A 144,179-nucleotide genomic window follows, 5' to 3' on the forward strand; every position below is an offset into this window, starting at 1 on the left:
AGAATTGTAGTAGTTGAATTGTATATTAGCTACTAAGTATGAACTTAACGGGTAGGTACTACCCGAATTTAAACTTATAAAACGCTAATATGAAGAAAAAGCTTTTATAAATGAGTTCATATTATGCTACGAAATACTATTAACTACTCTTAATATTCTGTATGATTAACTTGTTCCATTTGACTATTTTGAAGGAAATGGCACCGACTACTCGACACACCGTGAATATGAATGAAGAGGAATTCCGTACTTTTCTAGCTTCAAACATAGCCGCAGTACAGGCTGCGCTATATACCAACAATAACCTTGGATCTGGCAGTACAGGAAATCGTGTAGGATGCACCTACAAAGAATTCACTGCCTGCAAACCTTTGGAATTTGATGGAACCGAAGGACCGATCGGATTGAAACGGTGGACCGAGAAGGTTGAATCGGTGTTTGCCATAAGTAAGTGTACTGAAGAGGACAAAGTGAAGTACGCTACGCATACCTTCACAGGTTCTGCGTTAACATGGTGGAATACCTATCTAGAGCAAGTGGGACAAGATGATGCGTACGCACTACCGTAGTCAGCATTCAAGCACTTGATGAACGAGAAGTACCGTCCCAGAACCGAGGTCAATAAGCTCAAGACAGAACTTAGAGGGTTACGAACCCAAGGATTTGATATTACCACGTACGAAAGACGATTCACAGAATTGTGCCTATTGTGTCCGGGAGCGTTCGAAGATGAGGAAGAGAAGATCGACGCGTTTGTGAAAGGATTACCGGAAAGAATCCAAGAAGATATAAGTTCACACGAGCCCGCCTCCATACAACAGGCATGTAGAATGGCTCACAAACTAGTGAACCAGATTGAAGAAAGAATTAAAGAACAGACTGCTGAAGAGGCCAATGTGAAGCAAGTCAAAAGAAAGTGGGAGGAAAACGGTGATAAGAATCGCCAATACAGCAACAACAGCAATTACAACAATAATCGCAACAATTATCCCAACAATCGCAACTACAACAAACGGCCCAACAACAACAACAACAACAACAACAGCAACTACAACAATCATCCTAACAACAATAATAACCGCAACAACAACAACAATCAGAAGCAGCTATGCCAAAGGTGTGAAAAGAATCACTCGGGGTTCTGCACCAAATTTTGCAACAAGTGTAAAAGAAATGGTCATAGCGCGGCGAAGTGTGAGGTCTACGGACCAGGGGTTAATAGAACGAAAGGAACAAATGGTGTCGGAACGAGTAATGGCGGAGCAAGTAGTGTCGGAGCAAGTTATGCCAATATAGTTTGTTATAAATGTGGAAAACCGGGCCACATTATTAGAAATTGCCCGAACCAGGAGAACACGAATGGACAAGGTCGTGGAAGAGTTTTCAATATTAATGCGGCAGAGGCACAGGAAGACCCGGAGCTTGTTACGGGTACGTTTCTTATTGACAATAAATCTGCTTACGTTTTATTTGATTCGGGTGCGGATAGAAGCTATATGAGTAGAGATTTTTGTGCTAAATTAAGTTGTCCATTGACGCCTTTGGATAGTAAATTTTTACTCGAATTAGCAAATGGTAAATTAATTTCAGCAGATAATATATGTCGGAATCGAGAAATTAAACTGGTTAGCGAAACATTTAAGATTGATTTGATACCAGTAGAGTTAGGGAGTTTTGATGTGATAATCGGTATGGACTGGTTGAAAGAAGTGAAAGCAGAGATCGTCTGTTACAAAAATGCAATTCGCATTATACGAGAAAAAGGAAAACCCTTAATGGTGTACGGAGAAAAGGGCAACACGAAGCTACATCTTATTAGTAATTTGAAGGCACAAAAACTAATAAGAAAAGGTTGCTATGCTGTTCTAGCACACGTCGAGAAAGTACAAACTGAAGAAAAGAGCATCAATGATGTTCCCATTGCAAAAGAATTTCCCGATGTATTTCCGAAAGAATTACCGGGATTACCCCCACATCGATCCGTTGAATTTCAAATAGATCTTGTACCAGGAGCTGCACCAATAGCTCGTGCTCCTTACAGACTTGCACCCAGCGAGATGAAAGAACTGCAAAGCCAATTACAAGAACTTTTAGAGCGTGGTTTCATTCGACCAAGCACATCACCGTGGGGAGCTCCTGTTTTGTTTGTCAAGAAGAAAGATGGTACATTCAGGTTGTGTATCGACTACCGAGAGTTGAACAAACTTACCATCAAGAACCGCTACCCACTACCGAGAATCGACGACTTATTTGATCAACTACAAGGCTCGTCTGTTTATTCAAAGATTGACTTACGTTCCGGGTATCATCAAATGCGGGTGAAAGAAGATGATATTCCAAAGACTGCTTTCAGAACACGTTACGGTCATTACGAGTTTATGGTCATGCCGTTTGGTTTAACTAATGCACCAGCTGTGTTCATGGACCTTATGAACCGAGTGTGTGGACCATACCTTGACAAGTTTGTCATCGTTTTCATTGATGACATACTCATTTACTCAAAGAATGACCAAGAACACAGTGAACATTTGAGAAAGGTGTTAGAAGTATTGAGGAAGGAAGAATTGTACGCTAAGTTTTCAAAGTGTGCATTTTGGTTGGAAGAAGTTCAATTCCTCGGTCACATAGTGAACAAAGAAGGTATTAAGGTGGATCCAGCAAAGATAGAAACTGTTGAAAAGTGGGAAACACCGAAAACTCCGAAACACGTACGCCAGTTTTTAGGACTAGCTGGTTACTACAGAAGGTTCATCCAAGACTTTTCCAGAATAGCAAAACCCTTGACTGCATTAACGCATAAAGGGAAGAAATTTGAATGGAATGATGAACAAGAGAAAGCGTTTCAGTTATTGAAGAAAAAGCTAACTACGGCACCTATATTGTCATTGCCTGAAGGGAATGATGATTTTGTGATTTATTGTGACGCATCAAAGCAAGGTCTCGGTTGTGTATTAATGCAACGAACGAAGGTGATTGCTTATGCGTCTAGACAATTGAAGATTCACGAACAAAATTATACGACGCATGATTTGGAATTAGGTGCGGTTGTTTTTGCATTAAAGACTTGGAGGCACTACTTATATGGGGTCAAAAGTATTATATATACCGACCACAAAAGTCTTCAACACATATTTAATCAGAAACAACTGAATATGAGGCAGCGTAGGTGGATTGAATTATTGAATGATTACGACTTTGAGATTCGTTACCACCCGGGAAAGGCAAATGTGGTAGCCGATGCCTTGAGCAGGAAGGACAGAGAACCCATTCGAGTAAAATCTATGAATATAATGATTCATAATAACCTTACTACTCAAATAAAGGAGGCGCAACAAGGAGTTTTAAAAGAAGGAAATTTAAAGGATGAAATACCCAAAGGATCGGAGAAGCATCTTAATATTCGGGAAGACGGAACCCGGTATAGGGCTGAAAGGATTTGGGTACCAAAATTTGGAGATATGAGAGAAATGGTACTTAGAGAAGCTCATAAAACCAGATACTCAATACATCCTGGAACGGGGAAGATGTACAAGGATCTCAAGAAACATTTTTGGTGGCCGGGTATGAAAGCCGATGTTGCTAAATATGTAGGAGAATGTTTGACGTGTTCTAAGGTCAAAGCTGAGCATCAGAAACCATCAGGTCTACTTCAACAACCCGAAATCCCGGAATGGAAATGGGAAAACATTACCATGGATTTCATCACTAAATTGCCAAGGACTGCAAGTGGTTTTGATACTATTTGGGTAATAGTTGATCGTCTCACCAAATCAGCACACTTCCTGCCAATAAGAGAAGTTGACAAGATGGAGAAGTTAGCACGACTGTATTTGAAGGAAGTCGTCTCCAGACATGGAATACCAATCTCTATTATCTCTGATAGGGATGGCAGATTTATTTCAAGATTCTGGCAGACATTACAGCAAGCATTAGGAACTCGTCTAGACATGAGTACTGCCTATCATCCACAAACCGATGGGCAGAGCGAAAGGACGATACAAACGCTTGAAGACATGCTACGAGCATGTGTTATTGATTTCGGAAACAGTTGGGATCGACATCTACCGTTAGCAGAATTTTCCTACAACAACAGCTACCATTCAAGCATTGAGATGGCGCCGTTTGAAGCACTTTATGGTAGAAAGTGCAGGTCTCCGATTTGTTGGAGTGAAGTGGGGGATAGACAGATTACGGGTCCGGAGATTATACAAGAAACTACCGAGAAGATCATCCAAATTCAACAACGGTTGAAAACTGCCCAAAGTCGACAAAAGAGCTACGCTGACATTAAAAGAAAAGATATAGAATTTGAAATTGGAGAGATGGTCATGCTTAAAGTTGCACCTTGGAAAGGCGTTGTTCGATTTGGTAAACGAGGGAAATTAAATCCAAGGTATATTGGACCATTCAAGATTATTGATCGTGTCGGACCAGTAGCTTACCGACTAGAGTTACCTCAACAACTCGCGGCTGTACATAACACTTTCCACGTCTCGAATTTGAAGAAATGTTTTGCTAAAGAAGATCTCACTATTCCGTTAGATGAAATCCAAATCAACGAAAAACTTCAATTCATCGAAGAACCCGTCGAAATAATGGATCGTGAGGTTAAAAGACTTAAGCAAAACAAGATACCAATTGTTAAGGTTCGATGGAATGCTCGTAGAGGACCCGAGTTCACCTGGGAGCGTGAAGATCAGATGAAGAAGAAATACCCGCATCTATTTCCAGAAGATTCGTCAACACCTTCAACAGCTTAAAATTTCGGGACGAAATTTATTTAACGGGTAGGTACTGTAGTGACCCGAACTTTTCCATGTTTATATATATTAATTGAGATTGATATTTACATGATTAAACGTTTCCAACATGTTAAGCAATCAAACTTGTTAAGACTTGATTAATTGAAATAGGTTTCATATAGACAATTGACTACCCAAGTTGACCGGTGATTCACGAACGTTAAAACTTGTAAAAACTATATGATGACATATATATGGTTATATATATAGTTAACATGATATTATGATAAGTAAACATATCATTAAGTATATTAACAATGAACTACATATGTAAAAACAAGACTACTAACTTAATGATTTTTAAACGAGACATATATGTAACGATTATCGTTGTAACGACATTTAAATGTATATGTATCATATTAAGATATATTAATATATCATAATATCATGATAATATAATAATTTAACATCTCATTAGATATAATAAACAATGGGTTAACAACATTAATTGAGATCGTTAACTTAAAGGTTTCAAAACAACACTTACATGTAACGACTAACGATGACTTAACGACTCCGTTAAAATGTATATACATGTAGTGTATTTAGATGTATTAAAATACTTTTGGAAGACTTCAAGACATATATCGAAACACTCATACTTAACGAAAATGGTTACAGTTACTTTCCCATTCTTTTCTTTCATCAAGAATTCTAGTCGTATTCTTACCCGTATTATACACAGCTTCAAAACGTACTTACTATGGGTATATACCAATAGGAACTAGCATGGGATTCCACTCTTGATTATGTCATGTATGACTAATCAATTTTAACTTCTACCATGAGCTAGTCAACTAACTAGAACTCCTTTTAACCCCACTCACCACTCACCAATTAACACTCATCATTCACTCCATTTCACTTCCAAATCTCTTTCTAATTCTCTCTCAACACACCCACACTATTATGAACGTATTTTTCCAGTAGTTAATCATCATCTTCATCAAAAATCACTTCAAGAATCAAGCTATAATCATCATAGGAAGAACACTTCAAGAATACTTCAAAAATCCCTTCAAGTTTACTAATTTACTTCCAAGCTTTCTAATCCATTCCAAGTAATCATCTAAGATCAAGAAACCTTTGTTATATACAGTAGGTTATCTTTCTTATTCAAGGTAATATTCATATTCAAACTTTGATTCAATTTCTATAACTATAAACTATCTTAATTCGAGCAAAAATCTTACTTGAACTTGTTTTTGTGTCATGATCCTACTTCAAGAACTTTCAAGCCATCCAAGATCCTTTGAAGCTAGATCATTTCTTGTCACTTCCAGTAGGTTTACCTACTAAACTTGAGGTAGTAATGATGTTCATAACATCATTCGATTCATATATATAAAACTATCTTATTCGAAGGTTTAAACTCGTAATCACTAGAACATAGTTTAGTTAATTCTAAACTTGTTCGCAAACAAAAGTTAATCCTTCTAACTTGACTTTTAAAATTAACTAAACACATGTTCTATATCTATATGATATGCTAACTTAATGATTTAAAACCTGGAAACACGAAAAACACCGTAAAACCGGATTTACGCCGTCGTAGTAACACCGCGGGCTGTTTTGGGTTAGTTAATTAAAAACTATGATAAACTTTGATTTAAAACTTGTTATTCTGAGAAAATGATTTTTATTATGAACATGAAACTATATCCAAAAATTATGGTTAAACTCAAAGTGGAAGTATGTTTTCTAAAATGGTCATCTAGACGTCGTTCTTTCGACTGAAATGACTACCTTTACAAAAACGACTTGTAACTTATTTTTCCGACTATAAACCTATACTTTTTCTGTGTAGATTCATAAAATACAGTTCAATATGAAACCATAGCAATTTGATTCATTCAAAACGGATTTAAAATGAAGAAGTTATGGGTAAAACAAGATTGGATAATTTTTATCATTTTAGCTATGTGAAAATTGGTAACAAATCTATTCCAACCATAACTTAATCAACTTGTATTGTATATTATGTAATCTTGAGATACCATAGACACGTATACAATGTTTCGACCTATCATGTCGACACATCTATATATATTTCGGAACAACCATAGACACTCTATATGTGAATGTTGGAGTTAGCTATACAGGGTTGAGGTTGATTCCAAAATATATATAGTTTGAGTTGTGATCAATACTGAGATACGTATACACTGGGTCGTGGATTGATTCAAGATAATATTTATTGATTTATTTCTGTACATCTAACTGTGGACAACTAGTTGTAGGTTACTAACGAGGACAGCTGACTTAATAAACTTAAAACATCAAAATATATTAAAAGTGTTGTAAATATATTTTGAACATACTTTAATATATATGTATATATTGTTATAGGTTCGTGAATCAACAGTGGCCAAGTCTTACTTCTCGACGAAGTAAAAATCTGTGAAAGTGAGTTATAGTCCCATTTTTAAAATCTAATATTTTTGGGATGAGAATACATGCAGGTTTTATAAATGATTTACAAAATAGACACAAGTACGTGAAACTACATTCTATGGTTGAATTATCGAAATCGAATATGCCCCTTTTTATTAAGTCTGGTAATCTAAGAATTAGGGAACAGACACCCTAATTGACGTGAATCCTAAAGATAGATCTATTGGGCCTAACAAACCCCATCCAAAGTACCGGATGCTTTAGTACTTCGAAATTATATCATATCCGAAGGGTGTCCCGGAATGATGGGGATATTCTTATATATGCATCTTGTTATTGTCGGTTACCAGGTGTTCACCATATGAATGATTTTTATCTCTATGTATGGGATGTGTATTGAAATATGAAATCTTGTGGTCTATTATTATGATTTGATATATATAGGTTAAACCTATAACTCACCAACATTTTTGTTGACGTTTTAAGCATGTTTATTCTCAGGTGATTATTAAGAGCTTCCGCTGTCGCATACTTAAATAAGGACGAGATTTGGAGTCCATGCTTGTATGATATTGTGTAAAAACTGCATTCAAGAAACTTATTTTGTTGTAACATATTTGTATTGTAAACCATTATGTAATGGTCGTGTGTAAACAGGATATTTTAGATTATCATTATTTGATAATCTACGTAAAGCTTTTTAAACCTTTATTGATGAAATAAAGGTTATGGTTTGTTTTAAAATGAATGCAGTCTTTGAAAAACGTCTCATATAGAGGTCAAAACCTCGCAACGAAATCAATTAATATGGAACGTTTTTAATCAATAAGAACGGGACATTTCATTTATCAGTTATCTGATATCTTTCGTACATCATTTGGCAACCCAAACAAAGTCCAAATTAAATAAACAAACCTGTTCTGTGACCCTTATCACAAACTGGTCCTAACCTCATCATTAAATAATACCAAACATTAAATAAAAATAAAAGCATATAATAACACTACACTAACTTAAGGGCATTCTAGTAATCTTACATCTAGGCCTACTTGAGGATGTTACAAATCTTCCCCCCTTAAGAAGATTCCGTCCTCGGAATTTGGTCAAGGTCAAACAAATGGGGATAGCGCGTTCTCATTAACTCCTCGGTTTCCCACGTCAGGTTGGAACCTAAACTATGTCGCCACTCTACTAACACCATTGGAATCAGCTTCCTTCTTAACTTGGTGACTTTCTTATCTACTATCTTAATCGGCTCTTCCACTAATTTCTTAGTCAAATCAACTTTCAAGTCTTTCAATGGAAGAATCTGACTTTCATCGTCTACTTTGCACTTTCTCAGATAGCACACATTGAATGTGTTGTGAATTCCTGCTAACTCTGATGGAAGATCTAAAACAACAGTCTGATCATTCAAAATTTCTTTGATTGGAAATGGCCCAATAAACCTCGGAGCTAGTTTACCACGTTTACCAAATCTGATCACTCCCTTCCACGGTGAAACTTTCAGATAAACACGATCACCTACATTAAATGTCACCGGACGTCTGCGCAGATCAGCATATACCTTTTGTCGATCTCTAGCTGCCTTTAATTTCTCACGTGCAATTTCAACTTTTTCTGCAGTTATCTGAACAATCTCGGGACCTGCAAATTGTTTCTCGCCTGCTTCTAACCAACACGTAGGAGTTCTGCATTTTCGACCATATAATATTTCATACGGTGGCATTCCGATACTCGAATGATATGAATTGTTGTAAGCAAACTCTATCAATGGAAGATGTGAATCCCAAGAACCACCATATTCTAAGACACATGCTCTTAACATATCTTCTAATGTCTGAATTGTTCGTTCACTCTGACCGTCTGTCTGTGGATGATATGTTGTACTCAGATTTACACGTGTACCCAAATTTTGTTGTAAACTGTTCCAGAAGTTCGATACAAACCTAGTATCTCTGTCGGAAACTATATACAACGGTACACCATGTCGACTAACGATCTCTTTCAAGTACAATTCTGCCAAATCACTCAACGAGGCTGTTTCACGAGTAGCTAAAAAGTGAGCACTCTTTGTTAAACGATCCACAATCACCCAGATCATGTCGTGTCCTTTCTGGGTTCGGGGTAACTTGGTTACAAAATCCATCGTTATATGATCCCACTTCCACTGAGGAATTTCTAACTGTCTTAGAGATCCATACGGTTTCTGATGTTCTGCCTTAACTTGCGCACAAATATGACATTTTTCGACAAAATTTGCAACATTTGTCTTCATTGTCGGCCACCAATACAATGTTTTCAAGTCTCTATACATCTTTGTACTACCTGGATGCACTGATAATCTCGATTTATGCGCTTCAGTAAGGATTAAATCTCTCAAATCTCCAAGCATAGGCACCCAAATTCGGTCTTTATAGGTCTTTAATCCTCTAGAGTCATTGCATAGGTCAAATTTTCTTTTAGTCACTTGTTCAGTCTTTAGATTTTCGTCATTCAAAGCTACTAACTGTACAGTTTTCAATCGATCAATCAAGTCTGAAACTATCTCAATTCTCATAAATCTAACATTTTCGACTGTTTTCTTGCGACTCAGAGCATCTGCGACCACATTTGCTTTACCCGGATGGTACATAATCTCACAATCATAGTCTTTAATCAATTCTAAACATCGACGTTGACGCATATTTAATTCTTTCTGCGAAAAGATATATTGAAGACTCTTATGATCTGTATAGATTTCACAATGTGTACCATACAAATAATGTCTCCAAAGCTTCAAAGCAAACACAACTGCAGTTAACTCTAAATCGTGAGTAGGGTAGTTTCGTTCATGATTCTTCAACTGTCGTGAAGCATACGCTATAACTTTATTTCTCTGCATCAAAACACAACCCAGACCTACACATGAAGCATCGCAGTAGACCACAAAATCTTCTGTTCCCTCTGGTAAAGCTAAAACCGGCGCTTGACATAACAACTGTTTGAGAGTCTGAAAAGCCTTTTCTTGTTCATCAGTCCATCGAAAGGCTACATCTTTTCTGGTTAACTTATTTAATGGACCTGCTATTTTAGAAAAGTCTTTGATAAACCGGCGGTAATAACCTGCTAAACCCAGAAAACTTTTAATTTCTGTTGGCGTTTTCGGCGAGTTCCAGTTCATTACAGCTTCTATCTTAGACTGATCTACTTTAATACCCTGTTCACAAATCACATGACCCAAAAATTGTACTTCCCGCAACCAAAATTCACATTTGGAGAACTTAGCGTACAATTGTTCCTGTTTCAAAAGTTCTAACATCAACCTCAGATGCGTAGCATGATCTTTCTCGGTTTTCGAATATATCAAGATATCATCTATGAAGACAATCACAAACTTGTCAAGATACTGATGACACACCCTGTTCATTAAATCCATAAACACTGCTGGCGCGTTTGTTAACCCGAATGGCATAACTAAAAATTCATAATGACCATATCTAGTTCTAAACGCTGTTTTCGGTATATCACTCTCTGCAACACGTACCTGGTGATACCCTGAACGTAAATCAATCTTTGAAAAGTAGGAAGCACCCTGTAACTGATCGAATAAATCATCTATTCTTGGTAGCGGATACTTATTCTTTATTGTTCTCTTGTTCAAATCGCGGTAATCTATACACATTCGAAGCGACCCATCTTTCTTTTTCACAAACAAAACAGGAGCACCCCACGGTGAAGAACTTGGTCGGATAAACCCCTTATCTAACAGTTCCTGAATCTGAGACATCATTTCTCGGATTTCTGACGGAGCTAATCTGTAAGGAGCTTTTGCCACTGGCGTAGCACCTGGAACCAAATCAATTTTATACTCTACTTCACGTACTGGAGGTAATCCTGGTAAATCATCTGGAAATACTTCTGGAAATTCTGACACAACGGGAATATCGGTCACCTGCTTCTTCTCTTTCTTAACATCAATCACGTAGGCTAAGAATGAATCACACCCTTTCGTTATTGCCTTCTGAGCTTTCATTAGGGAAACCATAGGGAAGTTAAATCCACTGCGCTCTCCCCTAGCTATCACTCGAGATCCGTCGGCCAAACGGAAAGAAATCATCTTCTTATAACACTTAATATTAGCCCTATTAGCTCTTAACCAATTCATACCTATGACTACATCAAAGCTAGGTATAGGCATCAACAAACAGGTTAAAGGAAAGGAATGGCCGTCAATTTCGATGGTAATTCCAGACACAGATGATGTGCATGGAACCTTTTTACCATCAGCTACTTCTATTCCCAAAGGCGCATCTAACATTCTAACAGGCAACTTCAACTTATCACAGAAGCCTAAGGACATAAAAGATCGATTCGCTCCTGAATCAAATAACACACGAGCTGGCAAGGAATTAACCAAGAACATACCGGTAATGACGTCATCGGTAGTGGTTGCAGTGTCTACCGTCATCTGAAACGCCCTTGCCTCTGCTGTTGAAGGATTCTTTCTCTTCTGCCCGGCGGTAGAAGCAGAAGATCCCCCAGAAGTTGCTGACCTCGCCCCTGACCCTGCCCCAGAACCGGCTCTCGACGCGAATGGACAATTCGCTGATCTATGACCTACCTGATGACAAGTCCAACACACATCGGACTTAAAGGAACAAGTTGTTGTTTCGTGACCTAGTACTCCACATCTCAAGCATCTTCGGGTCATTGGAGAACATGGACCGGCATGAGTCGACTTACAAACATTACACCAACCAGACTGACTAGAACCCGATCCACTCATACCAGACTTACTTCTCTGTTTAATCCCACCTGACTTCTTACCACGAAAGCCAGATTGCTTACTCGACTGCTGAGTCGACTGTCCACCTGATTGACCTTCTGATTTACCCCCAAAAGGTCCACCTTTTGAACTTTCTCTTTTCGCTGCCATTATATCACCTTCTGTAACTTTAGCCATCTCATGAGCCTGTGCCAATGAGGTTGCAAATCTTGCAACTGTCCTATATTCTGGCCTAATCACCCGCATAAAATGCTGAATCTTATCTTTCTCAGTTGGTACCCACTGTTGAACAAACCTTAACTTCGATGTAAAATCTCTGAAAACTTCATCAATCGTCATACTTTCTGTCATCTTCATACTCAGAAACTCAGTTTTCAATCTTTCCATCTCATACTCAGAACAATACTGCTCCCGAACCTTAGCAGCGAACTGTTCCCAAGTTATCTGACTGATCTGTTCTTTGGGTAAATATACAGTAATAGAATCCCACCACTCCATTGCTTCACCTTTGAGAAGCCTACTAGCAAACAGTACCATAGATTCAGGCTCACAAAAACATGCTTCTAATGCTCGTTCTACTTCTCTTAACCAATTGAGCGTCGCTGTAGGGTTTGTGTGACCACTGTACTCAGGAGGTTTGCAGTCCATAAACTGTTTATAGGTACACTTCCTTCTTGTCTCAGGGACTTGAAATGGGTACATCATTTGATTAGGAAAAGTCTGGTTAAACGGAAATGGCATTTGATAGTTTTGATAGGTATTTTGTGGAAATTGTGACTGAGAACTGCCACCGGCTTGATTATAAAAATTAGGAGGAAAGGTTGTGTTCAACGCAGTGGTATTTGGGTTCCATTGCGCCCGTTCTTGTTCTAATTCCTTAATTTTCTTCTGAGCTTCTAGTAACCGACTTTGAAGTTCTATTACTTCTTGAGAAGTTTCTTCTTCTGAAGACACATGTCCATCTTCGTCAGGGGCTCTAAAAGTACCAGTTCCAGGGACAGTGGGGCCAGTAGCGTTAGCTTCGTTATCTGCCATTACTGCACTACCACAACACTCACATCAAAACTTAGTATAAACTCTGTTAGTACTAACAACTAACACATAACCTGTCCTAATACTCACTTAACCCATCCCCAGCATGTTATGTTTGACATGACTCTTCTAAGTTTGGGAACATGACATGTAGATCACAATGCACATGCTGCCAAACTCAGCTCTGATACCAACTTGTGACACCGCTATTTTTTTTTTAAAATACGTGGCGGAAGCATAATATTAATTAATTACGATATCAACATTTGTACAAACCGATGTCACGTGTCATTAAAACAATTTACATATTAATAGGAAGAGACGTAAATACATTCTGTTTTCAAAGGTACACGGTTCATATTCTAAAAGACCACATCAGAGTTAACCCTGTCAGACATAACATCATCATGCCCGTCTTCTCCCAAAAGCACTATCTACAAAAGCTAACAACCTGCAGGGAGGAGATGGAGGGGAATTAGCACGAAGCTAAGTGAGTACGACTAACTACAGGCCATAGCATACATAAGTGTTATACTAATCATGTCACAATAGTCTAACACACAAACATCACCCAAGTGCCATCTACAGAGACTCTGGCGGCTCGGCCAAACCATTAACCACCAGCTGATCGGACTGGGGCTTACCAGAAGTTCCTCCACCACCGTATGTATATACATAATCCACACGCGACGGACGCGTCATTCACATATATATACACCACGGCTGTCTAGGCCACCACATGAGGAACCCAACCCGCAGGTTGATCTCTCCTACCGAGGCCACCACACAATAGGGACGCACTGGGCTCCAGCAGACAAGCATCAACCAACATGCAGTCATCACAATGTACCAACTAACCACAACAATAAGTATATCTAACAAGCATGGCAATCATAATATAACATGCTTCTATATACTATATACTCCAATTAGTCCCACTCACCAAATACCAGCAAACGAGAAGGTATTCAGCTATCTAATCACTGAACCTTCTCTTTCTCTTTTTCTCCTGAGAAAACATATACACAAGTTAGTTTCTGTCCGTTAACACCAAATAACACAATATAAAAATTTTTGTCAGAAAAACTGTCCGCTAAAATTTTTCTCCTTAACACTTATGCACATTTACATCAAAATCATCAAAATACAAACGGGCAGCATAACGGCTAAAACTCAACACTTTGGTAAAATATTCTGCCCTGGACACTTAGTCGGTCAACTGACACTGACAGTCGGTCGACTGTCTACACAATCGGTCGACTGACCTTCTCAGTCGGTCGACTCACTTGGTATTACATCAATCGGCCGAATGTAGATCTCAGTCGGTCGGTTGTCTTCGTCAATCGGTCGGTTCACCCTCGGTCGGTCGACTGTCGACCGACAGTCGGCCGACTGTGTTCATCTTCTTCAGAAGCTGAACACAAGTTACGGACTTCAAGCTAAAATCGCCAAAACTCGATCTAGAGCTCATTTTCGACACCAAAACTTACCACAACTCAATCACTACATGTTATAGACTATAAACCCACAAAGTTTGGACTATAACAACATCAAATTCATGGGTTTTGACACAAAATCAAGCTTTTTACAAAACTTACACAAAACTATGAATTTAACCACGAATTGAACACAAAAACACATGTTTCTTACCTTGTTAGAATCAGTAGACAACAAAGAACACGATTCCAAGAACAATTTGAGCTCAAGAACTAGTTTTAGCAATTAGGGTTTCAAAGGGGAAGAATTTAGGTACGGGGTAATATTTGGGAAGGGTCTGGAAAGTGCAAGAAATGCACTGCATAAGGCATCAAAAGTGGGTTAAAATCCCACACTGTGTGGCACAAGGGTATTTATCAGTTATCTGATATCTTTCGTACATCATTTGGCAACCCAAACGAAGTCCAAATTAAATAAACAAACCTGTTCTGTGACCCTTATCACAAACTGGTCCTAACCTCATCATTAAATAATACCAAACATTAAATAAAAATAAAAGCATATAATAACACTACACTAACCTAAGGGCATTCTAGTAATCTTACATCTAGGCCTACTTGAGGATGTTACACCTACCATGTTTTACAATCTAGCCGAAATATTTGAAGGCTTTTGTGAATCTTCATATCTCACCAACCAAGTTGTCTACAAAATATTTACCATGATGCCATTCCATTTTGCTATAAATACAGGGTGATACAAGCTTCAAAATGCATCCCAACACATTCTTCCTTCTTGTGTTCTAGTAGTCTAATAGAGAATTAGTAAGTAATAAATTTCCTAATTACAAGAGATATAAAACTTGGTACTTATCCTTGTAATTAGAGAGAAGTGTAATTCCTATTATTCATATTAGTGAAACGTTTCTTTCCTTGCCCGTGGTTTTTACCCTATTGGGTTTTTCCACGTTAAATCTCGGTGTCCTATTATTGTCGTTATTTCAATTATTACTAGCGGTTTGCTATAATTCAGTGTCGCTTTTCACAACATTTATTAACGTTGTTATATGTAATCAAAGATGATTGCTTTAATCCACGGACCAAACTAGAAAGTATTTTTGTGCATACAATTTATGGGTTACATGAGATGTATTTATAGGGATAAAAGAACCACGAATCCAAAACTTATATGTTTGTCCAATTTTCAGCGAGGCTTATCAAAGAGATAAGTAAGCTTATACCCAAGTCACCAAGGTATAAAATGTGGGTAAATGTGAGATGTTTGGCCTTTCGCTGACGGTTCCCCGAAGGTAGCAGATACATAGATTGCTTTACGCCACCGAAAGGTATTTGAGAGTGTATGAGAATGACATGAAGTTTTATGCATGCCAAGTTTCTAAATCGTTTCTCTTATTTGTAGGAGAGTGTTCTCTTCCTTTGATGTTGCTAGTTCCCCATACATTTTGAGGTGACTAGTTGACTTTCCCGAATTGGTTTTCTGCAAAGGAAAATTGACCTTGTCCCTTTCCATGATTGTTTGGTTGAGCGGTTAGGCTAGTAACATGTTGGAGTGTATAGGTTAGGCCCGGCCCGTTTGTGGGTGTAGGGGTTTGCATTTGTGCTTTATAAATAGCCGATCAATAATAAAGTAATCCTCACGGGTTTTATTGATTAACATGGTAATCAGAGTTTAGGTCTGATCCTGAGGCCTAATCGGCCGTTGTCTCTATACCACCCCGTCAAATCTTTCTATCCTTTATCTTCTATTTTTTTTCCTTTCTAAAACCTCTACCAAAAAAATTATACGGCCGTCGAATAACAAGTTGATGTCGCTTGAATGTTCCCAGATCTACATGTTCACAACCGACCAACATATATTTTCTTCTTTTGTTTTCAATATTTCTTATTATTATTAGCCTATTACTTTTATTTTTTTCTCCTCTCTTGGATATGCGTACAGCAAAGTCCCAGCCTTTTTATTATTTCATGAATGTTTTTCATCTTGCTTTCCTAGCTATAAAAAGATTATAAATAAATAAGCCAATCGGCGTGGGGATGAGCCGCCTAGCTTGACTAGGTTTCAAACCCCGAAAAAAGAGAATATAGTCAAAAAAGTTTGAGTTGATGAAGAGTTTATGTCGACAGAGTTCCTTGCCCAAGTCCTACGCAATCCTTAGGCAAAGCAAACATCACGACGTATAAAAAAACGTTACGGAAAAGGAAACGCAGTCAAGCAAGACGCAACGATATCAGCAAAATCAGTCTATTCGATGCAACAAATGGAAAAAGAAGTATCTTTTATTACTTTATTTAATGTTTATTGTTTTGATCCAGTCCGAACTTTCACGATTTCGCCGTTCGGACTGCGTGGGAGTGTTAGAGTGTATAGGTTAGGCCCGGCCCGTTTGTGGGTGTAGGGGTTTGCATTTGTGCTTTATAAATAGCCGATCAATAATAAAGTAATCCTCACGGGTTTTATTGATTAACATAACAGTCCCCTACCTTTAACTTTTATCCATCCAAGGTTCGGTGCGTAGTATCCAATGCCACCGCTTCGTGATCTACTGCCTTCCTGCGTCTTATTTTAGTGGTTAACTAAAACTTAAACTTAGGATTAAGTCCTAGGCTATCCAAAGTAAATTTAATCTCATCCGGTTAACGAAACCGCGACTAAGTTGTGTGAGACCAACGAGACTTGGGTAATTTAGTTACCGGCAATAATAAACCTCGGATCATCATCATTAAAATGAAACGAATTAATACATTAAAAATGTACAAGGACTAGAGTATACATTTCATTATATATCAAAAATCAAAAATATATATAATAAATGTCGAAAAAAATATATAAATAAATAAATCGGCTAATTAATTTAATAAATATATAAAATAATTAAACAAACAAATTAAATGCGTAATCCTGGTCTTCTACAAAGTTTTTATTTACATCTAACACTTTCCTATTTACGATGATGATGATGAGAACGTAAAGTTTCGAAGGGTGTTATGATAGGTACACAACATTTACTCTTGTTCATGGTTTATATATGGAGCATTTATATACTGGTATATATTGAGAACGTGTTTATTTATTTTAAGATTTTGATTTGAATTTATATTTAGTTTATATTAGATTTGAATTGATTATAGGGTTTATAATTTTGGGATGAATGAAGATGGTGAAGACAGAAAGGAAAATACATTCTTACTCTCATGTGCCTTGCACATGCCAAAAGTTAACGGAAAAAGTTAATGGACGTTAGTGGCAGGGATCATCAAGTGCAAACCACAGGATCATCCATTACGTATAAAAGAATAGGGACCATGAGTGTATTCTGATCGAAACTACAGGGATCATTTTGGAAATTTTGTCTATCTCTAATATAAAGAGACTGAACCGATATTTACTTAAACGAATCCCAATTCCATTCCAAATTTTCATTATTAATCGGTATTACGAGTAATTAGTAGTATAATAACTGTTGTACGCTTGTACTCAGTAAAAAACTCTACATAAATACACCGATTCACTTTCGCGCGAAAACACACACGCTCGAATTGTGCTATGGAGGAGGAGGAGGTAGACGAAACAGAAGCTGTGCCTCAGGTGCGTTAATCAACGCCATTAATACATTCTCTGTTACTTGTATATCACCATATCACATACTATTATTTATCGGATCAGTTAATTGCTTGCGTGCATTTTCATATTCTGTAACCTAATTTTTACCTGTTCACGTTTTCTTCGGTCATCGTCCTCGTGATATCTCAATCCTTTCATAATATCATGTATTAGCAGTAATTACTTCGATTTATTAGGCGTTAACGCTACTAATTAATGTTTGATTTATCGATCGCGTTTTGTAACTTTATTTGATAATTGATATATATGATTTGAAGAATTGTTGCAAGTCCGTATCTATCTAGCTAATTGGAACTTACTTTAGCAATTAATGTTAATAGTTTAGTAAAGGAATCAATATTTCAGCAACTCAGTAACATAGAAAAAGTAATTGACAGCAAAGTTCAGTTTTCGTTCAGTAATGCAATGCCACGTGGACATCATCACTACTATAGCTATAACTAGTATCGCGATAATTAATGAAATAAGAGAAATTAGCTAATTAACTTTTCTAGAACCAAAATGATATCTTGTAATCCAGGCTTTTTCCTCTAAAAACTGTTTTACTTTGAGAAACTATTCCTTTCTTCATTGTCACGAAGGAACAGAAATGGAAAGTATTTGGAAGCACAGGCTAATTTGTCTTAAGTTTATCCGCGAATATTATTTTTGCTTATATTAATATAAAATTTCATTGTGTAATGTTTCCCTAAACTTGTTTGGCGTTAATAATTTAATATGGTTTGTCTATGCAGGTGTACATGGCATGCCTCATGCAGGGTCATAGGTTAAGCTTCTTTCGTAAACAAACATCAGTATTTTGTGTATGCCGCCAAACTGATATTGACGTTATCCACACTAATATACTGATAATCATTATCATATTTTATTTGTTTACCAGGAATAATGTACATAATAATCTTATATTTACAATATCCTGCAGACTAAGTCTTCCCTTTCAATATGATATGAAGATATGTGTAATAGAGTTGACACATTACTAAAATTTTGTAATTAGAATTGGAGTTTCCTATTATGATACTCTTACTCGTGAACTTCATGTGCTGGAACTATGGGAAGACGGAACTGGAGAGTTTCCCTTGATTGATATGGGTAAAAGATACTTTTGCTTTCCCTCTTACATACAATATTTTTTACAAGGTGAAGGGAATTTCGTTAACTCGTCAATAAGATTTTAGTTGCATTTCCTCTCCTCTTCCTTATGATATTTGATTACTTCTATTTCATATCATCAGCTTTTCAGTGTGGGTCATTGGACAGCTTACTGCAGCTTAACAACTCTTTTTTCTTACTTTGTCTTGTCCCAGTGAAGTATCAGGTTAAGCCATTGATCATATACACAAGTACCAAGAGTGATGAATTTCTCTTGACTGCTTTACAACAAAATGGTAGGGTTTTTTTTTGCGTTCTTTATGCACCCTGAGCTTGTGGATTGTGGATTGTGTACTTACTCTTGCTAGTGATACAGATGGTGAAAGCGAGGTGCCTTCTGTAAAGCAGATGAAGAGTTCAATATTTAGTTATGAACAAGCGTGGCACAGGTGTAGTAACTCTAAAATGATTTTCAGTTATGCAATTCAATGGTGACTGCTTTTGAAGGTCGTTGGTTGTAACACTGAGTAATAATGAACATATTTCTCAAGTTTCCGGCTAGTAATTCTTTTTGCCTTTCAGCAAATTTGGAAGTCTGAACTAAATAGAAGTTTATGGGTTTCATCAAATACCTCTTTTGCCATATTATTCGTATATAGTGAACACTGTTGTGATCTGTCATGTACAAACTTAACCCACTATTTATGTGATACCTTTTTTGTTCATGTTGATATGATGAATTTGTAGTAAGCTATGATTTTAACAAGAATGGTTGACTGTTCTAAAATAACAGAGACAAAAGCATTCAGAAACTTATCTATTTTTTGGCCGATGGTAGCACCAGAAGTTTATAGTGATGAATTATTATGAATATGCTTCTATTATTTTTGTATCTTTTTATCTTTCATATGATATGATATGTTTCCGTATACATATTGCCTCTCGGTTTATAAAGTTCTCTATTTTTAACGTTTCGAACTTGCTGTTTTATCTGTTGGTCTCATAAGACAGATTAATATATCTTCGAGTAACAGGAATGGATGATGGGTTAAACATCAAAGAAAGAGTCTGCTTTGTAAGTTATTTCATGATTTTTTTTTCCCCAAGTTATCACTCCTCCCTAGTTTAATGTTTGTCTGACAGTGTTTATGCCAATTACTTTTAAGACACTCACATTGTTAATCCGTTTAATTAACAAATTTCAGCAAATACTATCTCTTCTTCCTCTTTGGTTACTTTGTTTGGTTTGGTCTTTTATAAAATCTTCTGTTAGCTGACTAAAATAAGACTGGACACTGTATAAATATCCTCCATGTGCGCCTTGCTTTCGAGTTATGTTACTTATTGTTGCTATACTCTTTTCTTTCCCGTCACTCTTCTACCACCACACTATTGGATCTAGTATTGTTGAACAATCTGGTCTTGTTATAGATAATCGTGCTATAATTGTCATATAACTTTATTTATAATAAAGTTGTACTTTAGTCTAAGTCAATATTCTATTGTTTTTTTTTAACTATAGCTAAGCTCTATGATGGACATAGAGAGTGAAGTTCAAGTTCGTGCTAGTGGAGGACTTCTTGCCATATTGGAGAACGAAAGAGTCGTGGATACCATTGAACAAAATGAGTGTGGGAGTGTGTCAATTGCAATCAATTCTGTCATGCAAATCTCACTGTATGTAATCATACTTTTGGTATTCATATTACCATCCACCACTGGTTGCCTATAAGTCCTCTTTTTTTGAAATGCAGGAACAAATTTCTTAAAGTTGACTCCGCAGCTCATGAGGCGTTGCAGATATTCCAAACAGACAAACATCCAAGTCACATGGGTATTGGTAGAGCAAAAGAAGGGTAATCAATTGTTCTTTCTGTTTGTGTACATATCAAAAGTAACTATAGTTGAGAGATCAATGATTTAGTTCCAATTGAATCTTTATAAATATGACTGTGATGGTAATATTCGATTACATGCAGGTTTTCTGTCTTTGGAATGATGAATAAGGTGTGGAGATTGCTCTCTTCTTTTTTATCTTCTTTGATTTTGAAATCAGTATCTAATCGATGTTCTATGTTTTTAGTGTGTGACACCTATGGGCAAACGTCTTCTCAGGTAAACAAGGATTTGCTTTTTTATGTTCTGTAAGTGTAGAAATATTCAGTGATTGAAACTTTTCCTGCAGCCTACAGGTTCATACTGATGGTTTGTTTTCTCTGTAATAGGACATGGTTTCTCAGGCCCATACTAGACATCGACAATTTGAATAGTCGTCTGGATTTTGTATCCTTTTTAAAACTTGCATTCGTCGTTGTGTGCTTTACTCCGTATCTGCAAAAATGTTTGTGTTCTTTGATAGATTCAGATATCATTCTTCGTTGCATCTGAAGAATTGTTGACTGCTTTACGTAATACGTTGAAATCTGTTAAGGATGTTCCCCACATACTGAAGGTACAATACTATCTTATGTCTTATATTTATTTATTTTAGATGACATATTAACTTTTTATTGGATATGGAGGTGGTTTGTTGTAAATTCTAAATTCTAAAGCATTGAAATATCTTTATATGAATGGGTGATCCAATATTTCCAGTTTTGCATGGTATTATTACTGCAGCCCATAAGAAGCTCTACTATTTTTCCATTGTGGTCCACTATAGTTGGTCTCATCAAGTCTATTTATATGTTACAACTCCAGAATAGTTAATTTTTTAGTATATATTTTATTTGTAATGTTCTCACTCATTATTTAAGTTTTTTGCATGGTAGAAATTCAACTCCCCCAGTTCTGTATGTTCCTGTGGTGATTGGACTTCCTTTTTGAAGGTAATCTTTGTTCTTCATTTCATGACATCCTTATATCTATCTGAAAGCATGCATAATTTTTAAATATACATTTCGCTGTTGCATGCTAACCCTGTCTTCAGATAAGAATTACTCCGTATGTTGACAATACATAAAACCTCTACACATCTGTAGTAGTTATATACATATAAGGACCTTGTCATCAACTTGTTTTAACTTATGTTTCTTATATCATGTAGAGCCTTGCTGCACTTCTGCATATCAACAAGATGTTTGACCTAGGAGTTTCTGAAAATCTTCAGGAGCATGCTAACTACTTTGGTGTAAATATTATTGAGAAGGTAATGAATTACTCTCGAAAAAATGGTAATGATGCAGTTTTGTTTTCATTTGTTTTCTTATATATTATTGTTGTAGCTGGAAGGCAATTACGTAATTGGATTGTGACTTTTTAATAGGCGGCTTCTTGCATTTCAATGGATCTGGCTTATGTATATGAACTGGTTGGTTAGCTTTTATTTCACTTTGCTGATTATTCATTTCACAATATGTTCATGCTTCTTCAATTAAAATTTCACTGCTGTATTTTTTTGCAAAGCAAGCATTATATAGAAACCAAACACAGATATTACAAAGTCGCGACCTAACCAACATTTGCAACTAAGCAAACAGAGAGAACAGTTTGATACAGTGAAATAAGACTTGAAACTCGAATATAAACAAAACAAAGTAATTAACCGATCCCTAGCCTATTATTTGTTGAAGAAACGAAGAAGCCAGGGTTTATCAACCATTGATGCCAAACCAACGAAGAATTCTTTAGCCGTTTTGAGATCCACGCGAAGCTAGAAGTTTGGATGCTTGTTAGAATTTTTTGCGGAATCCAGGGTTGATTTTTAAAAACCGAATCATTCCTTTCCTTCCATAGAACATAACAAGTTACCCATTTCAAACTTTGCCAAATAATTTTACCCGTCAAAGTAGCATTTGAACCTAACGAACAGTCGTCGAAGACTTGGTCAACGGTGAGGGATGAAGTAGATGGAAGATTCCACCATTTCAGCACCATATTCCAAATCTCCAAGACCTTTGTACATTGTGTGAGAAAATGATCTGCCGTCTCGATATCTATCAAGCAAAGAGGGCACAAAGTTGAGTCTAAATCGATACCTCTTTTCACTGCTGTATAAATCATGTTATTTCCTCCTCTAGGTGCTATCTTAAATTTTAGATGATATTAAATTAAACTTTCACTATTTTTTTTTATTTGTTTTTTCTTTTGTAGATAATTGGTGTTATTGATGTAAATAGAAGTAAAGACAAAGGTTACGAGACATCTGTAAAAGATGGTTTTTGTGAAGAGGTTAGGACCTTATGATTGAATAATCTCAATCACACATTATATGTCTCTCTATTTCTGCATATTTACCTTACAAGTGCATTTTCCTTTTTCTTGACAAACCTTTCCTTTATATCAAATGCAGTTGGATGAACTGAGGCAAATATATGAAGAATTGCCAGAATTTTTGGAGGAGGTTCAGTTCTAACTGTACAAATGTTGTAATGGCATCGTTATTGGAAGTAAATTTGTGTTTATATATGTTTTAGTAATCATTACACCATTCCTTGGACAGGTATCATCGTTAGAACTCGCACGTCTTCCTTACATGTCTAGAGATCAATTGCTCCCACAAGTTGTTTATATTAATCAAATAGGTTTGTCTTTCTTCTTTGCAAATACTGTCTAACGCCTAAATGTATGTAGTTCAACTGGGCTGAAGTTAATCATCTTAAACTTTTGCTATCATCATACATGTCTGACATATTGGATATGATGCCAGTCTTGAAGCACTAATATAAGATCTTACCCATATGTTTATATATATTCTATCTAAACTTAAGTACTACTGTGCTCTTTAATTAAGTTTGAAATAAAATTTACTCAATCAGGTACAATTAGAAAAGGGTCTGAAGTTTTAGTCTAGTGTAGAATTATTGGTGAAAACTGATATTAAAAGGGTAGCTCACAATCCCACATCGGGTGAGTGAAAAATACAAGGGTGAAGGGAGTGGCTATAAAAGCAGCATCCCAACCAAGGAATGAGCATACCTTTCTCGGCCTTTTGGCTAAGATCAAGTGTAGTATCTGTTCTTATCAGTTTAATATCTGATATGTGGGTCATCGGCCCACTCGATATTAATCTTATTTTTTATGGGGAAAGGCCCATCACAATAGCTTGCTATTGGGGTCTTTGAGCGTCGCCTTGGTGTTGCACTACTACCTTGGCTGGCGCACCCCTCCAATTCTTAGTCTTAAATTTTGCAAATATATGTAATCAGCATACTATAACTATATAATGTAAAGATGGTATATCTATTTGATGTCTCTTGGTTTCCCAACCTCTTTCTTCTAAAGACGATGTTTGTCCAGGCTAGGCTCCCATTACTGGCCATTACTGGCTCCATATAGGCCACATAGAACCATCCTTTAGTTACTTGCTCTTCTGGTTTTCCTACACAGCTTGAAACTGAACTATGAAGGATCTATGACTCTAGTATAGATATACGAATAAATAGTATATATAGAAAATAACTATAACCAAGTAAATATAAAATAGATGTACGAATAGTGTAACAACATAAGTAAAAAAACATTGATGATACCACAACTCTTAGTTTCTCCCTAAAATCTCTTGCAGTTTAGGAGCTACTTTTTTGTCGTAACAATGTAAGTAAATAAACATTGTTGCCACTCTCCAATTTAAAAGAATCATATGTTGAAGGATGTGTAACTAAACTGTTGTTTCTTTAGTGCTGAAATTGAGAGTGTATCTTCATATGCTTTACTTATGTTTGTGTTTCCGAATAGGATACCTGATGTGCATATTTGAAGAAAGGCTAGAGGAAGGAGTCCTAGACAACCTTGAAGACTACGAATTTGCAGTAAGATGGTTACTTGTTAATCTTAATATAACATTACCATATATTTAGATGCATTTAATCAACTCCAACTCATTAAGCCCGAGTTTCGTTTTCCAGTTCTCTGATGAAGACAGTGACGTTAGAAAGTTCTACTACCGCAATGCAAAAACACGAGAATTGGACAGTCTTTTAGGAGACATCTATCATAAAATTCTGGGTATGTGATCTTAATAATAAACTCTCTTTCAGCTGCTAATGAAATCGTAACAGGCTGGGGAACCATTCAGTTTTCTTAACACATACTAAGAGATTTTCATTCGCCTGGGCATAAAAAATTCAACTCTCAGGATTTAAGTTGATATATGCATTGTATTAATCAATTTTTTGTTTCTTTCTTGTATTTACTCATATCCTTTCAAAGATATGGAGAGAGCCATTACAAGGGACTTAGTGTCGCATATTCTTGAGTTCTCAATGCATCTACTCAAGGGGGTCAATTTTGCAGCTGAACTTGACTGGTCAGATACATTTTTAGCTAGCTGATCCTTAGCTTCTCGACCTTTTGTAAACTGTTTTTTAGTATTTATTGACTAATGTTGCTCATTGCTCGATAGCCTTTTGTCATTGGCACTGGTCGCTCGTCAAAATAATTATGTAAGACCCACATTGAGTGCTGAACCTGTGCTTGATATTAGGAATGGAAGGTCAGAAAACTCAGAGTATCTTTTTTTCTTCCCAAAAATCACTCCTCTCATACTGGACTGCCCAAGTCAATATTTAGGCAATAACATTCAGTGCAATCTGTTATCAGACATGTTTTGCAGGAAATGACAGTTGACACATTTATTCCAAATGATACCAAGATTATTGATCATGGTATATGGCGCGTCATTTTTATTGAATGTTTCTTTGTTTACTTAGCTTCTAAGAATTCACAAACATCGTGTTTATTCATTTGTTGGTTCTCTGAATTACGTTTCTCAGGGAGTATTCATATCATCACAGGGCCTAATTATTCCGGAAAAAGCATTTACATAAAGCAGGTGGTTCCTATTTTCTGTACGGTCTCAGAATGTTCTCGTCATAAACTTGCATATAGAGTCCAACAAAGCCTCGTGAACAAAAGCCCCAGATTCAATGCCATTTAACTTTAATTGCAGGTAGCATTGATTGTTTTTCTTGCCCACATTGGAAGTTTTGTACCCGCAGATGCTGCGATAGTGGGTTTAACTGATAGGTTAGCTTTAACCCCCTTCTAATATACAATCATAATGATCTTGAATTGCTTTACTAATGTATACTCGGGGTATTTGTCAATGATTAATGCAAGTACAGGATTTTCTGCGCTATGGGAAGCAAGCTTATGACAGCTGAACAATCTACATTTATGATTGATCTGCACCAAGTTGGAATGATGCTAAGGTATTTATTGGTGTAACTAAGTGAATTCTTAGTTAATTTATTGAAATTCATAATGATATTAAAATATTTCAAGGCATGCTACTTCACGATCATTATGTTTGCTGGATGAATTTGGCAAGGGGACTCTAACTGAAGGTTTGTTTAAAAATATAAAGATGTCACTAGTTATATATATGTATTCTCCTTTTTTATGATATGCTAAGCATTTCACTCTTCCCTCCTTATATAAATATATAGATGGTGTTGGACTCCTTGGTGGAACAATTGAACATTTTATCTCAATGTATACTCCTCCAAAGGTTTGTTTCTCTTACCCTGGCTGAAAATCATTAAAAAGCAAACTTGATGTATATTTGAAACAGCTTAAAATGTTGCCTTTTTGAAAAACTTGTAAGCTTTCTGAGCAGACAATTACCCTTTGAAAGTTCCTTAAAAAGTAAACTTGATGTATATTTGAAACAACAACTTAACATTTGCCTTTTTGAAAAACTTCTGAGCAGACAATTGCCATTTGAAAGTTCAGTAAACTTGATGTATATTTGAAACAGCTTTTAAAAGTTGCCATTTTCAAAAGCTTGTAAGCTTTTTTCTGAGCAGACAATTGACCTTTTAAATTTCTATATAAATTTAAATAAGCTTTTTAATAAAAGTTGAAATAAGCTGAACAAGCAAAATTTTGACTAAAAATTGGAGGGGTGCGCCAGTCAAGGTAGTAGTACAAGACCAAGGAGACACTCAAAGACCCCAATAGCAAGCTATTGTGATGGGCCTTTCCCCATAAAAAATAAAATTAATATCGAGTAGGCCAATGGCCCACATATCAGATATTAAACTGATAAGAACAGGATACTACACTTGATCTTAGCCAAAAGGCCGAGAAAGGTATGCTTACTCCTTTCTTGGGCCTCTGCTTTTATAGCCACTCCCTTCACCTTTGTATATTTCAGTCATCCGATGTGGGATTCATTGCCTTTTGTAAAAATTCCTTTCAGAAAAAGTAAAACTGATCTCAACTCTCAATAACCCATCACCTGCTAATTCCCTCTATCCCCCTGCAGGCTGTCAAAGTCCATACATTTATACTTCAATTAGTGTAAATAATTAAAAATCTTCTAATGTTGATAAATAAGATAAGATTTAGATATAGATAGGTCATAGGTGCTTATTATGAAGTATCCACAACTTTCGAGGTTAAACCTGGTTTGTTGACTAACTGTCAAACTCGTAAACATACGCTGCAGGTTCTAATTTGCACTCACTTGACCCAGATATTTGTTAATAGCGATTTATCTCAGGTAACAACTTTAAAGAATGAAAGCTTTTCTAGTCATATCCATGTACTATGAGTTACTAATCAAAATTGTTGATGAATATCAGTCTGATAAAGTCAAATACTACACAATGAGCATACTAAGACCCGACGACAACAGTGAAAACATTGATGAAATTGTATTTCTAAATAGGTAAATCAACAAGGCTTTAACTAATACTCATATTCCAAGTCCTTATTGAAGTTATTTTGCACCACTTCTAATATCATCTGTCATGTTGTATATGTCAGGCTGGTTCCTGGACATGCACTTCTCAGCTATGGTGAGTTGGTATTAGCTATTAAATCTGAGTTAGAACTTAGAAGAAAGTTTTTGTTAATGCCACTTTAATTCTCTTTTGCAGGACATTACTGTGCCCTTCTTGCCGGTATGTTCAACCATGTCATGTCATATCAAAATATAAATTCTGCTCATCATTTTATTAGTTTCTACTATTAAGATTAAGATACTTTGCATATACATGTTTAGCACCTGAAGAAACTTAAAATGAATCATGTCTAAAAGAAAACCAAAACTGCTAGTGTACTATGACTTGTTAATACCAGCAAAACCTGCCCATTCTTAATTTATTAATTTATTTTTATAATATATTATAGGCTGTCAGTATTATATTGTAGGTGTTCCTCAAGAAGTTATTAGGAGATCTGCATCAGTATTGGATCATACCATCAAAGGCATTAATATCGACCGAGTTTGTAATGAAATGATAATAGCTCAAGATGACCACTATAAGGTGCTGTATTCAGTAAGGTTATATGTTCCATTTGATTCAATTGGTGATTATTTGTAATTCGTATTTCCATATAAACTATAACTATATATATGAATCGATTGGCAGAATGTTGTGGAGAAGATGGTATCTTTCGATGCTATTAATGGTGATTTGGCCCTCTTTTTTCAAGATATTTTCCCGGGACCACCTTAAATTCTGCAAGTGAAAAACAAAGTTAGTTGCAATGTACTGTAGGAAATTTTGATTTTGCCTTCTATCTATAGTTTAGGTGAATGTTACGGGGAACTTTAGTTTTGAAACCATATGATTCAAACATATGTATGTGGTTTGTATTTATTAAACTCACAACCATATAACATGTGAGGATCCAAATTTTGAATCTCTTTTAGCTTAATTACACCTTATCACCGTTATTTCCAGAAGCAACTCCAGTGGTTAAAAACTTTTCGTGGTATTTTGGTCATAAAAGTAAGTAGAAAGAATCAACCATTTTGTTACTGCAAGTGTGAAGTAACAATTTATTACGTATTGAAGTATTAAATTCGTTTTATAATGTAAAATTTAATTAATAGGTATAGTCTATAGATGTGTGTACGGCTCTAGTTATTGAGTCGACAGCAAGCGTCGATTTATTGGCGACTTGACTGACTCTTAGAGCCCAAATTAAATTTCAGGCATGATTTAAAACCCATGAAAATTTGATTCTACCATTTTCATGGCGTCTCAGTTTTTACTTTTATTTTTTTAATTTTTTTCCTACTTATTGGCCGGAGGTCCACTTGAAAGCAATCTCTCTATCCGTCGAATAGAGAGAGGGATGACTTTCTCTACTTTCAAGAGTGTTTTCACTCTGGGTGGAGAAATGACTTGTGTTTATTCTCGGATAGGGGAAGAATTGTTTACATCTCACATCTCTCATACACCACATATGTGGTATTGGGTTTTGTTGCTGTAGTCTATAGATGTGTGATTTTGTATATACATATGTGACTAATTATCTTCCTTTTTTTAAAACCAAAAGTGGTTAATTTTTTTCAATTTCTTTTTTGAAGATATATATTTACAATAATTTGTTATTATAAGATAAAACATATTTGTTTTCATATACTCCGACGTTTAAATTATCATATTATTATATATTATATAGAATACAGAAGATGAGAAGATTATATTATAAATGATGTGACAAAACAATTTAACCATTTTAGTCTAAACTAGTTTTCGAACTCTCGCTTCGTGGCGGGGTTCGCTTTTTAATGTATTTTATTGTGTTTAGTTACGGAGCCTGCGAGTGAATGTCTTGGTTTATAAGAGACTTTCGTTTGAAAGATGGGGGATATCACATTGGGAAACCCATAAGTTACGATGTGTTTACTTTGACGCATATATTGCGGGGAACCCAAATGCTATTTTACGCAACGGGTTAAGAAATTATTTTGACTCAATGTATCCGAATATAGGACTTCATGATTTAGAAAAAGCGGCTAACATGTAACATAAAGAAGCATGCTATGCTTACGGGTTAGTAATGTTCGCTTCTCACCAAAGTGAGAACAAGAACATCGGGCTACAACTATTAAACAAAACGTTCCCACAAGTAACGGAGTCGGTAATTGGGGTAAGAAATGAGGTTTTTAGATTGTTACGGGACTGTTGGACATTACGTAACCCTCGTCCCTTTGACGATGTTACAACACGCTGTCTTATCAACGGCCATAACGGTTATGTTCCACAAGACCAAGGATGGGAAGTAGTCCTAGTAAAATCAGAATGTATGACTTGTTTCTGGACGTATGAATTACGTGTCTTTATTGCCTTTGCTGAACGACTTGTGTACTAGCTAGAATTATCTTCACAACTATCTTGTATCAAAGTTATTGTGTGCTATATTTCATGCTTTATGTAAAATAAGCGGTATTGTAAGTTTGTAAAATATTGTATAAAAGTTTGAACGCGAAATATTATTATAATCAGTTTTTCATATAGAATTGTAGTAGTTGAATTGTATATTAGCTACTAAGTATGAACTTAACGGGTAGGTACTACCCGAATTTAAACTTATAAAACGCTAATATGAAGAAAAAGCTTTTATAAATGAGTTCATATTATGCTACGAAATACTATTAACTACTCTTAATATTATGTATGATTAACTTGTTCCATTTGACTATTTTGAAGGAAATGGTACCGACTACTCGACACACCGTGAATATGAATGAAGAGGAATTCCGTACTTTTCTAGCTTCAAACATAGCCGCAGTACAGGCTGCGCTACATACCAACAATAACCTTGGATCTAGCAGTAAAGGAAATCGTGTAGGATGTACCTATAAAGAATTCACTGCCTGCAAACCTTTGGAATTTGATGGAACCGAAGGACCGATCGGATTGAAACGGTGGACCGAGAAGGTCGAATCGATATTTGCCATAAGTAAGTGTACTGAAGAGGACAAAGTGAAGTACGCTACGCATACCTTCACAGGTTCTGCGTTAACATGGTGGAATACCTATCTAGAGCAAGTGGGACAAGATGATGCGTACGCACTACCGTGGTCAGCATTCAAGCACTTGATGAACGAGAAGTACCGTCCCAGAACCGAGGTCAATAAGCTCAAGACAGAACTTAGAGGGTTACAAACCCAAGGATTTGATATTACCACGTACAAAAGACAATTCACAGAATTGTGCCTATTGTGTCCGGGAGCATTCGAAGATGAGGAAGAGATGATCGACGCGTTTGTGAAAGGATTACCGGAAAGAATCCAAGAAGATATAAGTTCACACGAGCCCGCCTCCATACAACAGGCATGTAGAATGGCTCACAAACTAGTGAACCAGATTGAGGAAAGAATTAAAGAACAGACGGCTGAAGAGGCCAATGTGAAGCAAGTCAAAAGAAAGTGGGAGGAAAACGGTGATAAGAATCACCAATACAACAACAACAGCAATTACAATAATAATCGCAAAAATTATCCCAACAATCGCAACATCAATCGCAACTACAACAAACGGTCCAACAACAACAACAACAACAACAGCAACAACAACAGCAACTACAACAATCATCCCAACAACAATAACAACCACAACAACAACAACAATCAGAAGCAGCTATGCCAAAGGTGTGAAAAGTATCACTCGGGGTTCTGCACCAAATTTTGCAACAAGTGTAAAAGAAATGGTCATAGCGCGGCGAAGTGTGAGGTCTACGGACCAGGGGTTAACAGAACGAAAGGAACAAATGGTGTCGGAACGAGTAATGGCGGAGCAAGTAGTGTCGGAGCAAGTTATGCCAATGTAGTTTGTTATAAATGTGGAAAACCGGGCCACATTATTAGAAATTGCCCGAACCAGGAGAACACGAATGGACAAGGCCGCGGAAGAGTTTTCAATATTAATGCGGCAGAGGCACAGGAAGACCCGGAGCTTGTTACTGGTACGTTTCTTATTGACAATAAATCTGCTTACGTTTTATTTGATTCGGGTGTGGATAGAAGCTATATGAGTAGAGATTTTTGTGCTAAATTAAGTTGTCCATTGACGCCGTTGGATAGTAAATTTTTACTCGAATTAGCAAACGGTAAATTAATTTCAGTAGATAATATATGCCGGAATCGAGAAATTAAACAGGGTAGCAAAATATTTAAGATTGATTTGATACCAGTAGAGTTAGGGAGTTTTGATGTGATAATCTGTATGGACTGGTTGAGAGAAGTGAAAGCAGAGATCGTTTGTTACAAAAATGCAATTCGCATTATACGAGAAAAAGGAAAACCCTTAATGGTGTACGGAGAATAGAGCAACGCAAAGTTAAATCTTATTAGTAACCTGAAGGCACAAAAACTAATAAGAAAAGGTTGCTATGCTGTTCTATCACACGTCGAGAAAGTACAAACTGAAGAAAAGAGCATCAATGATGTTCCCGTCGCAAAAGAATTTCCCGATGTATTTCCGAAAGAATTACCGGGACTACCTCCACATCGATCTGTTGAATTTCAAATAGATCTTGTACCAGGAGCTGCACCAATAGCTCGTGCTCCTTATGGACTCGCACCCAGCGAGATGAAAGAACTGCAAAGCCAACTGCAAGAACTATTAGAACGTGGTTTCATTCGACCAAGCACATCACCATGGGGAGCTCCTGTTTTGTTTGTCAAGAAGAAGGATGGTACATTTAGGTTGTGTATTGACTACAGAGAGTTGAACAAACTTACCATCAAAAACCGTTATCCACTGCCGAGAATTGACGACTTATTTGATCAATTACAAGGCTCGTCGGTTTATTCGAAGATCGATTTACTTTCTGGATATCATCAAATGCGAGTAAAGGAGGATGATATTCCAAAAACTGCTTTTAGGACGCGTTATGGTCATTACGAGTTTATGGTTATGCTGTTTGGATTGACTAACGCACCAGCTGTGTTCATGGACCTTATGAACCGAGTGTGTGGGCCATATCTTGACAAGTTTGTCATTGTTTTCATCGATGACATACTTATTTACTCAAAGAATGATCAAGAGCACGAAGAACATTTGAGAAAAGTGCTAGAAGTATTGAGGAAAGAAAAACTGTACGCTAAGTTTTTAAAGTGTGCATTTTGATTGGAAGAAGTTCAATTCCTTGGTCACATAGTGAACAAAGAAGGTATCCAGGTGGACCCGGCAAAGATCGAAACCGTTGAAAAGTGGGAAACCCCAAAAACTCCGAAGCATATACGTCAATTTTTAGGATTGGCTGGTTACTACAGAAGATTCATCCAAGATTTCTCCAAAATAGCAAAACCCTTGACTGCATTAACGCATAAAGGGAAGAAATTTGAATGGAAGGATGAACAAGAAAAGGCGTTTCAATTATTGAAGAAAAAGCTAACTACGGCACCTATATTGTCATTGTCTGAAGGGAATGATGATTTTGTGATTTATTGTGACGCATCAAAGCAAGGTCTCGGTTGTGTATTAATGCAACGGACGAAGGTGATTGCTTATGCGTCTAGACAATTGAAGATTCACGAGCAAAATTATACGACGCGTGATTTGGAATTAGGCGCGGTTGTTTTTGCATTAAAGACTTGGAGGCACTACTTATATGGGGTCAAAAGTATTATATATACCGACCACAAAAGTCTTCAACACATATTTAATCAGAAACAACTGAATATGAGGCAGCGTAGGTGGATTGAATTGTTGAATGATTACGACTTTGAGATTCGTTACCACCCGGAGAAGGCAAATGTGGTAGCCGACGCCTTGAACAGAAAGGACAGAGAACCCATTCGAGTAAAATCTATGAATATAATGATTCACACTAACCTTACTACTCAAATAAAGGAGGCGCAACAAGGAGTTTTAAAAGAGGGAAATTTAAAGGATGAAATACCCAAAGGATCGGAGAAGCATCTTAATATTCGGGAAGACGGAACCCGGTATAGGGCTGAAAGAATTTGGGTACCAAAATTTGGAGATATGAGAGAAATGGTACTTAGAGAAGCTCATAAAACCAGATACTCAATACATCCTGGAACGGGGAAGATGTACAAGGATCTTAAGAAACATTTTTGGTGGCCAGGTATGAAAACCGATATTGCTAAATATGTAGGAGAATGTTTGACGTGTTCTAAGGTCAAAGCTGAACATCAGAAACCATCAGGTCTACTACAACAACCTGAAATCCCGGAATGGAAATGGGAAAACATTACCATGGATTTCATTACTAAATTGCCAAGGACTGCAAGTGGTTATGATACTATTTTGGTAATAGTTGATCGTCTCACCAAGTCAGCACACTTCCTGCCAATAAGAGAAGATGACAAGATGGAGAAGTTAGCACGACTGTATTTGAAGGAAGTCGTCTCCAGACATGGAATACCAATCTCTATTATCTCTGATAGGGATGGCAGATTTATTTCAAGATTCTGGCAGACATTACAGCAAGCATTGGGAACTCGTCTAGACATGAGTACTGCCTATCATCCACAAACTGATGGGCAGAGCGAAAGGACGATACAAACGCTTGAAGACATGCTACGAGCTTGTGTTATTGATTTCGGAAACAGTTGGGATCGACATCTACCGTTAGCAGAATTTTCCTACAACAACAGCTACCATTCAAGCATTGAGATGGCGCCTTTTGAAGCACTTTATGGTAGAAAGTGCAGGTCTCCAATTTGTTGGAGTGAAGTGGGGGATAGACAGATTACGGGTCCAGAGATAATACAAGAAACTACCGAGAAGATCATCCAAATTCAACAACGGTTGAAAACCGCCCAAAGTCGACAAAAGAGCTACGCTGACATTAAAAGAAAAGATATAGAATTTGAAATTGGAGAGATGGTCATGCTTAAAGTTGCACCTTTGAAAGGCGTTGCTCGATTTGGTAAACGAGGGAAATTAAATTCAAGGTATATTGGACCATTCAAGATTATTGATCGTGTCGGACCAGTAGCTTACCGACTTGAATTACCTCAACAACTCGCGGCTGTACGTAACACTTTCCACGTCTCGAATTTGAAGAAATGTTTTGCTAAAGAAGATCTCACTATTCCATTAGATGAAATCCAAATCAACGAAAAACTTCAATTCATTGAAGAACCCGTCGAAATAATGGATCGTGAGGCTAAGAGACTTAAAAAAAAACAAGATACCGATTGTTAAGGTTCGATGGAATGCTCGTAGAGGACCCGAGTTCACCTGGGAGCGTGAAGATCAGATGAAGAAGAAATACCCGCATTTATTTCCAGAAGATACGTCAACACCTCCAACTGCTTAAAATTTCGGGACGAAATTTATTTAACGGGTAGGTACTGTAGTGACCCGAACTTTTCCATGTTTATATGTATATTAAATGAAATTGTTATTTACATGATTAAGTGTTTCCAACATGTTAAGCAATCAAACTTGTTAAGACTTGATTAATTGAAATATGTTTCATATAGACAATTGACCACCCAAGTTGACCGGTGATTCACGAACGTTAAAACTTGTAAAAACTATACGATGACATATATATGGTTATATATATAGTTAACATGATTTTATTATAAGTATGTATCTCATTAGGTATTTTAACAATGAGTTATATACATAAAAATGAGACTATTAATTTAAGAAACTCGAAAACGATATATATAACGATTATCGTTATAACAACGTCTTACTAGGTACATATGAATCATATTAAGATATTGATACACTTGGTTAATTATGTTAAATGATAATTAAATATATTATTAAGTGTATTAACAATGAAATACATATGTAAAAATAAGACTACTAACTTAATGATTTCGAAACGAGACATATATGTAACGATTATCGTTGTAACGACATTTAACTGTATATATATCATACTAAGATATATTATATATCATAATATCATGATAATATAACAATTTAACATCTCATTTGTTATAATAAACAATGGGTTAACAACATTCAACAAGATCGTTAACCTAAAGGTTTCAAAACAACGTTTACATGTAACGACTAACGATGACTTAACGACTCAGTTAAAATGTATATACATGTAGTGTTTTAATATGTATTCATACACTTTTGAAAGACTTCAAGACACTTATCAAAATACTTCTACTTAACAAAAATGCTTACAATTACATCCTCGTTTAGTTTCATCAACAATTCTACTCGTATGCACCCGTATTCGTACTCGTACAATACACAGCTTTTAGATGTATGTACTATTGGTATATACACTCCAATGATCAGCTCTTAGCAGCCCATGTGAGTCACCTAACACATGTGGGAACCATCATTTGGCAACTAGCATGAAATATCTCATAAAATTACAAAAATATGAGTAATCATTCATGACTTATTTACATGAAAATAAAATTACATATCCTTTATATCTAATCCATACACCAACGACTAAAAACACCTACAAACACTTTCATTCTTCAATTTTCTTCATCTAATTGATCTCTCTCAAGTTCTATCTTCAAGTTCTAAGTGTTCTTCATAAATTCCAAAAGTTCTAGTTTCATAAAATCAAGAATACTTCCAAGATTGCAAGTTTACTTCCAAGTTTTCTAAATCCATTCCAAGTAATCATCCAAGATCAAGAAACCTTTGTTACTTACAGTAGGTTATCTTTCTAATACAAGGTAATAATCATATTCAAACTTTAATTCAATTTTTATAACTATAACAATCTTATTTCGAGTGAAAATCTTACTTGAAATTGTTTTCGTGTCATGATTCTGCTTCAAGAACTTTCAAGCCATCCAAGGATCCTTTGAAGCTAGATCTATTTTTCTCAATTCCAGTAGGTTTATCCAAGGAACTTGAGGTAGTAATGATGTTCATAACATCATTCGATTCATACATATAAAGCTATCTTATTCGAAGGTTTAAACTTGTAATCACTAGAACATAGTTTAGTTAATTCTAAACTTGTTCGCAAATAAAAGTTAATCCTTCTAACTTGACTTTTAAAATCAACTAAACACATGTTCTATATCTATATGATATGTTAACTTAATGATTTAAAACCTGGAAACACGAAAAACACCGTAAAACCGGATTTACGCCGTCATAGTAACACCGCGGGCTGTTTTGGGTTAGTTAATTAAAAAACTATGATAAACTTTGATTTAAAAGTTGTTATTCTGAAAAAATGATTTTTATTATGAACATAAAACTATATCCAAAAATTATGGTTAAACTCAAAGTGGAAGTATGTTTTCTAAAATGGTCATCTAGACGTCGTTCTTTCGACTGAAATGACTACCTTTACAAAAATGACTTGTAACTTATTTTTCCGACTATAAACCTATACTTTTTATGTTTAGATTCATAAAATAGAGTTCAATATGAAACCATAGCAATTTGATTCACTCAAAACGGATTTAAAATGAAGAAGTTATGGGTAAAACAAGATTGGATAATTTTTCTCATTTTAGCTACGTAAAAATTGGTAACAAATCTATTCCAACCATAACTTAATCAACTTGTATTGTATATTATGTAATCTTGAGATACCATAGACACGTATACAATGTTTCGACCTATCATGTCGACACATCTATATATATTTCGGAACAACCATAGACACTCTATATGTGAATGTTGGAGTTAGCTATACAGGGTTGAGGTTGATTCCAAAATATATATAGTTTGAGTTGTGATCAATACTGAGATACGTATACACTGGGTCGTGGATTGATTCAAGATAATATTTATCGATTTATTTCTGTACATCTAACTGTGGACAACTAGTTGTAGGTTACTAACGAGGACAGCTGACTTAATAAACTTAAAACATCAAAATATATTAAAAGTGTTGTAAATATATTTTGAACATACTTTGATATATATGTATATTGTTATAGGTTCGTGAATCAACCATTGGCCAAGTCTTACTTCCCGACGAAGTAAAAATCTGTGAAAGTGAGTTATAGTCCCACTTTTAAAATCTAATATTTTTGGGATGAGAATACATGCAGGTTTTATAAATGATTTACAAAATAGACACAAGTACGTGAAACTACATTCTATGGTTGAATTATTGAAATCGAATATGCCCCTTTTTATTAAGTCTGGTAATCTAAGAATTAGGGAACAGACACCCTAATTGATGCGAATCCTAAAGATAGATCTATTGGGCCTAACAAACCCCGTCCAAAGTACCGGATGCTTTAGTACTTCGAAATTTATATCATATTCGAAGGGTGTCCCGGAATGATGGGGATATTCTTATATATGCATCTTGTTAATGTCGGTTACCAGGTGTTCACCATATGAATAATTTTTATCTCTATGTATGGGATGTGTATTGAAATATGAAATCTTGTGGTCTATTGTTACGATTTGATATATATAGGTTAAACATATAACTCACCAACATTTTTGTTGACGTTTAAAGCATGTTTATTCTCAGGTGAATACTAAGAGCTTCCGCTGTTGCATACTAAAATAAGGACAAGATTTGGAGTCCATGTTTGTATGATATTGTGTAAAAACTGCATTCAAGAAACTGATTTCGATGTAACATATTTGTATTGTAAACCATTATGTAATGGTCGTGTGTAAACAGGATATTTTAGATTATCATTATTTGATAATCTACGTAAAGCTTTTTAAACCTTTATTTATGAAATAAAGGTTATGGTTTGTTTTAAAAATGAATGCAGTCCTTGAAAAACGTCTCATATAGAGGTCAAAACCTCGCAACAAAATCAATTAATATGGAACGTTTTTAATCAATAAGAACGGGACATTTCATGTTTGGCCTTTCGCTGACGGTTCCCCGAAGGTAGCAGATACATAGATTGCTTTACGCCACCGAAAGGTATTTGAGAGTGTATGAGAATGACATGAAGTTTTATGCATGCCAAGTTTCTAAATCGTTTCTCTTATTTGTAGGAGAGTGTTCTCTTCCTTTGATGTTGCTAGTTCCCCATACATTTTGGGGTGACTAGTTGACTTTCCCGAATTGGTTTTCTGCAAAGGAAAATTGACCTTGTCCCTTTCCATGATTGTTTGGTTGAGCGGTTAGGCTAGTAACATGTTGGAGTGTATAGGTTAGGCCCGGCCCGTTTGTGGGTGTAGGGGTTTGCATTTGTACTTTATAAATAGCCGATCAATAATAAAGTAATCCTCACGGGTTTTATTGATTAACATGGTAATCAGAGTTTAGGTCTGATCCCGAGGCCTAATCGGCCGTTGTCTCTATACCACCCCGTCAAATCTTTCTATCCTTTATCTTCTATTTTTTTTCCTTTCTAAAACCTCTACCAAAAAAATTATACGGCCGTCGAATAACAAGTTGATGTCGCTTGAATGTTCCCAGATCTACATGTTCACAGCCGACCAACATATATTTTCTTCTTTTGTTTTCAATATTTCTTATTATTATTAGCCTATTACTTTTATTTTTTTCTCCTCTCTTGGATATGCGTACAGCAAAGTCCCAGCCTTTTTATTATTTCATGAATGTTTTTCATCTTGCTTTCCTAGCTATAAAAAGATTATAAATAAATAAGCCAATCAGCGTGGGGATGAGCCGCCTAGCTTGACTAGGTTCCAAACCCCGAAAAAAGAGAATATAGTCAAAAAAGTTTGAGTTGATGAAGAGTTTATGTCGACAGAGTTCCTTGGCCAAGTCCTACGCAATCCTTAGGCAAAGCAAACGTCACGACGTATAAAAAAACGTTACGAAAAAGGAAACGCAGTCAAGCAAGACGCAACGATATCAGCAAAATCAGTCTATTCGATGCAACAAATGAAAAAAGAAGTATCCTTTATTACTTTATTTAATGTTTATTGTTTTGATCCAGTCCGAACTTCCACGATTTCGCCGTTCGGACTGCGGGGGAGTGTTAGAGTGTATAGGTTAGGCCCGGCCAGTTTGTGGGTGTAGGGGTTTGCATTTGTGCTTTATAAATAGCCGATCAATAATAAAGTAATCCTCACGGGTTTTATTGATTAACATAACAGTCCCTTACCTTTAACTTTTATCCATCCAAGGTTCGGTGCATAGTATCCAATGCCACCGCTTCGTGATCTACTGCCTTCCTGCGTCTTATTTTAGTGGTTAACTAAAACTTAAACTTAGGATTAAGTCCTAGGCTATCCAAAGTAAATTTAATCTCATCCGGTTAAGGAAACCGCGACTAAGTTGTGTGAGACCAACGAGACTTGGGTAATTTAGTTACCGGCAATAATAAACCTTGGATCATCATCATTAAAATGAGACGAATTAATACATTAAAAATGTACAAGGACTAGAGTATACATTTCATTATATATCAAAAATCAAAAATATATATAAATAAATGTCGAAAAAAATATATAAATAAATAAATCGGCTAATTAATTTAATAAATATATAAAATAATTAAACAAACAAATTAAATGCGTAATCCTGGTCTTCTACAAAGTTTTTATTTACATCTAACACTTTCCTATTTACGATGATGATGAGAACGTAAAGTTTCGAAGGGTGTTATGATAGGTACACAACATTTACTCTTGTTCATGGTTTATATATGGAGCATTTATATATTGGTATATATTGAGAACGTGTTTATTTATTTTAAGATTTTGATTTGAATTTATATTTAGTTTATATTAGATTTGAATTGATTATAGGGTTTATAATTTTGGGATGAATGAAGAAGATGGTGAAGACACAAAGGAAAATACATTCTTACTCTCATGTGCCTTGCACATGCCAAAAGTTAACGGAAAAAGTTAATGGACGTTAGTGGCAGGGATCATCAAGTGTAAACCACATGATCATCCATTACGTATAAAAGAATAGGGACCATGAGTGTATTCTGATCGAAACTACAGGGATCATTTTGGAAATTTTGTCTATCTCTAATATAAAGAGACTGAACCGATATTTACTTAAACGAATCCCAATTCCATTCCAAATTTTCATAATTAATCGGTATTACGAGTAATTAGTAGTATAACTAGTTGTGGAGCCCTCGCTTCGCGCCGGGGGCTCCGTTTTGAATGCGAGTTAAAAAAAAGTCTTGATCTATTTTGTAAAAACGAATTTTTTTCGACATCTAACATTGAAGGGTTGTTCCTTTTGTGAAAGTTGCTTCTTTTAGCGTTCGAGTTTTATTTAAAAAAAAGTTAGTAAAGTGGGGGTTCGATTTGTATTTTAATAAAAGTTAGGGGGTTAAGTTTGAAAAAAAATATACGTATAAAGTGGGAGTTTGATTTGTATTTTAATAAAAGTTAGAGGGTTAAGTTTGTGAAAATTGAATATTAGTAAAAAAAAAAAAGTTAATAAAGTGGGGGTTCGATTTATATTTTAATAAAAGTTAGGGGGTTAAGTTTGTGAAATTTGGGAAAAAATATACGTATAAAGTGGGGGTGCGATTTGTTTTTTAATAAGAGTATAAAGTGGGGGTCGATTTGTATTTTAATAAAAGTTGGGGGGTAAGTTTGCGAAAAGTAAAAAAATGAATAGGATTATTCATTTCACTTTGACTTGTAAATATAAGTATAAAGTAGGGGTCGATTTGTATTTTAATAAAAATTGGGGGTAAGTTTGCGAAAAGTAAAAAATAAATAGTACTATTCATTTCATTTAGGCTTGTAAATATAAGTATATATAATAACTGTTGTACACTTGTACTCAGTAAAAAACTCTACATAAATACACCGATTCACTTTCGCGCGAAAACACACACGCTCGAATTGTGCTATGGAGGAGGAGGAGGTAGACGAAACAGAAGCTGTGCCTCAGGTGCGTTAATCAACGCCATTAATACATTCTCTGTTACTTGTATATCACCATATCACATACTATTATTTATCGGATCAGTTAATTGCTTGCGTGCATTTTCATATTCTGTAACCTAATTTTTACCTGTTCACGTTTTCTTCGGTCATCGTCCTCGTGATATCTCAATCCTTTCATAATATCATGTATTAGCAGTAATTACTTCGATTTATTAGGCGTTAACGCTACTAATTAATGTTTGATTTATCGATCGCGTTTTGTAACTTTATTTGATAATTGATATATATGATTTGAAGAATTGTTGCAAGTCCGTATCTATCTAGCTAATTGGAACTTACTTTAGCAATTAATGTTAATAGTTTAGTAAAGGAATCAATATTTCAGCAACTCAGTAACATAGAAAAAGTAATTGACAGCAAAGTTCAGTTTTCGTTCAGTAATGCAATGCCACGTGGACATCATCACTACTATAGCTATAACTAGTATCGCGATAATTAATGAAATAAGAGAAATTAGCTAATTAACTTTTCTAGAACCAAAATGATATCTTGTAATCCAGGCTTTTTCCTCTAAAAACTGTTTTACTTTGAGAAACTATTCCTTTCTTCATTGTCACGAAGGAACAGAAATGGAAAGTATTTGGAAGCACAGGCTAATTTGTCTTAAGTTTATCCGCGAATATTATTTTTGCTTATATTAATATAAAATTTCATTGTGTAATGTTTCCCTAAACTTGTTTGGCGTTAATAATTTAATATGGTTTGTCTATGCAGGTGTACATGGCATGCCTCATGCAGGGTCATAGGTTAAGCTTCTTTCGTAAACAAACATCAGTATTTTGTGTATGCCGCCAAACTGATATTGACGTTATCCACACTAATATACTGATAATCATTATCATATTTTATTTGTTTACCAGGAATAATGTACATAATAATCTTATATTTACAATATCCTGCAGACTAAGTCTTCCCTTTCAATATGATATGAAGATATGTGTAATAGAGTTGACACATTACTAAAATTTTGTAATTAGAATTGGAGTTTCCTATTATGATACTCTTACTCGTGAACTTCATGTGCTGGAACTATGGGAAGACGGAACTGGAGAGTTTCCCTTGATTGATATGGGTAAAAGATACTTTTGCTTTCCCTCTTACATACAATATTTTTTACAAGGTGAAGGGAATTTCGTTAACTCGTCAATAAGATTTTAGTTGCATTTCCTCTCCTCTTCCTTATGATACTTGATTACTTCTATTTCATATCATCAGCTTTTCAGTGTGGGTCATTGGACAGCTTACTGCAGCTTAACAACTCTTTTTTCTTACTTTGTCTTGTCCCAGTGAAGTATCAGGTTAAGCCATTGATCATATACACAAGTACCAAGAGTGATGAATTTCTCTTGACTGCTTTACAACAAAATGGTAGGGTTTTTTTTTGCGTTCTTTATGCACCCTGAGCTTGTGGATTGTGGATTGTGTACTTACTCTTGCTAGTGATACAGATGGTGAAAGCGAGGTGCCTTCTGTAAAGCAGATGAAGAGTTCAATATTTAGTTATGAACAAGCGTGGCACAGGTGCAGTAACTCTAAAATGATTTTCAGTTATGCAATTCAATGGTGACTGCTTTTGAAGGTCGTTGGTTGTAACACTGAGTAATAATGAACATATTTCTCAAGTTTCCGGCTAGTAATTCTTTTTGCCTTTCAGCAAATTTGGAAGTCTGAACTAAATAGAAGTTTATGGGTTTCATCAAATACCTCTTTTGCCATATTATTCGTATATAGTGAACACTGTTGTGATCTGTCATGTACAAACTTAACCCACTATTTATGTGATACCTTTTTTGTTCATGTTGATATGATGAATTTGTAGTAAGCTATGATTTTAACAAGAATGGTTGACTGTTCTAAAATAACAGAGACAAAAGCATTCAGAAACTTATCTATTTTTTGGCCGATGGTAGCACCAGAAGTTTATAGTGATGAATTATTATGAATATGCTTCTATTATTTTTGTATCTTTTTATCTTTCATATGATATGATATGTTTCCGTATACATATTGCCTCTCGGTTTATAAAGTTCTCTATTTTTAACGTTTCGAACTTGCTGTTTTATCTGTTGGTCTCATAAGACAGATTAATATATCTTCGAGTAACAGGAATGGATGATGGGTTAAACATCAAAGAAAGAGTCTGCTTTGTAAGTTATTTCATGATTTTTTTTCCCCAAGTTATCACTCCTCCCTAGTTTAATGTTTGTCTGACAGTGTTTATGCCAATTACTTTTAAGACACTCACATTGTTAATCCGTTTAATTAACAAATTTCAGCAAATACTATCTCTTCTTCCTCTTTGGTTACTTTGTTTGGTTTGGTCTTTTATAAAATCTTCTGTTAGCTGACTAAAATAAGACTGGACACTGTATAAATATCCTCCATGTGCGCCTTGCTTTCAAGTTATGTTACTTATTGTTGCTATACTCTTTTCTTTCCCGTCACTCTTCTACCACCACACTATTGGATCTAGTATTGTTGAACAATCTGGTCTTGTTATAGATAATCGTGCTATAATTGTCATATAACTTTATTTATAATAAAGTTGTACTTTAGTCTAAGTCAATATTCTATTGTTTTTTTTTAACTATAGCTAAGCTCTATGATGGACATAGAGAGTGAAGTTCAAGTTCGTGCTAGTGGAGGACTTCTTGCCATATTGGAGAACGAAAGAGTCGTGGATACCATTGAACAAAATGAGTGTGGGAGTGTGTCAATTGCAATCAATTCTGTCATGCAAATCTCACTGTATGTAATCATACTTTTGGTATTCATATTACCATCCACCACTGGTTGCCTATAAGTCCTCTTTTTTTGAAATGCAGGAACAAATTTCTTAAAGTTGACTCCGCAGCTCATGAGGCGTTGCAGATATTCCAAACAGACAAACATCCAAGTCACATGGGTATTGGTAGAGCAAAAGAAGGGTAATCAATTGTTCTTTCTGTTTGTGTACATATCAAAAGTAACTATAGTTGAGAGATCAATGATTTAGTTCCAATTGAATCTTTATAAATATGACTGTGATGGTAATATTCGATTACATGCAGGTTTTCTGTCTTTGGAATGATGAATAAGGTGTGGAGATTGCTCTCTTCTTTTTTATCTTCTTTGATTTTGAAATCAGTATCTAATCGATGTTCTATGTTTTTAGTGTGTGACACCTATGGGCAAACGTCTTCTCAGGTAAACAAGGATTTGCTTTTTTATGTTCTGTAAGTGTAGAAATATTCAGTGATTGAAACTTTTCCTGCAGCCTACAGGTTCATACTGATGGTTTGTTTTCTCTGTAATAGGACATGGTTTCTCAGGCCCATACTAGACATCGACAATTTGAATAGTCGTCTGGATTTTGTATCCTTTTTAAAACTTGCATTCGTCGTTGTGTGCTTTACTCCGTATCTGCAAAAATGTTTGTGTTCTTTGATAGATTCAGATATCATTCTTCGTTGCATCTGAAGAATTGTTGACTGCTTTACGTAATACGTTGAAATCTGTTAAGGATGTTCCCCACATATTGAAGGTACAATACTATCTTATGTCTTATATTTATTTATTTTAGATGACATATTAACTTTTTATTGGATATGGAGGTGGTTTGTTGTAAATTCTAAATTCTAAAGCATTGAAATATCTTTATATGAATGGGTGATCCAATATTTCCAGTTTTGCATGGTATTATTACTGCAGCCCATAAGAAGCTCTACTATTTTTCCATTGTGGTCCACTATAGTTGGTCTCATCAAGTCTATTTATATGTTACAACTCCAGAATAGTTAATTTTTTAGTATATATTTTATTTGTAATGTTCTCACTCATTATTTAAGTTTTTTGCATGGTAGAAATTCAACTCCCCCAGTTCTGTATGTTCCTGTGGTGATTGGACTTCCTTTTTGAAGGTAATCTTTGTTCTTCATTTCATGACATCCTTATATCTATCTGAAAGCATGCATAATTTTTAAATATACATTTCGCTGTTGCATGCTAACCCTGTCTTCAGATAAGAATTACTCCGTATGTTGACAATACATAAAACCTCTACACATCTGTAGTAGTTATATACATATAAGGACCTTGTCATCAACTTGTTTTAACTTATGTTTCTTATATCATGTAGAGCCTTGCTGCACTTCTGCATATCAACAAGATGTTTGACCTAGGAGTTTCTGAAAATCTTCAGGAGCATGCTAACTACTTTGGTGTAAATATTATTGAGAAGGTAATGAATTACTCTCGAAAAAATGGTAATGATGCAGTTTTGTTTTCATTTGTTTTCTTATATATTATTGTTGTAGCTGGAAGGCAATTACGTAATTGGATTGTGACTTTTTAATAGGCGGCTTCTTGCATTTCAATGGATCTGGCTTATGTATATGAACTGGTTGGTTAGCTTTTATTTCACTTTGCTGATTATTCATTTCACAATATGTTCATGCTTCTTCAATTAAAATTTCACTGCTGTATAAATCATGTTATTTCCTCCTCTAGGTGCTATCTTAAATTTTAGATGATATTAAATTAAACTTTCACTATTTTTTTTATTTGTTTTTTCTTTTGTAGATAATTGGTGTTATTGATGTAAATAGAAGTAAAGACAAAGGTTACGAGACATCTGTAAAAGATGGTTTTTGTGAAGAGGTTAGGACCTTATGATTGAATAATCTCAATCACACATTATATGTCTCTCTATTTCTGCATATTTACCTTACAAGTGCATTTTCCTTTTTCTTGACAAACCTTTCCTTTATATCAAATGCAGTTGGATGAACTGAGGCAAATATATGAAGAATTGCCAGAATTTTTGGAGGAGGTTCAGTTCTAACTGTACAAATGTTGTAATGGCATCGTTATTGGAAGTAAATTTGTGTTTATATATGTTTTAGTAATCATTACACCATTCCTTGGACAGGTATCATCGTTAGAACTCGCACGTCTTCCTTACATGTCTAGAGATCAATTGCTCCCACAAGTTGTTTATATTAATCAAATAGGTTTGTCTTTCTTCTTTGCAAATACTGTCTAACGCCTAAATGTATGTAGTTCAACTGGGCTGAAGTTAATCATCTTAAACTTTTGCTATCATCATACATGTCTGACATATTGGATATGATGCCAGTCTTGAAGCACTAATATAAGATCTTACCCATATGTTTATATATATTCTATCTAAACTTAAGTACTACTGTGCTCTTTAATTAAGTTTGAAATAAAATTTACTCAATCAGGTACAATTAGAAAAGGGTCTGAAGTTTTAGTCTAGTGTAGAATTATTGGTGAAAACTGATATTAAAAGGGTAGCTCACAATCCCACATCGGGTGAGTGAAAAATACAAGGGTGAAGGGAGTGGCTATAAAAGCAGCATCCCAACCAAGGAATGAGCATACCTTTCTCGGCCTTTTGGCTAAGATCAAGTGTAGTATCTGTTCTTATCAGTTTAATATCTGATATGTGGGTCATCGGCCCACTCGATATTAATCTTATTTTTTATGGGGAAAGGCCCATCACAATAGCTTGCTATTGGGGTCTTTGAGCGTCGCCTTGGTGTTGCACTACTACCTTGGCTGGCGCACCCCTCCAATTCTTAGTCTTAAATTTTGCAAATATATGTAATCAGCATACTATAACACTATATAATGTAAAGATGGTATATCTATTTGATGTCTCTTGGTTTCCCAACCTCTTTCTTCTAAAGACGATGTTTGTCCAGGCTAGGCTCCCATTACTGGCCATTACTGGCTCCATATAGGCCACCCCACATAGAACCATCCTTTAGTTACTTGCTCTTCTGGTTTTCCTACACAGCTTGAAACTGAACTATGAAGGATCTATGACTCTAGTATAGATATACGAATAAATAGTATATATAGAAAATAACTATAACCAAGTAAATATAAAATAGATGTACGAATAGTGTAACAACATAAGTAAAAAAACATTGATGATACCACAACTCTTAGTTTCTCCCTAAAATCTCTTGCAGTTTAGGAGCTACTTTTTTGTCGTAACAATGTAAGTAAATAAACATTGTTGCCACTCTCCAATTTAAAAGAATCATATGTTGAAGGATGTGTAACTAAACTGTTGTTTCTTTAGTGCTGAAATTGAGAGTGTATCTTCATATGCTTTACTTATGTTTGTGTTTCCGAATAGGATACCTGATGTGCATATTTGAAGAAAGGCTAGAGGAAGGAGTCCTAGACAACCTTGAAGACTACGAATTTGCAGTAAGATGGTTACTTGTTAATCTTAATATAACATTACCATATATTTAGATGCATTTAATCAACTCCAACTCATTAAGCCCGAGTTTCGTTTTCCAGTTCTCTGATGAAGACAGTGACGTTAGAAAGTTCTACTACCGCAATGCAAAAACACGAGAATTGGACAGTCTTTTAGGAGACATCTATCATAAAATTCTGGGTATGTGATCTTAATAATAAACTCTCTTTCAGCTGCTAATGAAATCGTAACAGGCTGGGGAACCATTCAGTTTTCTTAACACATACTAAGAGATTTTCATTCGCCTGGGCATAAAAAATTCAACTCTCAGGATTTAAGTTGATATATGCATTGTATTAATCAATTTTTTGTTTCTTTCTTGTATTTACTCATATCCTTTCAAAGATATGGAGAGAGCCATTACAAGGGACTTAGTGTCGCATATTCTTGAGTTCTCAATGCATCTACTCAAGGGGGTCAATTTTGCAGCTGAACTTGACTGGTCAGATACATTTTTAGCTAGCTGATCCTTAGCTTCTCGACCTTTTGTAAACTGTTTTTTAGTATTTATTGACTAATGTTGCTCATTGCTCGATAGCCTTTTGTCATTGGCACTGGTCGCTCGTCAAAATAATTATGTAAGACCCACATTGAGTGCTGAACCTGTGCTTGATATTAGGAATGGAAGGTCAGAAAACTCAGAGTATCTTTTTTTCTTCCCAAAAATCACTCCTCTCATACTGGACTGCCCAAGTCAATATTTAGGCAATAACATTCAGTGCAATCTGTTATCAGACATGTTTTGCAGGAAATGACAGTTGACACATTTATTCCAAATGATACCAAGATTATTGATCATGGTATATGGCGCGTCATTTTTATTGAATGTTTCTTTGTTTACTTAGCTTCTAAGAATTCACAAACATCGTGTTTATTCATTTGTTGGTTCTCTGAATTACGTTTCTCAGGGAGTATTCATATCATCACAGGGCCTAATTATTCCGGAAAAAGCATTTACATAAAGCAGGTGGTTCCTATTTTCTGTACGGTCTCAGAATGTTCTCGTCATAAACTTGCATATAGAGTCCAACAAAGCCTCGTGAACAAAAGCCCCAGATTCAATGCCATTTAACTTTAATTGCAGGTAGCATTGATTGTTTTTCTTGCCCACATTGGAAGTTTTGTACCCGCAGATGCTGCGATAGTGGGTTTAACTGATAGGTTAGCTTTAACCCCCTTCTAATATACAATCATAATGATCTTGAATTGCTTTACTAATGTATACTCGGGGTATTTGTCAATGATTAATGCAAGTACAGGATTTTCTGCGCTATGGGAAGCAAGCTTATGACAGCTGAACAATCTACATTTATGATTGATCTGCACCAAGTTGGAATGATGCTAAGGTATTTATTGGTGTAACTAAGTGAATTCTTAGTTAATTTATTGAAATTCATAATGATATTAAAATATTTCAAGGCATGCTACTTCACGATCATTATGTTTGCTGGATGAATTTGGCAAGGGGACTCTAACTGAAGGTTTGTTTAAAAATATAAAGATGTCACTAGTTATATATATGTATTCTCCTTTTTTATGATATGCTAAGCATTTCACTCTTCCCTCCTTATATAAATATATAGATGGTGTTGGACTCCTTGGTGGAACAATTGAACATTTTATCTCAATGTATACTCCTCCAAAGGTTTGTTTCTCTTACCCTGGCTGAAAATCATTAAAAAGCAAACTTGATGTATATTTGAAACAGCTTAAAATGTTGCCTTTTTGAAAAACTTGTAAGCTTTCTGAGCAGACAATTACCCTTTGAAAGTTCCTTAAAAAGTAAACTTGATGTATATTTGAAACAACAACTTAACATTTGCCTTTTTGAAAAACTTCTGAGCAGACAATTGCCATTTGAAAGTTCAGTAAACTTGATGTATATTTGAAACAGCTTTTAAAAGTTGCCATTTTCAAAAGCTTGTAAGCTTTTTTCTGAGCAGACAATTGACCTTTTAAATTTCTATATAAATTTAAATAAGCTTTTTAATAAAAGTTGAAATATTACAATAGTCAGGTAAACCCGATACAATGATACGTCCTCTTCTCCGGTAAACTTCCGGCTACCAGTTTTCTCTATTCTAATCGTTATTTTAATTTGATTGCTTCAACCATCATGTTCTCAATACCTGTTTCACCGTTTACACCACATCACTCTACATCCAAAAAGTCGATTCACCCTAAACCCAACATAATCAATCACATCAAATATAAACCAGACAATGTTGGGGTATGGGTTAAAATTGATCGGAATAATAGCAACGAGACTGTCCAACCTTCGATTAATCAAGTCCCTAAGCCTGATGAATTCCCCGATCTGAACCAATCTATCAGGAACCCTAATATTCCCACAGCCGCCAGATTCAACACCTCATCTAACAACATCTACCAACGATTCAAATCCCATGAGAATGCAAAAAACCTGATCAAGCAATACGGATCTAATTCCAACCAGCATTCTCGTGATAAACCTGAACCAAAAAACATCATATCTTTCCTTTTTTTCAACTTTCCCGACTCCTGGAATTCTGTAAAACTATGGGGTCTGTTCAAACAATTTGGGGATATCACCGAAGTTTACATCCCAAAGAAAACGTTAAAAAATGGAAAACGCTTCGGTTTCGTCCGATACAGGAACATTCCGGAACATCTTGTTGATTCGATGGTGAGGAAACTCAATATGATTGTTGTTGATGGTATGCTTCTTGTAGTTTACAAAGCTCATGACAGAAAATTGCACAACGTGTCCAATACTCATCCTCCTGTGAACAAACCGTGTCAGAATAATCATCCGCCAACAAACAAGTTCACTGATGATCGCAAATTCTCCGAAGTCACTGCCCCTCAGGCTCAAAATGAATCGAACAAAAGCTCAGGTATAACTAATAACTATCTTAAAACTATAGAGATTAACGTATTGCAAGACGAAAAGCTCAATGATTTACTTGGTCATGCTCTTGTTGGGGTGATCAAAAACATTGATCACCTTATGTATTTTGATGAAATCTGTAAATCGGAAAATCTTATAGGATTTGAGCCTAAATACCTAGGTGGTCGTGATGTTATGCTTATCTTTGATGACAAAAAATTGGCTCTCGATGTTTTAAACACTAGCAAACTGAACGAAAATAGGAACCCCTTGGGGAATTGGTTTGATGACATCCAACCTTGGGATCCTGATGAATACTCCTATCCTGGGCGTTTAGTTTGGGTTGAAATCAAAGGGGTACCGTTTACATGTTGGTTTGAATCAACGTTCAATGACATTGCTAAAGAATGGGGTGAAATAATTGAACAAAAAAATTGTTCCATTGATGAGAAAGGTTCACAAGATTTATCTTCAGGAAAGGTTCTCATCATTACTAGATCACTTGAACCCATTTACGGTCGTGCCCTTATCAATCACGGGTCTACATCTACATATGCTTTTGTTTCTGAAATCAACGAACCTACGATTGAGTTTAACTCCATGGATAACGAATCATCAGTTTGGGATGATGATGTACTATCTGATGATTATGCTTCGGACGAAGAATCCCTCATGGATGGTAACCAAATATTTGAAGGTTATGCGACACAAAAATCGCCAAAAAACATGTTCAATACCAACGACACTAGCGACAACAATTCTGGCACCGAAAATATACCACCTTCGGATGGGTCGTCTTTGTCTAACTCGAAGAGATTTGCTGCCTGCAAGTTTCCAAAAAATCTTGATGACACTAATTCGAACTCTGAGCCTAAAGATAATGGTAATAATGAACATGTTGTTTCATCAGATTATGATCATGTTTCGGAAACGGACACAGGTGATGATAACTTATCGTCCCCTATAAGCGGTAATCAGAACAGTCCCCATACATCCCATGATTTACACAACTCGACATCTGAACCCAACCCCAATCCTCTAAACGAGACTACACCTCCATCCATACCTATTAGCCCAATTCAGATTATGAATAACCTACAATCCTTGAACTCCGCTAAGCCCAATATCGATCTCCATGCTCCTATAACAAACCCAATAAACCTATCTTCTCCTAACCCACCTCATAACGAACCCGTCCCTTTAACCCAACCAAACCACGAAACCAATCCTTCTAATTCTAACTTTGATGGAAGCTGTGATGTGTCAAATAAGGCTGATACAGACAGCTCCTCAGGGATCCCTTCATCCACTCATGATTGTCCAATTAATATTGACGACAATGTGACTTCTAATCCAACACTAGCCGAGATTCGATCTAACGAAAAGAAGAAACGTTTGCATGCGAAGAAAGAAAAAAAGAAAAGTCATCGAACTAGCGACCTTGAATTCAAAAAAATCGCACGGAATCAACCAAAACCGCCTCACCATTCTACGCTAGCTGAACCGAGTAGAAAAGCACCGCAATCCAAATTCCTATATATTAAACATTGTGCACGTAGCGGACAAAAACTGAAATTCGGTCAACTTAACCGCAAATGTAGCTCGACATCTAATCCCAACTCTACACTGAATATTCCCAAAAAATCGGGCTCAAAAAATGCATCTGGAAGCAGCACAAGTACAAATGAATTTGGTACAGGTATCGGAATCCGATGGAATGCGGAACATTAGCACCCTCCTTCATCATCTCGTTCTTTGTAAGTTTTCTAATGGCTTGTATTTCTCTTAATATTCGGGGAGTAGGGGTAACGGGTAAAATTAATTGGCTTAAAAAAATATGCAACTCAAACTGCCCTATCATCTTAGGTCTACAAGAAACAAAATGTGGACAATCTCCTGATTCACTTATTGACTCCTTTTGGTATAATTCCCACTTCAATTTTGTTCAAAAAGACGCTATCGGGGCCTCGGGTGGTCTACTATTGATCTGGGACTCCTCCACTTTTACATTTGAAAGTGCAATTGAAGGTGAATTTTTCATTGCTATCAAAGGAAAGTGGTCTGGATATGCCTCAGACATGGTAATCATTAATGTTTACGGGCCCCATTCACACAGGAAAAAACTTGTATTTTGGGATGAACTCTCAAGACTTGTTGATTCCATTGATATTCCTCACATCATCTTTGGTGATTTCAATGAAGTTCGATCCAAATCTGAACGCCTAAACTGTTTCTTCAAGCAATCCTGGGCCGACAATTTTAATAAATTCATTGATAACTCTAACCTTATCGATATTCCACTTGGAGGTAAGAAATACACCCGCTTGTGTCTCAAGACAATGAAATTCAGTAAACTTGACCGTTTCTTGGTGTCTGAGTCCATCTTAAAACTTTGGCCGAATATCTCCTCAAAATCACTCGACCGTGACCTTTCCGACCATTGTCCTATTATTCTTAAAAACTCTATCGTAGACTTTGGCCCTAAACCCACTCGTGTTTTTAATACCTGGTTGAAATTAAAAAATGCAGACGACATCATAAAATCTACATGGTCACAACCCGTAAGCGGAAACCGCCCTGACTGTATCCTCCGAAACAAACAAAAAAACGTCAAATTTGAACTAAAAAAACTAAGCGCACAACTAAATAATCTAGACAATGAAATTAAAACACACCTCGATGCTTCTAATGATTTTGAGAAACTTGCGGAAATTAGGCCCTTAACAGATCTCGAAAAGGACAAATGGATTAATAACAGAATGCAACACATAGTAAAAGAAAAACAGAAATCTAACATGTTCAAACAGAAAGCCCGAATCAAATGGAACCTCGAGGGCGATGAAAACTCTAAATACTTTCATAATTACATTAAAAGAAGAGTTAACAAAAACAATATCCGTGGCATATCCCTAAATGGTACATGGTCCGAAGAACCTAACACAATAAAAAACGAGGCACTTAAATACTTTGAATCACTTTTCCGCTCCAAACCACGTAAAGGGTCTTGCCCATTCGAAAATGAACCTGACCGCATCTACATTTCGCAAGAAGATAATCTAATCCTCGAATCCCAATTCTCAGAAAAAGAGATCTGGGATGCCCTTAATGATTGCGAAAGCTCCAAGGCGCCTGGACCGGACGGTTTTAACATGAAATTCTTCAAAAAATACTGGTGGTTAGTTAAAGAAGACCTCATTAGGGCCCTAGATTGGTTTTGGCTCAAATCCGAAATATCTAGGGGATGCAATGCATCTTTCTTCACGCTAATACCTAAAAAATCCAACCCTATTGGCTTTAACGAATATCGACCCATATGCTTAATCGGAAGTTACTATAAAATCCTCACCAAGATTCTCGCTAACCGTCTTTCAAAAGTTATCCATAAAATAATCGGTGTTGAACAAACCGCATTTCTAAAAGGTCGTAACATCCTCGATAGCGTTCTAATTGCAAACGAAATTATCGATGAACTTAAAAGAAAAAAGCAAAAAGGCCTCATATTCAAAGTGGACTTCGAAAAGGCATTCGACTGCATCGAATGGGATTTTCTTTTCGAGACCATGGCATGTATGGGATTCGGACGCAAATGGATCAGTTTCATCCATGCATGTCTTTCCTCTTCCTCCATTTCCATCCTTATCAATGGTTCCCCGACGGCGGAATTCTCTCCTGAAAGAGGAATTCGCCAAGGCGACCCTATCTCTCCCTTCCTTTTCATCATCGCGGCCGAAGGTCTAAACATCCTCACTAAGCGTGCTATAGCAAACGACCAATTACGAGGGATTTGTGTCGGGCATGATAAGATTGTGTTATCCCATCTCCAGTATGCGGACGACACAATCTTCTTTGGTGAATGGAGTAAACGGAACGCTAAAAACGTGTCCAAATTACTCAAATGCTTTGAAAACATATCGGGCCTAAAAGTTAATCTCAAAAAAAGTAATTTATACGGAATTGGTGTTGCACAAAATGAAGTTGATGCTATGGCTTGCTACATAAATTGTACGGCCGGCACAACTCCTTTCACTTACCTCGGACTTCCCATCGGCACCCTCACTACAAAAGCCTCGTCTTGGAAACCAATCATTGAGAAGTTTGACAAAAGACTCTCTGACTGGAAAGCAAAATCAATCTCTTTTGGCGGACGACTAACCTTAATCAAATCCGTATTATCTAGTATCCCTCTTTACTACTTCTCCTTATTCCATGCCCCTTGCAACATCATCAATTTACTCGAAACAAAAAGACGCAAATTCTTTTGGGGTGGGTCCGAAGCGGACAAAAAAATTAATTGGATCAAATGGGAACACATTCTTTTACCTTATGATAAGGGTGGTTTAAACATTGGTTCATTATCTTGCAAAAACATCTCCCTACTTTCCAAATGGTGGTGGAGATTCCATAACGAAAAAGATGCTCTCTGGGTTAAAATAATATCTAGCATTTACGGTCCGGGTGGGGGGGGGGGTTTGCGCTAATGATTTATCTAGAAATGTTTCAGGTAGCACAATTTGGAATGAAATTATCAAGGCGGGTAATATCGCGGACAACCTCGGGACAAACTTCACCAAGTCTATCACCAAATGCATTGGAAACGGAACCGACACCAAATTTTGGCATGACACTTGGTGTGGTTCCGAAAAATTCAGCAATCAATTTAGAAGACTATACATGCTTGAAAGCAACAAACAAGCTCTGGTTGCCGATCGTATCACGTCACAAAACTCTACTTCCACCGGATTATGGAATTGGTCGAGAAACCCATATGGACGTACCCTCAACGAATTAACGGAACTCAACAATCTTATTGCCTCCATTAATTTAACTGATAAACCTGACACTTGGAAGTGGGCCTTAGATAACGATGGTATCTTCACAACAAAGAAACTTGCTTCTATCCTCGACAACACCATACTCGCCACTCCACAACACACCTTCAAAACTCCGAAAAACAAACTTTTACCCCAAAAAATTAACATATTTATCTGGAGATTAATTTATGGTAGAATTCCCACTCGCATTGAACTAGACAAACGTAATGTTGACCTTAATTCGATTCTTTGCCCATTATGCAACTCACACGTCGAAACCATTGAACACATTCTTTTTCTTTGTCCGAAAACATCAAGTGTATGGCTATCTATACTAAAATGGTGGAACCTTCCTTCTAACACCCTCACCACCTTTACCGACATTACCATCTCGGAGCAGCCGTTCCCTACGTCGAAATCCGGTTCATACATATGGCAAGCCACTAAATGGGCATCTACATACATTATTTGGAAACATAGGAATCTTAATGTCTTTAGCAAAAAGGAATGGTGTGTTGCTACAATTTTAACCGAAATCCAATCACAATCTTACGCTTGGATCTCCAAAAGAGCAAAGAAGTCTATAATCGATTGGCATCAATGGCTCATCAACCCATCATCATACACCTCGGATCAACAAAGAACGGGCATTGGCTAATTTACTTCACGTCCTAAATAGTCCTTTTGTACTCATGCTTCTCCATGGATAGGTCTTTGCATTTTGTCACTTGGTTAAACGGATAGTATTAATCAACTTTGTCACCGAAAGTTCGGTACTGTTCGGTTAATTCTATCCTACTTGAATCCTCAAGTTCCGCGGTGTCAAAATGTGTGATTTATTCATGAAGGCGGCATTTGCTTTTTTCCGTTATCATCATATTGTATAGAATTTATAGGGCTTGTAACTTTCCATTATATAAATAAAATTTCTTGCTTTTCAAAAAAAAAAAAATAAAAGTTGAAATAAGCTGAACAAGCAAAATTTTGACTAAAAATTGGAGGGGTGCGCCAGTCAAGGTAGTAGTACAAGACCAAGGAGACACTCAAAGACCCCAATAGCAAGCTATTGTGATAGGCCTTTCCCCATAAAAAATAAAATTAATATCGAGTAGGCCAATGGCCCACATATCAGATATTAAACTGATAAGAACAGATACTACACTTGATCTTAGCCAAAAGGCCGAGAAAGGTATGCTTACTCCTTTCTTGGGCCTCTGCTTTTATAGCCACTCCCTTCACCTTTGTATATTTCAGTCATCCGATGTGGGATTCATTGCCTTTTGTAAAAATTCCTTTCAGAAAAAGTAAAACTGATCTCAACTCTCAATAACCCATCACCTGCTAATTCCCTCTATCCCCCTGCAGGCTGTCAAAGTCCATACATTTATACTTCAATTAGTGTAAATAATTAAAAATCTTCTAATGTTGATAAATAAGATAAGATTTAGATATAGATAGGTCATAGGTGCTTATTATGAAGTATCCACAACTTTCGAGGTTAAACCTGGTTTGTTGACTAACTGTCAAACTCGTAAACATACGCTGCAGGTTCTAATTTGCACTCACTTGACCCAGATATTTGTTAATAGCGATTTATCTCAGGTAACAACTTTAAAGAATGAAAGCTTTTCTAGTCATATCCATGTACTATGAGTTACTAATCAAAATTGTTGATGAATATCAGTCGGATAAAGTCAAATACTACACAATGAGCATACTAAGACCCGACGACAACAGTGAAAACATTGATGAAATTGTATTTCTATATAGGTAAATCAACAAGGCTTTAACTAATACTCATATTCCAAGTCCTTATTGAAGTTATTTTGCACCACTTCTAATATCATCTGTCATGTTGTATATGTCAGGCTGGTTCCTGGACATGCACTTCTCAGCTATGGTGAGTTGGTATTAGCTATTAAATCTGAGTTAGAACTTAGAAGAAAGTTTTTGTTAATGCCACTTTAATTCTCTTTTGCAGGACATTACTGTGCCCTTCTTGCCGGTATGTTCAACCATGTCATGTCATATCAAAATATAAATTCTGCTCATCATTTTATTAGTTTCTACTATTAAGATTAAGATACTTTGCATATACATGTTTAGCACCTGAAGAAACTTAAAATGAATCATGTCTAAAAGAAAACCAAAACTGCTAGTGTACTATGACTTGTTAATACCAGCAAAACCTGCCCATTCTTAATTTATTAATTTATTTTTATAATATATTATAGGCTGTCAGTATTATATTGTAGGTGTTCCTCAAGAAGTTATTAGGAGATCTGCATCAGTATTGGATCATACCATCAAAGGCATTAATATCGACCGAGTTTGTAATGAAATGATAATAGCTCAAGATGACCACTATAAGGTGCTGTATTCAGTAAGGTTATATGTTCCATTTGATTCAATTGGTGATTATTTGTAATTCGTATTTCCATATAAACTATAACTATATATATGAATCGATTGGCAGAATGTTGTGGAGAAGATGGTATCTTTCGATGCTATTAATGGTGATTTGGCCCTCTTTTTTCAAGATATTTTCCCGGAACCACCTTAAATTCTGCAAGTGAAAAACAAAGTTAGTTGCAATGTACTGTAGGAAATTTTGATTTTGCCTTCTATCTATAGTTTAGGTGAATGTTACGGGGAACTTTAGTTTTGAAACCATATGATTCAAACATATGTATGTGGTTTGTATTTATCAAACTCACAACCATATAACATGTGAGGATCCAAATTTTGAATCTCTTTTAGCTTAATTACACCTTATCACCGTTATTTCCAGAAGCAACTCCAGTGGTTAAAAACTTTTCGTGGTATTTTGGTCATAAAAGTAAGTAGAAAGAATCAACCATTTTGTTACTGCAAGTGTGAAGTAACAATTTATTACGTATTGAAGTATTAAATTCGTTTTATAATGTAAAATTTAATTAATAGGTATAGTCTATAGATGTGTGTACGGCTTTAGTTATTGAGTCGACAGCAAGCGTCGATTTATTGGCGACTTGACTGACTCTTAGAGCCCAAATTAAATTTCAGGCATGATTTAAAACCCATGAAAATTTGATTCTACCATTTTCATGGCGTCTCAATTTTTACTTTTATTTTTTTAATTTTTTTCCTACTTATTGGCCGGAGGTCCACTTGAAAGCAATCTCTCTATCCGTCGAATAGAGAGAGGGATGACTTTCTCTACTTTCAAGAGTGTTTTCACTCTGGGTGGAGAAATGACTTGTGTTTATATTATCGGATAGGGGAAGAATTGTTTACATCTCACATCTCTCATACACCACATATGTGGTATTGGGTTTTGTTGCTGTAGTCTATAGATGTGTGATTTTGTATATACATATGTGACTAATTATCTTCCTTTTTTTAAAACCAAAAGTGGTTAATTTTTTTCAATTTCTTTTTTGAAGATATATATTTACAATAATTTGTTATTATAAGATAAAACATATTTGTTTTCATATACTCCGACGTTTAAATTATCATATTATTATATATTATATAGAATACAGAAGATGAGAAGATTATATTATAAATGATGTGACAAAACAATTTAACCATTTTAGTCTAAACTAGTTTTCGAACTCTCGCTTCGTGGCGGGGTTCGCTTTTTAATGTATTTTATTGTGTTTAGTTACGGAGCCTGCGAGTGAAAAATCAACATATATGAAAAGTGCCCTAAATATTTAGCGTTTTTTTAAAAGTGTGCGTTTTGCGTATAGTTAGTGACATTGTGTTCATAAAATTCTTTCGAGTTTAAGGATGGTGTCGGAAAAATTTAGCTCGTTGCGAGCGAGAAGATATGACCTGTTGAATATTTGAGTGGAGTTTATTTAAGATATTTTAGGAGAATTTTGATTTGACGCTTTAACCCGCTGTGTTGGGGGCCGATTTTAATTTTTGAACAAAGTGTGTGGGGGCTTTTGTGGTGTTACTTGAAAGAAAGAAGGGGGAAGGGGAAAAAAGGGTAAAAAGACAAAAATACCCCTGATACTATTTATAAGTTTTGTCTAATAGTTAATATGGTAATTAATTAAAATACTTTACTTTTCAAATCTTGTGTCGTGGACTATTATAGGCAATAATGTATCAATGTAATTAGCAATTCTCCGATGAATCGGATTCCGACGAGAATTCCGATGATGTTATAGAAATTACCCCAACTGAATTTAAAAAGGCAAAAGAAAATAATAAGGGAAAGGGCATAAAAATAGAGAAATCTAATTCCAAACCAGATGAACTTTATATGTATCGTCAACCCCCGAAGCCTTTAAGTTGTAACAATGACCCGGGAACCTCTAAACCACCAGGTTTTTCTAAACCAATGTGGAAAACGACGGCTCGTATTAGGGGAACATCATATATCCCTAGAAACTTGGCAAAACTAACCAAAACCGAAGAAGAAGAAACGAGCGAGTCGGAATAAGATAGTTGTATTCGTGTGGTGTAATATATGTAATATAGTGTGCTTATGCTTTATAATATATGTAAAAATTGCTTGTATTAATAAGTAATTTTTTTTATGAATCTAACTCTTGTCTATTTTACAGTTTAAAAACACAAAATGGATAGACAACCCAATATTTTAAGAGACCTACCCGGAGACATGATTGATGAAATCTTGTCTAGAGTCGGTCAGAATTCCTCGGCACAGCTATTTAAGGCGAAATCAGTTTGTAAGACATTCGAAGAATGTTCCAAGAATGTCTTGGTTTATAAGAGACTTTCGTTTGAAAGATGGGGGATATCACATTGGGAAACCCATAAGTTACGATGTGTTTACTTTGACGCATATATTGCGGGGAACCCAAATGCTATTTTACGCAACGGGTTAAGAAATTATTTTGACTCAATGTATCCGAATATAGGACTTCATGATTTAGAAAAAGCGGCTAACATGCAACATAAAGAAGCATGCTATGCTTACGGGTTAGTAATGTTCGCTTCTCACCAAAGTGAGAACAAGAACATCGGGCTACAACTATTAAACAAAACGTTCCCACAAGTAACGAAGTCGGTAATTGGGGTAAGAAATGAGGTTTTTAGATTGTTACGGGACTGTTGGACATTACGTAACCCTCGTCCCTTTGACGATGTTACAACACGCTGTCTTATCAACGGCCATAACGGTTATGTTCCACAAGACCAAGGATGGGAAGTAGTCCTAGTAAAACCAGAATGCATGACTTGTTTCTGGACGTATGAATTACGTGTCTTTATTGCCTTTGCTGAACGACTTGTGTACTAGCTAGAATTATCTTCACAACTATCTTGTATCAAAGTTATTGTGTGCTATATTTCATGCTTTATGTAAAATAAGCGGTATTGTAAGTTTGTAAAATATTGTATAAAAGTTTGAACGCGAAATATTATTATAATCAGTTTTTCATATAGAATTGTAGTAGTTGAATTGTATATTAGCTACTAAGTATGAACTTAACGGGTAGGTACTACCCGAATTTAAACTTATAAAACGCTAATATGAAGAAAAAGCTTTTATAAATGAGTTCATATTATGCTACGAAATACTATTAACTACTCTTAATATTATGTATGATTAACTTGTTCCATTTGACTATTTTGAAGGAAATGGTACCGACTACTCGACACACCGTGAATATGAATGAAGAGGAATTCCGTACTTTTCTAGCTTCAAACATAGCCGCAGTACAGGCTGCGCTACATACCAACAATAACCTTGGATCTAGCAGTAAAGGAAATCGTGTAGGATGTACCTATAAAGAATTCACTGCCTGCAAACCTTTGGAATTTGATGGAACCGAAGGACCGATCGGATTGAAACGGTGGACCGAGAAGGTCGAATCGGTATTTGCCATAAGTAAGTGTACTGAAGAGGACAAAGTGAAGTACGCTACGTATACCTTCACAGGTTCTGCGTTAACATGGTGGAATACCTATCTAGAGCAAGTGGGACAAGATGATGCGTACGCACTACCGTGGTCAGCATTCAAGCACTTGATGAACTAGAAGTACCGTCCCAGAACCGAGGTCAATAAGCTCAAGACAGAACTTAGAGGGTTACAAACCCAAGGATTTGATATTACCACGTACAAAAGACAATTCACAGAATTGTGCCTATTGTGTCCGGGAGCATTCGAAGATGAGGAAGAGATGATCGACGCGTTTGTGAAAGGATTACCGGAAAGAATCCAAGAAGATATAAGTTCACACGAGCCCGCCTCCATACAACAGGCATGTAGAATGGGTCACAAACTAGTGAACCAGATTGAGGAAAGAATTAAAGAACAGACGGCTGAAGAGGCCAATGTGAAGCAAGTCAAAAGAAAGTGGGAGGAAAACGGTGATAAGAATCACCAATACAACAACAACAACAGCAATTACAATAATAATCGCAAAAATTATCCCAACAATCGCAACATCAATCGCAACTACAACAAACGGTCCAACAACAACAACAACAACAACAACAACAACAACAGCAACAACAACAGCAACTACAACAATCATCCCAACAACAATAACAACCACAACAACAACAACAATCAGAAGCAGCTATGCCAAAGGTGTGAAAAGTATCACTCGGGGTTCTGCACCAAATTTTGCAACAAGTGTAAAAGAAATGGTCATAGCGCGGCGAAGTGTGAGGTCTACGGACCAGGGGTTAACATAACGAAAGGAACAAATGGTGTCGGAACGAGTAATGGCGGAGCAAGTTATGCCAATGTAGTTTGTTATAAATGTGGAAAACCGGGCCACATTATTAGAAATTGCCCGAACCAGGAGAACACGAATGGACAAGGCCGCGGAAGAGTTTTCAATATTAATGCGGCAGAGGCACAGGAAGACCCGGAGCTTGTTACTGGTACGTTTCTTATTGACAATAAATCTGCTTACGTTTTATTTGATTCGGGTGTGGATAGAAGCTATATGAGTAGAGATTTTTGTGCTAAATTAAGTTGTCCATTGACGCCGTTGGATAGTAAATTTTTACTCGAATTAGCAAACGGTAAATTAATTTCAGTAGATAATATATGCCGGAATCGAGAAATTAAACAGGGTAGCAAAATATTTAAGATTGATTTGATACCAGTAGAGTTAGGGAGTTTTGATGTGATAATCGGTATGGACTGGTTGAGAGAAGTGAAAGCAGAGATCGTTTGTTACAAAAATGCAATTCGCATTATACGAGAAAAAGGAAAACCCTTAATGGTGTACGGAGAATAGAGCAACGCAAAGTTAAATCTTATTAGTAACCTGAAGGCACAAAAACTAATAAGAAAAGGTTGCTATGCTGTTCTAGCACACGTCGAGAAAGTACAAACTGAAGAAAAGAGCATCAATGATGTTCCCGTCGCAAAAGAATTTCCCGATGTATTTCCGAAAGAATTACCGGGACTACCTCCACATCGATCTGTTGAATTTCAAATAGATCTTGTACCAGGAGCTGCACCAATAGCTCGTGCTCCTTATGGACTCGCACCCAGCGAGATGAAAGAACTGCAAAGCCAACTGCAAGAACTATTAGAACGTGGTTTCATTCGACCAAGCACATCACCATGGGGAGCTCCTGTTTTGTTTGTCAAGAAGAAGGATGGTACATTTAGGTTGTGTATTGACTACAGAGAGTTGAACAAACTTACCATCAAAAACCGTTATCCACTGCCGAGAATTGACGACTTATTTGATCAATTACAAGGCTCGTCGGTTTATTCGAAGATCGATTTACTTTCTGGATATCATCAAATGCGAGTAAAGGAGGATGATATTCCAAAAACTGCTTTTAGGACGCGTTATGGTCATTACGAGTTTATGGTTATGCCGTTTGGATTGACTAATGCACCAGCTGTGTTCATGGACCTTATGAACCGAGTGTGTGGGCCATATCTTGACAAGTTTGTCATTGTTTTCATCGATGACATACTTATTTACTCAAAGAATGATCAAGAGCACGAAGAACATTTGAGAAAAGTGCTAGAAGTATTGAGGAAAGAAAAACTGTACGCTAAGTTTTTAAAGTGTGCATTTTGATTGGAAGAAGTTCAATTCCTCGGTCACATAGTGAACAAAGAAGGTATCCAGGTGGACCCGGCAAAGATCGAAATCGTTGAAAAGTGGGAAACCCCAAAAACTCCGAAGCATATACGTCAATTTTTAGGATTGGCTGGTTACTACAGAAGATTCATCCAAGATTTCTCCAAAATAGCAAAACCCTTGACTGCATTAACGCATAAAGGGAAGAAATTTGAATGGAAGGATGAACAAGAAAAGGCGTTTCAATTATTGAAGAAAAAGCTAACTACGGCACCTATATTGTCATTGTCTGAAGGGAATGATGATTTTGTGATTTATTGTGACGCATCAAAGCAAGGTCTCGGTTGTGTATTAATGCAACGGACGAAGGTGATTGCTTATGCGTCTAGACAATTGAAGATTCACGAGCAAAATTATACGACGCGTGATTTGGAATTAGGCGCGGTTGTTTTTGCATTAAAGACTTGGAGGCACTACTTATATGGGGTCAAAAGTATTATATATACCGACCACAAAAGTCTTCAACACATATTTAATCAGAAACAACTGAATATGAGGCAGCGTAGGTGGATTGAATTGTTGAATGATTACGACTTTGAGATTCGTTACCACCCGGAGAAGGCAAATGTGGTAGCCGACGCCTTGAACAGAAAGGACAGAGAACCCATTCGAGTAAAATCTATGAATATAATGATTCACACTAACCTTACTACTCAAATAAAGGAGGCGCAACAAGGAGTTTTAAAAGAGGGAAATTTAAAGGATGAAATACCCAAAGGATCGGAGAAGCATCTTAATATTCGGGAAGACGGAACCCGGTATAGGGCTGAAAGAATTTGGGTACCAAAATTTGGAGATATGAGAGAAATGGTACTTAGAGAAGCTCATAAAACCAGATACTCAATACATCCTGGAACGGGGAAGATGTACAAGGATCTTAAGAAACATTTTTGGTGGCCAGGTATGAAAACCGATATTGCTAAATATGTAGGAGAATGTTTGACGTGTTCTAAGGTCAAAGCTGAACATCAGAAACCATCAGGTCTACTACAACAACTTGAAATCCCGGAATGGAAATGGGAAAACATTACCATGGATTTCATTACTAAATTGCCAAGGACTGCAAGTGGTTATGATACTATTTTGGTAATAGTTGATCGTCTCACCAAGTCAGCACACTTCCTGCCAATAAGAGAAGATGACAAGATGGAGAAGTTAGCACGACTGTATTTGAAGGAAGTCGTCTCCAGACATGGAATACCAATCTCTATTATCTCTGATAGGGATGGCAGATTTATTTCAAGATTCTGGCAGACATTACAGCAAGCATTTGGAACTCGTCTAGACATGAGTACTGCCTATCATCCACAAACTGATGGGCAGAGCGAAAGGACGATACAAACGCTTGAAGACATGCTACGAGCTTGTGTTATTGATTTCGGAAACAGTTGGGATCGACATCTACCGTTAGCAGAATTTTCCTACAACAACAGCTACCATTCAAGCATTGAGATGGCGCCTTTTGAAGCACTTTATGGTAGAAAGTGCAGGTCTCCAATTTGTTGGAGTGAAGTGGGGGATAGACAGATTACGGGTCCAGAGATAATACAAGAAACTACCGAGAAGATCATCCAAATTCAACAACGGTTGAAAACCGCCCAAAGTCGACAAAAGAGCTACGCTGACATTAAAAAAAAAGATATAGAATTTGAAATTGGAGAGATGGTCATGCTTAAAGTTGCACCTTTGAAAGGCGTTGCTCGATTTGGTAAACGAGGGAAATTAAATTCAAGGTATATTGGACCATTCAAGATTATTGATCGTGTCGGACCAGTAGCTTACCGACTTGAATTACCTCAACAACTCGCGGCTGTACGTAACACTTTCCACGTCTCGAATTTGAAGAAATGTTTTGCTAAAGAAGATCTCACTATTCCATTAGATGAAATCCAAATCAATGAAAAACTTCAATTCATTGAAGAACCCGTCGAAATAATGGATCGTGAGGCTAAGAGACTTAAAAAAAACAAGATACCGATTGTTAAGGTTCGATGGAATGCTCGTAGAGGACCCGAGTTCACCTGGGAGCGTGAAGATCAGATGAAGAAGAAATACCCGCATTTATTTCCAGAAGATACGTCAACACCTCCAACTGCTTAAAATTTCGGGACGAAATTTATTTAACGGGTAGGTACTGTAGTGACCCGAACTTTTCCATGTTTATATGTATATTAAATGAAATTGTTATTTACATGATTAAGTGTTTCCAACATGTTAAGCAATCAAACTTGTTAAGACTTGATTAATTGAAATATGTTTCATATAGACAATTGACCACCCAAGTTGACCGGTGATTCACGAACGTTAAAACTTGTAAAAACTATACGATGACATATATATGGTTATATATATAGTTAACATGATTTTATTATAAGTATGTATCTCATTAGGTATTTTAACAATGAGTTATATACATAAAAATGAGACTATTAATTTAAGAAACTCGAAAACGATATATATAACGATTATCGTTATAACAACGTCTTACTAGGTACATATGAATCATATTAAGATATTGATACACTTGGTTAATTATGTTAAATGATAATTAAATATATTATTAAGTGTATTAACAATGAAATACATATGTAAAAATAAGACTACTAACTTAATGATTTCGAAACGAGACATATATGTAACGATTATCGTTGTAACGACATTTAACTGTATATATATCATACTAAGATATATTATATATCATAATATCATGATAATATAACAATTTAACATCTCACTTGTTATAATAAACAATGGGTTAACAACATTCAACAAGATCGTTAACCTAAAGGTTTCAAAACAACGTTTACATGTAACGACTAATGATGACTTAACGACTCAGTTAAAATGTATATACATGTAGTGTTTTAATATGTATTCATACACTTTTGAAAGACTTCAAGACACTTATCAAAATATTTCTACTTAACAAAAATGCTTACAATTACATCCTCGTTTAGTTTCATCAACAATTCTACTCGTATGCACCCGTATTCGTACTCGTACAATACACAGCTTTTAGATGTATGTACTATTGGTATATACACTCCAATGATCAGCTCTTAGCAGCCCATGTGAGTCACCTAACACATGTGGGAACCATCATTTGGCAACTAGCATGAAATATCTCATAAAATTACAAAAATATGAGTAATCATTCATGACTTATTTACATGAAAACAAAATTACATATCCTTTATATCTGATCCATACACCAACGACCAAAAACACCTACAAACACTTTCATTCTTCAATTGTCTTCATCTAATTGATCTCTCTCAAGTTCTATCTTCAAGTTCTAAGTGTTCTTCATAAATTCCAAAAGTTCTAGTTTCATAAAATCAAGAATACTTCCAAGATTGCAAGTTTACTTCCAAGTTTTCTAAATCCATTCCAAGTAATCATCCAAGATCAAGAAACCTTTGTTACTTACAGTAGGTTATCTTTCTAATACAAGGTAATAATCATATTCAAACTTTAATTCAATTTTTATAACTATAACAATCTTATTTCGAGTGGAAATCTTACTTGAAATTGTTTTCGTGTCATGATTCTGCTTCAAGAACTTTCAAGCCATCCAAGGATCCTTTGAAGCTAGATCTATTTTTCTCATTTCCAGTAGGTTTATCCAAGGAACTTGAGGTAGTAATGATGTTCATAACATCATTCGATTCATACATATAAAGCTATCTTATTCGAAGGTTTAAACTTGTAATCACTAGAACATAGTTTAGTTAATTCTAAACTTGTTCGCAAATAAAAGTTAATCCTTCTAAATTGACTTTTAAAATCAACTAAAAACATGTTCTATATCTATATGATATGCTAACTTAATGATTTAAAACCTGGAAACACGAAAAACACCGTAAAACCGGATTTACGCCGTCATAGTAACACCGCGGGCTGTTTTGGGTTAGTTAATTAAAAAACTATGATAAACTTTGATTTAAAAGTTGTTATTCTGGGAAAATGATTTTTATTATGAACATGAAACTATATCCAAAAATTATGGTTAAACTCAAAGTGAAAGTATGTTTTCTAAAATGGTCATCTAGACGTCGTTCTTTCGACTGAAATGACTACCTTTACAAAAATAACTTGTAACTTATTTTTCCGACTATAAACCTATACTTTTTCTGTTTAGATTCATAAAATAGAGTTCAATATGAAACCATATCAATTTGATTCACTCAAAACGGATTTAAAATGAAGAAGTTATGGGTAAAACAAGATTGGATAATTTTTCTCATTTTAGCTACGTAAAAATTGGTAACAAATCTATTCCAACCATAACTTAATCAACTTGTATTGTATATTATGTAATCTTGAGATACCATAGACACGTATACAATGTTTCGACCTATCATGTCGACACATCTATATATATTTCGGAACAACCATAGACACTCTATATGTGAATGTTGGAGTTAGCTATACAGGGTTGAGGTTGATTCCAAAATATATATAGTTTGAGTTGTGATCAATACTGAGATACGTATACACTGGGTCGTGGATTGATTCAAGATAATATTTATCGATTTATTTCTGTACATCTAACTGTGGACAACTAGTTGTAGGTTACTAACGAGGACAGCTGACTTAATAAACTTAAAACATCAAAATATATCAAAAGTGTTGTAAATATATTTTGAACATACTTTGATATATATGTATATTGTTATAGGTTCGTGAATCAACCAGTGGCCAAGTCTTACTTCCCGACGAAGTAAAAATTTGTGAAAGTGAGTTATAGTCCCACTTTTAAAATCTAATATTTTTGGGATGAGAATACATGCAGGTTTTATAAATGATTTACAAAATAGACACAAGTACGTGAAACTACATTCTATGGTTGAATTATTGAAATCGAATATGCCCCTTTTTATTAAGTCTGGTAATCTAAGAATTAGGAAACAGACACACCCTAATTGATGCGAATCCTAAAGATAGATCTATTGGGCCTAACAAACCCCGTCCAAAGTACCGGATGCTTTAGTACTTCGAAATTTATATCATATCCGAAGGGTGTCTCGGAATGATGGGGATATTCTTATATATGCATTTTGTTAATGTCGGTTACCAGGTGTTCACCATATGAATGATTTTTATCTCTATGTATGGGATGTGTATTGAAATATGAAATCTTGTGGTCTATTGTTACGATTTGATATATATAGGTTAAACCTATAACTCACCAACATTTTTGTTGACGTTTAAAGCATGTTTATTCTCAGGTGAATACTAAGAGCTTCCGCTGTTGCATACTAAAATAAGGACAAGATTTGGAGTCCATGTTTGTATGATATTGTGTAAAAACTGCATTCAAGAAACTGATTTCGATGTAACATATTTGTATTGTAAACCATTATGTAATGGTCGTGTGTAAACAGGATATTTTAGATTATCATTATTTGATAATCTACGTAAAGCTTTTTAAACCTTTATTTATGAAATAAAGGTTATGGTTTGTTTTAAAAATGAATGCAGTCTTTGAAAAACGTCTCATATAGAGGTCAAAACCTCGCAACGAAATCAATTAATATGGAACGTTTTTAATCAATAAGAACGGGACATTTCATGTTTGGCCTTTCGCTGACGGTTCCCCGAAGGTAGCAGATACATAGATTGCTTTACGCCACCGAAAGGTATTTGAGAGTGTATGAGAATGACATGAAGTTTTATGCATGCCAAGTTTCTAAATCGTTTCTCTTATTTGTAGGAGAGTGTTCTCTTCCTTTGATGTTGCTAGTTCCCCATACATTTTGGGGTGACTAGTTGACTTCACTTGATCTTAGCCAAAAGGCCGAGAAAGGTATGCTTACTCCTTTCTTGGGCCTCTGCTTTTATAGCCACTCCCTTCACCTTTGTATATTTCAGTCATCCGATGTGGGATTCATTGCCTTTTGTAAAAATTCCTTTCAGAAAAAGTAAAACTGATCTCAACTCTCAATAACCCATCACCTTCTAATTCCCTCTATCCCCCTGCAGGCTGTCAAAGTCCATACATTTATACTTCAATTAGTGTAAATAATTAAAAATCTTCTAATGTTGATAAATAAGATAAGATTTAGATATAGATAGGTCATAGGTGCTTATTATGAAGTATCCACAACTTTCGAGGTTAAACCTGGTTTGTTGACTAACTGTCAAACTCGTAAACATACGCTGCAGGTTCTAATTTGCACTCACTTGACCCAGATATTTGTTAATAGCGATTTATCTCAGGTAACAACTTTAAAGAATGAAAGCTTTTCTAGTCATATCCATGTACTATGAGTTACTAATCAAAATTGTTGATGAATATCAGTCGGATAAAGTCAAATACTACACAATGAGCATACTAAGACCCGACGACAACAGTGAAAACATTGATGAAATTGTATTTCTATATAGGTAAATCAACAAGGCTTTAACTAATACTCATATTCCACGTCCTTATTGAAGTTATTTTGCACCACTTCTAATATCATCTGTCATGTTGTATATGTCAGGCTGGTTCCTGGACATGCACTTCTCAGCTATGGTGAGTTGGTATTAGCTATTAAATCTGAGTTAGAACTTAGAAGAAAGTTTTTGTTAATGCCACTTTAATTCTCTTTTGCAGGACATTACTGTGCCCTTCTTGCCGGTATGTTCAACCATGTCATGTCATATCAAAATATAAATTCTGCTCATCATTTTATTAGTTTCTACTATTAAGATTAAGATACTTTGCATATACATGTTTAGCACCTGAAGAAACTTAAAATGAATCATGTCTAAAAGAAAACCAAAACTGCTAGTGTACTATGACTTGTTAATACCAGCAAAACCTGCCCATTCTTAATTTATTAATTTATTTTTATAATATATTATAGGCTGTCAGTATTATATTGTAGGTGTTCCTCAAGAAGTTATTAGGAGATCTGCATCAGTATTGGATCATACCATCAAAGGCATTAATATCGACCGAGTTTGTAATGAAATGATAATAGCTCAAGATGACCACTATAAGGTGCTGTATTCAGTAAGGTTATATGTTCCATTTGATTCAATTGGTGATTATTTGTAATTCGTATTTCCATATAAACTATAACTATATATATGAATCGATTGGCAGAATGTTGTGGAGAAGATGGTATCTTTCGATGCTATTAATGGTGATTTGGCCCTCTTTTTTCAAGATATTTTCCCGGGACCACCTTAAATTCTGCAAGTGAAAAACAAAGTTAGTTGCAATGTACTGTAGGAAATTTTGATTTTGCCTTCTATCTATAGTTTAGGTGAATGTTACGGGGAACTTTAGTTTTGAAACCATATGATTCAAACATATGTATGTGGTTTGTATTTATTAAACTCACAACCATATAACATGTGAGGATCCAAATTTTGAATCTCTTTTAGCTTAATTACACCTTATCACCGTTATTTCCAGAAGCAACTTCAGTGGTTAAAAACTTTTCGTGGTATTTTGGTCATAAAAGTAAGTAGAAAGAATCAACCATTTTGTTACTGCAAGTGTGAAGTAACAATTTATTACGTATTGAAGTATTAAATTCGTTTTATAATGTAAAATTTAATTAATAGGTATAGTCTATAGATGTGTGTACGGCTCTAGTTATTGAGTCGACAGCAAGCGTCGATTTATTGGCGACTTGACTGACTCTTAGAGCCCAAATTAAATTTCAGGCATGATTTAAAACCCATGAAAATTTGATTCTACCATTTTCATGGCGTCTCAATTTTTACTTTTATTTTTTTAATTTTTTTCCTACTTATTGGCCGGAGGTCCACTTGAAAGCAATCTCTCTATCCGTCGAATAGAGAGAGGGATGACTTTCTCTACTTTCAAGAGTGTTTTCACTCTGGGTGGAGAAATGACTTGTGTTTATTCTCGGATAGGGGAAGAATTGTTTACATCTCACATCTCTCATACACCACATATGTGGTATTGGGTTTTGTTGCTGTAGTCTATAGATGTGTGATTTTGTATATACATATGTGACTAATTATCTTCCTTTTTTTAAAACCAAAAGTGGTTAATTTTTTTCAATTTCTTTTTTGAAGATATATATTTACAATAATTTGTTATTATAAGATAAAACATATTTGTTTTCATATACTCCGACGTTTAAATTATCATATTATTATATATTATATAGAATACAGAAGATGAGAAGATTATATTATAAATGATGTGACAAAACAATTTAACCATTTTAGTCTAAACTAGTTTTCGAACTCTCGCTTCGTGGCGGGGTTCGCTTTTTAATGTATTTTATTGTGTTTAGTTACGGAGCCTGCGAGTGAAAAATCAACATATATGAAAAGTGCCCTAAATATTTAGCGTTTTTTTAAAAGTGTGCGTTTTGCGTATAGTTAGTGACATTGTGTTCATAAAATTCTTTCGAGTTTAAGGATGGTGTCGGAAAAATTTAGCTCGTTGCGAGCGAGAAGATATGACCTGTTGAATATTTGAGTGGAGTTTATTTAAGATATTTTAGGAGAATTTTGATTTGACGCTTTAACCCGCTGTGTTGGGGGCCGATTTTAATTTTTGAACAAAGTGTGTGGGGGCTTTTGTGGTGTTACTTGAAAGAAAGAAGGGGGAAGGGGAAAAAAGGGTAAAAATACAAAAATACCCCTGATACTATTTATAAGTTTTGTCTAATAGTTAATATGGTAATTAATTAAAATACTTTACTTTTCAAATCTTGTGTCGTGGACTATTATAGGCAATAATGTATCAATGTAATTAGCAATTCTCCGATGAATCGGATTCCGACGAGAATTCCGATGATGTTATAGAAATTACCCCAACTGAATTTAAAAAGGCAAAAGAAAATAATAAGGGAAAGGGCATAAAAATAGAGAAATCTAATTCCAAACCCGATGAACTTTATATGTATCGTCAACCCCCGAAGCCCTTAAGTTGTAACAATGACCCGGGAACCTCTAAACCACCAGGTTTTTCTAAACCAATGTGGAAAACGACGGCTCGTATTAGGGGAACATCATATATCCCTAGAAACTTGGCAAAACTAACCAAAACCGAAGAAGAAGAAACGAGCGAGTCGGAATAAGATAGTTGTATTCGTGTGGTGTAATATATGTAATATAGTGTGCTTATGCTTTATAATATATGTAAAAATTGCTTGTATTAATAAGTAATTTTTTTTATGAATCTAACTCTTGTCTATTTTACAGTTTAAAAACACAAAATGGATAGACAACCCAATATTTTAAGAGACCTACCCGGAGACATGATTGATGAAATCTTGTCTAGAGTCGGTCAGAATTCCTCGGCACAGCTATTTAAGGCGAAATCAGTTTGTAAGACATTCGAAGAATGTTCCAAGAATGTCTTGGTTTATAAGAGACTTTCGTTTGAAAGATGGGGGATATCACATTGGGAAACCCATAAGTTACGATGTGTTTACTTTGACGCATATATTGCGGGGAACCCAAATGCTATTTTACGCAACGGGTTAAGAAATTATTTTGACTCAATGTATCCGAATATAGGACTTCATGATTTAGAAAAAGCGGCTAACATGCAACATAAAGAAGCATGCTATGCTTACGGGTTAGTAATGTTCGCTTCTCACCAAAGTGAGAACAAGAACATCGGGCTACAACTATTAAACAAAACGTTCCCACAAGTAACGGAGTCGGTAATTGGGGTAAGAAATGAGGTTTTTAGATTGTTACGGGACTGTTGGACATTACGTAACCCTCGTCCCTTTGACGATGTTACAACACGCTGTCTTATCAACGGCCATAACGGTTATGTTCCACAAGACCAAGGATGGGAAGTAGTCCTAGTAAAACCAGAATGCATGACTTGTTTCTGGACGTATGAATTACGTGTCTTTATTGCCTTTGCTGAACGACTTGTGTACTAGCTAGAATTATCTTCACAACTATCTTGTATCAAAGTTATTGTGTGCTATATTTCATGCTTTATGTAAAATAAGCGGTATTGTAAGTTTGTAAAATATTGTATAAAAGTTTGAACGCGAAATATTATTATAATCAGTTTTTCATATAGAATTGTAGTAGTTGAATTGTATATTAGCTACTAAGTATGAACTTAACGGGTAGGTACTACCCGAATTTAAACTTATAAAACGCTAATATGAAGAAAAAGCTTTTATAAATGAGTTCATATTATGCTACGAAATACTATTAACTACTCTTAATATTATGTATGATTAACTTGTTCCATTTGACTATTTTGAAGGAAATGGTACCGACTACTCGACACACCGTGAATATGAATGAAGAGGAATTCCGTACTTTTCTAGCTTCAAACATAGCCGCAGTACAGGCTGCGCTACATACCAACAATAACCTTGGATCTAGCAGTAAAGGAAATCGTGTAGGATGTACCTATAAAGAATTCACTGCCTGCAAACCTTTGGAATTTGATGGAACCGAAGGACCGATCGGATTGAAACGGTGGACCGAGAAGGTCGAATCGGTATTTGCCATAAGTAAGTGTACTGAAGAGGACAAAGTGAAGTACGCTACGTATACCTTCACAGGTTCTGCGTTAACATGGTGGAATACCTATCTAGAGCAAGTGGGACAAGATGATGCGTACGCACTACCGTGGTCAGCATTCAAGCACTTGATGAACGAGAAGTACCGTCCCAGAACCGAGGTCAATAAGCTCAAGACAGAACTTAGAGGGTTACAAACCCAAGGATTTGATATTACCACGTACAAAAGACGATTCACAGAATTGTGCCTATTGTGTCCGGGAGCATTCGAAGATGAGGAAGAGATGATCGACGCGTTTGTGAAAGGATTACCGGAAAGAATCCAAGAAGATATAAGTTCACACGAGCCCGCCTCCATACAACAGGCATGTAGAATGGCTCACAAACTAGTGAACCAGATTGAGGAAAGAATTAAAGAACAGACGGCTGAAGAGGCCAATGTGAAGCAAGTCAAAAGAAAGTGGGAGGAAAACGGTGATAAGAATCACCAATACAACAACAACAGCAATTACAATAATAATCGCAAAAATTATCCCAACAATCGCAACATCAATCGCAACTACAACAAACGGTCCAACAACAACAACAACAACAACAACAACAACAACAACAGCAACAACAACAGCAACAACAACAGCAACTACAACAATCATCCCAACAACAATAACAACCGCAACAACAACAACAATCAGAAGCAGCTATGCCAAAGGTGTGAAAAGTATCACTCGGGGTTCTGCACCAAATTTTGCAACAAGTGTAAAAGAAATGGTCATAGCGCGGCGAAGTGTGAGGTCTACGGACCAGGGGTTAACAGAACGAAAGGAACAAATGGTGTCGGAACGAGTAATGGCGGAGCAAGTTATGCCAATGTAGTTTGTTATAAATGTGGAAAACCGGGCCACATTATTAGAAATTGCCCGAACCAGGTGAACACGAATGGACAAGGCCGCAGAAGAGTTTTCAATATTAATGCGGCAGAGGCACAGGAAGACCCGGAGCTTGTTACTGGTACGTTTCTTATTGACAATAAATCTGCTTACGTTTTATTTGATTCGGGTGTGGATAGAAGCTATATGAGTAGAGATTTTTGTGCTAAATTAAGTTGTCCATTGACGCCGTTGGATAGTAAATTTTTACTCGAATTAGCAAACGGTAAATTAATTTCAGTAGATAATATATGCCGGAATCGAGAAATTAAACAGGGTAGCAAAATATTTAAGATTGATTTGATACCAGTAGAGTTAGGGAGTTTTGATGTGATAATCGGTATGGACTGGTTGAGAGAAGTGAAAGCAGAGATCGTTTGTTACAAAAATGCAATTCGCATTATACGAGAAAAAGGAAAACCCTTAATGGTGTACGGAGAATAGAGCAACGCAAAGTTAAATCTTATTAGTAACCTGAAGGCACAAAAACTAATAAGAAAAGGTTGCTATGCTGTTCTAGCACACGTCGAGAAAGTACAAACTGAAGAAAAGAGCATCAATGATGTTCCCGTCGCAAAAGAATTTCCCGATGTATTTCCGAAAGAATTACCGGGACTACCTCCACATCGATCTGTTGAATTTCAAATAGATCTTGTACCAGGAGCTGCACCAATAGCTCGTGCTCCTTATGGACTCGCACCCAGCGAGATGAAAGAACTGCAAAGCCAACTGCAAGAACTATTAGAACGTGGTTTCATTCGACCAAGCACATCACCATGGGGAGCTCCTGTTTTGTTTGTCAAGAAGAAGGATGGTACATTTAGGTTGTGTATTGACTACAGAGAGTTGAACAAACTTACCATCAAAAACCGTTATCCACTGCCGAGAATTGACGACTTATTTGATCAATTACAAGGCTCGTCGGTTTATTCGAAGATCGATTTACTTTCTGGATATCATCAAATGCGAGTAAAGGAGGATGATATTCCAAAAACTGCTTTTAGGACGCGTTATGGTCATTACGAGTTTATGGTTATGCCGTTTGGATTGACTAATGCACCAGCTGTGTTCATGGACCTTATGAACCGAGTGTGTGGGCCATATCTTGACAAGTTTGTCATTGTTTTCATCGATGACATACTTATTTACTCAAAGAATGATCAAGAGCACGAAGAACATTTGAGAAAAGTGCTAGAAGTATTGAGGAAAGAAAAACTGTACGCTAAGTTTTTAAAGTGTGCATTTTGATTGGAAGAAGTTCAATTCCTCGGTCACATAGTGAACAAAGAAGGTATCCAGGTGGACCCGGCAAAGATCGAAACCGTTGAAAAGTGGGAAACCCCAAAAACTCCGAAGCATATACGTCAATTTTTAGGATTGGCTGGTTACTACAGAAGATTCATCCAAGATTTCTCCAAAATAGCAAAACCCTTGACTGCATTAACGCATAAAGGGAAGAAATTTGAATGGAAGGATGAACAAGAAAAGGCGTTTCAATTATTGAAGAAAAAGCTAACTACGGCACCTATATTGTCATTGTCTGAAGGGAATGATGATTTTATGATTTATTGTGACGCATCAAAGCAAGGTCTCGGTTGTGTATTAATGCAACGGACGAAGGTGATTGCTTATGCGTCTAGACAATTGAAGATTCACGAGCAAAATTATACGACGCATGATTTGGAATTAGGCGCGATTGTTTTTGCATTAAAGACTTGGAGGCACTACTTATATGGGGTCAAAAGTATTATATATACCGACCACAAAAGTCTTCAACACATATTTAATCAGAAACAACTGAATATGAGGCAGCGTAGGTGGATTGAATTGTTGAATGATTACGACTTTGAGATTCGTTACCACCCGGAGAAGGCAAATGTGGTAGCCGACGCCTTGAACAGAAAGGACAGAGAACCCATTCGAGTAAAATCTATGAATATAATGATTCACACTAACCTTACTACTCAAATAAAGGAGGCGCAACAAGGAGTTTTAAAAGAGGGAAATTTAAAGGATGAAATACCCAAAGGATCGGAGAAGCATCTTAATATTCGGGAAGACGGAACCCGGTATAGGGCTGAAAGAATTTGGGTACCAAAATTTGGAGATATGAGAGAAATGGTACTTAGAGAAGCTCATAAAACCAGATACTCAATACATCCTGGAACGGGGAAGATGTACAAGGATCTTAAGAAATATTTTTGGTGGCCAGGTATGAAAACCGATATTGCTAAATATGTAGGAGAATGTTTGACGTGTTCTAAGGTCAAAGCTGAACATCAGAAACCATCAGGTCTACTACAACAACTTGAAATCCCGGAATGGAAATGGGAAAACATTACCATGGATTTCATTACTAAATTGCCAAGGACTGCAAGTGGTTATGATACTATTTTGGTAATAGTTGATCGTCTCACCAAGTCAGCACACTTCCTGCCAATAAGAGAAGATGACAAGATGGAGAAGTTAGCACGACTGTATTTGAAGGAAGTCGTCTCCAGACATGGAATACCAATCTCTATTATCTCTGATAGGGATGGCAGATTTATTTCAAGATTCTGGCAGACATTACAGCAAGCATTGGGAACTTGTCTAGACATGAGTACTGCCTATCATCCACAAACTGATGGGCAGAGCGAAAGGACGATACAAACTCTTGAAGACATGCTACGAGCTTGTGTTATTGATTTCGGAAACAGTTGGGATCGACATCTACCGTTAGCAGAATTTTCCTACAACAACAGCTACCATTCAAGCATTGAGATGGCGCCTTTTGAAGCACTTTATAGTAGAAAGTGCAGGTCTCCAATTTGTTGGAGTGAAGTGGGGATAGACAGTTTACGGGTCCAGAGATAATACAAGAAACTACCGAGAAGATCATCCAAATTCAACAACGGTTGAAAACCGCCCAAAGTCGACAAAAGAGCTACGCTGACATTAAAAGAAAAGATATACAATTTGAAATTGGAGAGATGGTCATGCTTAAAGTTGCACCTTTGAAAGGCGTTGCTCGATTTGGTAAACGAGGGAAATTAAATTCAAGGTATATTGGACCATTCAAGATTATTGATCGTGTCGGACCAGTAGCTTACCGACTTGAATTACCTCAACAACTCGCGGCTGTACGTAACACTTTCCACGTCTCGAATTTGAAGAAATGTTTTGCTAAAGAAGATCTCACTATTCCATTAGATGAAATCCAAATCAACGAAAAACTTCAATTCATTGAAGAACCCGTCGAAATAATGGATCGTGAGGCTAAGAGACTTAAAAAAAACAAGATACCGATTGTTAAGGTTCGATGGAATGCTCGTAGAGGACCCGAGTTCACCTGGGAGCGTGAAGATCAGATGAAGAAGAAATACCCGCATTTATTTCCAGAAGATACGTCAACACCTCCAACTGCTTAAAATTTCGGGAAGAAATTTATTTAACGGGTAGGTACTGTAGTGACCCGAACTTTTCCATGTTTATATGTATATTAAATGAAATTGTTATTTACATGATTAAGTGTTTCCAACATGTTAAGCAATCAAACTTGTTAAGACTTGATTAATTGAAATATGTTTCATATAGACAATTGACCACCCAAGTTGATCGGTGATTCACGAACGTTAAAACTTGTAAAAACTATACGATGACATATATATGGTTATATATATAGTTAACATGATTTTATTATAAGTATGTATCTCATTAGGTATTTTAACAATGAGTTATATACATAAAAATGAGACTATTAATTTAAGAAACTCGAAAACGATATATATAACGATTATCGTTATAACAACGTCTTACTAGGTACATATGAATCATATTAAGATATTGATACGCTTGGTTAATTATGTTAAATGATAATTAAATATATTATTAAGTGTATTAACAATGAAATACATATGTAAAAATAAGACTACTAACTTAATGATTTCGAAACGAGACATATATGTAACGATTATCGTTGTAACGACATTTAACTGTATATATATCATACTAAGATATATTATATATCATAATATCATGATAATATAACAATTTAACATCTCATTTGTTATAATAAACAATGGGTTAACAACATTCAACAAGATCGTTAACCTAAAGGTTTCAAAACAACGTTTACATGTAACGACTAATGATGACTTAACGACTCAGTTAAAATGTATATACATGTAGTGTTTTAATATGTATTCATACACTTTTGAAAGACTTCAAGACACTTATCAAAATATTTCTACTTAACAAAAATGCTTACAATTACATCCTCGTTTAGTTTCATCAACAATTCTACTCGTATGCACCCGTATTCGTACTCGTACAATACACAGCTTTTAGATGTATGTACTATTGGTATATACACTCCAATGATCAGCTCTTAGCAGCCCATGTGAGTCACCTAACACATGTGGGAACCATCATTTGGCAACTAGCATGAAATATCTCATAAAATTACAAAAATATGAGTAATCATTCATGACTTATTTACATGAAAACAAAATTACATATCCTTTATATCTGATCCATACACCAACGACCAAAAACACCTACAAACACTTTCATTCTTCAATTGTATTCATCTAATTGATCTCTCTCAAGTTCTATCTTCAAGTTCTAAGTGTTCTTCATAAATTCCAAAAGTTCTAGTTTCATAAAATCAAGAATACTTCCAAGATTGCAAGTTTACTTCCAAGTTTTCTAAATCCATTCCAAGTAATCATCCAAGATCAAGAAACCTTTGTTACTTACAGTAGGTTATCTTTCTAATACAAGGTAATAATCATATTCAAACTTTAATTCAATTTTTATAACTATAACAATCTTATTTCGAGTGGAAATCTTACTTGAAATTGTTTTCGTGTCATGATTCTGCTTCAAGAACTTTCAAGCCATCCAAGGATCCTTTGAAGCTAGATCTATTTTTCTCATTTCCAGTAGGTTTATCCAAGGAACTTGAGGTAGTAATGATGTTCATAACATCATTCGATTCATATATATAAAGCTATCTTATTCGAAGGTTTAAACTTGTAATCACTAGAACATAGTTTAGTTAATTCTAAACTTGTTCGCAAATAAAAGTTAATCCTTCTAACTTGACTTTTAAAATCAACTAAAAACATGTTCTATATCTATATGATATTCTAACTTAATGATTTAAAACCTGGAAACACGAAAAACACCGTAAAACCGGATTTACGCCGTCATAGTAACACCGCGGGCTGTTTTGGGTTAGTTAATTAAAAAACTATGATAAACTTTGATTTAAAAGTTGTTATTCTGGGAAAATGATTTTTATTATGAACATGAAACTATATCCAAAAATTATGGTTAAACTCAAAGTGAAAGTATGTTTTCTAAAATGGTCATCTAGACGTCGTTCTTTCGACTGAAATGACTACCTTTACAAAAATAACTTGTAACTTATTTTTCCGACTATAAACCTATACTTTTTCTGTTTAGATTCATAAAATAGAGTTCAATATGAAACCATATCAATTTGATTCACTCAAAACGGATTTAAAATGAAGAAGTTATGGGTAAAACAAGATTGGATAATTTTTCTCATTTTAGCTACGTAAAAATTGGTAACAAATCTATTCCAACCATAACTTAATCAACTTGTATTGTATATTATGTAATCTTGAGATACCATAGACACGTATACAATGTTTCGACCTATCATGTCGACACATCTATATATATTTCGGAACAACCATAGACACTCTATATGTGAATGTTGGAGTTAGCTATACAGGGTTGAGGTTGATTCCAAAATATATATAGTTTGAGTTGTGATCAATACTGAGATACGTATACACTGGGTCGTGGATTGATTCAAGATAATATTTATCGATTTATTTCTGTACATCTAACTGTGGACAACTAGTTGTAGGTTACTAACGAGGACAGCTGACTTAATAAACTTAAAACATCAAAATATATTAAAAGTGTTGTAAATATATTTTGAACATACTTTGATATATATGTATATTGTTATAGGTTCGTGAATCAACCAGTGGCCAAGTCTTACTTCCCGACGAAGTAAAAATCTGTGAAAGTGAGTTATAGTCCCACTTTTAAAATCTAATATTTTTGGGATGAGAATACATGCAGGTTTTATAAATGATTTACAAAATAGACACAAGTACGTGAAACTACATTCTATGGTTGAATTATTGAAATCGAATATGCCCCTTTTTATTAAGTCTGGTAATCTAAGAATTAGGGAACAGACACCCTAATTGATGCGAATACTAAAGATAGATCTATTGGGCCTAACAAACCCCGTCCAAAGTACCGGATGCTTTAGTACTTCGAAATTTATATCATATCCGAAGGGTGTCCCGGAATGATGGGTATATTCTTATATATGCATCTTGTTAATGTCGGTTACCAGGTGTTCACCATATGAATGATTTTTATCTCTATGTATGGGATGTGTATTGAAATATGAAATCTTGTGGTCTATTGTTACGATTTGATATATATAGGTTAAACCTATAACAAACCAACATTTTTGTTGACGTTTAAAGCATGTTTATTCTCAGGTGAATACTAAGAGCTTCCGCTGTTGCATACTAAAATAAGGACAAGATTTGGAGTCCATGTTTGTATGATATTGTGTAAAAACTGCATTCAAGAAACTGATTTCGATGTAACATATTTGTATTGTAAACCATTATGTAATGGTCGTGTGTAAACAGGATATTTTAGATTATCATTATTTGATAATCTACGTAAAGCTTTTTAAACCTTTATTTATGAAATAAAGGTTATGGTTTGTTTTAAAAATGAATGCAGTCTTTGAAAAACGTCTCATATAGAGGTCAAAACCTCGCAACGAAATCAATTAATATGGAACGTTTTTAATCAATAAGAACGGGACATTTCATGTTTGGCCTTTCGCTGACGGTTCCCCGAAGGTAGCAGATACATAGATTGCTTTACGCCACCGAAAGGTATTTGAGAGTGTATGAGAATGACATGAAGTTTTATGCATGCCAAGTTTCTAAATCGTTTCTCTTATTTGTAGGAGAGTGTTCTCTTCCTTTGATGTTGCTAGTTCCCCATACATTTTGGGGTGACTAGTTGACTTTCCCGAATTGGTTTTCTGCAAAGGAAAATTGACCTTGTCCCTTTCCATGATTGTTTGGTTGAGCGGTTAGGCTAGTAACATGTTGGAGTGTATAGGTTAGGCCCGGCCCGTTTGTGGGTGTAGGGGTTTGCATTTGTACTTTATAAATAGCCGATCAATAATAAAGTAATCCTCACGGGTTTTATTGATTAACATGGTAATCAGAGTTTAGGTCTGATCCCGAGGCCTAATCGGCCGTTGTCTCTATACCACCCCGTCAAATCTTTCTATCCTTTATCTTCTATTTTTTTTCCTTTCTAAAACCTCTACCAAAAAAATTATACGGCCGTCGAATAACAAGTTGATGTCGCTTGAATGTTCCCAGATCTACATGTTCACAGCCGACCAACATATATTTTCTTCTTTTGTTTTCAATATTTCTTATTATTATTAGCCTATTACTTTTATTTTTTTCTCCTCTCTTGGATATGCGTACAACAAAGTCCCAGCCTTTTTATTATTTCATGAATGTTTTTCATCTTGCTTTCCTAGCTATAAAAAGATTATAAATAAATAAGCCAATCAGCGTGGGGATGAGCCGCCTAGCTTGACTAGGTTCCAAACCCCGAAAAAAGAGAATATAGTCAAAAAAGTTTGAGTTGATGAAGAGTTTATGTCGACAGAGTTCCTTGCCCAAGTCCTACGCAATCCTTAGGCAAAGCAAACGTCACGACGTATAAAAAAACGTTATGAAAAAGGAAACGCAGTCAAGCAAGACGCAACGATATCAGCAAAATCAGTCTATTCGATGCAACAAATGAAAAAAGAAGTATCCTTTATTACTTTATTTAATGTTTATTGTTTTGATCCAGTCCGAACTTCCACGATTTCGCCGTTCGGACTGCGGGGGAGTGTTAGAGTGTATAGGTTAGGCCCGGCCAGTTTGTGGGTGTAGGGGTTTGCATTTGTGCTTTATAAATAGCCGATCAATAATAAAGTAATCCTCACGGGTTTTATTGATTAACATAACAGTCCCTTACCTTTAACTTTTATCCATCCAAGGTTCGGTGCATAGTATCCAATGCCATCGCTTCGTGATCTACTGCCTTCCTGCGTCTTATTTTAGTGGTTAACTAAAACTTAAACTTAGGATTAAGTCCTAGGCTATCCAAAGTAAATTTAATCTCATCCGGTTAAGGAAACCGCGACTAAGTTGTGTGAGACCAACGAGACTTGGGTAATTTAGTTACCGGCAATAATAAACCTTGGATCATCATCATTAAAATGAGACGAATTAATACATTAAAAATGTACAAGGACTAGAGTATACATTTCATTATATATCAAAAATCAAAAATATATATAAATAAATGTCGAAAAAAATATATAAATAAATAAATCGGCTAATTAATTTAATAAATATATAAAATAATTAAACAAACAAATTAAATGCGTAATCCTGGTCTTCTACAAAGTTTTTATTTACATCTAACACTTTCCTATTTACGATGATGATGAGAACGTAAAGTTTCGAAGGGTGTTATGATAGGTACACAACATTTACTCTTGTTCATGGTTTATATATGGAGCATTTATATATTGGTATATATTGAGAACGTGTTTATTTATTTTAAGATTTTGATTTGAATTTATATTTAGTTTATATTAGATTTGAATTGATTATAGGGTTTATAATTTTGGGATGAATGAAGAAGATGGTGAAGACACAAAGGAAAATACATTCTTACTCTCATGTGCCTTGCACATGCCAAAAGTTAACGGAAAAAGTTAATGGACGTTAGTGGCAGGGATCATCAAGTGTAAACCACATGATCATCCATTACGTATAAAAGAATAGGGACCATGAGTGTATTCTGATCGAAACTACAGGGATCATTTTGGAAATTTTGTCTATCTCTAATATAAAGAGACTGAACCGATATTTACTTAAACGAATCCCAATTCCATTCCAAATTTTCATAATTAATCGGTATTACGAGTAATTAGTAGTATAACTAGTTGTGGAGCCCTCGCTTCGCGCCGGGGGCTCCGTTTTGAATGCGAGTTAAAAAAAAGTCTTGATCTATTTTGTAAAAACGAATTTTTTTCGACATCTAACATTGAAGGGTTGTTCCTTTTGTGAAAGTTGCTTCTTTTAGCGTTCGAGTTTTATTTAAAAAAAAGTTAGTAAAGTGGGGGTTCGATTTGTATTTTAATAAAAGTTAGGGGGTTAAGTTTGAAAAAAAATATACGTATAAAGTGGGAGTTTGATTTGTATTTTAATAAAAGTTAGAGGGTTAAGTTTGTGAAAATTGAATATTAGTAAAAAAAAAAAAAGTTAATAAAGTGGGGGTTCGATTTATATTTTAATAAAAGTTAGGGGGTTAAGTTTGTGAAATTTGGGAAAAAATATACGTATAAAGTGGGGGTGCGATTTGTTTTTTAATAAGAGTATAAAGTGGGGGTCGATTTGTATTTTAATAAAAGTTGGGGGGTAAGTTTGCGAAAAGTAAAAAAATGAATAGGATTATTCATTTCACTTTGACTTGTAAATATAAGTATAAAGTGGGGGTCGATTTGTATTTTAATAAAAATTGGGGGTAAGTTTGCGAAAAGTAAAAAATAAATAGTACTATTCATTTCACTTAGGCTTGTAAATATAAGTATATATAATAACTGTTGTACACTTGTACTCAGTAAAAAACTCTACATAAATACACCGATTCACTTTCGCGCGAAAACACACACGCTCGAATGGTTTGTCTATGCAGGTGTACATGGCATGCCTCATGCAGGGTCATAGGTTAAGCTTCTTTCGTAAACAAACATCAGTATTTTGTGTATGCCGCCAAACTGATATTGACGTTATCCACACTAATATACTGATAATCATTATCATATTTTATTTGTTTACCAGGAATAATGTACATAATAATCTTATATTTACAATATCCTGCAGACTAAGTCTTCCCTTTCAATATGATATGAAGATATGTGTAATAGAGTTGACACATTACTAAAATTTTGTAATTAGAATTGGAGTTTCCTATTATGATACTCTTACTCGTGAACTTCATGTGCTGGAACTATGGGAAGACGGAACTGGAGAGTTTCCCTTGATTGATATGGGTAAAAGATACTTTTGCTTTCCCTCTTACATACAATATTTTTTACAAGGTGAAGGGAATTTCGTTAACTCGTCAATAAGATTTTAGTTGCATTTCCTCTCCTCTTCCTTATGATACTTGATTACTTCTATTTCATATCATCAGCTTTTCAGTGTGGGTCATTGGACAGCTTACTGCAGCTTAACAACTCTTTTTTCTTACTTTGTCTTGTCCCAGTGAAGTATCAGGTTAAGCCATTGATCATATACACAAGTACCAAGAGTGATGAATTTCTCTTGACTGCTTTACAACAAAATGGTAGGGTTTTTTTTTGCGTTCTTTATGCACCCTGAGCTTGTGGATTGTGGATTGTGTACTTACTCTTGCTAGTGATACAGATGGTGAAAGCGAGGTGCCTTCTGTAAAGCAGATGAAGAGTTCAATATTTAGTTATGAACAAGCGTGGCACAGGTGTAGTAACTCTAAAATGATTTTCAGTTATGCAATTCAATGGTGACTGCTTTTGAAGGTCGTTGGTTGTAACACTGAGTAATAATGAACATATTTCTCAAGTTTCCGGCTAGTAATTCTTTTTGCCTTTCAGCAAATTTGGAAGTCTGAACTAAATAGAAGTTTATGGGTTTCATCAAATACCTCTTTTGCCATATTATTCGTATATAGTGAACACTGTTGTGATCTGTCATGTACAAACTTAACCCACTATTTATGTGATACCTTTTTTGTTCATGTTGATATGATGAATTTGTAGTAAGCTATGATTTTAACAAGAATGGTTGACTGTTCTAAAATAACAGAGACAAAAGCATTCAGAAACTTATCTATTTTTTGGCCGATGGTAGCACCAGAAGTTTATAGTGATGAATTATTATGAATATGCTTCTATTATTTTTGTATCTTTTTATCTTTCATATGATATGATATGTTTCCGTATACATATTGCCTCTCGGTTTATAAAGTTCTCTATTTTTAACGTTTCGAACTTGCTGTTTTATCTGTTGGTCTCATAAGACAGATTAATATATCTTCGAGTAACAGGAATGGATGATGGGTTAAACATCAAAGAAAGAGTCTGCTTTGTAAGTTATTTCATGATTTTTTTTTCCCCAAGTTATCACTCCTCCCTAGTTTAATGTTTGTCTGACAGTGTTTATGCCAATTACTTTTAAGACACTCACATTGTTAATCCGTTTAATTAACAAATTTCAGCAAATACTATCTCTTCTTCCTCTTTGGTTACTTTGTTTGGTTTGGTCTTTTATAAAATCTTCTGTTAGCTGACTAAAATAAGACTGGACACTGTATAAATATCCTCCATGTGCGCCTTGCTTTCGAGTTATGTTACTTATTGTTGCTATACTCTTTTCTTTCCCGTCACTCTTCTACCACCACACTATTGGATCTAGTATTGTTGAACAATCTGGTCTTGTTATAGATAATCGTGCTATAATTGTCATATAACTTTATTTATAATAAAGTTGTACTTTAGTCTAAGTCAATATTCTATTGTTTTTTTTTAACTATAGCTAAGCTCTATGATGGACATAGAGAGTGAAGTTCAAGTTCGTGCTAGTGGAGGACTTCTTGCCATATTGGAGAACGAAAGAGTCGTGGATACCATTGAACAAAATGAGTGTGGGAGTGTGTCAATTGCAATCAATTCTGTCATGCAAATCTCACTGTATGTAATCATACTTTTGGTATTCATATTACCATCCACCACTGGTTGCCTATAAGTCCTCTTTTTTTGAAATGCAGGAACAAATTTCTTAAAGTTGACTCCGCAGCTCATGAGGCGTTGCAGATATTCCAAACAGACAAACATCCAAGTCACATGGGTATTGGTAGAGCAAAAGAAGGGTAATCAATTGTTCTTTCTGTTTGTGTACATATCAAAAGTAACTATAGTTGAGAGATCAATGATTTAGTTCCAATTGAATCTTTATAAATATGACTGTGATGGTAATATTCGATTACATGCAGGTTTTCTGTCTTTGGAATGATGAATAAGGTGTGGAGATTGCTCTCTTCTTTTTTATCTTCTTTGATTTTGAAATCAGTATCTAATCGATGTTCTATGTTTTTAGTGTGTGACACCTATGGGCAAACGTCTTCTCAGGTAAACAAGGATTTGCTTTTTTATGTTCTGTAAGTGTAGAAATATTCAGTGATTGAAACTTTTCCTGCAGCCTACAGGTTCATACTGATGGTTTGTTTTCTCTGTAATAGGACATGGTTTCTCAGGCCCATACTAGACATCGACAATTTGAATAGTCGTCTGGATTTTGTATCCTTTTTAAAACTTGCATTCGTCGTTGTGTGCTTTACTCCGTATCTGCAAAAATGTTTGTGTTCTTTGATAGATTCAGATATCATTCTTCGTTGCATCTGAAGAATTGTTGACTGCTTTACGTAATACGTTGAAATCTGTTAAGGATGTTCCCCACATATTGAAGGTACAATACTATCTTATGTCTTATATTTATTTATTTTAGATGACATATTAACTTTTTATTGGATATGGAGGTGGTTTGTTGTAAATTCTAAATTCTAAAGCATTGAAATATCTTTATATGAATGGGTGATCCAATATTTCCAGTTTTGCATGGTATTATTACTGCAGCCCATAAGAAGCTCTACTATTTTTCCATTGTGGTCCACTATAGTTGGTCTCATCAAGTCTATTTATATGTTACAACTCCAGAATAGTTAATTTTTTAGTATATATTTTATTTGTAATGTTCTCACTCATTATTTAAGTTTTTTGCATGGTAGAAATTCAACTCCCCCAGTTCTGTATGTTCCTGTGGTGATTGGACTTCCTTTTTGAAGGTAATCTTTGTTCTTCATTTCATGACATCCTTATATCTATCTGAAAGCATGCATAATTTTTAAATATACATTTCGCTGTTGCATGCTAACCCTGTCTTCAGATAAGAATTACTCCGTATGTTGACAATACATAAAACCTCTACACATCTGTAGTAGTTATATACATATAAGGACCTTGTCATCAACTTGTTTTAACTTATGTTTCTTATATCATGTAGAGCCTTGCTGCACTTCTGCATATCAACAAGATGTTTGACCTAGGAGTTTCTGAAAATCTTCAGGAGCATGCTAACTACTTTGGTGTAAATATTATTGAGAAGGTAATGAATTACTCTCGAAAAAATGGTAATGATGCAGTTTTGTTTTCATTTGTTTTCTTATATATTATTGTTGTAGCTGGAAGGCAATTACGTAATTGGATTGTGACTTTTTAATAGGCGGCTTCTTGCATTTCAATGGATCTGGCTTATGTATATGAACTGGTTGGTTAGCTTTTATTTCACTTTGCTGATTATTCATTTCACAATATGTTCATGCTTCTTCAATTAAAATTTCACTGCTGTCTAAATCATGTTATTTCCTCCTCTAGGTGCTATCTTAAATTTTAGATGATATTAAATTAAACTTTCACTATTTTTTTTTATTTGTTTTTTCTTTTGTAGATAATTGGTGTTATTGATGTAAATAGAAGTAAAGACAAAGGTTACGAGACATCTGTAAAAGATGGTTTTTGTGAAGAGGTTAGGACCTTATGATTGAATAATCTCAATCACACATTATATGTCTCTCTATTTCTGCATATTTACCTTACAAGTGCATTTTCCTTTTTCTTGACAAACCTTTCCTTTATATCAAATGCAGTTGGATGAACTGAGGCAAATATATGAAGAATTGCCAGAATTTTTGGAGGAGGTTCAGTTCTAACTGTACAAATGTTGTAATGGCATCGTTATTGGAAGTAAATTTGTGTTTATATATGTTTTAGTAATCATTACACCATTCCTTGGACAGGTATCATCGTTAGAACTCGCACGTCTTCCTTACATGTCTAGAGATCAATTGCTCCCACAAGTTGTTTATATTAATCAAATAGGTTTGTCTTTCTTCTTTGCAAATACTGTCTAACGCCTAAATGTATGTAGTTCAACTGGGCTGAAGTTAATCATCTTAAACTTTTGCTATCATCATACATGTCTGACATATTGGATATGATGCCAGTCTTGAAGCACTAATATAAGATCTTACCCATATGTTTATATATATTCTATCTAAACTTAAGTACTACTGTGCTCTTTAATTAAGTTTGAAATAAAATTTACTCAATCAGGTACAATTAGAAAAGGGTCTGAAGTTTTAGTCTAGTGTAGAATTATTGGTGAAAACTGATATTAAAAGGGTAGCTCACAATCCCACATCGGGTGAGTGAAAAATACAAGGGTGAAGGGAGTGGCTATAAAAGCAGCATCCCAACCAAGGAATGAGCATACCTTTCTCGGCCTTTTGGCTAAGATCAAGTGTAGTATCTGTTCTTATCAGTTTAATATCTGATATGTGGGTCATCGGCCCACTCGATATTAATCTTATTTTTTATGGGGAAAGGCCCATCACAATAGCTTGCTATTGGGGTCTTTGAGCGTCGCCTTGGTGTTGCACTACTACCTTGGCTGGCGCACCCCTCCAATTCTTAGTCTTAAATTTTGCAAATATATGTAATCAGCATACTATAACACTATATAATGTAAAGATGGTATATCTATTTGATGTCTCTTGGTTTCCCAACCTCTTTCTTCTAAAGACGATGTTTGTCCAGGCTAGGCTCCCATTACTGGCCATTACTGGCTCCATATAGGCCACCCCACATAGAACCATCCTTTAGTTACTTGCTCTTCTGGTTTTCCTACACAGCTTGAAACTGAACTATGAAGGATCTATGACTCTAGTATAGATATACGAATAAATAGTATATATAGAAAATAACTATAACCAAGTAAATATAAAATAGATGTACGAATAGTGTAACAACATAAGTAAAAAAACATTGATGATACCACAACTCTTAGTTTCTCCCTAAAATCTCTTGCAGTTTAGGAGCTACTTTTTTGTCGTAACAATGTAAGTAAATAAACATTGTTGCCACTCTCCAATTTAAAAGAATCATATGTTGAAGGATGTGTAACTAAACTGTTGTTTCTTTAGTGCTGAAATTGAGAGTGTATCTTCATATGCTTTACTAATGTTTGTGTTTCCGAATAGGATACCTGATGTGCATATTTGAAGAAAGGCTAGAGGAAGGAGTCCTAGACAACCTTGAAGACTACGAATTTGCAGTAAGATGGTTACTTGTTAATCTTAATATAACATTACCATATATTTAGATGCATTTAATCAACTCCAACTCATTAAGCCCGAGTTTCGTTTTCCAGTTCTCTGATGAAGACAGTGACGTTAGAAAGTTCTACTACCGCAATGCAAAAACACGAGAATTGGACAGTCTTTTAGGAGACATCTATCATAAAATTCTGGGTATGTGATCTTAATAATAAACTCTCTTTCAGCTGCTAATGAAATCGTAACAGGCTGGGGAACCATTCAGTTTTCTTAACACATACTAAGAGATTTTCATTCGCCTGGGCATAAAAAATTCAACTCTCAGGATTTAAGTTGATATATGCATTGTATTAATCAATTTTTTGTATCTTTCTTGTATTTACTCATATCCTTTCAAAGATATGGAGAGAGCCATTACAAGGGACTTAGTGTCGCATATTCTTGAGTTCTCAATGCATCTACTCAAGGGGGTCAATTTTGCAGCTGAACTTGACTGGTCAGATACATTTTTAGCTAGCTGATCCTTAGCTTCTCGACCTTTTGTAAACTGTTTTTTAGTATTTATTGACTAATGTTGCTCATTGCTCGATAGCCTTTTGTCATTGGCACTGGTCGCTCGTCAAAATAATTATGTAAGACCCACATTGAGTGCTGCTGAACCTGTGCTTGATATTAGGAATGGAAGGTCAGAAAACTCAGAGTATCTTTTTTTCTTCCCAAAAATCACTCCTCTCATACTGGACTGCCCAAGTCAATATTTAGGCAATAACATTCAGTGCAATCTGTTATCAGACATGTTTTGCAGGAAATGACAGTTGACACATTTATTCCAAATGATACCAAGATTATTGATCATGGTACATGGCGCGTCATTTTTATTGAATGTTTCTTTGTTTACTTAGCTTCTAAGAATTCACAAACATCGTGTTTATTCATTTGTTGGTTATCTGAATTACGTTTCTCAGGGAGTATTCATATCATCACAGGGCCTAATTATTCCGGAAAAAGCATTTACATAAAGCAGGTGGTTCCTATTTTCTGTACGGTCTCAGAATGTTCTCGTCATAAACTTGCATATAGAGTCCAACAAAGCCTCGTGAACAAAAGACCCAGATTCAATGCCATTTAACTTTAATTGCAGGTAGCATTGATTGTTTTTCTTGCCCACATTGGAAGTTTTGTACCCGCAGATGCTGCGATAGTGGGTTTAACTGATAGGTTAGCTTTAACCCCCTTCTAATATACAATCATAATGATCTTGAATTGCTTTACTAATGTATACTCGGGGTATTTGTCAATGATTAATGCAAGTACAGGATTTTCTGCGCTATGGGAAGCAAGCTTATGACAGCTGAACAATCTACATTTATGATTGATCTGCACCAAGTTGGAATGATGCTAAGGTATTTATTGGTGTAACTAAGTGAATTCTTAGTTAATTTATTGAAATTCATAATGATATTAAAATATTTCAAGGCATGCTACTTCACGATCATTATGTTTGCTGGATGAATTTGGCAAGGGGACTCTAACTGAAGGTTTGTTTAAAAATATAAAGATGTCACTAGTTATATATATGTATTCTCCTTTTTTATGATATGCTAAGCATTTCACTCTTCCCTCCTTATATATATAGATGGTGTTGGACTCCTTGGTGGAACAATTGAACATTTTCTCTCAATGTATACTCCTCCAAAGGTTTGTTTCTCTTACCCTGGCTGAAAATCATTAAAAAGCAAACTTGATGTATATTTGAAACAGCTTAAAATGTTGCCTTTTTGAAAAACTTGTAAGCTTTCTGAGCAGACAATTACCCTTTGAAAGTTCCTTAAAAAGTAAACTTGATGTATATTTGAAACAACTAAACATTTGCCTTTTTGAAAAACTTCTGAGCAGACAATTGCCAGCTGAAAGTTCAGTAAACTTGATGTATATTTGAAACAGCTTTTAAAAGTTGCCATTTTGAAAAGCTTGTAAGCTTTTTTCTGAGCAGACAATTGACCTTTTTAATTTCTATATAAATTTAAATAAGCTTTTTAATAAAAGTTGAAATAAGCTGAACAAGCAAAATTTTGACTAAAAATTGGAGGGGTGCGCCAGCATATCAGATATTAAACTGATAAGAACAGATACTACACTTGATCTTAGCCAAAAGGCCGAGAAAGATATGCTTACTCCTTTCTTGGGCCTCTGCTTTTATAGCCACTCCCTTCACCTTTGTATATTTCAGTCATCCGATGTGGGATGCATTGCCTTTTGTAAAAATTCCTTTCAGAAAAAGTAAAACTGATCTCAACTCTCATTAACCCATCACCTGCTAATTCCCTCTATCCCCCTGCAGGCTGTCAAAGTCCATACATTTATACTTCAATTAGTGTAAATAATTAAAAATCTTCTAATGTTGATAAATAAGATAAGATTTAGATATAGATAGGTCATAGGTGCTTATTATGAAGTATCCACAACTTTCGAGGTTAAACCTGGTTTGTTGACTAACTGTCAAACTCGTAAACATACGCTGCAGGTTCTAATTTGCACTCACTTGACCCAGATATTTGTTAATAGCGATTTATCTCAGGTAACAAGTTAACAACTTTAAAGAATGAAAGCTTTTCTAGTCATATCCATGTACTATGAGTTACTAATCAAAATTGTTGATGAATATCAGTCGGATAAAGTCAAATACTACACAATGAGCATACTAAGACCCGACGACAACAGTGAAAACATTGATGAAATTGTATTTCTATATAGGTAAATCAACAAGGCTTTAACTAATACTCATATTCCACGTCCTTATTGAAGTTATTTTGCACCACTTCTAATATCATCTGTCATGTTGTATATGTCAGGCTGGTTCCTGGACATGCACTTCTCAGCTATGGTGAGTTGGTATTAGCTATTAAATCTGAGTTAGAACTTAGAAGAAAGTTTTTGTTAATGCCACTTTAATTCTCTTTTGCAGGACATTACTGTGCCCTTCTTGCCGGTATGTTCAACCATGTCATGTCATATCAAAATATAAATTCTGCTCATCATTTTATTAGTTTCTACTATTAAGATTAAGATACTTTGCATATACATGTTTAGCACCTGAAGAAACTTAAAATGAATCATGTCTAAAAGAAAACCAAAACTGCTAGTGTACTATGACTTGTTAATACCAGCAAAACCTGCCCATTCTTAATTTATTAATTTATTTTTATAATATATTATAGGCTGTCAGTATTATATTGTAGGTGTTCCTCAAGAAGTTATTAGGAGATCTGCATCAGTATTGGATCATACCATCAAAGGCATTAATATCGACCGAGTTTGTAATGAAATGATAATAGCTCAAGATGACCACTATAAGGTGCTGTATTCAGTAAGGTTATATGTTCCATTTGATTCAATTGGTGATTATTTGTAATTCGTATTTCCATATAAACTATAACTATATATATGAATCGATTGGCAGAATGTTGTGGAGAAGATGGTATCTTTCGATGCTATTAATGGTGATTTGGCCCTCTTTTTTCAAGATATTTTCCCGGGACCACCTTAAATTCTGCAAGTGAAAAACAAAGTTAGTTGCAATGTACTGTAGGAAATTTTGATTTTGCCTTCTATCTATAGTTTAGGTGAATGTTACGGGGAACTTTAGTTTTGAAACCATATGATTCAAACATATGTATGTGGTTTGTATTTATTAAACTCACAACCATATAACATGTGAGGATCCAAATTTTGAATCTCTTTTAGCTTAATTACACCTTATCACCGTTATTTCCAGAAGCAACTTCAGTGGTTAAAAACTTTTCGTGGTATTTTGGTCATAAAAGTAAGTAGAAAGAATCAACCTTTTTGTTACTGCAAGTGTGAAGTAACAATTTATTACGTATTGAAGTATTAAATTCGTTTTATAATGTAAAATTTAATTAATAGGTATAGTCTATAGATGTGTGTACGGCTCTAGTTATTGAGTCGACAGCAAGCGTCGATTTATTGGCGACTTGACTGACTCTTAGAGCCCAAATTAAATTTCAGGCATGATTTAAAACCCATGAAAATTTGATTCTACCATTTTCATGGCGTCTCAATTTTTACTTTTATTTTTTTAATTTTTTTCCTACTTATTGGCCGGAGGTCCACTTGAAAGCAATCTCTCTATCCGTCGAATAGAGAGAGGGATGACTTTCTCTACTTTCAAGAGTGTTTTCACTCTGGGTGGAGAAATGACTTGTGTTTATATTATCGGATAGGGGAAGAATTGTTTACATCTCACATCTCTCATACACCACATATGTGGTATTGGGTTTTGTTGCTGTAGTCTATAGATGTGTGATTTTGTATATACATATGTGACTAATTATCTTCCTTTTTTTAAAACCAAAAGTGGTTAATTTTTTTCAATTTCTTTTTTGAAGATATATATTTACAATAATTTGTTATTATAAGATAAAACATATTTGTTTTCATATACTCCGACGTTTAAATTATCATATTATTATATATTATATAGAATACAGAAGATGAGAAGATTATATTATAAATGATGTGACAAAACAATTTAACATTTTAGTCTAAACTAGTTTTCGAACTCTCGCTTCGTGGCGGGGGTTCGCTTTTTAATGTATTTTATTGTGTTTAGTTACGGAGCCTGCGAGTGAAAAATCAACATATATGAAAAGTGCCCTAAATATTTAGCATTTTTTTAAAAGTGTCCGTTTTGCGTATAGTTAGTGACATTGTGTTCATAAAATTCTTTCGAGTTTAAGGATGGTGTCGGAAAAATTTAGCTCGTTGCGAGCGAGAAGATATGACCTGTTGAATATTTGAGTGGAGTTTATTTAAGATATTTTAGGAGAATTTTGATTTGACGCTTTAACCCGCTGTGTTGGGGGCCGATTTTAATTTTTGAACAAAGTGTGTGGGGGCTTTTGTGGTGTTACTTGAAAGAAAGAAGGGGGAAGGGGGAAAAAGGGTAAAAAGACAAAAATACCCCTGATACTATTTATAAGTGTTGTCTAATAGTTAATATGGTAATTAATTAAAATACTTTACTTTTCAAATCTTGTGTCGTGGACTATTATAGGCAATAATGTATCAATGTAATTAGCAACTTATTATATAGAACATATAGTAGAATATGAATAAATTGATACTTAACTAATTGATATAAGGAAAACAAAATGATTTATAACTTAAGTTTTGGTTATTATGAATTATTAAGAAAAAATTAAGATTAAATTATTTGCATAAAGTCAATTTTTTTCTAATATGTAATTTGGATCTGTTTCATTTATTTTTAGTTTCTATTGTATTCTAAATTCTAAAATTTTTATTTTTCTATGAATATTGATGGAAAAGAAAAATATAAGAGGAGGTAATGGTTATTAGTAAAAACTAGAAAAAATTTCGACCGCGCGTTGTTGCGGTTGTATTCAACGCGCGGTCGAATTTGGATGTACGTTGTTTGGTACCTAATAAATCTAATAGGTTGAGTTGTTTGTTGTACGTATGTGTATATGTATATGTATGAAATATAGCCCGAAATATTTAGTGTTTTTTTTAACGATGTCTGTTTCCGTGTAGTTAGTCCCCTTGTGTTCGTTAGATTTTTTCCGAGTTGAACGGTGATCTCGGAAAAATTTAACTCGCACCGAGCGAGAAGATATGGCCCGTTAAAAATTCGGGTGGAATTATTTTCTTTTATTTTAATAAAATTATATATTTACACTTTTTACCCTCGAAAAAGTATAAAGTTGAAGGGCCGTTGTGTAAATTGAGCCGAATTTGAGGGACTGTTTGTAGTGTGAACGCGAACTCAAAACGACAATACGAAACAACTAAAACGACGAATTTCATCGCATGTTTTAGTGTGTAGGATAATAATAATAATAATAATGATGATGATGATGATGATGATGATGATGATGATGATGATGATGAAAATGAGGGGGTTAAAATGATAGTTGAGTTTCGAGCAATTAAAATCTACTTTAAAAACAAGATCCTTTTTCTTTGATCTCTTCATGAACTCAACCGTCTCATTCGCAATTAAAACACCGTTTAAAATGTATCTTTCTTTTAGAAAGGCACTTTGTTCTACACCTACTATGTTTGGGATGACCTTACACAATCTATTTGACAACACCTTCGAAAATATTTTGTAGACACCACTTATTAAACTAATGGGTCTATAATCATTCAAACCAAGTGGATCTTTCACCTTTGGAATCAAGGAGATGAAAGATGCATCACATCCTTTGGAAATTTCTCCCTTTTTCCAAAACCATTCTAATGCCTTTATGAGATCACATTTAATAAGCTCCCAATACTTCTTAAAGAAATTCTTATTAAAGCCGTCGGGACCGGGCGCTTTATTCCCGTCACTATCCATAATCGTCTTAAGGATTTTTGACTCGCTGAATTTTCCTTCTAATTCACTTGCTTCGGATTTGGATAAAACGGTGTGCTGAAACAGTCGCATGGAGGGGCGATGGACTGCTCTTTTTTCGAAGATCATACGAAAATGTTCCTTCATGGCTTCTTTTATTTCAACCGAATTTTCATTCCACAAGCCATTAATAATCAAACCCCTGATGTTGGTTTTACTGTACTTGCGCTTAATGACAGCGTGAAAGAAGCTCGAATTTTCATCCCCATCTACAATCCATTTACCTCTTGCTTTTTGCTTGAGCATGTTACTTTTCATTCTCTCTTTATCCAACCAAGCCTTCCTACAATCCATCCATAATTTCCTTTCTTGATCATTGAGAATACTATTTTTGGCTTTGATCTCCCATGCCTTAACCTTTTCTTTTAACTCTATCATCTCTTTTTCTAAATTGCTCATATTTGATTTGCTCCATTCCCTTAAGCACTCTTTACATTTTTTAGTTTATTTCGAAAAAACACAATCCTTTCTATATCCACTTACATTGATTTGCTCCACCTCTTCATTTTTCAACCACTCATCAAAAATTTTGAAAGGTCTCGGTCCAAAGTCAAGTAATTTATCTCTAATAACGATTGGACAGTGATCCGAAAATTTCCTACCCAAGACTAGAGCCGAAAGATCCTCCCGTTGATTTAGAAAGTTATCGGATGCAAGAAACCGATCAAGTTTACTCATTTTCACCCCATTATCGCACACCCTAGTAAATTTCCCACCACCAAGCGGGACCTCTACTAGACTATTGTCACTTATGAAATCATTGAAGCGTTTCGCCCTACTCGGAATAAAAATGCTATTGAATCTCTCATCCTCTTCACGTACTTCATTAAAGTCGCCACATAATAACCAACTACTATCTATGCTTCTCGATAATGCATTCAAAGAATCCCACATTCTAATCTTACTTGCATCATCTTGTGGACCATAAATGTTAACAACAATAGAATCGCAAATTCTTGTCTTCCATTTACCTTTTATTGCAATGTAAAATTCACTTTCCACAAAATTCTCAACATGAAAACTATCTAAATCCCACAAAATCATCAATCCTCCTGCATAACCTACAGCCTCCTTTTGCACTATGCCTACCCTATTCGACCACCACAAACAGGAAGCCCATTGATCACTAACTCTACTAGACTTTGTCTCTTGAATCGCAAACACATCATGCTTTTCTTCCCCACATAAGTTCCTAACCCACTCAAATGCACCATCCTTCGCAAAACCTCTAATATTTAAGGACATGATCTTCATGGATAACTTAATTTCGAAAAAGAAAACAAACAGAAGAAGCTTACTGCTGTTGCTGTGGCACTTCAGGCCATTGCAAGCCAAATTTCCTACCGTACTCATACAATTCATCTTCCTTTCTTCCTTTCGATTTGAAACTCCCACCTCTACCATTTATACTACTGATGGAAGCCTGTGATGTTGCCATTCTGTTAATCTGACTACCACCTACATCCATCACCCCTTTTTCCTTATAAGTTCTGTTGTCTTTCACTATTTTCTTTGTGCATTTACCACAACCATCCTTTTTCTTTTGACTGCCTAACCTCGCTACAGATTTCATATGCATTAATCTTGAGGACAATTTCCAATTTCCAGGAGTGTTTCGAATGCAATTGACACACAAAGTGGATGAGGTTTTGGTTGAGGTTGATGTGGTTTTAGAATGTGGTTTTGATTGATTTGTTTTTTAGTTTGATTTTGGACACTGTAGCACGTGGCTCACAAGGTGACGATGTCACCTCATTAATTAGTCTACACTTGGAGATAGGGCTAGGGTTTGACGAGTGAGATTGATCTTGGTGGGATTTTGTGTCAAGGATGTTATGTGATCTCTGATTAGGTTTAGGGTATCTTGTATTGCTTACGAGTGATGATTCATGATCTGTCAAAGGGGAATTGTGTTTGGTGGTTTTGTCAGGGTGATGGTTATGAGTCACACAGTCAAATCGGTTGAGAAGTTTAGTGTTAAGAGGAGATTATTTAGGGTTTGAATCGGTTGCAATTTTGTTTGGATAAAGGTTTTTTTTGTGTGGAAAAAGGGCATGTTTCTTGAACAAAGTTTGGGCTTGTGTGGGATAAGTCTAAATTGGGCTTGGGAGTTAATGTGGGGTTTGGGCTAGTGGATGGAGGTGGACAACAATGGGGATTATTTTTAGTTGGGCTGACATGTTGAGTTTGGGTAGCTAAGGGATGTGGGATGTTTTTGAATGGGTTGACGAGTTGGGTTTGGATATTTAAAAAAAGAGTTTGACTTACAGGTTTATCTAGGTTAATGTGGTTGTTCGATACATCTTCTCCTGCACGCGCAATGTTATCAACCCTAGATCCTTGTCGCGTTTCCGAGATGATCTCATCCTCTTCTACCTCATAATTTGCCTTGGAATTAACAGGAGTATTTTGTGACTTCTCGGGTTGGCCACAGTAATTATTGCCTTTTTTTGAAGATGTACTGTTCCCCATACAAGACCCTTGATCTACTACCTTTTGTTCTCCGGTCGAATTTTCGGCACCATTGTTACCGGAGTTAGAGAATTCACGTAGGATTGGACTACCTTCCTCATCATCTTCAATAATTGGATTTGCATCCTCATCATCGGAGTTGAAATCATCATCAAAGTTGTCATTTTCATCTGCCTTGTTTCCAGTTTCATCGCCTACTCTCCCGAATTCAGATGACATGGGGCTAGAAATCTCATCAGAATTGTTGTTACCTTCACAATTTTTACCAAAGTCGATCTCCAATATGCTTTCATGTTCTTCAAACACATTAACATGAACCACTGATGATTTATGTTTAAGCATTATTTGCTCATTTATTTTCTTTAAACCATGACACTTAATCTGCACTTTTCCAAAAACCAGATTTTGATGTTGATTTTTGACTATGTCGCAATTTTCCATATCAAGAATCGTGCCCCACTATTGGGCAATGGAAGAGAACGTACTGGCATTCCAACATGAAACTGGAACCCCTCTGATCGTAATCCATGTAATTCTACTATTGGGCCAACATAAATCTTCCCAGCTTCTAATATTTCGTAACCAATTGCGGATGGAATGGTTGGAGTTTGACAAGATATTAGTAGTAGTTTCAACCGAGTTTAGCATAATCATAATTTGCAACCCTCTAAGATACTTTATAGTGTAATCAATCAGACCATCCATCATACATAGTTTCTCTACCTGATCTAACATCTCTACCTTTATTACCTCACCAACAATGGCTGACTACAGTAATGAATCATTCGTGTTTTTTTCTTCAATCTCCACCATCTTTGGAACATTAGCCTTAACATGTGTGTGGGTTGTTGCGTGAGAATGATTGTAACTCTTAACGTTCTGTGCTTTTTTTCATCGATTTTTTCTCTCAAATCTTTATAGCCTCCTTTTTTATTTACATCGATCTTCCTGGTTAGTCTATCCCTTAAATCCATACTTCCGAACGCGACATCCTTGAAAGACCGTCCATCATTTATCCCTTCTTCATGGTACCCAGGTTTTGGGTAATTTCTAAAGTAGTCAGCTTGATATAAGGGTGGTTTGTAATTATTAGCTGCATCTTCTTCTTTCTTTTTCCTCTCGGTTGCTTTAAAAACCCTAATAGGGTTTTTGTAGTGACCCGAACTTTTCCAGGTTTATATATATTAATTGAGATTGATATTTACATGATTAAATGTTTCCAACATGTTAAGCAATCAAACTTGTTAAGACTTGATTAATTGAAATATGTTTCATATAGACAATTGACCACCCAAGTTGACCGGTGATTCACGAACGTTAAAACTTGTAAAAACTATACGATGACATATATATGGTTATATATATAGTTAACATGTTTTTATTATAAGTATGTATCTCATTAGGTATTTTAAAAATGAGTTATATACATAAAAATGAGACTATTAATTTAAGAAACTCGAAAACGATATATATAACGATTATCGTTATAACAACGTCTTACTAGGTACATATGAATCATATTAAGATATTGATACACTTGGTTAATTATGTTAAATGATAAGTAAATATATTATTAAGTGTATTAACAATGAAATACATATGTAAAAATAAGACTACTAACTTAATGATTTCGAAACGAGACATATATGTAACTATTATCGTTGTAATGACATTTAACTGTATATACATCATACTAAGATATATTATATATCATAATATCATGATAATATAATAATTTAACATCTCATTTGTTATAATAAACAATGGGTTAACAACATTCAACAAGATCGTTAACCTAAAGGTTTCAAAACAACATTTACATGTAACGACTAACGATGACTTAACGAATCAGTTAAAATGTATATACATGTAGTGTTTTAATATGTATTCATACACTTTTGAAAGACTTCAAGACACTTATCAAAATACTTCTACTTAACAAAAATGCTTACAATTACATCCTCGTTCAGTTTCATCAATAATTCTACTCGTATGCACCCGTATTCGTACTCGTACAATACACAGCTTTTAGATGTATGTACTATTGGTATATTGTAGCGACCCGACCAAATCGTCATTGACGGTGCCGTCTACTTAGGTCCCGTTACGTGGTCATAAGTCCTTAAAACAACGTTTGACCAAAAGATATGTCGCATTCATTTCAAATGTAAAGATTATTCAAGTTTACAAGAATAGTTCCACCACAAGTTACGATACAAAGTTTTAAGTACAAATGAAACTTATGCGACACAATTTAAAAGTATCCAAAAGACGCTCCATGTATGCATATATACTCGACATCCAATGCAAGTATCAAAATAATGAGCGGAAGCATGTATCATGTATCGTTCAAGGACCTGAGAAAAACATAGAAATCTGTCAACGAAAACGTTGGTGAAATCATAGGTTTAAGTAAGTAAGTACAAGTGAACCACAAGATTTGCATCAATGAAATAATAGTAATACATTCCAAAAGTTTGTTTCACGAGCACCCAATTATCAATGCTTAACATTCCTTCCATTGAACCCCATCACTTAGTGCTAGAACATACACTGTTTCTCGAAAATATATTTCATTCGTAAACGGTAGCGAACCGTTTGAATGAGGGTTTGTCAAACCCATATGGATCCATACAACATAAGTTCTCGCTTACACCCGGCAAGTGTAACTAATGATAATCGAATTGAGGATTTTGTTCTAAACTCGTATGTAGAATGTTTGTTTTCCTGTACTTGTGTTCACTTAGTAAAAGAAATGTTTATGTTTTCTCATCTCAAATGTAAGTTCAAAAAGAGTAAAAGTGGGACTATGATCTCACCTTGAGTGCACGTACGAAAAGTACTTCACAAAATAACGTGTGCGAAGGATAGTGCTAGTCTTGACCTAAACAAATAGGTCGCATCAATAACGGTAAACACGATAGGTCAAAGATGTTCAATTAGTCCTATGGCTCGTTACGACTCGATTATGTAGCATGTGAAATCAAATTGTCAAGTTTCATGCAAGGTACAAGTATATAAACAAGTTAGGAAGGTTGCATAATCATTTGGTTAAGTTTGACAAAAAGTCAAACTTTGGTCGGTCAAAGTCAACGAAAAAGTCAACACGTTCGGGTCGGGTCCCGAACTATTTTTCTGAGGTTTTTAATCATGTATGAGCATGTTAGGACAAGTTACATGCGAATCGGAGGTGCGTAGCATAGCAAACATTATTCGAAAATTGACAAAGTTGGACAGACCATAATGGCGCGCCGCGTGGGTATATGGCGCGCCGCGCCATTACCTGTGCAGAGAGTTCTAGCAATTTTTAAGTTTTATGCACGAACCTAACTTCAAACAATCACCATTTATGATCCGCAAACAATCAAGACAAGTATCTTATACCGTTGGGAAGGTAATTTGACGAGGAAAACAACTAAATACATTTCATCAATCAATCTACCTATTACAACAACCAAAACCGCATCTAATGCTTAACATTAACCGCATACAAGTTCATAAATGCAATTCAATGATTCGGGCAACCAATTTACATGAATGATATGCCGTTTCGAAGGTAATCAAGCATACAATCCAACTAAACACTTACCAATAATAATCCATGGCATTCAATGCATCAAAAGTCCATTTCAAGTTCATCAAACCCTAACCCAAATTCACCAAAATCAATAATCAAGTTCATGAAGTTTTCTAAGGCAACCTACACATCAAATTGAAGCTAGTGATACTAGGAACACAATTAGAACATGAACTTTTAACATCTAACAACATATGATCATCCAAAATTCAAGAACAACACACCAAAAGTCAAGTTCATGCTAGTTACACTAAAACAACGAGATCGAGCATATAAATTACACACACGACATCACAATGAGCCATAGACACTAACTAACACCATTTCAAGTCAAAAACAAGAATTTAGAGAAATCTAGAGTTTTAGAAATGTTACCCAAACGAGATGAAGTTGGTACCAAAATGAAGAGGATGAAGAGAGGATTACGAATATGTAATTTATTTTGTTGTAAGCCTCCTATATCGGATTTAGATGATGATTGAATGAATTTGGTAATGGTGTGTGTTCTTGCTAGAGAGAAAGAGAGAGAGATGGAGATGAAAATGAATAGGTGAAAGGGGTTTGACCCTTTGACCTAGTCAAGGGTTTGATCCCTTGTCAAGTTTAGTCCCTCAACTTTCGTTCGGGTGCGTGAATTACCTAAACGAGATAATTTAAAACGCGTATCAACGGGAGATGTTATAAACATATAACGGACTTTATATTAGTATAACAGAAAAGTAAATGGAAAAAGGCGGGATGTTACATTACCTACTCCTTAAAAGAAATTTCGTCCCGAAATTTAAGTAGGCGTAGTAGTCGTTGTTTCTTCCTCGAGATCTTGTGTTTCCGAATTCATGAATAGATGAGGATACTTCCTTTGCATTTGATCTTGTCTTTCCCAAGTAAACTCGGGTCCCCTTTTGGCGTTCCAACGGACTTTAACAATCGGGATTCGGCTTTGTTTCAATGTCTTGACAGAGGTGTCCACAATTTCAACCGGTTCCTCCATAAAATGAAGTTTGTCATCAATAGTAAGTTCCTCGAGAGGGATGACGATATCGGGTTCGGCAAGACACTTTTTCAAGTTAGATACATGGAAGGTAGGATGAACGGAGTTCAATTGAGGCGGAAGATCTAAACGATACGCAACGGTTCCAATACGCTCCAAGATTTCGAAAGGACCAATATACCGTGGATTTAGCTTCCCGCGTTTCCCAAAACGGATTACACCCTTCCAAGGTGCGACTTTTAACATGACGCGGTCACCGACTTGAAATTCAAGGTCGTTGCGTCTTTTGTCGGTATAGCACTTTTGACGACTCCGGGCCGTCCGAAGCCTATCTCGGATTTGAATGATCTTCTCGGTGGTTTCGTGAATGAGTTCGGGTCCGGTGATTTGTACGTCGCCTACTTCGGCCCAACAAAGAGGTGAACGACATTTTCGGCCATATAGCGCTTCAAAAGGTGCGACTTTAATACTCGCGTGATAACTATTGTTGTAAGAGAACTCGGCGAGAGGTAAGTGCTTGTCCCAAGCTTTTCCGAAATCAACCACGCAAGCTCGTAACATGTCCTCTAAGGTTTGAATTGTACGTTCGCTTTGTCCATCGGTTTGAGGATGATATGCGGTGCTCATGTCTAAACGCGTTCCCAATGCTTCTTGCAAAGTATGCCAAAATCTAGAAACGAAACGGCCATCTCGGTCGGAGATAATCGATAAAGGTACACCGTGTCGGGCTACGATCTCCTTAATGTAAAGTTGTGCAAGTTTCTCCATTTTGTCCGTTTCTTTCATGGCCAGGAAGTGTGCGGATTTGGTGATACGGTCAACAATAACCCAAATGGTATCATAACCGCCCGTCGTTTTTGGTAGTTTGGTGATAAAATCCATCGTTATTCTTTCCCACTTCCATTGTGGGATCTCGGGTTGTTGAAGTAGCCCGGACGGTCTTTGGTGTTCGGCTTTGACTTTGGAACATGTCAAACACTTGGAAACATAAGTAGCTACGTCCCTTTTGATGTTCGGCCACCAATATAGCTGTTTAAGGTCGTGGTACATCTTATTGGCACCGGGGTGAATCGAGTATCGTGACTTATGGGCTTCATCTAAAATAAGGCTTCGTAGGTCCCCATAACTAGGCACCCAAATCCTTCCGGCGTAATATCAGAGTCCGGTCTCCCTAATTTCGAATCGAGAGACGAGAATGTTCAAGAGCTCGTGTGAAAGGTTTTCATCCTTGAGAGCCTCATCTTGGACTACTCGAATTTGGCTATTAAGGTTTGTGTGGATGGTGATGTTTAAGGCTCGGACACGAAGAGGCACCGCTCTTTATTTTCGACTTAAGGCATCGGCTACTACATTTGCCTTCCCGGGATGGTAACGAAGCTCGCAATCGTAATCGTTTAAGGTTTCAATCCACCTTCGTTGTCTCATGTTTAGTTGCTTTTGATCGAAAATGTGTTGGAGACTTTTGTGGTCGGTAAAGATAGTACTCTTGGTTCCATAAAGATAGTGTCTCCACATTTTAAGTGCAAAGACAACGGCTCCGAGTTCGAGATCATGTGTCGTATAGTTTCGTTCATGAATTTTGAGTTGTCGAGAAGCATAAGCAATGACTTTCGTTCGTTGCATCAATACACACCCAAAACCATGTTTCGAGGCATCACAATATACAACAAAGTCATCATTGCCTTCGGGAAGTGACAAGATAGGAGCGGTGGTTAGCTTCGTTTTCAAGATTTGGAATGCGGATTCATGTTCGGTCGCCCAAATGAATTTCTTTCCCTTGTGAGTCAATGCGGTTAGAGGACGTGCAACCAAAGAGAAGTTTTCGATGAATCTACGATAGTACCCGGCGAGACCCAAAAATTGACGAATGTGAGTAGGAGTAGTAGGAGTCTCCCATTTGCTAATGGCTTAGATTTTCGTTAGATCGACTTTAATACCTTGGTCACTTACAACATGACCAAGAAATTGAACTTCCTTTAACCAAAATTCACACTTGGAGAATTTGGCATAGAGTTGTTCTTGTCTTAAAAGTTCAAGCACAAGTCGGAGATGTTGTTCGTGCTCTTCTTCATTTTTAGAATAGATCAATATGTCATCGATGAACACAATAACGAATTTATCGAGATACGGTTTGCACATGCGGTTCATAAGATCCATGAACACCGCCGGTGCGTTAGTGAGACCAAATGGCATGACAAGGAATTCATAACTACCATAACGAGTTCGGAAAGCGGTTTTGGAGACATCTTCCCCCTTAACCCTCAATTGATGATAACCCGAGCGGAGATCGATTTTCGAATATACACAAGACCCTTGTAGTTGATCAAAGAGGTCATCGATGCGAGGAAGAGGATATCGGTTCTTAACCGTCAATTTATTTAGTTCACGATAATCAATGCACATTCGTAGGGATCCGTCTTTCTTTTTAACAAACAAAATCGGAGCGCCCCAAGGTGAATGGCTAGGTTGGATAAAACCACGATCAAGTAGTTCTTGGATTTGACTTTGCAATTCTTGAATTTCAGATGGAGCGAGTCTATATGGTGCACGTGCTACGGGTGCGGCTCCCGGAATAAGATCGATTTGGAATTCAACCGGTCGATGAGGCGGAAGACCCGGCAATTCGTCGGGAAATACATCGGAATAGTCACTAACAATTGGCACATCATTGATGTGCTTCTCATCGGACTCGACTTTCTTAACGTGAGCAAGGATCGCAAAACAACCCTTACGGAGTAGTTTTCTAACTTTAATACACGAAACGAGGTTGAGTCCGGTGCAACTCTTATCGCCATAGACGATCAAAGGTTCACCATTCTCGATAGGAATTCGGATTGCGTTAAGATCACAAAGAATGTGAGATTTCGTTTTGACTAACCAATTCATACCGATTATTACATCAAAGCTTCCTAGTTCCATGGGTATCAAGTCAATTTCAAATTCCTTACCCAAAATGTTTATCGTACACCCTCGGTAATATGTGTCGGCACTTAATAGTTTCCCGTTAGCCACTTCAATGGTATAAGTGGTATCTAATGGAAGAGGTGGAGTGCTAAAAGAATGAGTCAAAGTCTTGGATACAAAGCATTTATCGGCACCCGAATCGAATAAACAAGAGACATAAGAATTGTTGAGAAGAAACGTACCCGTGACTAGTTCAGTGTCATCCCGGGCTTCCTCGGTGTTGATGTTGAAAGCTCGGCCGCGCGTGTTGGGGTTATCTTTCTTCTTTGGGCATGCATTTCTATAATGACCCGTTTGACCACATTCGTAACAAGTGCCCGTCTTTGGTGCATTGGGCCACTTTCGAGCAACGGGAGTGGCACTTTTACAATCGTTGGCCTTATGACCAACTCCTTGGCACCGGTGGCAAATTAACTTGCCACATTCACCAAAGTGATGTTTGTTGCATTTGTTGCAAAGAGGTAGGTTCCCGGCATAACCCTTCTTGCCGTCGGAGGTGTAAGGCTTCTTAGCAAAGTTGTTGTTGCTTGATTGGGAGGGTTCCCACTTTCTTTTGTTGCCGCCCGATTTATCCTCGGCCTTAGGTGTCGGAACTACGATTTCGTCAACCGTTTCTATCAATTTGCGGGCCATGTTCAAAGCTTCTTGATGATTAGTGGGTTTGGATGACATTACTCCGTGTTTGATGCTCTTTGGAAGACCATCCATGTAAAGTTCAACCCTTAAAGCTTCGGGGTTCACAAGATTTGGGCACATCAAGGCTAGTTCGGAAAATCGTTGATTATAAGCCTTGAGATCATTTCCGATCGCCTTTAAAGTTCTTAGCTCTTGTTCGAGCCTTCGGGTTTCTTCATGAGGGAAATATTCGACAATCATCTTTTCCCTCAAGTCGGCCCAAGAGAGGGCGTGAGCTTCATCGGTACCCACCGATTGTACATAAGTATTCCACCATGTAAGAGCGACACCGGCGAAGGTGTGAGTGGAGTATTTGACCTTGTCTTGGTCCCGACAACCGCTTATGCTAAAGACGACTTCCGTTTGCTCAAACCATCAGGTGAGCACGACCGGTCCCCCGGTTCCATCAAAAGTGTGAGGTTTGCACCCCATGAAAGCTTTATAGGAGCATCCCTCATTTGAGTTTCCGGCTCCATTGTTGTTGTTGTTGTTGTGGTTGTTATTATTATTGTTGTTGGATGAGTGACCGGCCATGGCCGCATCTACGGCGGTGGCTATCATCCGTTCGAGAGCTTGTTCGGGAGTTTCATTGCGGCGTACACGACGAGGAGCCATTGTTCCTTCAAGACACAAGAATATCATTGATTAGTATTCTCAATAATACTAACCGTGATATAGAATAAAGATAAAGAGAAGTTTTTCCTCGACTCGCCTTAAATTCTTTATGTCATAATGTCAGAACGTTCATATGAGTCACCGTAATATAATCCCGGAAATTATATTACCCTGATTCATATGTGCATTCGACATCATTTCATATAGTCAAGGTGGCGCGTCAATCAAATTAAACAACGTGAGATTAAGATGAACTAAGAGTAGATATGAGTAGAAGCGTTCGAGTATAAATGCACAAGTAGTCAAGTAATTCCTACTTCAAGTCTATATGCCGGTTGTAGTCTAGACTCACCAATGTACCCTATGACTCGAGGTTGACACCAATGAACTCTAAATCCCTACAACCAACGCTCTGATACCATCTGTAGCGACCCGACCAAATCCTCATTGACGGCGCCGTCTACTTAGGTCCCGTTACGTGGTCATAAGTCATTAAAACAACGTTTGACCAAAAGATATGTCGCATTCATTTCAAATGTAAAGATTATTCAAGTTTACAAGAATAGTTCCACCACAAGTTACGATACAAAGTTTTAAGTACAAATGAAACTTATGCGACACAATTTAAAAGTATCCTAAAGACGCTCCATGTATGCATATATACTCGACATCCAATGCAAGTATCAAAATAATGAGCGGAAGCATGTATCATGTATCGTTCAAGGACCTGAGAAAAACATAGAAATCTGTCAACGAAAACGTTGGTGAAATCATAGGTTTAAGTAAGTAAGTACAAGTGAACCACAAGATTTGCATCAATGAAATAATAGTAATACATTCCAAAAGTTTGTTTCACGAGCACCCAATTATCAATGCTTAACATTCCTTCCATTGAACCCCATCACTTAGTGCTAGAACATACACTGTTTCTCGAAAATATATTTCATTCGTAAACGGTAGCGAACCGTTTGAATGAGGGTTTGTCAAACCCATATGGATCCATACAACATAAGTTCTCGCTTACACCCGGCAAGTGTAACTAATGATAATCGAATTGAGGATTTTGTTCTAAACTCGTATGTAGAATGTTTGTTTTCCTGTACTTGTGTTCACTTAGTAAAAGAAATGTTTATGTTTTCTCATCCCAAATGTAAGTTCAAAAAGAGTAAAAGTGGGACTATGATCTCACCTTGAGTGCACGTACGAAAAGTACTTCACAAAATAACGTGTGCGAAGGATAGTGCTAGTCTTGACCTAAACAAATAGGTCGCATCAATAACGGTAAACACGATAGGTCAAAGATGTTCAATTAGTCCTATGGCTCGTTACGACTCGATTATGTAGCATGTGAAATCAAATTGTCAAGTTTCATGCAAGGTACAAGTATATAAACAAGTTAGGAAGGTTGCATAATCATTTGGTTAAGTTTGACAAAAAGTCAAACTTTGGTCGGTCAAAGTCAACGAAAAAGTCAACACGTTCGGGTCGGGTCCCGAACTATTTTTCTGAGGTTTTTAATCATGTATGAGCATGTTAGGACAAGTTACATGCGAATCGGAGGTGCGTAGCATAGCAAACATTATTCGAAAATTGACAAAGTTGGACAGACCATAATGGCGCGCCGCGCGGGTATATGGCGCGCCGCGCCATTACCTGTGCAGAGAGTTCTAGCAATTTTTAAGTTTTATGCACGAACCTAACTTCAAACAATCACCATTTATGATCCGCAAACAATCAAGACAAGTATCTTATACCGTTGGGAAGGTAATTTGACGAGGAAAACAACTAAATACATTTCATCAATCAATCTACCTATTACAACAACCAAAACCGCATCTAATGCTTAACATTAACCGCATACAAGTTCATAAATGCAATTCAATGATTCGGGCAACCAATTTACATGAATGATATGCCGTTTCGAAGGTAATCAAGCATACAATCCAACTAAACACTTACCAATAATAATCCATGGCATTCAATACATCAAAAGTCCATTTCAAGTTCATCAAACCCTAACCCAAATTCACCAAAATCAATAATCAAGTTCATGAAGTTTTCTAAGGCAACCTACACATCAAATTGAAGCTAGTGATACTAGGAACACAATTAGAACATGAACTTTTAACATCTAACAACATATGATCATCCAAAATTCAAGAACAACACACCAAAAGTCAAGTTCATGCTAGTTACACTAAAACAACGAGATCGAGCATATAAATTACACACACGACATCACAATGAGCCATAGACACTAACTAACACCATTTCAAGTCAAAAACACGAATTTAGAGAAATCTAGAGTTTTAGAAATGTTACCCAAACGAGATGAAGTTGGTACCAAAATGAAGAGGATGAAGAGAGGATTATGAATATGTAATTTATTTTGTTGTAAGCCTCCTAGATCAGATTTAGATGATGATTGAATGAATTTGGTAATGGTGTATGTTCTTGCTAGAGAGAAAGAGAGAGAGATGGAGATGAAAATGAATGGGTGAAAGGGGTTTGACCCTTTGACCTAGTCAAGGGTTTGATCCCTTGTCAAGTTTAGTCCCTCAACTTTCGTTCGGGTGCGTGAATTACCTAAACGAGATAATTTAAAACGCGTATCAACGGGAGATGTTATAAACATATAACGGACTTTATATTAGTATAACGGAAAAGTAAATGGAAAAAGGCGGGATGTTACATATATACACTCCAATGATCAGCTCTTAGCAGCTCATGTGAGTCACCTAACACATGTGGGAACCATCATTTGGCAACTAGCATGAAATATCTCATAAAATTACAAAAATATGAGTAATCATTCATGACTTATTTACATGAAAACAAAATTACATATCCTTTATATCTGATCCATACACCAACGACCAAAAACACCTACAAACACTTTCATTCTTCAATTGTCTTCATCTAATTGATCTCTCTCAAGTTCTATCTTCAAGTTCTAAGTGTTCTTCATATATTTCACAAGTTCTAGTTACATAAAATCAAGAATACTTTCAAGTTTGCTAGCTCACTTCCAATCTTGTAAGGTGATCATCCAACCTCAAGAAATCTTTGTTTCTTATAGTAGGTTATCATTCTAATACAAGGTAATAATCATATTCAAACTTTGGTTCAATTTCTATAACTATAACAATCTTATTTCAAGTGATGATCTTACTTGAACTTGTTTTCGTGTCATGATTCTGCTTCAAGAACTTCGAGCCATCCAAGGATCCGTTGAAGATAGATCCATTTTTCTCTTTTCCAGTAGGTTTATCCAAGGAACTTAAGGTAGTAATGATGTTCATAACATCATTCGATTCATACATATAAAGCTATCTTATTCGAAGGTTTAAACTTGTAATCACTAGAACATAGTTTAGTTAATTCTAAACTTGTTCGCAAACAAAAGTTAATCCTTCTAACTTGACTTTTAAAATCAACTAAACACATGTTCTATATCTATATGATATGCTAACTTAATGATTTAAAACCTGGAAACACGAAAAACGCCGTAAAACCGGATTTACGCCGTCGTAGTAACACCGCGGGCTGTTTTGGGTTAGTTAATTAAAAACTATGATAAACTTTGATTTAAAAGTTGTTATTCTGAGAAAATGATTTTTATTATGAACATGAAACTATATCCAAAAATTATGGTTAAACTCAAAGTGGAAGTATGTTTTCTAAAATGGTCATCTAGACGTCGTTCTTTCGACTGAAATGACTACCTTTACAAAAATGACTTGTAACTTATTTTTCCGACTATAAACCTATACTTTTTCTGTTTATATTCATAAAATAGAGTTCAATATGAAACCATAGCAATTTGATTCACTCAAAACGGATTTAAAATGAAGAAGTTATGGGTAAAACAAGATTGGATAATTTTTCTCATTTTAGCTACGTGAAAATTGGTAACAAATCTATTCCAACCATAACTTAATCAACTTGTATTGTATATTATGTAATCTTGAGATACCATAGACACGTATACAATGTTTCGACCTATCATGTCGACACATCTATATATATTTTGCAACAACCATAGACACTCTATATGTGAATGTTGGAGTTAGCTATACAGGGTTGAGGTTGATTCCAAAATATATATAGTTTGAGTTGTGATCAATACTGAGATACGTATACACTGGGTCGTGGATTGATTCAAGATAATATTTATCGATTTATTTCTATACATCTAACTGTGGACAACTAGTTGTAGGTTACTAACGAGGACAGCTGACTTAATAAACTTAAAACATCAAAATATATTAAAAGTGTTGTAAATATATTTTGAACATACTTTGATATATATGTATATATTGTTATAGGTTCGTGAATCAACCAGTGGCCAAGTCTTACTTCCCGACGAAGTAAAAATTTGTGAATGTGAGTTATAGTCCCACTTTTAAAATCTAATATTTTTGGGATGAGAATACATGCAGGTTTTATAAATGATTTACAAAATAGACACAAGTACGTGAAACTACATTCTATGGTTGAATTATCGAAATCGAATATGCCCCTTTTTATTAAGTCTGGTAATCTAAGAATTAGGGAACAGACACCCTAATTGACACGAATCCTAAAGATAGATCTATCGGGCCCAACAAGCCCCATCCAAAGTACCGGATGCTTTAGTACTTCGAAATTTATATCATATCCGAAGGGTGTCCCGGAATGATGGGGATACTCTTATATATGCATCTTGTTAATGTCGGTTACCAGGTGTTCACCATATGAATGACTTTTATCTCTATGTATGGGATGTGTATTGAAATATGAAATCTTGTGGTCTATTATTATGATTTAATATATATAGGTTAAACCTATAACTCACCAACATTTTTGTTGACGTTTTAAGCATGTTTATTCTCAGGTGATTATTAAGAGCTTCCGCTGTCGCATACTTAAATAAGGACGAGATTTGGAGTCCATGTTTGTATGATATTGTGTAAAAACTGCATTCAAGAAACTTATTTTGTTGTAACATATTTGTATTGTAAACCATTATGTAATGGTCGTGTGTAAACAGGATATTTTAGATTATCATTATTTGATAATCTACGTAAAGCTTTTTAAACCTTTATTGATGAAATAAAGGTTATGGTTTGTTTTAAAATGAATGCAGTCTTTGAAAAACGTCTCATATAGAGGTCAAAACCTCGCAACGAAATCAATTAATATGGAACATTTTTAATCAATAAGAACGGGACATTTCATTTGGTATCCGAGCGTTGGTCTTAGAGAACCAGAATTTTGCATTAGTGTGTCTTATCGAGTTTGTTAGGATGCATTAGTGAGTCTGGACTTCGACCGTGTTTACTTGAAAAATGATTGCTTAACAAATTTTGTTGGAAACTATATATTTTTAACATGTGAATATTATGTGATATATTAATCTCTTAACGCGTTTGATATTATGTGATAGATGTCTACCTCTAGAACAAGTCCCATTGACTCACCTAATAATAATGAAGAGTCAAATGTAAATTGGAATGATTCGTGGACTGATTCACAAGTTCCCGAAGAGGAACCGGAAGAAGAGTCGGAACCGGAAGAAGAATCGGAACCGGAAGAAGAATCGGAACCGGATGAAGAAGTAGAACCGGTGGGGGAAATAATAAAACGGTTAAGTAAACGAAAATCCTCAACCAACCGACCAAGATTAATTATGGTCAATGGTGTTTCCGCCAAGGAAGCAAAATATTGGGAGGATTACAAATTCTCCGATGAATCGGATTCCGACGAGAATTCCGATGATGTTATAGAAATTACCCCAACTGAATTTAAAAAGGTAAAAGAAAATAATAAGGGAAAGGGCATAAAAATAGAGAAATCTAATTCCAATCCCGATGAACTTTATATGTATCGTCAACCCCCGAAGTCCTTAAGTTGTAACAATGACCCGGGAACCTCTAAACCACCAGGTTTTTCTAAACCGTTGTGGAAAACGACAGTTAGTATTAGGGGAACATCATATATCCCTAGAAACTTGGCAAAACGAACCAAAACTAAAGAAGAAGAAACGAGCGAGTCGGAATAAGATAGTTGTATTCGTGTGGTGTAATATATGTAATATAGTGTGCTTATGCTTTATGATATATGTAAAAATTGCTTGTATTAATAAGTATTTTTTTTATGAATCTAACTCTTGTCTATTTTACAGTTTAAAAACACAAAATGGATAGACAACCCAATATTTTAAGAGACCTACCCGGAGACATGATTGATGAAATCTTGTCTAGAGTCGGTCAGAATTCCTCGGCACAACTATTTAAGGCGAGATCAGTTTGTAAGACATTCGAAGAACGTTCCAAGAATGTCTTGGTTTATAAGAGACTTTCGTTTGAAAGATGGGGGATATCACATTGGGAAACCCATAAGTTACGATGTGTTTACTTTGACGCATATATTGCGGGGAACCCAAATGCTATTTTACGCAACGGGTTAAGAAATTATTTTGACTCAATATATCCGAATATTGGACTTCGTGATTTAGAAAAAGCGGCTAACATGCAACATAAAGAAGCATGTTATGCTTACAGATTAGTAATGTTCGCTTCTCACCAAAGTGAGAACAAGAACATCGGGCTACAACTATTAAACAAAATGTTTCCACAAGTGACGGAGTCGGTAATTGGGGTAAGAAATGAGGTTTTTAGATTGTTACGGGACTGTTGGACATTACGTAACCCTCGTCCCTTTGACGACGTTACAACACGCTGTCTTATCAACGGCCATAACGGTTATGTTCCACAAGACCAAGGATGGGAAGTAATCCTAGTAAAACCAGAATGCATGACTTGTTTCTGGACGTATGAATTACGTGTCTTTATTGCCTTTGCTGAACGACTTGTGTACTAGCTAGAATTATCTTCACAACTATCTTGTATCAAAGTTATTGTGTGCTATATTTCATGCTTTATGTAAAATAAGTTGTATTGTAAGTTTGTAAAATATTGTATTAAAGTTTGAACGCGAAATATTATTATAATCAGTTTTTCATATAGAATTGTAGTAGTTGAATTGTATATTAGCTACTAAGTATGAACTTAACGGGTAGGTACTACCCGAATTTAAACTTATAAAACGCTAATATGAAGAAAAAGCTTTTATAAATGAGTTCATATTATGCTACGAAATACTATTAACTACTCTTAATATACTGTATGATTAACTTGTTCCATTTGACTATTTTGAAGGAAATGGCACCGACTACTCGACACACCGTGAATATGAATGAAGAGGAATTCCTTACTTTTCTAGCTTCAAACATAGCCGCAGTACAGGCTGCGCTACATACCAACAATAACCTTGGATCTAGCAGTACAGGAAATCGTGTAGGATGCACCTACAAAGAATTCACTGTCTGCAAACCTTTGGAATTTGATGGAACCGAAGGACCAATCGGATTGAAACGGTGGACCGAGAAGGTCGAATCGGTGTTTTCCATAAGTAAGTGTACTGAAGAGGACAAAGAGAAGTACGCTACGCATACCTTCACAGGTTCTGCGTTAACATGGTGGAATACCTATCTAGAGCAAGTGGGACAAGACGATGCGTACGCACTACCGTGGTCAGCATTCAAGCACTTGATGAATGAGAAGTACCGTCCCAGAACCGAGGTCAATAAGCTCAAGACAGAACTTAGAGGGTTACGAACCCAAGGTTTTGATATTACCACGTACGAAAGACGATTCACAGAATTGTGCCTATTGTGTCCGGGAGCATTCGAAGATGAGGAAGAGAAGATCGACGCGTTTGTGAAAGGATTACCGGAAAGAATCCAAGAAGATATAAGTTCACACGAGCCCGCCTCTATACAACAGGCATGTAGAATGGCTCACAAACTAGTGAACCAGATTGAAGAAAGAATTAAAGAACAGACTGCTGAAGAGGCCAATGTGAAGCAAGTCAAAAGAAAGTGGGAGGAAAACGGTGATAAGAATCACCAATACAACAACAGCAATTACAACAATAATCGCAACAATTATCCCAACAATCGCAACATCAATCGCAACTACAACAAACGGCTCAACAACAACAACAACAACAACAACAACAACAACAACAACAACAACAACAACAGCAACTACAACAATCATCCCAACAACAATAATAACCGCAACAACAACAACAATCAGAAGCAGCTATGCCAAAGGTGTGAAAAGAATCACTCGGGGTTCTGCACCAAATTTTGCAACAAGTGTAAAAGAAATGGTCATAGCGCGGTGAAGTGTGAGGTCTACGGACCAGGGGTTAATAGAACGAAAGGAACAAATGGTGTCGGAACGAGTAATGGCGGAGCAAGTAGTGTCGGAGCAAGTTATGCCAATGTAGTTTGTTATAAATGTGGAAAACCGGGCCACATTATTAGAAATTGCCCGAACCAGGAGAACACGAATGGACAAGGCCGCGGAAGAGTTTTCAATATTAATGCGGCAGAGGCACAGGAAGACCCGGAGCTTGTTACGGGTACGTTTCTTATTGACAATAAATCTGCTTACGTTTTATTTGATTCGGGTGCGGATAGAAGCTATATGAGTAGAGATTTTTGTGCTAAATTAAGTTGTCCATTGACGCCTTTGGATAGTAAATTTTTACTCGAATTAGCAAATGGTAAATTAATTTCAGCAGATAATATATGTCGGAATCGAGAAATTAAACTGGTTAGCGAAACATTTAAGATTGATTTGATACCAGTAGAGTTAGGGAGTTTTGATGTGATAATCGGTATGGACTGGTTGAAAGAAGTGAAAGCAAAGATCGTCTGTTACAAAAATGCAATTCGCATTATACGAGAAAAAGGAAAACCCTTAATGGTGTACGGAGAAAAGGGCAACACGAAGCTAAATCTTATTAGTAATTTGAAGGCACAAAAACTAATAAGAAAAGGTTGCTATGCTGTTCTAGCACACGTCGAGAAAGTACAAACTGAAGAAAAGAGCATCAATGATGTTCCCATTGCAAAAGAATTTCCCGATGTATTTCCGAAAGAATTACCGGGATTACCCCCACATCGATCCGTTGAATTTCAAATAGATCTTGTACCAGGAGCTGCACCAATAGCTCGTGCTCCTTACAGACTCACACCCAGCGAGATGAAAGAACTGCAAAGCCAATTACAAGAACTTTTAGAGCGTGGTTTCATTCGACCAAGCACATCACCGTGGGGAGCTCCTGTTTTGTTTGTCAAGAAGAAAGATGGTACATTCAGGTTGTGTATCGACTATCGAGAGTTGAACAAACTTACCATCAAGAACCGCTACCCACTACCGAGAATCGACGACTTATTTGATCAACTACAAGGCTCGTCTGTTTATTCAAATATTGACTTACGTTCCGGGTATCATCAAATGCGGGTGAAAGAAGATGATATTCCAAAGACTGCTTTCAGAACACGTTACGGTCATTATGAGTTTATGGTCATTCCGTTTGGTTTAACTAATGCACCAGCTGTGTTCATGGACCTTATGAACCGAGTGTGTGGACCATACCTTGACAAGTTTGTCATTGTTTTCATTGATGACATACTTATTTACTCAAAGAATGACCAAGAACACGGTGAACATTTGAGAAAGGTGTTAGAAGTATTGAGGAAGGAAGAATTGTACGCTAAGTTTTCAAAGTGTGCATTTTGGTTGGAAGAAGTTCAATTCCTCGGTCACATAGTGAACAAAGAAGGTATTAAGGTGGATCCGGCAAAGATAGAAACTGTTGAAAAGTGGGAAACCCCGAAAACTCCGAAACACATACGCCAGTTTTTAGGACTAGCTGGTTACTACAGAAGGTTCATCCAAGATTTTTCCAGAATAGCAAAACCCTTGACTGCATTAACGCATAAAGGGAAGAAATTTGAATGGAATGATGAACAAGAGAAAGCATTTCAGTTATTGAAGAAAAAGCTAACTACGGCACCTATATTGTCATTGCCTGAAGGGAATGATGATTTTGTGATTTATTGTGACGCATCAAAGTAAGGTCTCGGTTGTGTATTAATGCAACGAACGAAGGTGATTGCTTATGCGTCTAGACAATTGAAGATTCACGAACAAAATTATACGACGCATGATTTGGAATTAGGAGCGGTTGTTTTTGCATTAAAGACTTGGAGGCACTACTTATATGGGGTCAAAAGTATTATATATACCGACCACAAAAGTCTTCAACACATATTTAATCAGAAACAACTGAATATGAGGCAGCGTAGGTGGATTGAATTGTTGAATGATTACGACTTTGAGATTCGTTACCACCCGGGGAAGGCAAATGTGGTAGCCGATGCCTTGAGCAGGAAGGACAGAGAACCCATTCGAGTAAAATCTATGAATATAATGATTCATAATAACCTTACTACTCAAATAAAGGAGGCGCAACAAGGAGTTTTAAAAGAGGGAAATTTAAAGGATGAAATACCCAAAGGATCAGAGAAGCATCTTAATATTCAGGAAGACGGAACCCGGTATAGGGCTGAAAGGATTTGGGTACCAAAATTTGGAGATATGAGAGAAATGGTACTTAGAGAAGCTCATAAAACCAGATACTCAATACATCCTGGAACGGGGAAGATGTACAAGGATCTCAAGAAACATTTTTGGTGGCCGGGTATGAAAGCCGATGTTGCTAAATACGTAGGAGAATGTTTGACGTGTTCTAAGGTCAAAGCTGAGTATCAGAAACCATCAGGTCTACTTCAACAACCCGAAATCCCAGAATGGAAATGGGAAAACATTACCATGGATTTCATCACTAAATTGCCAAGGACTGCAAGTGGTTTTGATACTATTTGGGTAATAGTTGATCGTCTCACCAAATCAGCACACTTCCTGCCAATAAGAGAAGATGACAAGATGGAGAAGTTAGCACGACTGTATTTGAAGGAAGTCGTCTCCAGACATGGAATACCAATCTCTATTATCTCTGATAGGGATGGCAGATTTATTTCAAGATTCTGGCAGACATTACAGCAAGCATTAGGAACTCGTCTAGACATGAGTACTGCCTATCATCCACAAACTGATGGGCAGAGCAAAAGGATGATACAAACGCTTGAAGACATGCTACGAGCATGTGTTATTGATTTCGGAAACAGTTGGGATCGACATCTACCGTTAGCAGAATTTTCCTACAACAACAGCTACCATTCAAGCATTGAGATGGCGCCGTTTGAAGCACTTTATGGTAGAAAGTGCAGGTCTCCGATTTGTTGGAGTGAAGTGGGGGATAGACAGATTACGGGTCCGGAGATTATACAAGAAACTACCGAGAAGATCATCCAAATTCAACAACGGTTGAAAACCGCCCAAAGTCGACAAAAGAGCTACGCTGACATTAAAAGAAAAGATATAGAATTTGAAATTGGAGAGATGGTCATGCTTAAAGTTGCACCTTGGAAAGGCGTTGTTCGATTTGGTAAACGAGGGAAATTAAATGCAAGGTATATTGGACCATTCAAGATTATTGATCGTGTCGGACCAGTAGCTTACCGACTTGATTTACCTCAACAACTCGCAGCTGTACATAACACTTTCCACGTCTCGAATTTGAAAAAATGTTTTGCTAAAGAAGATCTCACTATTCCGTTAGATGAAATCCAAATCAACGAAAAACTTCAATTCATCGAAGAACCCGTCGAAATAATGGATCGTGAGGTTAAAAGACTTAAGCAAAACAAGATACCAATTGTTAAGGTTTGATGGAATGCTAGTAGAGGACCCAAGTTCACCTGGGAGCGTGAAGATCAGATGAAGAAGAAATACCCGCATCTATTTCCAGAAGATTCGTCAACACCTTCAACAGCTTAAAATTTCGGGACGAAATTTATTTAACGGGTAGGTACTGTAGTGACCCGAACTTTTCCAGGTTTATATATATTAATTGAGATTGATATTTACATGATTAAATGTTTCCAACATGTTAAGCAATCAAACTTGTTAAGACTTGATTAATTGAAATATTTCATATAGACAATTGACCACCCAAGTTGACCGGTGATTCACGAACGCTAAAACTTGTAAAAACTATACGATGACATATATATGGTTATATATATAGTTAACATGTTTTTATTATAAGTATGTATCTCATTAGGTATTTTAACAATGAGTTATATACATAAAAATGAGACTATTAATTTAAGAAACTCGAAAACGATATATATAACGATTATCGTTATAACAACGTCTTACTAGGTACATATGAATCATATTAAGATATTGATACACTTGGTTAATTATGTTAAATGATAAGTAAATATATTATTAAGTGTATTAACAATGAACTACATATGTAAAAATAAGACTACTAACTTAATGATTTCGAAACGAGACATATATGTAACTATTATCGTTGTAATGACATTTAACTGTATATACATCATACTAAGATATATTATATATCATAATATCATGATAATATAATAATTTAACATCTAATTTGTTATAATAAACAATGGGTTAACAACATTCAACAAGATCGTTAACCTAAAGGTTTCAAAACAACATTTACATGTAACGACTAACGATGACTTAACGACTCAGTTAAAATGTATATACATGTAGTGTTTTAATATGTATTCATACACTTTTGAAAGACTTCAAGACACTTATCAAAATACTTCTACTTAACAAAAATGCTTACAATTACATCCTCGTTCAGTTTCATCAATAATTCTACTCGTATGCACCCGTATTCGTACTCGTACAATACACAGCTTTTAGATGTATGTACTATTGGTATATACACTCCAATGATCAGCTCTTAGCAGCCCATGTGAGTCACCTAACACATGTGGGAACCATCATTTGGCAACTAGCATGAAATATCTCATAAAATTACAAAAATATGAGTAATCATTCATGACTTATTTACATGAAAACAAAATTACATATCCTTTATATCTAATCCATACACCAACGACCAAAAACACCTACAAACACTTTCATTCTTCAATTGTATTCATCTAATTGATCTCTCTCAAGTTCTATCTTCAAGTTCTAAGTGTTCTTCATATATTTCACAAGTTCTAGTTACATAAAATCAAGAATACTTTCAAGTTTGCTAGCTCACTTCCAATCTTGTAAGGTGATCATCCAACCTCAAGAAATCTTTGTTTCTTATAGTAGGTTATCATTCTAATACAAGGTAATAATCATATTCAAACTTTGGTTCAATTTCTATAACTATAACAATCTTATTTCAAGTGATGATCTTACTTTAACTTGTTTTCGTGTCATGATTCTGCTTCAAGAACTTCGAGCCATCCAAGGATCCGTTGAAGCTAGATCCATTTTTCTCTTTTCCAGTAGGTTTATCCAAGGAACTTAAGGTAGTAATGATGTTCATAACATCATTCGATTCATACATATAAAGCTATCTTATTCGAAGGTTTAAACTTGTAATCACTAGAACATAGTTTAGTTAATTCTAAACTTGTTCGCAAACAAAAGTTAATCCTTCTAACTTGACTTTTAAAATCAACTAAACACATGTTCTATATCTATATGATATGCTAACTTAATGATTTAAAACCTGGAAACACGAAAAACGCCGTAAAACCGGATTTACGCCGTCGTAGTAACACCGCGGGCTGTTTTGGGTTAGTTAATTAAAAACTATGATAAACTTTGATTTAAAAGTTGTTATTCCGAGAAAATGATTTTTATTATGAACATGAAACTATATCCAAAAATTATGGTTAAACTCAAAGTGGAAGTATGTTTTCTAAAATGGTCATCTAGACGTCGTTCTTTCGACTGAAATGACTACCTTTACAAAAATGACTTGTAACTTATTTTTCCGACTATAAACCTATACCTTTTCTGTTTATATTCATAAAATAGAGTTCAATATGAAACCATAGCAATTTGATTCACTCAAAACGGATTTAAAATGAAGAAGTTATGGGTAAAACAAGATTGGATAATTTTTCTCATTTTAGCTACGTGAAAATTGGTAACAAATCTATTCCAACCATAACTTAATCAACTTGTATTGTATATTATGTAATCTTGAGATACCATAGACACGTATACAATGTTTCGACCTATCATGTCGACACATCTATATATATTTTGGAACAACCATAGACACTCTATATGTGAATGTTGGAGTTAGCTATACAGGGTTGAGGTTGATTCCAAAATATATATAGTTTGAGTTGTGATCAATACTGAGATACGTATACACTGGGTCGTGGATTGATTCAAGATAATATTTATCGATTTATTTCTGTACATCTAACTGTGGACAACTAGTTGTAGGTTACTAACGAGGACAGCTGACTTAATAAACTTAAAACATCAAAATATATTAAAAGTGTTGTAAATATATTTTGAACATACTTTGATATATATGTATATATTGTTATAGGTTCGTGAATCAACCAGTGGCCAAGTCTTACTTCCCGACGAAGTAAAAATTTGTGAATGTGAGTTATAGTCCCACTTTTAAAATCTAATATTTTTGGGATGAGAATACATGCAGGTTTTATAAATGATTTACAAAATAGACACAAGTACGTGAAACTACATTCTATGGTTGAATTATCGAAATCGAATATGCCCCTTTTTATTAAGTCTGGTAATCTAAGAATTAGGGAACAGACACCCTAATTGACGCGAATCCTAAAGATAGATCTATCGGGCCCAACAAGCCCCATCCAAAGTACCGGATGCTTTAGTACTTCGAAATTTATATCATATCCGAAGGGTGTCCCGGAATGATGGGGATACTCTTATATATGCATCTTGTTAATGTCGGTTACCAGGTGTTCACCATATGAATGACTTTTATCTCTATGTATGGGATGTGTATTGAAATATGAAATCTTGTGGTCTATTATTATGATTTGATATATATAGGTTAAACCTATAACTCACCAACATTTTTGTTGACGTTTTAAGCATGTTTATTCTCAGGTGATTATTAAGAGCTTCCGCTGTCGCATACTTAAATAAGGACGAGATTTGGAGTCCATGTTTGTATGATATTGTGTAAAAACTGCATTCAAGAAACTTATTTTGTTGTAACATATTTGTATTGTAAACCATTATGTAATGGTCGTGTGTAAACAGGATATTTTAGATTATCATTATTTGATAATCTACGTAAAGCTTTTTAAACCTTTATTGATGAAATAAAGGTTATGATTTGTTTTAAAATGAATGCAGTCTTTGAAAAACGTCTCATATAGAGGTCAAAACCTCGCAACGAAATCAATTAATATGGAACGTTTTTAATCAATAAGAACGGGACATTTCAGTTTTCCCCAAATTTAATCGTTTCCAGCTGTTTGAACAGTCTTACTTCATCCCTAACATCGCCAAATCTCACAAAGGCAAACCTGAGCCCATTTTTTAATCTGTTTTTTGCAACATAGACATCCCTAACCGAACCACAAGTCTTGAAAGGCCGCCATAGATCAGTCGTTGTCCATTCTTCCGAAAAGTTAAAAAACATGAACGACGTCAATTTTGAGCCGAAGTAACGTTTGTAGTTGTTTCCTGAATCACCATTGTAGAACCCTCGAATACCGCCGTGCCCCGCTCTCAATCTCTCCATCACAAAAGATTCCTCTCTATGAAACTCTCTCTCTCTAGAAAAGACTCTCTCTCTAAAATTCTCTCTCATCGTATGTCTTGCTCTCGAATTCATGCATGTAGCAAAAAATTTCTTTAAATAAACCTTTAAAACATAGAATTCATCTAATCAACCAACAATCCAAACTTACTTCCATCATTCTTTAGTCTCATATCTAGTTTCAACTTTAAAATTTGACAGTAAAATCCTACAAGATCCACTTCCATACAAAATCATGTTAGAAGTATCCCTTTTAAACTAAATTACTAATCTCTTTTAAACATTAAAAGAGAATCATTATCTCTCCTAATTAAAAAAAGTTAAACCCTTTATGACCTTAGGATTATTACTAGCAATCAATCTCAACCATCCATTTGAGGTATTAGCTAACAAATCAACTACATTAGCTAATCATCCAACAAAAAATCTAAAATACCCTCATATTTAATATGAGTCTCCTAAAACCTCAACTACTCAATTCATGTACGACTAACCCTAATTCCTGTACGCTCATCACCATTAATCGATTCCGTCCAGTCTCAGTGTAAATTTCATAAGTTCAGTTGGATGGAAGTTGCCGCCATTTAATCATTCCAAATCAAATTAGGTTTCAAACGCAAAATATCAAGTTGTCCCAAAATCATCTCTCTAACGTAATATTAGGGTTCTTCACCTCAAATTCAAAATTACTTCTTCTCATTGAACTAATGTTCATCTACTAAAATCAGAATTACATCTTTTGATCAAAAACATAGTTACATGACTTGTATAGAATAACGAAAGGCACTATTAGGGTTCGATGCATCTTTTATTGAGCAGTTTAGGGTTCCATTGGGGCACTATTGAATACGAACGATGAATACTGTTATGTAAGCATGTAAATTTCATTACGATTACGATTACAATTTTATACGAACGACAGTTATAAGTCTTTGTAGATTAGTAAGTGTATTGTATTTATTGTTTACAATCTTATATTCATGGTTTTTACAATTTATGTTTTGACCCAACAGATTAAATTTGTTCGTCTTCACATTCGCCTAAAACCGGTTCGTATTTGTTACCGTCTTCACATGACCATGCTCGTTAGAACCTGCAAGCAGCTTCATTCGCCATTGTTTTGTGATACTAACAATGGTTAGTAACACCTTTTATCAATCTTTAATCTCAAATAATAAAGGATGTGAAACAACCCAACCCGTATTAAACACGAGTAATTTTTTTTTTTTTAAATAATAAACCATTAGCGCCCAATTAAATGGTTTCATACAACCCATTTAACAATATCACAAGTTTAATGTTTACAAAAGGCACGAAGGCCATTAATCAAATGTAATACAAGATCGACCCACTTAAAATGATAGTTTTAATCCAAACTACACCCGAGCATGGTTTGGGGCTAAACTACCCAAAACGCTAGGTCGGCTTCAAAAGCTTCAACACAAATCCAACATAGGGAACTAGTATCCAACAACCCCTTTCCCTTTGTCCGCACCTGCATCTAAAAAGATAAACAACGAGAGGGGTAAGCTAACACTTAGTGAATGCAATAAGTATACACATGCATATATAACCTACTTACTTGCAATCACAACACAATACCGCATACAAGCTAGCAATTCGACAACCATGCAAACATCATGCATAAACTACCATCCGCAATTCACAATAAGCTAGCAATAACAATAACATATGGTTCACAATTTAATATGCTAAATACAAATTCACACAACCATGGTTAACCAATCGAACAAATGAACGGTACTTGAAAGACCGTCGGAGTTCATAACATCCATTAGTGTTACTTAATCACCGCGTAATCACTAATCCCCTGGGTGATGTCTTGAACACCGTGACTAACTCACCCCCATGACAATGTGGTGTCTCGAACACTGCGACAATTTCACATGTCAATCAAACTAATGAGTGGTGTCTTAAACACCGCGACAATTCCAATCCCATGACAATGTGGCATCTTGAACACCGCGACGATTCCACATGTCAATCAAAACAATGAGTGGTGTCTTGAACACCGCGACAATTCCACTCGTTACATAGAATGTGGTGTCTTAAACACCGCGACAATTCCCCATTCCACGCTACACAAATAAATACATTATATACGTACACGCATAATTATTCCACTCACCTTAACACGTCGTTGGTGATTAAACACTTCCGTATGCTTCAAAGCAAAGTACCTAATACATTAAGTACACATTCAATACACAACTTGTGGAACTAACCACAATACTCACCTTTGAGCATTTAATGTCCTAAATGCATTAAATGACTCACATCCACCAAAACCGCCCATTAATGGCCATGACTCATCATAAATCACTAAAAGCTAGTGATTAGAGTCTAATATTACCAACTAACACAATTTATGGGTAATTCATACCCATTTCACCCAACTAGGTCAACAATTACCCATTTGACCCATTTTGATACTTAGACTTACAATTTTTGTCAAACTTGTTCTATTTACAAATCTTTCATCATTTACAAGTGTAATAGTGACTAACAACACCATTTAACACTTACAACCCCAATCCATATGACCAAAACCCTAGACTAACACCTTTTGGGTTTTCTTGCATCATATTAACCCAAATCCACCCATTAAGTCCCCAAATGGGTCTTGCAAGACTCAAATGGCCAAACCCTAGCCATAAAATTACTAGAACTAAAAATACGGAGTTAAGACTTACCAACACTATCCACTCGAAGCTAAGAACGAGAGGAACAATATTACTTCTTGCTCCTAAGATCGATTCACAATTCTTCACCTTCAATTCTTAGTTTGAATATAAGTGGGTTTAGTGTTTTTAAAGGAAAAATAAAGAAGAAAATGGAAAAGAAAATGAATAAAAAGGATAAGTGGCTGAGACTTAAAGTCTCAATCAGATCTACACGTGAAAAGATGAAAATACCCTTGATTCACTCTTTTTAAAAGCTAAAACCGAAACCAGTTCACCCAGTGGGTCGCGGCGCGACCCCATATGTCGCGGCGCGGCAATGCTCATAAAATTTGAGCTATTTAATCTGGTTCCTGACTCTTGATTCGCGTTATATGTCGCGGCGCGACTTTCCTCTCCGCGGTGCGACAATGGTCGCAGTCTGACCACCTTTCCATATTTTAAACTCACAATGAAAAACACGACTTGAGCCCTTCGTTCTCGCTTCTTATACGCATTAACTTCAACCTTAAGCCTCACATGACTTAATACCCCTCCTAAACCATGTGTATACCCGTACATATATACCTTCTCATGCGTAATATAACAATTTAACACTTTAAAACGTTTAAACACATAAATGAACAAGATATAACATTCTAACAATTAAATAAATACCTTAAGTCATATACGAAGAAAACGGGATGTTACACCTCTCCCCCACTTGAATCGGAGCGCGTCCTCGCGATCCAAGCCGCATGACAAGCCGGAAGATAAACCAAAACAAACTCTTCGGATTACCACGTAAATTCAGAACCCTTTCAATGTCGCCATTGCACTTTAAAAGTTCTAACTTCTTTGTTCCGCAACATTTTAACCTTTTCATCAAGGATTGCAATCGGCTCTTCCACGTACTCTAATTTGTTGTTCAACGCAATCTAATCTAACGGTACCTAAGTCGAGTCGTCCGTAAGACACCTACGGAGATGGGAAACATGAAACGTGTTATGGATCCCCGCAAGCTCTTCGGGAAACTCTAGTCTATAAGCTACCTCACCAACACGAGCCAAAACCTTGAAAGGACCAATAAACCGAGGAGCTAACTTTCCTTGCTTTCGAAACCGAATAACACCCTTCCACGGCGAAACCTTAAGCATCACCATGTCACCTTCTTGAAACTCGATCGACCTCCTACCTTTATCGGCATAAGATTTTTGTCTATCTTGCGACGCTTTAAGTCGAGCCTGAATCATCTCAATCTTACTATTCGTCTCTAGAACCAAATCGGTACTCTCGATTTCTCGTTGACCCACTTCACCCCAACAAATAGGAGTTCGACATCTACGCCCATAAAGCATCTCATAAGGTGGCATTCCAATACTAGTGTGATAGCTATTATTGTACGAGAATTCCACCAATGGTAAGTGCTCATCCCAACTATCACCGAAATCAATAACACACGCCCTTAACATGAAATGTCCCGTTCTTATTGATTAAAAACATTCCATATTAATTGATTTCGTTGCGAGGTTTTGACCTCTATATGAGACGTTTTTCAAAGACTGCATTCATTTTAAAACAAACCATAACCTTTATTTCATCAATAAAGGTTTAAAAAGCTTTACGTAGATTATCAAATAATGATAATCTAAAATATCCTGTTTACACACGACCATTACATAATGGTTTACAATACAAATATGTTACAACAAAATAAGTTTCTTGAATGCAGTTTTTACACAATATCATACAAGCATGGACTCCAAATCTCGTCCTTATTTAAGTATGCGACAGCGAAAGCTCTTAATAATCACCTGAGAATAAACATGCTTAAAACGTCAACAAAAATGTTGGTGAGTTATAGGTTTAACCTATATATATCAAATCATAATAATAGACCACAAGATTTCATATTTCAATACACATCCCATACATAGAGATAAAAATCATTCATATGGTGAACACCTGGTAACCGACATTAACAAGATGCATATATAAGAATATCCCCATCATTCCGGGACACCCTTCGGATATGATATAAATTTCGAAGTACTAAAGCATCCGGTACTTTGGATGGGGTTTGTTAGGCCCAATAGATCTATCTTTAGGATTCGCGTCAATTAGGGTGTCTGTTCCCTAATTTTTAGATTACCAGACTTAATAAAAAGGGGCATATTCAATTTCGATAATTCAACCATAGAATGTAGTTTCACGTACTTGTGTCTATTTTGTAAATCATTTATAAAACCTGCATGTATTCTCATCCCAAAAATATTAGATTTTAAAAGTGGGACTATAACTCACTTTCACAGATTTTTACTTCGTCGGGAAGTAAGACTTGGCCACTGGTTGATTCACGAACCTATAACAATATATACATATATATCAAAGTATGTTCAAAATATATTTACAACACTTTTAATATATTTTGATGTTTTAAGTTTATTAAGTCAGCTGTCCTCGTTAGTAACCTACAACTAGTTGTCCACAGTTAGATGTACAGAAATAAATCGATAAATATTATCTTGAATCAATCCACAACCCAGTGTATACGTATCTCAGTATTGATCACAACTCAAACTATATATATTTTGGAATCAACCTCAACCCTGTATAGCTAACTCCAACATTCACATATAGAGTGTCTATGGTTGTTCCGAAATATATATAGATGTGTCGACATGATAGGTCGAAACATTGTATACGTGTCTATGGTATCTCAAGATTACATAATATACAATACAAGTTGATTAAGTTATGGTTGGAATAGATTTGTTACCAATTTTCACGTAGCTAAAATGAGAAAAATTATCCAATCTTGTTTTACCCATAACTTCTTCATTTTAAATCCGTTTTGAGTGAATCAAATTGCTATGGTTTCATATTGAACTCTATTTTATGAATCTAAACAGAAAAAGTATAGGTTTATAGTCGGAAAAATAAGTTACAAGTCGTTTTTGTAAAGGTAGTCATTTCAGTCGAAAGAACGACGTCTAGATGACCATTTTAGAAAACATACTTCCACTTTGAGTTTAACCATAATTTTTGGATATAGTTTCATGTTCATAATAAAAATCATTTTCTCAGAATAACAACTTTTAAATCAAAGTTTATCATAGTTTTTAATTAACTAACCCAAAACAGCCCGCGGTGTTACTACGACGGCGTAAATCCGGTTTTACGGTGTTTTTCGTGTTTCCAGGTTTTAAATCATTAAGTTAGCATATCATATAGATATAGAACATGTGTTTAGTTGATTTTTAAAAGTCAAGTTAGAAGGATTAACTTTTGTTTGCGAACAAGTTTAGAATTAACTAAACTATGTTCTAGTGATTACAAGTTTAAACCTTCGAATAAGATAGCTTTATATATATATGAATCGAATGATGTTATGAACATCATTACTACCTTAAGTTCCTTGGATAAACCTACTGGAAAAGAGAAAAATGGATCTAGCTTCAATGGATCCTTGGATGGCTCGAAGTTCTTGAAGCAGAATCATGACACGAAAACAAGTTCAAGTAAGATCATCACTTGAAATAAGATTGTTATAGTTATAGAAATTGAACCAAAGTTTGAATATGATTATTACCTTGTATTAGAATGATAACCTACTGTAAGAAACAAAGATTTCTTGAGGTTGGATGATCACCTTACAAGATTGGAAGTGAGCTAGCAAACTTGAAAGTATTCTTGATTTTATGTAACTAGAACTTGTAGAATATATGAAGAACACTTAGAACTTGAAGATAGAACTTGAGAGAGATCAATTAGATGAAGAAAATTGAAGAATGAAAGTGTTTGTAGGTGTTTTTGGTCGTTGGTGTATGGATTAGATATAAAGGATATGTAATTTTGTTTTCATGTAAATAAGTCATGAATGATTACTCATATTTTTGTAATTTTATGAGATATTTCATTCTAGTTGCCAAATGATGGTTCCCACATGTGTTAGGTGACTCACATGGGCTGCTAAGAGCTGATCATTGGAGTGTATATACCAATAGTACATACATCTAAAAGCTGTGTATTGTACGAGTACGAATACGGGTGCATACGAGTAGAATTGTTGATGAAACTGAACGAGGATGTAATTGTAAGCATTTTTGTTAAGTAGAAGTATTTTGATAAGTGTATTGAAGTCTTTCAAAAGTGTATAAATACATATTAAAACACTACATGTATATACATTTTAACTGAGTCGTTAAGTCACCGTTAGTCGTTACATGTAAGTGTTGTTTTGAAACCTTTAGGTTAACGATCTTGTTAAATGTTGTTAACCCAATGTTTATAATATCAAATGAGATTTTAAATTATTATATTATCATGATATTATCATGTATGAATATCTCTTAATATGATATATATACATTAAATGTCTTTACAACGATAATCGTTACATATATGTCTCGTTTAAAAATCATTAAGTTAGTAGTCTTGTTTTTACATATGTAGTTCATTGTTAATATACTTAATGATATGTTTACTTATCATAGTATCATGTTAACTATATATATATCCATATATATGTCATCATATAGTTTTTACAAGTTTTAACGTTCGTGAATCACCGGTCAACTTGGGTGGTCAATTGTCTATATGAAACATATTTCAATTAATCAAGTCTTAAAAAGTTTGATTGCTTAATATGTTGGAAACATTTAATCATGTAAATATCAATCTCAATTAATATATATAAACATGGAAAAGTTCGGGTCACTACAGTACCTACCCGTTAAATAAATTTCGTCCCGAAATTTTAAGCTGTTGAAGGTGTTGACGAATCTTCTGGAAATAGATGCGGGTATTTCTTCTTCATCTGATCTTCACGCTCCCAGGTGAACTCGGGTCCTCTACAAGTATTCCATCGAACCTTAACAATTGGTATCTTGTTTTGCTTAAGTCTTTTAACCTCACGATCCATTATTTCGACGGGTTCTTCGATGAATTGAAGTTTTTCGTTGATTTGGATTTCATCTAACGGAATAGTGAGATCTTCTTTAGCAAAACATTTCTTCAAATTCGAGACGTGGAAAGTGTTATGTACAGCCGCGAGTTGTTGAGGTAACTCAAGTCGGTAAGCTACTGGTCCGACACGATCAATAATCTTGAATGGTCCAATATACCTTGGATTTAATTTCCCTCGTTTACCAAATCGAACAACGCCTTTCCAAGGTGCAACTTTAAGCATGACCATCTCTCCAATTTCAAATTCTATATCTTTTCTTTTAATGTCAGCGTAGCTCTTTTGTCGACTTTGGGCGGTTTTCAACCGTTGTTGAATTTGGATGATCTTCTCGGTAGTTTCTAGTATAATCTCCGGACCCGTAATCTGTCTATCCCCCACTTCACTCCAACAAATCGGAGATCTGCACTTTCTACCATAAAGTGCTTCAAACGGCGCCATCTCAATGCTTGAATGGTAGCTGTTGTTGTAGGAAAATTCTGCTAACGGTAGATGTTGATCCCAACTGTTTCCGAAATCAATAACACATGCTCGTAGCATATCTTCAAGCGTTTGTATCATCCTTTCGCTCTGCCCATTAGTTTGTGGATGATAGGCAGTACTCATGTCTAGACGAGTTCCTAATGCTTGCTGCAATGTCTGCCAGAATCTTGAAATAAATCTGCCATCCCTATCAGAGATAATAGAGATTGGTATTCCATGTCTGGAGACGACTTCCTTCAAATACAGTCGTGCTAACTTCTCCATCTTGTCATCTTCTCTTATTGGCAGGAAGTGTGCTGATTTGGTGAGACGGTCAACTATTACCCAAATAGTATCAAAACCACTTGCAGTCCTTGGCAATTTAGTGATGAAATCCATGGTAATGTTTTCCCATTTCCATTCCGGGATTTCAGGTTGTTGAAGTAGACCTGATGGTTTCTGATGCTCAGCTTTGACCTTAGAACATGTCAAACATTCTCCTACGTATTTAGCAACATCGGCTTTCATACCCGGCCACCAAAAATGTTTCTTGAGATCCTTGTACATCTTCCCCGTTCCAGGATGTATTGAGTATCTGGTTTTATGAGCTTCTCTAAGTACCATTTCTCTCATATCTCCAAATTTTGGTACCCAAATCCTTTCAGCCCTATACCGGGTTCCGTCTTCCCGAATATTAAGATGCTTCTCCGATCCTTTGGGTATTTCATCCTTTAAATTTCCCTCTTTTAAAACTCCTTGTTGCGCCTCCTTTATTTGAGTAGTAAGGTTATTATGAATCATTATATTCATAGATTTTACTCGAATGGGTTCTCTGTCCTTCCTGCTCAAGGCATCGGCTACCACATTTGCCTTCCCCGGGTGGTAACGAATCTCAAAGTCGTAATCATTCAATAATTCAATCCACCTACGCTGCCTCATATTCAGTTGTTTCTGATTAAATATGTGTTGAAGACTTTTGTGGTCGGTATATATAATACTTTTGACCCCATATAAGTAGTGCCTCCAAGTCTTTAATGCAAAAACAACCGCGCCTAATTCCAAATCATGCGTCGTATAATTTTGTTCGTGAATCTTCAATTGTCTAGACGCATAAGCAATCACCTTCGTTCGTTGAATTAATACACAACCAAGACCTTGCTTTGATGCGTTACAATAAATCACAAAATCATCATTCCCTTCAGGCAATGACAATATAGGTGCCGTAGTTAGCTTTTTCTTCAATAACTGAAACGCTTTCTCTTGTTCATCATTCCATTCAAATTTCTTCCCTTTATGCGTTAATGCAGTCAAGGGTTTTGCTATTCTGGAAAAGTCTTGGATGAACCTTCTGTAGTAACCAGCTAGTCCTAAAAACTGGCGTATGTGTTTCGGAGTTTTTGGGGTTTCCCACTTTTCAACAGTTTCTATCTTTGCCGGATCCACCTTAATACCTTCTTTGTTCACTATGTGACCGAGGAATTGAACTTCTTCCAACCAAAATGCACACTTTGAAAACTTAGCGTACAATTCTTCCTTCCTCAATACTTCTAACACCTTTCTCAAATGTTCACCGTGTTCTTGGTCATTCTTTGAGTAAATAAGTATGTCATCAATGAAAACAATGACAAACTTGTCAAGGTATGGTCCACACACTCGGTTCATAAGGTCCATGAACACAGCTGGTGCATTAGTTAAACCAAACGGCATGACCATAAACTCGTAATGACCGTAACGTGTTCTGAAAGCAGTCTTTGGAATATCATCTTCTTTCACCCGCATTTGATGATACCCGGAACGTAAGTCAATCTTTGAATAAACAGAAGAGCCTTGTAGTTGATCAAATAAGTCGTCGATTCTCGGTAGTGGGTAGCGGTTCTTGATGGTAAGTTTGTTCAACTCTCGGTAGTCGATACACAACCTGAATGTACCATCTTTCTTCTTGACAAACAAAACAGGAGCTCCCCACGATGATGTGCTTGGTCGAATGAAACCATGCTCTAAAAGTTCTTGTAATTGGCTTTGCAGTTCTTTCATCTCGCTGGGTGCGAGTCTGTAAGGAGCACGAGCTATTGGTGCAGCTCCTGGTACAAGATCTATTTGAAATTCAACGGATCGATGTGGGGGTAATCCCGGTAATTCTTTCGGAAATACATCGGGAATTTCTTTTGCAATGGGAACATCATTGATGCTCTTTTCTTCAGTTTGTACTTTCTCGACGTGTGCTAGAACAGCATAGCAACCTTTTCTTATTAGTTTTTGTGCCTTCAAATTACTAATAAGATGTAGCTTCGTGTTGCCCTTTTCTCCGTACACCATTAAGGGTTTTCCTTTTTCTCGTATAATGCGAATTGCATTTTTGTAACAAACGATCTCTGCTTTCACTTCTTTCAACCAGTCCATACCGATTATCACATCAAAACTCCCTAACTCTACTGGTATCAAATCAATCTTAAATGTTTCGCTAACCAGTTTAATTTCTCGATTCCGACATATATTATCTGCTGAAATTAATTTACCATTTGCTAATTCGAGTAAAAATTTACTATCCAAAGGCGTCAATGGACAACTTAATTTAGCACAAAAATCTCTACTCATATAGCTTCTATCCGCACCCGAATTAAATAAAACGTAAGCAGATTTATTGTCAATAAGAAACATACCCGTAACAAGCTCCGGGTCTTCCTGTGCCTCTGCCGCATTAATATTGAAAACTCTTCCGCGGCCTTGTCCATTCGTGTTCTCCTGGTTCGGGCAATTTCTAATAATGTGGCCCGGTTTTCCACATTTATAGCAAACTACATTGGCATAACTTGCTCCGACACTACTTGCTCCGCCATTACTCGTTCTGACATCATTTGTTCCTTTCGTTCTATTAACCCCTGGTCCGTAGACCTCACACTTCGCCGCGCTATGACCATTTCTTTTACACTTGTTGCAAAATTTGGTGCAGAACCCCGAGTGATACTTTTCACACCTTCGGCATAGCTGCTTCTGATTGTTGTTGTTGTTGTTGTTGTTGCGGTTATTATTGTTGTTGGGATGATTGTTGTAGTTGCTGTTGTTGTTGTTGTTGTTGTTGTTGTTGGGCCGTTTGTTGTAGTTGCGATTGATGTTGCGATTGTTGGGGTAATTGTTGCGATTATTGTTGTAATTGCTGTTGTTGTTGTATTGGTGATTCTTATCACCGTTTTCCTCCCACTTTCTTTTGACTTGCTTCACATTGGCCTCTTCAGCAGTCTGTTCTTTAATTCTTTCTTCAATCTGGTTCACTAGTTTGTGAGCCATTCTACATGCCTGTTGTATAGAGGCGGGCTCGTGTGAACTTATATCTTCTTGGATTCTTTCCGGTAATCCTTTCACAAACGCGTCGATCTTCTCTTCCTCATCTTCGAATGCTCCCGGACACAATAGGCACATTTCTGTGAATCGTCTTTCGTAAGTGGTAATATCAAATCCTTGGGTTTGTAACCCTCTAAGTTCTGTCTTGAGCTTATTGACCTCGGTTCTGGGACGGTACTTCTCGTTCATCAAGTGCTTGAATGCTGACCACGGTAGTGCGTACGCATCGTCTTGTCCCACTTGCTCTAGATAGGTATTCCACCATGTTAACGCAGAACCTGTGAAGGTATGCGTAGCGTACTTCACTTTGTCCTCTTCAGTACACTTACTTATGGCAAACACCAATTCGACCTTCTCGGTCCACCGTTTCAATCCGATCGGTCCTTCGGTTCCATCAAATTCCAAAGGTTTGCAGGCAGTGAATTCTTTGTAGGTGTATCCTGCACGATTTCCTGTAGTGCTAGATCCAAGGTTATTGTTGGTATGTAGCGCAGCCTGTACTGCTGCTATGTTTGAAGCTAGAAAAGTACGGAATTCCTCTTCATTCATATTCACGGTGTGTCGAGTAGTCGGTGCCATTTCCTTCAAAATAGTCAAATGGAACAAGTTAATCATACAGAATATTAAGAGTAGTTAATAGTATTTCGTAGCATAATATGAACTCATTTATAAAAGCTTTTTCTTCATATTAGCGTTTTATAAGTTTAAATTCGGGTAGTACCTACCCGTTAAGTTCATACTTAGTAGCTAATATACAATCCAACTACTACAATTCTATATGAAAAACTGATTATAATAATATTTCGCGTTCAAACTTTTTCACAATATTTTACAAACTTACAATACCGCTTATTTTACATATAGCATGAAATATAGCACACAATAAATTTGATACAAGATGGTTGTGAAGATAATTCTAGCTAGTACAGAAGTCGTTCAGCAAAGGCAATAAAGACACGTAATTCATACGTCCAGAAACAAGTCATGCATTCTGGTTTTACTAGGATTACTTCCCATCCTTGGTCTTGTGGAACATAACCGTTATGGCCGTTGATAAGACAGCGTGTTGTAATGTCGTCAAAGGGACGAGGGTTACGTAATGTCCAACAGTCCCGTAACAATCTAAAAACCTCATTTCTTACCCCAATTACCGACTCCGTCACTTGTGGGAACGTTTTGTTTAATAGTTGTAGCCCAATGTTCTTGTTCTCACTTTGGTGAGAAGCGAACATTACTAATCCGTAAGCATAACATGCTTCTTTATGTTGCATGTTAGCCGCTTTTTCTAAATCACGAAGTCCAATATTCGGATATTTTGAGTCAAAATAATTTCTTAACCCATTGCGTAAAATAGCATTTGGGTTCCCCGCAATATATGCGTCAAAGTAAACACATCGTAACTTATGGATTTCCCAATGTGATATCCCCCATCTTTCGAACGAAAGCCTTTTATAAACCAAGGCATTCTTGGAACGTTCTTCTAATGTCTTACAAACTGATCTCGCCTTAAATAGTTGTGCCGAAGAATTCTGACCGACTCTAGACAAGATTTCATCAATCATGTCTCCGGGTAGGTCTCTTAAAATATTGGGTTGTCTATCCATTTTGTGTTTTTATACTATAAAATAGACAAGAGTTAGATTCATAAAAAAATACTTATTAATACAAGCAATTTTTACATATATCTTAAAGCATAAGCACACTATATTACATATATTACACCACACGAATACAACTATCTTATTCTGACTCGCTTGTTTCTTCTTCTTCGGTTTTGGTTCGTTTTGCCAAGTTTCTAGGGATATATGATGTTCCCCTAATACGAGCCGTCGTTTTCCACACTGGTTTAGAAAAACCTGGTGGTTTAGAGGTTCCCGGGGTCATTGTTACAACTTAAGGACTTCGAGGGTTGACGATACATATAAAGTTCATCGGGGTTGGAATTAGATTTCTCTATTTTTATGCCCTTTCCCTTATTATTTTCTTTTGCCTTTTTAAATTCAGTTGGGGTAATTTCTATAACATCATCGGAATTCTCGTCGGAATCCGATTCATCGGAGAATTGGTAATCCTCCCAATATTTTGCTTCCTTGGCGGAAACACCATTGACCATAATTAACCTTGGTCGGTTGGTTGAGGATTTTCTTTTACTTAACCATTTTATTATTTCCCCCACCGGTTCTATTTCTTCATCCGGTTCCGATTCTTCTTCCGGTTCCGATTCTTCTTCCGGTTCCGACTCTTCTTCCGGTTCCTCTTCGGGAACTTGTGAATCAGTCCACGAATCATTCCAATTTACATTTGACTCTTCATTATTATTAGGTGAGTTAATGGGAAATGTTCTAGAGGTAGACATCTATCACATAATATCAAACGCGTTAAGAGATTAATATATCACATAATATTCACATGTTAAAATTATATAGTTTCCAACAAAATTTGTTAAGCAATCATTTTTCAAGTAAACACGGTCGAAGTCCAGACTCACTAATGCATCCTATAAAACTCGATAAGACACACTAATGCAAAATTCTGGTTCTCTAAGACCAACGCTCGGATACCAACTGAAATGTCCCGTTCTTATTGATTAAAAACGTTCCATATTAATTGATTTCGTTGCGAGGTTTTGACCTCTATATGAGACGTTTTTCAAAGACTGCATTCATTTTAAAAGAAACCATAACCTTTATTTCATCAATAAAGGTTTAAAAAGCTTTACGTAGATTATCAAATAATGATAATCTAAAATATCCTGTTTACACACGACCATTACATAATGGTTTACAATACAAATATGTTACAACAAAATAAGTTTCTTGAATGCAGTTTTTACACAATATCATACAAGCATGGACTCCAAATCTCATCCTTATTTAAGTATGCGACAGCGGAAGCTCTTAATAATCACCTGAGAATAAACATGCTTAAAACGTCAACAAAAATGTTGGTGAGTTATAGGTTTAACCTATATATATCAAATCATAATAATAGACCACAAGATTTCATATTTCAATACACATCCCATACATAGAGATAAAAATCATTCATATGGTGAACACCTGGTAACCGACATTAACAAGATGCATATATAAGAATATCCCCATCATTCTGGGACACCCTTCGGATATGATATAAATTTCGAAGTACTAAAGCATCCGGTACTTTGGATGGGGTTTGTTAGGCCCAATAGATCTATCTTTAGGATTCACGTCAATTAGGGTGTCTGTTCCCTAATTCTTAGATTACCAGACTTAATAAAAAGGGGCATATTCAATTTCGATAATTCAACCATAGAATGTAGTTTCACGTACTTGTGTCTATTTTGTAAATCATTTATAAAACCTGTATGTATTCTCATCCCAAAAATATTAGATTTTAAAAGTGGGACTATAACTCACTTTCACAGATTTTTACTTCGTCGGGAAGTAAGACTTGGCCACTGGTTGATTCACGAACCTATAACAATATATACATATATATCAAAGTATGTTCAAAATATATTTACAACACTTTTAATATATTTTGATGTTTTAAGTTTATTAAGTCAGCTGTCCTCGTTAGTAACCTACAACTAGTTGTCCACAGTTAGATGTACAGAAATAAATCGATAAATATTATCTTGAATCAATCCACGACCCAGTGTATACGTATCTCAGTATTGATCACAACTCAAACTATATATATTTTGGAATCAACCTCAACCCTGTATAGCTAACTCCAACATTCACATATAGAGTGTCTATGGTTGTTCCGAAATATATATAGATGTGTCAACATGATAGGTCGAAACATTGTATACGTGTCTATGGTATCTCAAGATTACATAATATACAATACAAGTTGATTAAGTTATGGTTGGAATAGATTTGTTACCAATTTTCACGTAGCTAAAATGAGAAAAATTATCCAATCTTGTTTTACCCATAACTTCTTCATTTTAAATCCGTTTTGAGTGAATCAAATTGCTATGGTTTCATATTGAAATCTATTTTATGAATCTAAACAAAAAAAGTATAGGTTTATAGTCGGAAAAATAAGTTACAAGTCATTTTTGTAAAGGTAGTCATTTCAGTCGAAAGAACGACGTCTAGATGACCATTTTAGAAAACATACTTCCACTTTGAGTTTAACCATAATTTTTGGATATAGTTTCATGTTCATAATAAAAATCATTTTCTCAGAATAACAACTTTTAAATCAAATTTTATCATAGTTTTTAATTAACTAACCCAAAACAGCCCGCGGTGTTACTACGACGGCGTAAATCCGGTTTTACGGTGTTTTTCGTGTTTCCAGGTTTTAAATCATTAAGTTAGCATATCATATAGATATAGAACATGTGTTTAGTTTATTTTTAAAAGTCAAGTTAGAAGGATTAACTTTTGTTTGCGAACAAGTTTAGAATTAACTAAACTATGTTCTAGTGATTACAAGTTTAAACCTTCGAATAAGATAGCTTTATATATATGAATCGAATGATGTTATGAACATCATTACTACCTTAAGTTCCTTGGATAAACCTACTGGAAAAGAGAAAAATGGATCTAGCTTCAATGGATCCTTGGATGGCTCGAAGTTCTTGAAGCAGAATCATGACACGAAAACAAGTTCAAGTAAGATCATCACTTGAAATAAGATTGTTATAGTTATAGAAATTGAACCAAAGTTTGAATATGATTATTACCTTGTATTAGAATGATAACCTACTGTAAGAAACAAAGATTTCTTGAGGTTGGATGATCACCTTACAAGATTGGAAGTGAGCTAGCAAACTTGAAAGTATTCTTGATTTTATGTAACTAGAACTTGTAGAATATATGAAGAACACTTAGAACTTGAAGATAGAACTTGAGAGAGATCAATTAGATGAAGAAAATTGAAGAATGAAAGTGTTTGTAGGTGTTTTTGGTCGTTGGTGTATGGATTAGATATAAAGGATATGTAATTTTGTTTTCATGTAAATAAGTCATGAATGATTACTCATATTTTTGTAATTTTATGAGATATTTCATGCTAGTTGCCAAATGATGGTTCCCACATGTGTTAGGTGACTCACATGGGCTGCTAAGAGCTGATCATTGGAGTGTATATACCAATAGTACATACATCTAAAAGCTGTGTATTGTACGAGTACGAATAAGGGTGCATACGAGTAGAATTGTTGATGAAACTGAACGAGGATGTAATTGTAAGCATTTTTGTTAAGTAGAAGTATTTTGATAAGTGTATTGAAGTCTTTCAAAAGTGTATAAATACATATTAAAACACTACATGTATATACATTTTAACTGAGTCGTTAAGTCATCGTTAGTCGTTACATGTAAGTGTTGTTTTGAAACCTTTAGGTTAACGATCTTGTTAAATGTTGTTAACCCAATGTTTATAATATCAAATGAGATTTTAAATTATTATATTATCATGATATTAGCATGTATGAATATCTCTTAATATGATATATATACATTAAATGTCTTTACAACGATAATCGTTACATATATGTCTCGTTTAAAAATCATTAAGTTAGTAGTCTTGTTTTTACATATGTAGTTCATTGTTAATATACTTAATGATATGTTTACTTATCATAGTATCATGTTAACTATATATATATCCATATATATGTCATCATATAGTTTTTACAAGTTTTAACGTTCGTGAATCACCGGTCAACTTGGGTGGTCAATTGTCTATATGAAACATATTTCAATTAATCAAGTCTTAACAAGTTTGATTGTTTAATATGTTGGAAACATTTAATCATGTAAATATCAATCTCAATTAATATATATAAACATGGAAAAGTTCGGGTCACTACATAACATATCCTCCAACGTTTGATTCGTACGTTCGGTTTGACCGTCCGTTTGAGGATGATACGCCGTGCTCATTTTCAATTAAGTACCCATATCTTCACGAAACTTATTCCAAAACCGAGAAGTGAAACGATTATCTCGATCCGAAACAATAGATATAGGAACCCCATGTCTCGATATCACCTCCTAGATAAACAACTTGGACAAAGTCTCCGACGATGTCATTTCCCGAATGGGAAGAAACAAAGCACTCTTCGTCAATCTATCAACTATCACCCAAATCGTATCATATTGGGTTCTCACCATCTTTGGTAACTTGGTAATGAAGTCCATGGTAATGTGCTCCCATTTCCATTTTGGAACTTCCAACGGTTGTAACTTACCATACGGCTTTTGGTGTTCAGCTTTAACTTGCAAGCACGTGACGCATTGTTCAACATACTTAACGACATCACGTTTCATGCCGGGCCACCAATACTCTTTCTTCAAGTCATAGTACATCTTTGTTGCACCCGGATGAATGGAATACTTTGACTTATGTGCTTCATCAAGTAGCACTTGTCGGTAGCCACCCATCTTAGGCACCCACACTCTTCCTTGAAAAGACAACAAACCATGCGGGCCTAAAGTAATAGACTCCGTTTGCCCCACAATCCGCTCTTCATGTTTGTTGTGAACGTACGCTTCTATTTGAATCTCACCAAGATTTACAAGAAAATCGTTAGTAATGATCATGTGTAACGACCCTACTCGTATTGCCGGATGTTTACTCTTTCGACTTAACGCATCCGCGACCACATTCGCCTTACCCAGATGATAAAGTATTTCGCAATCATAATCCTTTACCACATCCATCCACCTACGTTGATGATAATTCAAATCTCGTTGATTAAAGAGATGTTTCAAACTCTTATGATCCGAATAAATCATACACTGGACACCATACAAGTAGTGGCTCCAAATTTTCAACGCATGTACCACCGCCGCCAATTCAAGATCATGAGTCGGGTATCTCTTTTCGTGTTCCTTTAACTGTCGAGAGGCGTAAGCGATGACCTTACCCCTTTGCATTAGAACATACTCGATTCCATTTAGTGAGGCATCACAATATACCATCATATCTTCAATCCCTTCCGGTAATACCAACACCGGAGCTTGACACAATTTCTCCTTTAATAATTGGAAAGCAATCTCTTGCTCGTTTTCCCAATTAAACCTCACGTTCTTCCTTGTCAACTTCGTCAAAGGAGAAGCAATTTTAGAAAAGTCTTGGATAAACCGACGATAATAACCGGCCAATTCGAGAAAACTTCGAATTTCCGTAGGCGTAGTCGGTCGTCCCCAACTCTTCACCGTTTCTATCTTCCCCGGATCTACTTGAATACCATCTTTGTTCACAATGTGGCCAAGGAATTGAACTTCCCTTAGCCAAAATTCACATTTAGAGAATTTAACATACAACTTCTCCTTCCGCAATGTCTTCAACACTTCACGCAAATGGTGTTCATGTTCCTTCATACTCTTAGAATAAATAAGTATGTCGTCAATGAACACAATTACCGACTTGTCCAACATAGGTTGGCACACTCGGTTCATAAGGTCCATGAATGCCGCCGGCGCATTCGTAAGACCAAAAGGCATAACTACAAACTCAAAATGCCCATAACGAGTTCGAAAAGCCGTTTTCTCTACGTCTTCCTCACGGACCCGCACTTGATGATATCCGGACCGTAAGTCAATCTTAGAAAAATAGGTTGCACCTTGGAGTTAGTCAAACAAATCATCAATCCGAGGCAATGGATAACGATTCTTAATCGTCACTTTATTCAACTCCCGATAATCGATGCACATCCGCATGCTACCATCTTTCTTTTTCACAAACAAAACCGAAGCACCCCATGGCGAGGAACTCGGTCGAATAAAACCCTTCTCAAGCAACTCTTGGGTTTGATTTAACAACTCTTTCATTTCCGTCGGTGCTAAACGATAAGGAGTTTTAGCAATGGGAGTAGCTCCCGGAACCAACTCAATGCGAAATTTAACTTGTCTTTCCGCCGGAACACCCGGTAACTCGTCCGAAAAAATGTCTTCAAATTCGTTAACCACCGAAATTTCACGAATGGGTGGTGGCTCATCACGAGTATCAACAACATGGGCAAGAAAAGCCATGCCACCACTAACAAGGGTACGATGTGCCCGTGCAAAAGTGCATATCGGTACAAGTCTTCGTCGCTTATCGCCATGAATAATTAACTCTCCCCCACTCGGGGTCTTCACACTAATAGATTTTTCATGGCATGCAATATCGGCTCTATAACGATCGAGCCAATCCATACCAACGACAATATCAAAATCACCCAAAGTCATCGGAATGTGATCGATTTTAAAGGTTTCGGTACCAAACACAACATTACAATCATTACAAACATCAACCCCTAGCACCGTCTTACCATCTGCTATTTCGACTTCTACCAGATGACTTAACTTAGCTAGCGGTTTATTTAACTTAGGCACAAATCTTGGATACACAAACAACAAATTAGCACCACTATCAAAAAGTATCCGTGCCGGATTAAAGTTAACAATGAAAGTACATGAGACAACTTCATTGGATTGTTTGGCTTCATCATTCGTCATCAAATAGTTGCGACCCCTAGCCGTGCCCACCGCCTTTTCTAACTTCTTAACATGATCATTGCGCAAATCGGGACACTCCGGCCTTCGGTGCCCTTCTTTACCACAATTGTAACAAGTGAGTTTGGTTGTAGAAGATGAGTTGGTGCAATCACGGGCCATATGCCCCTTTCGTCCGCAATTGTGACAAGAATAACGGAATTCTCCGGGAACACTCTTCTTCACACTACCGACACTCTCGGTTGCACCTTTACCCTTCTTGTTCGAATGACTAGTAGCTTCGAACTTCCTCTTACCAAAAGTAAAGCCACTCTTTCTCAACACGAGCGCCTCAAAACCTTTGGCCATGTTGAACAACTCATCAAAACTTTTCACCACATTTACACTAATCTTCTCTTGATAACTATCGTTCAAGATTCGATAGAAGTCTTCCTTCAACATTTTATCATTCCCGACATACTCCGGAAAAATTGGGTCTTGGATAAGAAAACGGATTT

At 35.8% G+C, this 144,179-nt stretch overlaps 6 protein-coding genes, 5 non-coding genes and 1 pseudogene across 11 annotated transcripts; 8 read left to right on the forward strand and 4 right to left on the reverse strand.

Annotated features, from left to right (window-relative positions):
- Positions 1-17,884: 17,884 nt before the first annotated feature.
- Positions 17,885-28,780, forward strand: LOC139891203 (DNA mismatch repair protein MSH5-like). Its single transcript, XM_071874156.1, has 34 exons — positions 17,885-18,042; positions 18,813-18,844; positions 19,076-19,170; positions 19,386-19,466; positions 19,547-19,619; positions 20,182-20,245; positions 20,693-20,847; positions 20,925-21,026; positions 21,150-21,177; positions 21,254-21,285; positions 21,396-21,453; positions 21,536-21,622; positions 21,942-21,998; positions 22,217-22,318; positions 22,436-22,480; positions 23,263-23,340; positions 23,462-23,512; positions 23,612-23,693; positions 24,847-24,920; positions 25,017-25,116; positions 25,321-25,417; positions 25,514-25,603; positions 25,711-25,775; positions 25,884-25,942; positions 26,060-26,136; positions 26,235-26,321; positions 26,395-26,456; positions 26,559-26,620; positions 27,563-27,616; positions 27,699-27,784; positions 27,883-27,914; positions 27,996-28,019; positions 28,270-28,385; positions 28,491-28,780. The coding sequence occupies exons 1-34, from the start codon at positions 18,001-18,003 to the stop codon at positions 28,575-28,577; spliced, it is 2,436 nt and encodes an 811-aa protein (XP_071730257.1). The 5' UTR covers positions 17,885-18,000; the 3' UTR covers positions 28,578-28,780.
- Positions 24,084-24,278, forward strand: LOC139895439 (U2 spliceosomal RNA). Its single transcript, XR_011775887.1, has one exon. It is a non-coding gene; the product is annotated as a U2 spliceosomal RNA (small nuclear RNA).
- Positions 27,012-27,207, reverse strand: LOC139895454 (U2 spliceosomal RNA). Its single transcript, XR_011775901.1, has one exon. It is a non-coding gene; the product is annotated as a U2 spliceosomal RNA (small nuclear RNA).
- A 12,694-nt stretch (positions 28,781-41,474) lies between the features above and the next one.
- LOC139891204 (DNA mismatch repair protein MSH5-like) lies at positions 41,475-58,189 on the forward strand. Its single transcript, XM_071874157.1, has 34 exons — positions 41,475-41,610; positions 42,381-42,412; positions 42,644-42,738; positions 42,954-43,034; positions 43,115-43,187; positions 43,750-43,813; positions 44,260-44,414; positions 44,492-44,593; positions 44,717-44,744; positions 44,821-44,852; positions 44,963-45,020; positions 45,103-45,189; positions 45,509-45,565; positions 45,784-45,885; positions 46,003-46,047; positions 46,227-46,304; positions 46,426-46,476; positions 46,576-46,657; positions 47,818-47,891; positions 47,988-48,087; positions 48,292-48,388; positions 48,485-48,574; positions 48,682-48,746; positions 48,855-48,913; positions 49,031-49,107; positions 49,206-49,292; positions 49,366-49,427; positions 49,530-49,591; positions 57,175-57,228; positions 57,311-57,396; positions 57,495-57,526; positions 57,608-57,631; positions 57,882-57,997; positions 58,103-58,189. The coding sequence occupies exons 1-34, from the start codon at positions 41,569-41,571 to the stop codon at positions 58,187-58,189; spliced, it is 2,436 nt and encodes an 811-aa protein (XP_071730258.1). The 5' UTR covers positions 41,475-41,568.
- LOC139895440 (U2 spliceosomal RNA) lies at positions 47,048-47,242 on the forward strand. Its single transcript, XR_011775888.1, has one exon. It is a non-coding gene; the product is annotated as a U2 spliceosomal RNA (small nuclear RNA).
- LOC139894357 (uncharacterized) lies at positions 49,982-52,547 on the forward strand. The gene is made up of 2 exons (XM_071877594.1): positions 49,982-50,822; positions 50,976-52,547. The coding sequence occupies exons 1-2, from the start codon at positions 50,063-50,065 to the stop codon at positions 52,544-52,546; spliced, it is 2,331 nt and encodes a 776-aa protein (XP_071733695.1). The 5' UTR covers positions 49,982-50,062; the 3' UTR covers position 52,547.
- Positions 56,625-56,819, reverse strand: LOC139895447 (U2 spliceosomal RNA). Its single transcript, XR_011775894.1, has one exon. It is a non-coding gene; the product is annotated as a U2 spliceosomal RNA (small nuclear RNA).
- Positions 58,190-69,808: 11,619 nt separating the features above from the next.
- On the forward strand, positions 69,809-71,100 carry LOC139888110 (DNA mismatch repair protein MSH5-like). Its single transcript, XM_071871144.1, has 7 exons — positions 69,809-69,841; positions 69,883-69,936; positions 70,019-70,104; positions 70,203-70,234; positions 70,316-70,339; positions 70,590-70,705; positions 70,811-71,100. Exons 1-7 carry the CDS (start codon positions 69,809-69,811, stop codon positions 70,895-70,897), a joined length of 432 nt encoding a protein of 143 aa, XP_071727245.1. The 3' UTR covers positions 70,898-71,100.
- A 13,861-nt stretch (positions 71,101-84,961) lies between these two features.
- Positions 84,962-94,222, forward strand: LOC139891205 (DNA mismatch repair protein MSH5-like). Its single transcript, XM_071874158.1, has 33 exons — positions 84,962-84,990; positions 85,222-85,316; positions 85,532-85,612; positions 85,693-85,765; positions 86,328-86,391; positions 86,839-86,993; positions 87,071-87,172; positions 87,296-87,323; positions 87,400-87,431; positions 87,542-87,599; positions 87,682-87,768; positions 88,088-88,144; positions 88,363-88,464; positions 88,582-88,626; positions 88,807-88,884; positions 89,006-89,056; positions 89,156-89,237; positions 90,398-90,471; positions 90,568-90,667; positions 90,872-90,968; positions 91,065-91,157; positions 91,265-91,329; positions 91,438-91,496; positions 91,614-91,690; positions 91,789-91,875; positions 91,949-92,010; positions 92,109-92,170; positions 92,997-93,050; positions 93,141-93,226; positions 93,325-93,356; positions 93,438-93,461; positions 93,712-93,827; positions 93,933-94,222. The coding sequence occupies exons 1-33, from the start codon at positions 84,965-84,967 to the stop codon at positions 94,017-94,019; spliced, it is 2,391 nt and encodes a 796-aa protein (XP_071730259.1). The 5' UTR covers positions 84,962-84,964; the 3' UTR covers positions 94,020-94,222.
- On the forward strand, positions 89,628-89,822 carry LOC139895442 (U2 spliceosomal RNA). The gene has a single exon (XR_011775889.1). It is a non-coding gene; the product is annotated as a U2 spliceosomal RNA (small nuclear RNA).
- Positions 92,524-92,641, reverse strand: LOC139895465 (U2 spliceosomal RNA; annotated as a pseudogene).
- Positions 94,223-97,358: 3,136 nt separating the features above from the next.
- Positions 97,359-98,168, reverse strand: LOC139888111 (uncharacterized). The gene has a single exon (XM_071871145.1). It carries the CDS (start codon positions 98,166-98,168, stop codon positions 97,359-97,361), a length of 810 nt encoding a protein of 269 aa, XP_071727246.1.
- Between the last annotated feature and the right edge of the window lie 46,011 nt (positions 98,169-144,179).

This window comes from Rutidosis leptorrhynchoides, chromosome 2, assembly GCF_046630445.1.
Source record: "Rutidosis leptorrhynchoides isolate AG116_Rl617_1_P2 chromosome 2, CSIRO_AGI_Rlap_v1, whole genome shotgun sequence".
Classification (NCBI taxonomy): domain Eukaryota; kingdom Viridiplantae; phylum Streptophyta; class Magnoliopsida; order Asterales; family Asteraceae; genus Rutidosis; species Rutidosis leptorrhynchoides.

What these genes read in the sequence shown, in the direction of transcription:
- LOC139891203 (XM_071874156.1), top strand. Translation starts at nt 18,001, where the DNA reads ATGGAGGAGGAGGAGGTAGACGAAACAGAAGCTGTGCCTCAG. An exon ending in TGCCTCATGCAGGGTCATAG is followed by an intron (nt 18,845 to 19,075) that starts GTTAAGCTTCTT and finishes TTTTGTAATTAG; the next exon opens with AATTGGAGTTTCCTATTATG. An exon ending in TGAATAGTCGTCTGGATTTT is followed by an intron (nt 21,454 to 21,535) that starts GTATCCTTTTTA and finishes TGATAGATTCAG; the next exon opens with ATATCATTCTTCGTTGCATC.
- LOC139891204 (XM_071874157.1), top strand. Translation starts at nt 41,569, where the DNA reads ATGGAGGAGGAGGAGGTAGACGAAACAGAAGCTGTGCCTCAG. An exon ending in ATGGGCAAACGTCTTCTCAG is followed by an intron (nt 44,853 to 44,962) that starts GTAAACAAGGAT and finishes TCTCTGTAATAG; the next exon opens with GACATGGTTTCTCAGGCCCA. An exon ending in CAAGTTGGAATGATGCTAAG is followed by an intron (nt 49,293 to 49,365) that starts GTATTTATTGGT and finishes AAATATTTCAAG; the next exon opens with GCATGCTACTTCACGATCAT.
- LOC139894357 (XM_071877594.1), top strand. Translation starts at nt 50,063, where the DNA reads ATGTTCTCAATACCTGTTTCACCGTTTACACCACATCACTCTACATCC. An exon ending in TGAATCGAACAAAAGCTCAG is followed by an intron (nt 50,823 to 50,975) that starts GTATAACTAATA and finishes AAAATCTTATAG; the next exon opens with GATTTGAGCCTAAATACCTA.
- LOC139888110 (XM_071871144.1), top strand. Translation starts at nt 69,809, where the DNA reads ATGAAGTATCCACAACTTTCGAGGTTAAACCTG. An exon ending in AACTTTCGAGGTTAAACCTG is followed by an intron (nt 69,842 to 69,882) that starts GTTTGTTGACTA and finishes CATACGCTGCAG; the next exon opens with GTTCTAATTTGCACTCACTT. An exon ending in TTAATAGCGATTTATCTCAG is followed by an intron (nt 69,937 to 70,018) that starts GTAACAACTTTA and finishes GATGAATATCAG; the next exon opens with TCGGATAAAGTCAAATACTA.
- LOC139891205 (XM_071874158.1), top strand. Translation starts at nt 84,965, where the DNA reads ATGGCATGCCTCATGCAGGGTCATAG. An exon ending in AAAGCATTTACATAAAGCAG is followed by an intron (nt 91,497 to 91,613) that starts GTGGTTCCTATT and finishes CTTTAATTGCAG; the next exon opens with GTAGCATTGATTGTTTTTCT. An exon ending in TTACTGTGCCCTTCTTGCCG is followed by an intron (nt 93,462 to 93,711) that starts GTATGTTCAACC and finishes ATTATATTGTAG; the next exon opens with GTGTTCCTCAAGAAGTTATT.
- LOC139888111 (XM_071871145.1), bottom strand. Translation starts at nt 98,168, where the DNA reads ATGAAGATCATGTCCTTAAATATTAGAGGTTTTGCGAAGGATGGTGCA.